Raw genomic sequence first — 119,347 nt, 5'->3', positions numbered from 1 at the left:
AAGAGGTAAGTAACAGAAAAGGGATGATATTTTGAACGAACAAAAAAAAAAAAGAACTTCGAGCAACATCAAATAACAATATTTCCATAATGATCTTTCCGGATTGCCAAAGAATATAAAGTTTAACAAAAATAGGCTAATATGGACTGTATCTACTTGATATTTACAGGTCGATAATATTAATAGACGATTAATATGTACCAACAGGTTTGAGCCTCTCTGCAGAGCTGATTAAGGGACCCCTTTATAAATCATGCTTCATAATGATTCCCTCTAGTTTCCAGTATGCAAGATTTTTACGCACAAAGGAACCTAACAAGAATCCAACAACACCAATGTGTTGTATATATTATACAAGAAAAATTGAATTAATTAAATAATAATGGTTACACATTATCTACACTTTGGTGAATTGTGTAAAAATTTGTAACTCATTTTTTTTGTACCTGCTAAAACATTAAAACATGGGACCCTTAGTCCACCACGGACTCTCATTTCCTTCAAAGCGGAGACTCTTGTATCACTACAGACAATGTTTGCCTACTGGTTACATTAATCATTTTGCAAAATATTGTGTGAATTGTATTATATTATAGTTGAAATACATGTGTTTGACACCTGGCAAAGAAATAGGAATCCCTTGATTGACCAATTACTTCTTGGATTACAGTGTCATCATTAATATTTCATATTAAGTTTCATAGAAATAAATTGTTTTAATAGGGCGCAAATAATTTTACGGGGCGCCATGGCATTCTGTTTAACATATTTTTTTTCATATAGATCGTTTGTCTCCCAGTGCCGACTCCCGCCGCCCCATAGCTATGGCTCTGAACTTGAACTATAAGGATAGGAGAGAATGCGAGCGAAGCGAGCAAGAAAATTTTACGAAATGTATTTTTGTTTGTATAAAATTTGAAATCGAGGGGGGAATTGCCCCTCTGTGCCCGTTTGCAAGTGCCCTTGGCAAATTAAATGCAAGGAACACGTAAAAGCTAATTCCATCATGAGTATCCAATTGCCCTGCTATTCTTAGATTCTCCTAGTCTTATTTTTTCCTTCCCCTAGAATGGACTTCCGTCCAAGGTCGGGGTGAGGGGGTCAATGCCCTCTGCCCCCTGTGGTTTGCAGCACTGTTTATAAGTGCCTCTTCATCAATTTCACGTCATTACTCATTGTTGCAATTAGCTAGAAGTGGCAGAGAAGCAACGCAAAGTAACAGAAATCAAATATCCACTCCAAAAGGTAGACTTCGGAAACAAAAATTTAAGCAGTTCCAAGTTCATAGCAACACATCCAAGAAAAAATCCGAACACATTAGGTACCTTTAATACAAGACCACTCAAAATGTCACAACTGTTCTAGATACTGAAGATTTCCGAAGTCTGAATCTGGAAGGGAATTTTTCTCTACCCAATCCTGATACGACATTATACGGATCCCATACACTCTAATAAATCACAAAATCAATAAGTGTCTGTTATGTTGCTAGAGTAACACATGATATAATTGTAAAGATTAGTGAGAATTCCAGGTAGGAATGTGTTCGGTATTTCTCAAAAGGGGGGCAAAGCAGGCTCTCAGGGAGGCAGTTGCCCCACCTTCCCCCCCTCTAGCTACGGGCCTGTGTACGTACCTAATAGGCGTGGATTAATACTTTAGAAAGGAAAGCTTTTCTTTTTTAAACGAGTAGGGGCGCACAACTAAAAGTTGCGGGGGGGGGGGGGGGCGCAAAGCGTGCACTGCAAATACATGTTAAATATTAGCATTATGCCATAACTTAAGCTTAAAACAGCCTGCTGTTGTCTCGACTCGGTGAGGTTGATCAGTTGCAGAATGGTGTCTGTCTTTAATCCACAAGGATGCACACTTTTCAGCGGAGAAATCTTTGATGACTGGATCATTAATGGACAAGAATAAATATTCAATTGTGTTTGTTACATAGTTATAAAAATGGTGTACGATATGCTTTCAATGCCATTTTCTTTGGGGGGGAGGGGTAAAAACATCCCTGGCAGGGATGTAAAAAAATATTTGCCGGGGATATTTTTTTGTGGGACGGAAATCCCCACCATGCCCCTCCGTTAATTCGCACACTGCCAAAGCCCATAGTGTCCTTCAACAAAAGTACGGGAAAAACCTTGTGATTCGAGGGGGGAGGGAGACAGTGTTTTTTCCACATGATCTAACGTTCCATCTAAAATTCTGGAGAAAGATTAAAATTTGTACATTTAAATAAGGGCCTCCCCGGTTGCGCAGTGGAAACTTGGTTGCTTACTCCGTTTGATACCCGGTGGAGGCACATGGTGGTTCGGATCCCCTTGAAACTGTAGGTCCAAACCCGATTAGGCTATCTGTGCATAAAGTGGACTTCAAACTAAAAAAAAAAACTCAAACTAAATCATCTCTTTCCTCCACCTAAACCCCTGACATTTTTCTCCATTACTGCAAGATCGAAGTTAATACAAACAAAACCACGTGACTTATGAAAAATAGTTCCTTTCATGAATATCGTAGTTGTAGACCCCATAATACAAGGTCCTACATATCCAATATAACCGCTACGTATTCCCGCACAGCAGTCAATCGAACAACCAATAGCATTCATCAAAAGCCACACGTATTTTGTTTGCATTGACTTCAATCTTAGAACGGACAGAGAATAGTCAATTACATTGTATGGCCAAATCTAATGAAAATATTCAACTTTCACTTTTTTCTAGTGGAGGAGAGGTGGGGTCTGTAGGTCAAAGAAATAAAAAGTCTTTAACTCCGGACACACGATAATAGCAACGACCTTGAGTTTGCAAAGTGACACGACCGAGACGAAGAAAACAAGTACATGTGTGTCATTTTCGTTTGACCTGCTTTCAATACGTACATGTCTGGAGCTATATGCCCTGAGTTGGAAACACCGGAAGGTGGTCAGCTCCGCTGTGACGTAACAGTTGTGGAATGTCGAGCGCGCGGCCGACCAAATGGCTGGAGGCCCCCGGACTCGTTCTGCACAAGAGAAGAAAGAATCCAAAGGACATTTTTTCTCGCAGTTGGTATTTAAAAGGCACCCCTCTTCCTCCCTTCCTCCCATTCAGGGATGAAATTTTTTAGAGGTTTACCATTTGGTTGAAAAACTAGATATTATTACGCGTCTTGTCTGTATTCCGAAAGAAAAATTGAATATGCTTTGATATAAAACTAACTGAACGTCTCGTTTTTCGACTAGAGATAATAATCGATAGATGTCGCCTACGTAGGCGAGCGTGTTGGAAAATTGACTCGGTATCCTGATACAGAAAGTCAGAAGATTCGAGTCCCGATCTGGGCATCGACGTCCGCAGGATTCTTTCCTAGGAGGGCCAAGAAGGGCCCCCCCTTCCCCCGGGGGATGAGGCATATTTTCTACCATAATAATGTTTCTCCCTCAATGAATTTTAAGTTATGTTCCTGAAATGCACTTCTAAAAATTAACATACATTACTGTGACTGTAATGAAATGATATGTGTGAACTCGTATAATATTAGGTTCACATTCATTTCCCAAAGCTGATCTTCGTGGCGGAGTGGTTAGCATACGCTACAACGCCAGGGGTCCCGGGTCCCAATCCCGGTCTGGGCATGGGTGTTTCTGAGTGTCCTTTCATCAAATCATCATATCGTCACTCATCTTCATCTTCGCGATTAGCCAAAAGTGGCAGAAAAGCGAAGTAATAAACCAAATCAATCAATCATTTTCCAAGGGAGGAGCTCCTTGTTTGCCACCTTCCGGACGCCCATGAACCTGGGTGTTCCTTTGGAAGACTGACCTTCATCAGTTTCACCTAATAGTCATTCAATCTTATCGTCCTAATTCGCCAAAAGTGTCAGGAATGAGATGCAAAATAATAACAGACTAAAGCAGTTTCACAGGCACTGTGCGAATTAAACTTTTGCTTTGGAGAGGGGGCAGGGATGCCCACTCTAAGGTCGTCCGAGGATTTTTTTCTCGGGGGGATAGTAAGATTTCAGATTTTGCCCTTCAGTCAGTCATAGAAACTTTTATTGTTGTTGTGTTTGTTATTATTATAACTTTACAAATTATAAAATTCAAATTGAATTTAAAATACTTTGGCGCTGTATACAAGTTCAACAGTCTGCTATCTAGATAGAAACTGCATTTGCCTTATATCCTTTTTATAAACATCTATCACTTTGTTGTTGAACAGTTTTCTATCTTTTTGTACTTTTCCACAAAGGACAGATATCAAACAGATACCACTTAATCTACTGCCCTTCACGTAGTAATTCAAAATAACGTGGTGTGAATTATCAAATTCAGATCCCGACTTCGGGAAATGATTTTCCGACTTTTCGAAATCCAGAACAGCGCAAAATTCAAAAGAATCTTATATAAAAGAGGATAATTCTTGATATTTTCTGCACCATAAGTGTCTGAAATTTCTTGAAATCAACAGTTTTTATTTCAGAAGTACAAAAACAGTCACTTGAAGAGGAAATAGTGTGTACGTACAATTAGAGGTTTAAACCGCATCGGGAAATTTCGAAACTTTTCCCACCCGATCGGAAATGGAGTTATTTTTTTCAGTTCCGAACGTCAGGATTATTAATATTTCTTTCTCAATTCCGTCTAGACCAAATTTTTCCGTTCTGCACAGCCCTAGTTGCGGCAGTCAAAATGATTCTAAATGACTCTTATGGAAACGTCCTCTTATTATTTTGTTGGACATGGCAGTTAACTGCTGTAACCGACAGCATGTAAATGGCAGAAAACAATATTCTTTGCAAACATATCGCTACAATTTCACCATTCGAATTACATGAACTTTTTCCAGATATTTCGTGGAAGGGTGGACAAGTGCTCACCCACCCACCCCTTGCTGTCGCCGTTGGGCCACTCAGTGGTTTATGTGTGATTTCATTTTGGAAAGTAGTTTTTGGGAATGCAAAACTGTTACCAGTCAGTAAACTAAACTATTACCTTAGAACTCTCCTTCCAACCTGGGTCATTAATCTTACTTAACACATTTATGACCTAATTTAGAAACAGTGTAGCCTATTTACATTCTAAGAAAACCCAAACCCGTACACAAAAAGAGCTATCGAACCATAGATCGACCACAAGGAAAAAAAAAACCTTGGGACGTAAAGTCCCCCTGCAGCTTTCCCTTCTTCCCTCCACCTCGGGCCATAAGGAAGCATGCTCCACTCTCCCCCTCCCCTACTCGCGGGGGTACGGTGCACAGGAGTCGCAGGTCTGCACAGGTTGTTTTGCTTGTGGTTCCACTACAGTAAGACAGAAAACTTATCCAAATTTCCATTGCCAGGGTCAAACTTAATGTCATTTAACAACCTACAAGTTTCTTGTCAACACTTGAATACATAATCGGTGAGGTTGGTCAGTTGCAGAATGGTCGTCCTCTAATCCAGTAATAAGACTTGCCAAAAGTGAATGAAATATTCATGACCCATTCATCCTTTTTCTGGCAAGCATAGTAACAATTTTGAAGTACCAAAGTTCACTGAGATTAATATGTTCGTTTTCAGTAGACAATTTCATTCTTATATTGTTTTCTCTCTCTCTCTCTCTCTGCAGGATCTGAAGAAGTATCGTTACTGTTATTGGTTTGGGTTTCCTGCTTCCAACTATCCATCTGTACATGTACTAAAATCCAGGAGTAAATTGAATGATTTTTAAACTACTGATCAGGTAGATATTCGCCAGAATACTTTATAGGAAAATAGATATTAAAAGGCCAGATTGACACTGAAACTGTTCAAAGAATATTGCTATAAGGTATTGATCTAGGCACAGATGAATATATCATGGTGTTTGCCCCTTCATCCATTTCATCATGCCGTCATTCATCCTCATCAATACTATTAACCCAAGAAGTAGAAAAATGACAACAAGTAACTGATTTGTAAGGAACTTACAAAAATTGATGGTCTAAATGTCAGAGTATCGGGAGGGTTGAAGAATATCGCATACAGTTTACTATCATCAAATCAGTTGACCCCTGCTCCCCTGTAAATTTACAGAATTAATTTGATTACAGGAAAAAATAAAGAGCTGATGCACTACTATTAAATGTATTCTTTGTGTAATAATATTTGCCTTCTTCAGAACATCTGACTACCATGCGAGATACCTGGGTTCGATCCCCAGCAAGGGAGAACCAGGATTTTTTCCACCTGTAGAAGCATCTCCGGTGGCCACCCAGCATCGTATAAAGTAGGTACCTGGAGGGAACTATGGGGGGTAGAGGCGACAATATCTTAGTTTTGTGCGTTGATTTGATGTGGAATGACCCTATAGACATTTCAAATGTGTCAGTTTTAATCCATACACCTTGCAAAATCGAAATTAACCTTACTTTCACATTCCTTATGAATCTACCAAGTGGGGATACGTTCTGCTCAGCACATGGAAATAAACCTGGTGATCGCTGAACACAAAACACAACATGGATAGGAGCCAAGTGCAAAACATTACACATGAATATTAGTACACATTTTATTAGTCCATTCCTTAATTATACATTGCACAAAATACTGCTTTCTACATGTAACATTTTCTCATGTGCTTATATTTATTTAAAATTATCACAGCCTCAATTGCGAGAATTATGACTGAAATACATTGAACATAAAATGCCACTTTATTTATACACATAAAATGTAGCTTATGCATGCTACGTAACTGCCATTTTGGATAAATTAAGTAACTTTATACACATTTGTACTTGTTGCACTGGTTCTTTTACAGTCAATTACTTCACAATCAGCAATACAGTTTCAATGCAATATGTTAACATCTCTCCTCATTGTAAAGTTTAGGAATGTCATCAACTGATCAAACAGATTCTGAATCGCTTAGCTCCCACACCTAAAACAAGAAAATAACAAATAATTGTAACAAACTAGGAATGTTCCTACAATGCTTCAAAAAACATCATCACCATTAGATTGCTGCATCGAGGCTTTTTTGCTCGATCGTCTAATAGTTCACATGGATGACGCTAGATGGCTTATGGAATTTACTGTTTCTTTGCTCGAGCGAATAACGCTCAAACAGGAAACAAGCCCAGTAGTTCATGTATAACTGTAATTTGTCTGTATTAGTGGGCATTGAAATATGCTTCATTAAATGAAAGACACAGTGTAAATAAAACTTAAGTGAAGATAGTCATCATCTCCACGTTAAAATGTAATTTAGTCTATCTTGCCAATTCATAGCAATTTATGAAAATGAATAGATGATTATGGGCTGAAACTACCAGGACTAATATTACATATATTTGTCCGATTATTGTCACATTGAAATAATATTTGATATTCTATATATTCGAGCGAATCAAGCTCAAGTGTGGGAGATTCGATAGAGTTAGAGCGTGTGAAAGTAGTTCAATGCAGTACTCTAATCACCATGCTATCTCCATTTTCATTTCTTTATCAAGTCCAACACATGAATGCATAAAGAGAGTGGGGGGAAGGAACTGACATAAATAAATAACCCGTGGTGCAACAGCCCATTGAAGGTCGGGGCCTACCTACCGACTGCCGGCCTCACTCCCATCTGATCCTACAGACTCACTCTCCCGAGGCTGGAAATTTTCCAACCAGTTACAGGGTGACGTGTGATCAGCACAACGAACCCCCAGTTGATGTTGTAGGTGTCCGTGACCAGGTTTTGCTACTCATTCGTAGTTCCCCAATTTCCTCATAATGTTAGGTGGCCACCAGTTCCATACACAGGCCGAAAAGTGGTTATGCTATCCCCAGAGGACTCAAACCTGCGCATGTCCTGTAGCTTGAGCCCAAACATGACACCTTAGACTGCACGGCCACGATGTGGGACAAGAAAAGAAAAAAAAAACCCTGACATCGAAATTCTAAATTGTTAATAGTCCTTTAACTTTGCTTGCTTGCTTGATTTAATTGGGTTATTTATGTCAATTTTCTGCCACTTTTGCAACAATTGCAACAATGTGAATGAGTGATGATATGATGAAACTGAAGGGACACTCACAAAGAACACCTGCCCAGACTGGGATTCAAACCTGAGACATCTGACATCATAGTGTACTGTGCTAACCACTCTGCCAAAGAAGTTGGGTCCTTTAGCTTGTATAGATATAATTGGTTGGTTAATTTGGCATTATAAGTCCACTTTATGCACAATAAGGCTAATCGGGACTGGACCTACATTTCAAAGTGGGATCTGAACCACTGTGTGCCTACACCGGGCATCAAACCCGGGACCCCTTGATTACAAGGCAACAATGCTACCACTGCACCATCGGGGTTGTATAGCTGTAGATTGTGTATTTGTGGCAATTTACACCTCACACCTTCAACATAACACTCCCATACATTTTGTACGTTTGTCCCTAGGTTAAAAAAACATATAGTATCTGAAACATGCCTGTAGCCAGGCAGGGGCCGGGGGGGGGGGGGGTCAGCTGCCCCTGGCACTGCCACCAGTCTCCTTGACATTGGGTAAAACTATTTTGTATTCTAATTACTTTGAGGTGACGAGTGAAAATGTAGACAGCATATATTATTATGTTCACAAATTCACGAGGGATAAATTCACAGAACATGAACAGCAGCTACTAGATTTCTTCATCTTCTTTGTGAGCAGAAGTCTAAGTAGCGGCAAGTGTTTAGAAGATTCTATAGACCTTTAGAAAGTTCTTTCGTAGGGGAGGTTTCCTTTATCTGTAACTTCCGTGCCCCTGTTGCAGCATCTCGTTTGACAAATATCTGGGATTTTAACATCATCATTCCTTCCACAGCTGCGTCAATTGCCAACAGATCCATAGTTTTGGGAACGAAGAGGAGTTTCATTGCTTCGGCTGGGGTACGGTAGGCACTATGATTGAAGTGAATATTGTACATTTTTACTTGTATGATATAAATACCTATATCATCAGAAATAGTATAGTGTGTGTATTAAGGCAGTGCTCAAAAAATTTTCTGGAAATCAGGCATCAGGAAACTACCTACTAGCAATTGTGCATACTACAGTGTTTCAAAAGTCACACAACCCAAATTTGAAAATGTATATCATGAAAATCGTAAGAGGTATTTACACCAGGTTTCTGCACTAAACTAATCATGTACGCTATCACTGGGTTAATAAATTTATGTTAGCGTGTATCCAAATAAAAGCAATTACATTATTAAAAAAAAATATATTGTTAATTTGCTGAAAACATCTGAGAATTGATTTTCAACAATATATACCAACGTAGAAATTTTCAGCGAAAAATGCAGGTTCGACCAGGACTCGAACACGGGTCTCTGATATACCGTGCCATTGCTCTATCCACTGAGCTACTGAGCCAGCCTGGCCTCGCCTGATTTTTCGCTGTTGCTGTTTTACCTGCATGGAATCTTCTCTGCCAGTGCAACCTCAACGGTATCTGTTGCCTTTGAAATACAGTAGACTTCGACGTTGCCTGGTTCCTCCCAGCGTAGAGATGTTAATTATTGAAGATCAGGTGCACACACAGGAAATGTACTACGTAGAAATGTTCAGCGAAAATGCATTAACATCTCTACGATGGCAGGAACCAGGCAATGTTGAAGTCTACTGTGTTTCAAAGGCAACAGATCCCGTTGCGGTAGCACTGTCAGAGACGATTCGACACAGGTAAAACAGCTACAGCGATAAATCAGGCGAGGCCAGGCCGGCTCAGTATGCAGAGAAATCGTACGGTATGCCAGAGACCCAGGTTCGAGTCCTGGTCGAGCCTGCATTTCTTGCTGAAAATTTCTACATAGTACATCTCCTGTGTGTGCTTAATCTTCAATAATAATGGCAACTCTTAACAATTTGTGGGATCATTTGTTAGTGTTTGACTAGTCGTAAAACAGTTCCTTTGTGAGGTACAGCAGAAGCAAGAGATTTTTCTTGGAAAACCTCTTGCACATGAGTGTAAGAATGAGTAGTAAAATACTCTTTAGCAATGCACACGCGCTGCTCCAAAGAGTACGCCATGCTGAATCAATTAAAAGAACAGGCATAGTAGCGTCGAAAGTGAGCGAAGAGAATTCAGTGTAACCAGAGGCAGATTAGGATTCTCTCAAGAGTCCAACTTCAGCACATCATCTTGGTTTATGATTTTTCACGTAAATGTATAGCCAATACTTAGGCACATGTGGCGTGCGTCTGTTGACAATATTTCGAACTGCTAGCATTGCCATATATGTCCCAAAAATGGCACTTTTTCACTCAACCCATAAAATCGCCAATAAAAATCCACCAAAAGTTGCACATGACCAATATTGGTCGCAAATGACAGAATGACATAGCATCAGTCATCTAATTATGAAGCTTCGATAATTTCTTACGTATTTTCTCATTCAAATGTGCATTTCTGGAAAAATTTTAACGCTGCCTTAATTTTTTGTATGGAGAGAACTGATAATTTTAAGCATTGAAAAATATCTCAATGGGTGAGACTTTATAATGCAGAAAACCCGGTGTAAATATCTCTTACGGTTTTCATGATATACATTTTCAAAGCTTGGGTTGTGCAACTTTTGAAACACTCTGTATACGAAGCTGAGCATCACGGTATTCAATACATCTCTACATCATTCGAGAAAACAGGAAATGGGGTGTTGGGGGTCAAAGAATAAGGAATTATTACTTACTCTCTGGAATGTTCACAATGTTGATTAAAAAAAAAAAAGATCACAGTCGCCAGGCTGAAATATTTAGTCGCCATGGCAACCTGGCGACCGGGATTTTTCGAGCCCTCGTATTAAGGGATGGTGGCAGTGGTAGTAAATTAACACTTCAATAGATTTTAGAAGATATAGAAAGAAACTGTAGTATTTGCATGACATTTCTAAATTTTATGTTTTATAATAACATTTACCATTTACCTTCATTAAATACTGTTATACTTTTGAAAACTGAACTTGGTTTACAAAGGCTCCCCTGAAGATCAATTCTAGCTATGGGCCTAATCTGAAGTTCTGTGGAAATATAGCAGTATCAATTGGACAGGAATTTCTTCAAATCATCATAACTCCCATTTCCCTTTTGGTATATTGAGGTTTATTCATTATAAATTATTTCCATAAGAAGTTAAATCTTGGCCATTATTCTGAAAAATCCCCTCTCAGTGTACCCTGTTCCCCCACCCCAAAGAGTGTAACCCATCAGTACCAAATAAGGTGGCCGAAAGTACGTGCGTTGTGTACCTAGTTTCCCACATCAAATAAACTATTGAAATAGTATGAAATTATCACGTGTGTGTATTAGAAGAAAGGAAGTTAAGATCCCCGTCAGTTCACAAAGTAAAAGGAAAGCTCTCCCAGTCGCTCCCTTAGAGAAAAGATAACTCTTCACATCACAGTACTCCGCCAAACATCAGAGAGACACTGCTTGGTTCCCTTCCTATTTATAGGTCCCGTTAATCACCTAACCCGTTACTGGAAACTTCCGCAGGTTGCATGGAAGTAGATAGTGACAAGCATCTTTTACGTAAGAGGAGCTGGTGGCCATGATGCAGTTTTTTTAAACCTACGACTTTTATCATTTTAATCTTTTTTTATTCTATATTTATTACTTTAATATGATTTCTTTGGACTACCCTGGATCCGAAATGTCAGTTTTTGGAAAGAACCTGTTAATTTACACGTAAGCATTACGTTGTGTTCTATTTAATACTAGTCATCTGTGAATGGTGCCAGTGAGTCACCAAAAACAATAGGCGAATAGATTAAATTTTTTGCAAAATACATGGAATTATTATACAGAAGGTTGTTCGGGATCTCTGGTGATGATTTTGAAAGCTGCTGGCGGTGCTGTTATCAACGTCAGTCCGTCCAAACGGTGAATGCTGAGTCATGTCAATACCGAGAACGCGTGTGCAGAGTGTTGTGCCATTTACCTACAACGATGCCGAAGAAAATTGAACCATACTGGGAGGGCTACATAACAGCCCTTTCCGATGCTAAATATAGCTATTCGGCAATCAAAGGAATGTGCAATAAGCGTGGTTTTGTGATATCGAAGAATGGGATCGGTGCGGTATTGAACAAAAAAGGCAAAGGCCGACTGGGCCTAATTCCACAGGGGAAGAAACAGGCAAATCCACGAGCAGCTACGAGTCGTACACCGGACATAGTGAGAAAAGTGAAGGCCCTTGTGTCAGGTGGTAACCCTGCCCCCCCAAAGGAGTATCGCACGTAAGTTGGGAATGTCTGTGTCTACAGTGAACACCATAATCAAGAAGGACCTGCAACTAGAAATGCGGCATAAGCGTCGAGTTCACAAGCTGTTGCCTCGTCACATTGCGGAACGTTGAACGAACGCTAGAAAGCTCTATGAGACCTACCTTGCAGGGGAGAAAGGGAAAAATGTGGTGACATTAGACGAAGCATATGCCTACCTTAGTGACTGTCACAAACCCCGCACGATTTACTACCGCCCTCGCGACAAAAACAATTATCAAACATTGTATCGAGAATGCCAGGAAAGTTTTCCACAGGGTTTCATGATCATCGCTGGATACTGCTATAATGGCAAGCTAGCAATTCGCCGTGTAGCTAATAATGTGAAGGTGAACTCCACGTACTATCAGGATGAGGTTTTAACACCCATTTATAACATAGATATCCCAGCACTGTATGGAGGGGGCCAAAAACCAGGTCTGGCTGCGCCAAGATAAAGCATCCACCCATACCTCCCGTTTGACTCGTCTGTTCTTACAGCGAATGGAGGAGGAAACTGGCATCCGTGCAATTCCTTACAGTGACATTCCGGTCAAGGCGTCAGATGGGTCACCCATGGACTTCTGTGCATTTGGACTCCTAAAACGGACCTTAGGAAAGAGACGTCCAGACACTCTCAATGGCCTCTGGAAAGCCTGTCAGGAGGAGTGGGAATAGTTGGACATGATAACTCTTCGGAAAAGTCTGTTGTAATGGAAATTACGTTGTCGGGCTATAGCACGGAATGCTGGTTTTTCAATTGAGCATGATCGTTGGTGGCGACATGGGTTTTCATGAACTTATCACCCTTCCAACATTGTCCTCAGAGATCCCGAACGACCTTCTGTATATGTACGAAGTAAGACTATGTACTTTCTTGCACAAGGTGTGTTTTCATGGGAGGAGGGGGAGCATCTCCCCACCTCATTAATTCACACCCTACTGCTAACCTATAATTAAGACACAATACACACCTCTGCGGTTTCACTTTCTAAATGCAATTGGGTAAGTCCTGTCAGATCTTCCAGATAGCCAGGAGTGTTGAAGACTTTCAACAGGAATTCAAACCCGTGTGTTCCATACTCCTCCTGCACCTAAGAAAGAAAGCCAGAGACAAGAATGTTACCATACATAAAATTAACAAATTGGTCATAACATATGATCTAAAATTAATTTCAAGAACATTGAGCAGATATCCTTTTTCTGATCTGAAAGTGTAGCAAGGACCGAAATTCACCAAAGGCCGTGTGCAATGAGTACAAACATGTTGGCAAAAGTATCAATACTGGAGCAGTGAAGAGTGTAAAAAGATCTAATAGGTTCAGATTATGAGGAAAGGGTAATTAAGTTTATATTCTGTGTGGTTACCATGAAGATACGATTTTGTTCTATAGATGGTTGAACATGTAGTGAAAGAATTCATGAACATGTTCTTGTAACTGTGGTGTTTCATGTGTAAGTTTATACAATTAAACCAGTGTGGTGTGATGTTCAGTGTTGTATGCAATGACCATTATTTCTCCTTTGGTGAGTCTAAACAATGGGAATGAGATGACATCATTATAACACAATCAGTACGAGGATTGAGCACAAATTGTTATAATATAAAAGTTTTGCAAACAGTTAAGGAAGGTGTGGATTATACTAACGTTACCATGTGAAAGAAGGAAAATGCTTCGAAATTATGGATCAGGATTTGGTGGAATTTATTGGAATATAAGACAAGGTTTGTCAGTTAGAACACTGCTTCATCACTATGGAAAAATGGGTTTGAAGGATCTGTCATGAAGTTTATTACAGTTTGTATGCCTGAGAATTTGTCTTGGAAATAAGCTGGTAATGCGAGTGAATGGTGAAAACATGGGTTTTGTAAAATATTGTTTGTGGTTAATATAACCATATCCATAAAAAAACATTCTACAGAATGCATTGTACACTTCACTATATATGGACCTTCTTATCGGTTGTCAAAATCATTATCAGCTAGGTGCAGAAAATGGCTAGACATTGTACTGATGCAATCTTGGATCAAGTTTTTATATCCTTTAACCAGTTTCATCCATGTTTTAACCATTTACCATGCTTCATTCTGGAAGACCCCCAGCAAAGCATCCTCCCCCTCTGAAGCCTCTTCCGGGGGGAGAGAAGTTTCTAGAAGCATCCCTGCTTGAGGCACACCATTGGCTATTGTTACGAAGGGATTGGATGTCCATAAAGGACCATCCACTCTACTGAATTCAGAATAGACAGAGGACAATTAGGACAACCAAACGAATTTGTGTGACATTGTTTAGTTTAATTTTTGTGATGTTCGCCAGTGCTTGAAGTGAGGGGGCATGTACAACAGAGATGATATCCACCCAGCTAGTAATATTTTTGCAACAGACCTCGTGCTGTTTTATTCTCACTGTGTTAAACCATAGGAGCATCTCCTCACAACTAACCGCAACGCTTGACCAAACATAACAACTAACATATTCTAGTTCAAGCTCTGATATTGACAACATGTAGCATAACATACCAACTCTTTTAATGAAGGTTTGGTACTTTAGTATTATACGGACTACCTCATTTGGCTATCTTAAATTATATTCACCTTGCAAACACGAGTCGTTAGGTTAGGTTAGATTCCATAAGTGGGAATTGTATTTGGCAGAATGCGATTTTGAGGTAGTCCGTATAATACTAAAGTACCGAAGGTTTTCAACTGTGAGTCATTTTCAGTCAGAAAATCAATGTGTATTTCATTCTTCATGAATGAAAGTGCATATGGAGAAATGAATCACAAACACGTACCTTTGGTGAGCAAGCTATGCAGCGAGTGAACATGTGCGTCGCTGGAAGAACCTGGCTGAATTGAGTCAAGAAGCCTCGTATTGAATGAGGCACCAAGCCAAGATTACTCTGTTCACACATGTCACTCTCGTCAGTGGCAGTGCAGTCTGCTGGAGCCTGGCCTCTGCAACAAAGGGCACAGTCAAAGATTACATTAACAATTATAACAGGTACTCACCTTGGCAAGCTGTAACATTGTTATCCTGTATTTTGCCAAGTGAATTTGGTTTCTTTAGGAATGCAATTTAAAATGGGAACACTGTCTCCAGCATGTGATGCCTTCTATAATAATATAATGTTGATACCAGGAATGAGCCAAGCTTTAACTAACCTAACTACTTCATAAAGAAATGAACCACGAATAATGATGGACATGGAAGAGTTGAGGGTAGTGGAGAGCTTCTAATATCTAGGAAGCATAATTGAGAGAAGTGGAAGAATAGATGAGGAGGTAAACAGAAGAGGACAAATGGGTGGTGGACTATATATCAAAGTGTTTGAAGATTAATATGGAACAGGGATGTACCTATGAAATGCAAGAAGGTAATATATCACATATACTATGTGCCAATAATTATGTATGGAGCAGAGACTTGGTGACAGAGATAGACAAAAGAAAGATGCACGCAGTGGAGATGAAATTGTTAAGGAGTATATTCGGAATGACTAGAAGGGGCAGAATAAGGAAAGACGAGATCTGACAGACAGTGGGGGTGGTGAAGCTTCAGGGCAGGATAGATCAGGCACAGATGAGGTGGTTTGGACACATGGAGATGCAAAAAAACTACCAGTAAGGGCTTATCATGCATGAGGAGTGGGAATAAGGCCAAGGGGGAGACCAAGATGTAAGTGGAAAGAGCAGATAGTAGAAAGTGTTAGGAGAAGAGGGGAGAAAAGGAAAAGATTGGAACACTATGGAAAGAGAGGAGTGGTGGAAGACCAGGAAAAATGGAGAGGCTTGACTTCTATGCTGACCCAGCCAGAGGCATGAATCAGCGAAGGATGATGAAAGACTACCAGTCAACGGTGAAGGATGATGATGATGATGATAAAGAGACTTTATGAAGCTACATTACTGAAAATCAAAATAGATCATGGAAAAACAACAGAAGCCTTAGAAATAAATCAAGGACTAAGACAAGGATGTGGCCTTTCTCCATTATTATTTATCCTGTACCTTCATAAAATAATTCATGAATGGAAATCTTTAAAACACTCAGGAATATACAGGGTGATTGGTAATTCGACCTATTCCTGGAAAGGGGTAATACTAGAGCACATTTGCAACAAATTTGACCCTATGCACCAGGGAAATCAATGGGTTTCAAGTTTTTGCAGTTTTTAGATTTTCGTGACATATTCCGACTTGCGACCAAAAATATACTAATTGTGAAAAAACTACTACACCATGGGCACTTAATTGACACGTTGCTAACAGCTGACGAATGAGTGACTACTGGGAAAAAAATTCATGCCCAAAATTCCCATACCCAAAGAAAGAAACATTCATTGGAGCACACGTCATGAAGAAATTTGGAAATTATCATTTAAATCGAAGAGGTTACTCAAAAAAATGGTAACACACATACTATAAGAATCACGGAAAAAACTTCCTCGTTTCATAAGCTCTCCAAAAAGATACAAATGTTGTCAACTGGCACATGGGTTGGGGGAAAATCTTTGTATCTTTTTGGAGAGCTTATGAAACGAGGAATATTTTTCCGTAATTTTTACGCTAAGTGTGTTACCATTTTCTTGAGTAATCCTCTTCGATTTAAACGATAATTTCCAAATTTCTTCATGACGTGTGCTCCAATGAATGTTTCTTTCTGTTGGGAATGATTTTTTTTCCCAGTAGTCACTGATTCGTCAGCTGTTAGCAACGTGTCGATTAAGTGCCTAGGGTGTAGTAGTTTTTTCACAATTAGTGTTTTCTTGGTCGCAAGTCGGAATATGTCACGAAAAATCTACAAACTGCAATAACTCGAAACCCATCGATTTCCGACCCCCTGGTGCATAGGGTCAAATTTGTTGCAAATGTGCTCTAGTATTACCCCTTTCCAGGAATAGGTCGAATTACCAATCACCCTGTATATTGACAGAAATACAAGGGAGAATATAATGAAAACCATATAAGTCTGACAAAAATTATATGGCAGGCTGCATACAGCTCAAATTTGCATGAGGTATCAACTATTATTTATAAAATGATGTCAAGGCTGCAACAATGATCAAGTGAGCTTCAAAACTAGACTTTTGTCAATTTAGAGATGGCGCCTCCTCTACATACTTGCACCAGTGAAGAGGAGTGGTTTCTAAAACTTCCAGACATTTCTCAGCAAATGAAAATTCAATATCTCTGTGCATGCTTACCACACCAGCAAGTTTATTAATGGAGGAAAAAGTTCAACAATGGACTCAGTTCACAGGTAGATGGGTGGAAAGGCCTTTGCAGTGGCTCATAAGTGACTGCATGTGGACCCCCACGACTTATTCTTCTTAAGGTAAGGCACTAACTCAAAACTTGAAAATATATGTAGATCAGCAATATGTCTGTGCTAAAATGCAGCAAACTTGTGCAACCATACATACAGAAATCTACTAGATAAGAAACAAAAACAAATTAAGGTTTTCACTTGACTCTCTCTCCCTCATGCAATACTACAAACAGTAATATTTGCAGATGATCAGATATTAATGGCAGCAAGTAAATATGATCTAGAAAGGTTCTCAAACTCAATCAATTCTTACAAATGATAACATGAAAATATCAGAGGATAAAACAAAATCAACGGCAGTAAATGGCAAAAAAAAAAAAAAATCCTAGAGTGATAAACAATAAAATAGTTGGACAGGTATTTTTGAGAAGCCATATTTCACACTTCGAACACCAAAAAGATGTTGAGAAAAATTTAATAAAATATAGTGCATTAAATGGAATTTTGAAAAGAAATTTTAGAAAACAAATGAGAAGAAATTCAAATTACATAATTTCAAAACCGGCTCTTCTATATGGTAGTCAGGGATTTAAAGGTGTATACAGAATTATATGCGAATGTGGAAAAAGAGTATATAGGACAGACTGGTAGAAGCATGCGTGTAAGATGAGCGAACATGATGATGACATTAGAGAAGGGGTCCACAAAACAGGGCTATTGGAGCATATAATCAGGAGCGGGCATAAAATTATTAAGAGAGAGGTTATCAGAAAAGAAGAGAATAAATTGAATAGAAATGTTTACGAGGCTGCAAATATTTGCATGATGAGAAATATAAAACTTAATCGGGATGATGGTAATTTGGAAAAGGAATGGGCGAGGCTTTTCAAAAAGTGGGACAAAGTAACGAAAAAAGAACCTAACATTGGATTCCATGTTACTCCGGAACTCGTCAGAGCTGCCGGTGTAGAACGTGAGTTTGCGCTGGAATAGTGACGCAGATGGAGGGGAGAGTAGGAAAGGGATAGAGGGGAAATAGCATTCACCTCTTCTCCGATGGAAGTTGTTTCACCAGTGCCAGCTGTGCAATCGTGTGTGTTTTTATCGTTTTTTACGAGTTCCCATTTCTAAGGGATCTTAATGGATACAGGTGTTTAATGGGTTTTTAAATAGTGAGGTTTTTTAAATTGAAATATGTCAGGGAAAGTTTTTAAGTGTTTTTAACCCAACCCTCTACCTAATCCTCATATTACACTTTACAACCCAGCATTATGTTTTAGTGCTTAGAAAGAATTGTGAACCTGATGAAGGGGGGCAGTTGTACCCTGAAACGTCGTTCTTCAACAATTGCATAATTAGAAGTGAAGAAGTCTGAAATAAATGGAAGATCCAAGCAATGGTGGAAGAAATTCAAAATTATCAACATGTTCTGAGGATGTCACATAGCTGTTTGTCTTGAAAGGAAAGGAAGACCATATCGCCGATGGAATGATCAATTTTTTGTAGTTGCAGAACAGGCTTTGGTTACCCAGTCCTGCAAGAGGAAAAATAACTACTTAATATATTCTTGATACATTTTGTGCAAAATTTGTTTTTCTATTAAAATGAAATATTTCGCAATTTAAAAAACGAAGAAAATGTGAATAAAAACTAAAGTTTGTTGCTATTTTTGACTGTAAAATAATAATACTTATCCTTTATTTTATGAATGAGAAAACTATGTGCTTAGATGTAAATTCAGTTTATGTGCAAAGTTACTATATCAATTTGCTCTCTGCGTGTAAGTTATTTTTCTCAGGAGAGAATTAGCAAAACAAGAATACTTTATAAATACACGCAAGCAAAATTTCTTCGCTCTGAAATGGCAAGTTCCTGTTCGGATGGTGGCAGGAGCGACCAAAGTGAATAGAACCGTTATAAGAAAGTCGCACAGAAAAAGTTAGTAATTTTACTTATTTGTATTTATTATACTATGGCTTCTTTATTCCCCAAACATGAAATAATAATTTACCTTTTTGGATGCTGTAATAACGACACCATGAGCTCAACAGCTAAGGAACCAGCTATCATAGAGACTCCAGGTCGTGTAACAGTGCACTGTTGGTCTAAGGTTCTGTCTTTCATGGACTATAATGTAAAATATAAGCAATATATTACAACAAAATGCAATTATAAGAATATAAGTGGCAAAGAAACTACATTAAAATTTTAAAGAAATGCAGACAGGCAAAATGTACCTTATTCATAGGCTAAACAATGTGCTGCAAAAGTGAATATCTATGAATTAACTGGGTTTTACTTGATCGATTTGCTTCATGTCAATTTATGTCACAATTTGGAGATGGGGAGAGTGATGATATGATGAAATTGATGAATGGACACTCACAAACATCCATGCCCAGGCTGGGATTTAAAACCGGGACCCCTGGCATCGTAGTGCGATGTGCTAACCACTCCACCATGGGGGCCTGCTGGTTTTACTTGATAATAAATGTTCCTGCCCAAACGTTATGAATTATGAAACAAGATCATTAAAGTCTCGTACATTGTTTGACTTGGTGTTTTAAGTCCACTTTATGCACAGTAAGGCTAATTGGGACTGGATCTGCAGTTTAAAGTGGGATCCAAACCACTGTGTGCCTCCTCCGGATATCGAACCTTGATCCTTTGATAACAAGGCAACGATGCTACCACTGTGCCATCGAGGAGGCCCCTAAATTCTGGTACAGGTACATGGAATTATAAACCACACTAAAACCTTTAAGTTGAGCAATACCTCAAAGAGTTTTACTAAATTATTTCACTAAGTTGTAACATTGTACAAAAACATCAGACTTACATTTCCTGGAGCAACAACGTCACAGCAGAAGTAGCAACCCAGCTGATCTCCTGGAATGTACTTTTTGGAGAAATCTGGAGACGAGTAGGTGAAGTCATCTCCCCTCACTCCATGCCGCATCACTACATACGTGTCAAATCCCAGAGCTGCATTGATCACAATCTAATGAAAAAAGATGGTAACATTAAAGATGAAGTAGTTCACAATATGTTACTGAAATGTTTCATATATGACCCTTGAAATGTTAAGAATCAATTCTGCAATTTATGCACATGTCTGCCTACAGTTTAAATTAAATTATGCACTCACCACGAATTGGACCTTTGATTACAAGGATAGGACATAAGATGCACATATAAAGGAGAACCAAAGACCAAATGAAAATGACCTGATAGGGAGAAACTTAAGAATTATGATAGATTTTGCATTTCTACAACAGATCTATGTAGGCAACAAGTATCTAAGGAGAGAAATCATGTATCTCTTCAAGATTCTCACAGATACAGATACCGATACTTGAAAACAGTAAAAAGTGAAAGTTGCTTGGGGTATTTATAATTTTCATATGTAAGCTTTCCATTGGAGCTATACCACAACAATCTGTGACAGTTTCAAAATATTCATCATTTCACATGAGATAACCATTTATTCATAAATTCCATTTTTGCCCACAATATTATGGCCAAAATTATGAAAATTCTGCATTTTGCATAATTTTAAGGAAGACTCTTAAAGTGTTTTATGACATTTTTGCAATCTGTGAAAGACACCCAAACTCCAGAAAAGTATCAGCCGGTATTGGTGATTAACTGGTAGGCAATACTTTCAGATACTGATATGGGTACATTGGTATTGGCATCGGCTCGGTGCTAGTCAGTCTTTCTTGTCGTGCCACTACTATGACATTCATCCAAGCAATAGAGTATGTAATCCATATTCATTATTTTTTCAAAAAGTAAAGATACTGTTGAAATATAAAGTAATTTTTGAAATCAATTTGAGGGTACAGGTTTGTCAACAAAAACAACAAAGGTGAACTATTTATATTCATGGCACGAACATAGTAATATTTGATATGATCCATATTTTTGTGACGTCACCACTTGAAAAAATGTCACTGATATATTCTTTTGTGTTATTACATGTAAATTGCAGCTTGTTTGTAATGTACATCTCTTGTTTAATATTTATTGTATTTTATGTTCTATGTTGAGTAATTCAATGTATCTTTATATTTGAGAAAGTGCATTGTGTGAATTTGGAATGCAAACTTATGTAGATGTCCGTTTCATTTCTAGCATTCTTTTGTAATTAGTAAGTGATTCATCTGTGTTTAATCTGTGATCTTGAAAAGGTATAAAAGCGAGGATTTCGCACGAGAAATAAACATTTGTCCAGATCATGGCAGAATATAAACTCAAAAGAACTGCTTGGTGTTGTACATACATTGTGGTATGGTAGTTCGGGGTGCAAGCTAGACCTATGTGATCATAGCTATACGACGACAGTCATGCCTTGATGCTACGTACAGGGTGATCCAAAAGTGTGGAACGGGCCAAATAAAACTGAAATGCATGCAGTTATTGCAATTGTATATGTGTACATGTAGTTTGGGGATGGGGGAAAACCTAGCGAACCACTTTTGAAATATGGTCACCATCTTGGATCGAGATCACTTTTTTTTTTTAAAATGGGAATCTAGGCATGTAACACATGATATTACACTGAAAAAAAAAGCTCACAAACACGATGGTAGCATTAATTTTTGCAAAACTTTATTCATGTTCATGCTACAGGGTGTTAAAGAAGTTTTTTCAATGGTTTCTCTCATTGTTGCAGGTGACCTAAGAAATGGAGCTCACACAAGCAGAATGCGTGGAAATCATCCTGATGTGTGGGGAAAGAAGTTCGAAAGTCATTGCCGATGAGTTCAATCAGCACCATCCAGAACAAGCTCCCATTGTTGACAGCACTGTGCGGAAACTGATCGCTAAGTTCAGTGAGACTGGACCTGTTGTAAACAGGCCCAAATCAGGTAGGCCTAAGGTAGACACAGATGAAACGACATCAATAGCTGTGTTGGCGGCAATTACGTTGAGTCTGCACCGTAGTACCCGTAGTCATGCTGCTTGTTACTGGTGTGAGTCGTGCTTCCATTATGAGGATTCTGAAAAGGCACAAATGGCATCCATACAAGATCCAGTTGCTTCAACACCTGAGTGAGGATGATCCTGACCGCAGGGTTGAATTTGCAGAAGAAATGTCCCGTAAGGTGTTACAAGACCCTACCTTCCCTCACAAGGTGTTGTTCAGTGATGAAGCAAACTTTTATCTCAAGGGGGAGGTGAACAGACAAAACATGAGATACTGGACTGAATCGAATCCTCATTGGGTGGATACATCTGGGACAGTCCTCCGTTCAAAAGTGATGGTATGGTGTGACATATGGGGAATGGGGAACCCGTGTGGTGTGACCTTTCTTCACTGACGGTACCCTCAATGCCAAGGATTATTTGAACTTACTGGATACTCAAGTGTCTCCATCTCTTATGATTGACGATGCCAGTTTCCCTGAGTTCTTTGAACATGACGGTGCTCCCCCCTCATTTTGGTCACAATGTTAGGGACTATCTGAATATCCAGTTTCCCAATTGGTGGATAGGTTGCAGGGGGCCTGTGGAATGGCCACCACACTCGCCGGACCTGACCCCCTCGATTTTTATCTGTGGGGCCACGTGAAATCACTGGTCTATTCCGTAAAATTTTGTGATATGGAACATTTAAAAGACAGAATTGTCGAGTGCTGTTCAAGCATCACACCCGACACCTTATCAAAAGTCCATCAGGAATGGGTGAATCGACTCAATATGACACTGGCCAACAATTGTGGACACATTGAGCATATCCTCTAACATCCTGCAACAATGAGAGAAACCGTTGAAAACACTTCTTTAACACCCTGTAGCATGAACATGAATAAAGTTTTGCAAAAATGAATGCTACCATCGTGTTTGTGAGCTTTCTCCAGTGTAATTTCATGTATCACATGAAATAGGTCCCCATAGGTCCCCATTTAAAAAAAGTGATCTTGATCCAAGATGGCAGCTTTCAAGATGGCAACCATATTCCAAAAGTAGTTCGGTAGGTTTTGCCCCATCCCCAAACTACATGCACCAATCACATATAAAATTTCAATAACCGCATGCATTTCGTTTTTACTCGGCCCATTCCGCACTTTTGGACCACCCTGTACAATACTGCAACCATTCTTTGTTAGCTAATAAAGATAGCCCAAAGACTAATTTGCAATAAAGGGCTAAGAGCAAATATTGGCTCGGTTATTATTGCATACCTCTTTGTGTGTACGCTGACATCCATGGCAGAGTGGGTAGCACAGTGCGATTCCATGCCACGGACTCCGGATTCGAATCCCGGCCTCGGCATGGGTAGTTCAGGGCATAAGCTAGGCTTATGCGACCATAGGTACGCCGAAAGCCACGCACTGAGGTTGTGTGTTATAGTTGAGCCAAGACACCGATAAGGTGAAATCTTTTACATTTGTTTGAAGTATATTTGCATTGTAATTGCAATAAATGAAGAATCTATCCTTTCATTTTATCTACGGCAGTAATGTAGTCTCTATTTCTCTGTGCTGTGAAATATTGTCGTTGCCTAACACTACCCCTGTATCTGAGAGGAGTCTGTGTACTTCAGCGAGTCTCATCGTTCACCGCAGAGCAATATCAAGTTATTATTATTAAATAAAATACAACGTGAATACCAAATATAATACTTATACTTATCATATCCACTTCTTAGCATAAAATAATAACAATTTAGTATCAGTCACTAACAATATGTGCTGAGTAGAACATGTTCATCCTATCTGTCAGAGAGAAGGAACAGAAGAAATGTGTTTGCATTTATGTGTGCTTTTTTTTCTCTATGTTTCTGCAGCTACAATGAACAAAGTTGTTACTACTTGAGAAAAAAACCTCTTAATCTCTTATCACTTTGTGACTACCTGCCACCATTTTCATCAACAGATGCTTACTGTGATAAACCATGGCTTGAAATAATTGCTTTGCTTAAATCCACAACTACTCTCTGTGCAAATATGGAATTTAGGAAATGTTACCTTGTGCTCGAATGTGCCTAGCACAGTAGGCAACCACCTGCTTTCCCTTGTGTCCATCAGCAGAAATATAGCATCATGTGTTCTAACCAGTTCTTCGAGTTCTTTGACACTTCTCTCTGTTTCATCAAGCAGAGATGGACCCACTTGGTGACCTGGCATGGGAATGCTCAATTGTATACCTTCGGAACTCTGCAAGAACATACAATAATTGACAATCAGACCAAACAACAAAGTTGTCACAAGTTATTGCAAAGTTAAGTCAAAATTGTGCCTCAATCGGTGATTGAACTTGGATCTTTAGCATTCTGAGGTAATATTACACGACAATGAAAATATCTAAATTTACATGATTTATACATTACAATTTGGGCTTCCATGTAGCCAAATGGTTAGGACTCTCTCCTTTGGTGAAAACGGTTCCAGGTTTGACCAGTAGAAACACTCAAAATTTTGGTGTTGACCTAGCACTGTGAGGACAACTGGGGAGCTACTTGACAAAAAGAAGCAGAATGGCTCCAGTCTTGAAATTCAGAAAGGAACAGAGATGAGATTCAATGTGCTGACCAGGCATCAGCCAATGAAATGTCTTCTGGGCAGGCCTATTCCCTCAGGGGATATTTCACCATGACACATAGTTTGTTTTATCAGGGTGGCCACTCTAGGACCATGATAAAATTCAAGTATAATTCCCAGTTTTCAAGATTAACTTTCCAAAAATTCAAGGGTAGAAGCACATGTTTTCTCTATTTCAACCTTACGTATCACCGCCTCTCACCGCCCTCCCCCCCCCCCCCCCGCAAATATATTAAAAATATAAAGGGTCTGTGCGAATCCAATGGAACCAAAAATTCTAATTCAATTCAAATGAATGGTATATATATTTAATTTAAGGTGCAGAGTTTACATTTGCCATTTCGCATACTCACACTAGGAATACAACTACAAACTCAAGTCACAAATGTTACAGAATGTAGTAATCTACGATAAATTGTTAATTTTATAAGAATTTCAAATTTACCTAATCAACTTCAAGATATCTTATCTTGCAATAATGTTTCGTATGTCTGATAGACTGTTCTGCAAAGGACACTTACAAAGCAAACAGATTGAGAGAATTCTGTTTTATTTTCCACACAGCTTTTTCTTTTATTTTCCTTCCTCGATAAAAATGAAAGCAAAACTGTGAAAAACTTGCCTTGGGGCATTAATAAATATGTAATAAATTAAATGAGATACAGATTAATAAAAGTTGCAATTTTTCACGTCTATGGGGAAAAATTCAAGCAGAATTCACACATAATTCCCAGAGCCAATAATTCACGCATAATTCATGGAATTCAAGGAATTCCCGGTGAGTAGCCACCCTGTTTATGTTAGAATTTATCCGACTTAATTCTAGAAACTCATTCTTGATTGGTTGATTCTTATAGTATGGACACATCAGCACATAGGTTATTTTTGCCTGTCACTCAATATGATTGACTGATTGATTTGGTTTATTTTACTTCGCTTTACTGCCAATTTTGGGAAATCATGAAGATGAGGATGATGGATGATATGATGAAATTGATGAAGTAGACATACACAAAAAAACATCCATACCCAGGCCAGGATTCAAACCCAGGACCCCTGGAGTTGCAGTCACATAATACAGGGCTAATTGATTGATTGATTTATTACTTTGCTTTTAATACGGGGATAAGCCACAAAACTTAAACAAAACTGGGGATAGGGTGCTATCAAGAAAAGAAAATGTCTGTTAAAAGCTATCTCACTCAATTTTTAAAACCAATACAGTCATAGATTCCTTAATAAAAACTGGACCAATCCACGACTTCCGGGTGTGAAAATCACATGCTTCAAAACTAAATATTTTGTAAACAAAGACATTAGGCTTATCCATATCATCATTATAGTTTCAGAATGATGACATTGTTACTGAAGAGTGAGGTCTGTGAACAACGTTGTTTTGGGGCAATTCAAGAATAACAGGAGTTCCAGGTGTAACCCACATAGCGGTAAAAGCTTCACCTACCACCACAAAACTTGAAAACTCTGTATATTTTTACAACTTTTTTATCCATCATACTTTTTAGGGGGAATGTAGATTGAAACCTTTCATCTCATGTCTTTTATTCAAGTGAAAACATTTTCATTTTTACTGTTATTAATTTTTTAAAAAAGTTCCGGGTGTGACCTATGTGAATATCTCATTAATTAACTCCATTTAATACCATATTACTCACCTAATACTTTAACTGAACAATATCATAGGGGAAAAGAACCTCCTCAACTCATAACCAAATTTATTTGTGAGAATTACAAATTTATTGAGCATTGCTTATACACATTGTATCTAAAGATATCTGTTTGGCGGTTATACGGAGATAGGCAATTAACTCTGATAAACTTACTTTTCAGTACATGCCTGACGAAGCCACCAGATGGGTGGTGAAATCGATCGCGAAAGAAATTTACGCGGAAAAAAGAAAAGTAAGTTTATCAGAGTTAATTGCTTATACACTCAATTCTTAATGTAAAAAGACAACTTTTATCACATTTTAAACTTCTCTTTGTTAATCTGAATTCTTAAAACCATTGAAGGACATTTAAATATCAAATTAGTAACTACTTAGTGTCCTGTACTAAGCTAAAGTTTAAGTTTAATGCTGTTTAAATAATATTTAGACTAATTTTACTTCTTGAGTGGTAGGACCACTTTGTCATGGATTGACCCAACTAAAACTATACTGTCTCCTAGGATAAAAATCTCCATACCATAGTTAAGAGCTGAGGCTGTAAAGGTGAAACACAGCACAAATAAGGATGAACACAAGGATTACAATGGCTATGGTCCAGGTGCCAGAGTCTCGTTGGCCTGCAAGGCTGCAGTTACTGGGAAGTACTACGTGGAAGTGAGGTTCACACACTTGAGTGCCTTCTGGAAAGGCTACTCCTCATACCCAACAAACTCATTCTTCATCCATTTCATAACAACCATACACTTACTAACATAACCAGTGGCGTAGCGGCTACCCCAAGGTGTAGGAGCCACACAGTGTGCTCCTGAAATTTTATATAATCGTAGAAATTCAACAGATAAGTGTCGCTTATTTAAAAAATCGATATACAAAACAGAACCCTGGATCTCAGTAACACATGATGACGTCTGCTACAATAGGCAGCAGCGCATTGTTTCAGGCAGAGGGGCCCGGGTAACTTGTTACATGGGTCCCCTCCAAAATGAAGAATTAACTTACTTCCTCGCAGATGTCCATCGATAGGAAAATATCCCTCATCTCATACCTTTATAGCTATGCAGTTTGTCGTAAACGTAGTGTAGCATGTCAATTGTCTACAGTTATGAATCCAGTACAAAGATTCAGTTACTCAACCAGTGGATGCATTATTGCTGCACAATAAACAATCAAACTTGGTAATTCATGACCTTTTACCACTAATATTAGTTTTACATGTGACATAAAAAATGTAACTTTCCACTAAGTATTTTCAAGGGGGCCCAAGCCTCTTCATATTGAAATAAGAGCTGAAATGAATTTTCCCACGTTGTCCCCACCTGTTACGTTTTACTTCAAAGGGGCCCAAAAACTCACTAGGAGGTGGAGCCCAGGGGGCAATTACCCCTTTGCCTTAAGTGCCATTATCCTCTCCTCTGCAACGTGGGGTATACAGCATATGAGTAAAATGTCACAATTATTTTGTGAAATTCATTTTTCTTACATATTGAAATTTTGTGAACATTTCTTTCCAACCAGTTCTTCTTTTCTAATGTATTACGATTTTGTGATCAGCAGTGTTTGAAGTGAAAATCCCTAGATGCGAATTTCCTTGTTCGAGTTTGGGGATAGAAGGAATGATCCTTGTATGGATCAACTTGAAGACAATATAGTAGGTGGAGGAGGATGCTTATGCAAATTGGAACGTTGATGATCAATTAATAAAATTAAATTAAAAGAAATGGGATCGATAAAATTATGAATAATTGAGGTCTAATAACATGAAAACTAAATAGCATGTCTGTGGCAAAAACCTTTTCTTTGAAAAGGAGGGGGGGGGGTCCTTCAAAGTGGCATTTCATTGACTAACAAATTTTCAGTGAATAGTCCCATCGCACCTTTATTATCTACTCGTATGTATCAAGACTGGAATCTGCTGCTATTTCTTTGTGTCAGATTGCAATTGACCTTGTGATGTTAGGTCACCATCGACAATCTAGAGGTCCAGTTCAACCCCCATAACTGAAATGATAAGTTTCTTGAGTATATTACTCACTATTAGTATTAGAAGCCCAATGTGAGCGGCTCTTATGCAGAATCTTGGCCTGGTGCAGCCAGGGGATGACTTTTGGAGCTGCAGGCGCATCAACCTTAAAGTCCAAAAGAGAATTTTTTTATTTTATATGATTTGGTGATTTAAGTCCACTTTATGCATAGTAAGGCTAATCGGGACTGGACCTACAGTTTAAAGTGGGATCCGAACCACTATGTGCCTCCACCGGGACCCCTTCATTACAAGGTCCAAAAGAGGAGTGTTTACTATTCTTTAAACAACCCCCCCCCCCCCAAAACAGTATGTTTTTGAACATCTGTGTATTATACGCAACCTCATTAAAAAAAAAAGTGTTTCAAGGAAGAAATATATGAAGGATCAAGAACAATATATAACAATATATTTGGCAGCAGGAAGCTTCTGCCCTCCAAAAAAAAATTGTGGCTCTGCTGCTTCAGTGAAGTAAGAGAAAATATTTCCAGTTTCTTCTTCCAGTTATTTATCAGAGATTCAGTAAAAAAGTAAAGTGCTCTTCTGTGCTTTGCACCACGCCATGAAGGCATATAGGGGGTGTGGGGTTAGGGCCCCACACTTTCTTGATTTCGGCCGAGCTGGGGGTGATGTAATCAGCACCATGCCTCTGTCTGCCTTTACCCACCAGAGTTTCCTCCAGGTACCCACTTTATACGATGCTGGGTGGGTGCTGGAGCTGCTTGAACAGGTTGAAAAAGCCCCGGTTCTCCCCTGCCGGGGATTGAACCTGGGTCTCTCACATGGTAGTCAGATGCCCTAACGACTGAGCTACAGTGGCTGGTTATCAGACCATGCTGATTTAGTTTCAAGAAGCTATTACACTGATATGTAAGTTGATAACAAAAAATGGGATAGCAGAATATATGGGGTAAAAGTTAATATCCTGTACAACTAACTATTGTACATTCGTTGCACTCTGGCATCATTATATTTTTTCACTAAGGGCCCCCCCCCAATATTTTATTGGGGGGGGACAGAGAACTGCGTTACACCACTGAACATAAATTTATGATACATAATAATGAAGTGAGTTTATTATTTCCAGCAGCATTAAATTATTACAAAATTTGAGATAGATGCGTAAATACTGATTGAAATATTTCTTTTCCCTAGAATTTGAGCTTTTCAAAATCACAAATCATAGCATTGAAAAACATTTGAGTTCACAAGAGTCTTAGTGACTACATGGAAAAACCTAATACAAGACAATTAACTTCAATGGATGAGAAACTTACATACCACACCAGGAAAAATCCTTTTCAATGCATTGGCTGCTGTTTCCGCCTTAGGTTTCCCTCCATTCAGGCAATCCTCAAACAAGAACAGAGACTGACGTACAGGATTTGAGTAAGAAACATTTGAATTATCTACAAATGTGATTGTCCGTACTCCCCAACCCTGTAAGAAAAGTGATGAAATTGTTAATTATAAAGAAAGACTTCCACACACATACATACAACATTGTTAGATGCAGTGCCTGGTTTACTGATTGGTTGATTATTATGGACATTTCAGCACACAGGCTATTTTTGACCATTACACAAGATGGAGATTAAGCCCGTTAACTAAAACAAAATTGAGGACACAGGCCCCTAAGAATAAATAGGTCTGTTAAAAACTTTTCATTCATCCATTACTTAGAAAGAACTAAAGCTGTACTGTCTCTGAGGATTAAAATTTCCTTACCTATTAAAAGCTGAGGCTCTAAAGGGGCACTCGGCACAAAGAAGGACAGACACTGGATACCACAGAGAATTATCCTGGCCGTGGCGTCTGAGCCTTGTTGGTCTGCAAGAAGCAGTTGCTAGGGTGTACAACAGGGAAGTTAGGTTACTTTTTGGTGCCGTACCAGGTCACCCCTTATACTTTAGGTGCAGTGCCTGGTTAAGGGTCTGCAGTGTCCTATGGTGAAATATTTGTTGCCCCTACCAAGTCTCTCATGTTTTCAGAAAAAGCATTACCACGTGGGGAATATGGAGGCAGGGTCTCACAGATTATTGATCTTCGCCATTTTATGGGAGTGATCTGATCAGCACCACACTCTGGCCACCTTAGGCCCATGAGTTGTTCCCGAGTACCCTTTTACTACAGACTAGATGCACCACAAAGCCACTTTATGCAGGGACAAGGTTGGAATTTCGACCTTATATCAACTACCCTAGCAATTGAACTTTCATCTCCTACATCGAAGTCTGATGACACCGAACAAACTTTACCACTGTAGTGCCAATTACAAGCAATAAAGCTATATAATATATTAGTCATTTTAGTTATATATTATTGTGAAATTATCAGTTGATCCAGAGTGTGGGAAGCTTGAGGAACAAGATCTCTTTAACATATTTTATCTGTTTTCAATTACATCTTATTTTATTAAAGCACACATGAAACATGCTTACGTAACTGCATACCTGTTTATTTAATTTCATTAATTTTGATGACCAACATCATCATGTGCATTGGGGCTTGTAGTCATGGATTCAAACTACTACAAGCTCCGAAGTGGATGGTGACAGTGGTACCAAAATTAATCAAATTAAAAAAAAACAGGTATGCAGGTAAGTAAGCATGTTTCATGTGTAACATGGAGGACATCTTTTTGCTTAAACTATGTGACATGCTGAACTAGCAGCAGAAGTGTTGAGTGTTTACAACATTACACTGAATCTTACACAGAAAAATAAACCTTTATCAATGTTATCTTACCAACAGCGTTCTTGCAACACTACATCCAAGGGTGCCTGAACCAAGAAGTAAGCAGCGGCAATGTTTTACGGAATCAAGATCTAGCTCAGGCAGTAAGCGCCACTTCATCAGCTTCAAGTTCAGGTCAACAGAATCCTCTGCATGCCTGTAGGGAAAATACAAAAATTTGAGAATGTTTTAGAAATGTATTTCAACTTGTTGGTGCTTGGTACTTAGAGTATATATGAAAGAAAGTAAGTTAATTAAGTTTGACTTTTGTGTTAAGTCCACTTTATGCACAGATCAACTAATTGGAACTGGGGCTACAGTTCAAACAGGCACGTAGCCAGGGGGAGGGCTAAGGGATCTCAAGCATCCCCCCCAAATCCTACAAATATCTAATTTAAATGTTATGTTTATTGTTAACAGAAATAAAGATATAACCACAGTAAAAACTGCATCACATCGAAAAACATTTAGTGTATAATAGAGGAATCACGTTATATTTTTATATTCTACCATTTAATAATAATAATAAATGGATCCACAGCTTCCAAAACTTATAGTTTTCTTTGTGAGAGGTTAGAGAACATAAATTTGAGAGGTTAGAGAACATAAATTTTATGAGTAAGATTTACCACTAACTGCTAAAGCCTTTTCTTGAATGATTGTGTAAATGTAAATAACAAAATACAATAACTATGATTTTCAGTACACTAACTGTACAAAACATAAGAAAAATTATGGACAACAATTGTGTTAGAGATATTCACTGATACGGTGGAACGAGTAGCAAAGTCTTTCCATTTATGAAAAAAAAAGGGATTGAAATAGGTATATTTTTAATAACTTATAATAGTTATTATTGTAAAATAACAACTATTGTTGATATTATTATTTGTACTAAAGAAGGTTTATCCTGACCCCCTCTACAAATATTTCTGGCGATGCCCGTGCTGATAAGGGATGAGCTCCCCCAAAATAAAATCCTGGCTACGGGCCTGAGTTCAAAGTGGGATCTGAACCACTAATTGCCTCCACCTGGTATTGAACCTCGGACCCATTGATTATCAGGCAATGCAATTACCAATATGTCATTGGGGAGGCCTGGAAATTAATTAAGTTTGATTTTAATACAGATACTCTAATTTCTCCCTTGACAAAACACCTCAGAGGTGCAATATTTGCCTATTTTTTCAATAATTATCTGTTTTTCATTCTAGAAAGAACGTTGATTGAATGATTGATTTGGTTTGGTTTATTTTACTTCACTTTTCTGCCACTTTCAGCTAATAATGCAAAATTTATTAAACATACCATAATCCATTTAACATACTGTACAACACTGCACCAAATCACATTTGAACAATAATTAAATTGAATACAAAAAATTGCAAACATATCATAATATATTAAAAATACCTTATGATATGATACAATGCACATTTGAATAAATACAAAAAATGTATTGAACATGATATAATGTATTTAAAATACTGTATGAAACTGTAATAAAACACATTTATTTGAACAATAATTCAATGAATAACACAAAAATGCATTATAAACAAACCACATAATATATTAAAAATACTGTACGATATCATAACAAAACATAATTGAACAATAATTGAATGAATAATACAAAAATGTATGAACATACCACAATCCATTTAAAATACTGTAAAAAGACAAATTAGAACAACTTTCATTGTTTTAGTTACCTTAGGGGATCCATAGAACTACTAAGATTTGCTAATCTTGGTCCAAATTTTCCTCTCTCGTTTTTCTCCCATCCAACCCAATTGGGAGATGACCTCAAATGTTCCTGAGAGTCTATGCTCACATGTAGCACAATACTAGGGTCAAGAGTTGTTGCTCCATCACAGATTTTTACTCGAAGGCAAATTATGTTCAGATCTTTTCCAGCCACTTCAGGCCTATGGGAAAGTAAACGTAGATACATTAAGGGTTTCATTTGCTGAAAGTGCAGTTGCTCACAAAACATAATTTTTTAAATGTTGAAAACATACGCATAAAAAAATTTCCAAGTTAAAATTATTATTATTATTATTATTATTCACATAGGGAATACTCTTCCAAATTGTGGCATCAAACTGTTTTTTCTTCATTTATATAGTATTGTATACTATTTTAATCCCTTAAGTGTGCATGGGATATATATATGGCATCCGCAGTATGATGATGTAGTGCAGAAGGCATATATATATGCTTTGTATTTGCTTCAACTAGATTCGATTGTAGGTGTATATATTCGCCCAGATGTTGAGAACATAACAATCAGTTTAAGTGAGATTATGCTGTAGGAAAAATAAGTCAGAAGAAGAAGAAGACAAAAAAAGAACTAGTAGAAGAGGAAGAAGATGAGAAAGAAGAAGAAGAAAGATAATATAAGTTCAGTGGTGACTCGTGGCTTTCTTTAGGTGTAGGAAGTTACGGTAAACAGACAGAGGGAAGACTTTGAAATATGTTCAATTAAATAGGCACACATATCACTTGTACTATCCATTGCATTTTGCTGCAACACTGTACAAACTTTTGAGTGGACCAAGCTGATTGGTTCGACCACAGATACTTACGTATAATACGTATATCTGTGGTTTAACTTTTTTTGCAGTCCTCCCTGCCTGTCGTTGTGTGTCTTGCCAATCCTGTGATAAGAATATTGCTTCTCCAACTCTTAAATTATGCTAAATGCAAAGTATGTAGTTTTAAGTTCAATGTATGCAGTTATTTTGATGTTGTGAACTTGGTTTATCCATTATTTACTATAGTTAAGCAACATTTGAGAATTTCGCCCATCAAATCAATTACAATGGTTCAACCAACCAATTAAATGGATTCAGTATAGTGCTTGAATAATTTGGATAAAATTCGACAATTGGGAACTGCGGCTTGTGTTTCATTTGTGACCTCCAACTTTCTACCTATTTCCTTTCATAAAATGTTAATTTGCTAAATCGGGGAGGATAAACAAAAGATGAAAAGAAGAGGATGTACTGGGATATGATGGTAAACACTTGTCCTTTGGTCGGCATACTTCCTTTTGTTTGAAAGAAGTCCGTTGAAGAAGTACAAATGAGATATAACTTTAAATATATTGAATTCGAATTTATCTGTCTCCCAGGGACGTGCATTTAGATATGATGCTAGATTTTACCCTTATGCCAAACACAGGGTGCTAGGTGCCAACGAAATTTAAATTATGTTACTTTTAGTACCATAATGCTAGGGTTGGCATCACTGAATGAGGAAGCGACTGCTTATTCCTCGCTGACCATTAAACTGAGCAACCCCCTCCCCAACCCTTCCACACCTCTCGCCCATCCTGCTGTAGGTGGAAGATCGAGATTCCTCAGAAGCAGGGAAGACTGTCGTCTTCGGCTGGCAGCTGGAGCAAGCGAGTGATAGCGAACAATAGCGAACCTAGTCAAGTGTGCACACATTGCTCTCATAATTTTATAATGTGCATTAAACTCCTAAAGAGTAGAGAACTGGAAATAAGTATAAATGAACTGTAGGAGTAGGAGATAAAAACACTAACCACAATGGTCTATGAATAGAGGCGAAAATGACTGCAACTGGTAGGCAGCTTTCTTCTTTGCTTGGAACTTCGGCTCAGGTAAAGGCATAAAGAACAGTTTGCTTTGTTGCTTTGTTAACACTGCAGTGGTCACGTGGATCACTATTGTGATCAATCAAATATTATTTTCCCCCATTATTTGTCAAAATTTGTCTGGTTTTATACCTAGAATGCCCTTTTTGAAGTATTCTGGTTCACTTACCAAAAAAATTACAAGTTATTTCACTCAACACATTGCAGAAGGGAGGAAACACTAAATCTAGTGAATTACATTTGAATGTGCTTAAACTAAACAAAAGATACATACAGGGTATCGCAGAATCTTACTTTTACTATTAACTTTCCGCACAAGATTCACAAACAGGTTTCTTGTGGTCTGGAGACACCCACTTCATATTTGTAACAGATTTTTAGAAACATTATTTTTTCAAATAAATGCTGAACGACCATCGTTACTGAACTGTTCCAGAAAGGTACACTGCTAGCACAGGTCAACAGAGTTGCTAAATGACAGTAGCATGCAAATATAAATGAGTGGATCACTATTGTGATCTGCGCAACCACTCCAGTACTAAAAAACACATTCATAATTTGATTATGGCTTCTATCCTTCCCATGTCAAACAGATATAATATTTTAACAATGGTCAACAGGAGGCTACTGCACTATCTATCTTTTTATTCATGATCTGCAAACTGAACGTAAACCTGCATACTTATTTGAAAAGTTATGTAATCGCAACACAATTCACAGATACTCTACACGTCGTCACAAAGAGCTTGACATTCCTCACCATTCGACTATGCTATATGCCTCATCTTTTTCTATATCTGCCCCGAAAGCATGGAATGCACTAGCAACCAGTGTTAAATCCATAAATATCAATAAAAGTTTCAAAATTGAATTGAAAGAAATGCTTCTACAGGAACAGCAGCAGAATAGTGGCACGTACTAGAATTAAACTGGCACCCAATGAATGACAAAACACTCTTATTAAATAACTGTAACTAATGGAACGTTATTACTATCTTCAAATTATTATTATTATTATTTACTTAAAGGCAATCTTATGTGAACATTCACATTTGTATTTTTTCCTCAATATTTCTCTACTCATATATATATATTTGATTTTCTTTTTAACATTTGTATTTTTAATATTTTTTGTTCTTCACATTTATATTATATTATGGCTAATATTACTGTAATGAGAATATTCGTAATTGTAGGTATATGTGAAATTCTTTATTTCTCTTTAGTTTAATCATTCTTTCTATCTGTGTTCATAATAATAATAATAATAATAATAATAATAATAATAATTCCTTTATTTAGTGGGCGAGGTTCAGCCGTAAGCTGCTCTACCACCTAACCCTTCATGTATTATCATATTATATATACTTACGTATATTTTCTTATGTACCTCATGACAAGGGTTAGGTGGTAGAGCAGCCTAAGGCTGAACCTTGCTTGCTAAATAAAGGAATTATTATTATTATTGCTTATTAGTTTTTACAGTGTCACTTGTATGATAATAAAACAATTGTTTCACATTGTTGACATGCATAAGTCAGTTTTACAACCTAGTGATTAGGATCCTGTCACAAGCAAGATGTGTGCAGACATTTTGAAGCAATGGCCATGGGATTTCCAATTCCTTTAAGAGGCTGATGTCTACCAATTTGCCATGGTGGTCCAGTTAGGAGAGCATCTGACTGCCACGCTGGAGATGCAGGTTCGATTTCTGTGGCGGGTGATCTAAGGTTGGAATATTTCCTGCTGATGTTCCTGCATAACTTTGCTCTAGGGTTAACCCAGCTGTTAATAAATGGGTGCCTAGGGGTTAAGGTGATCAGACCATTATCGCATTACCTCCAAAAATGGCCAACATTAAGAATGTGTGGGCCTCTACCTCCACGGCATGGTGCAGTGTACATGGGGAACTTTACCTACATACACATGGTCTAACAGTGCGAGTTCTCACATTACACATCTTGCAGTTTGAATATGAGTTCTCTGGCTACCATGAAATTGTTGTAGTTGCTCATCAATTTGAGAGATATGGCGAGAATGATTCTAAGGTTCCACTAAAGGATTTTTTAAGAAAAAATATTTTGTTATTTTTTATTATGTCACCTTTATTATACCAATAGCTGATTACCCAGCGTTGCTTGGGTATTTATTTATCCCAATCTTCTATTAGACAGGAAAATAATGAATTCTAACTATATTGTAAAATGTAACTAATTTTAAATGTGAACGTGAATGTCACCAATTAGCTTAGTGACTCCGAAAACTAATCTAGGTCATTTGTGGCATTTTATTTTTCACACCCTCTCACTCCCCCATGCCGATAGGTGATGAACATGGAGTTGAACCACACTGGGAGTGTCACTGAAACTATGGATTCTATTTGTAACACAGCCTGAATATTAGACAACCCGAGAAACACCATCGTTGTGCAGATTGCATAGTCTCACGGATGTCTGTCTGTGCGGAATTTAATATCGGTGGTTCTCGATTATTTTTACGTCACCCCTTCCCACCCTACCCCTAGGGGTGCCAGGGTGTCTTACCTCAAAATATTATTTCCAGATTGCAAGTGATACGTGTACCAAGTTTCGTTTAAATTGCTCCAGGCGTTTGAGAGTTATGCCGGAAAAAACAAATATACACACCCACACATACATACATCCATTTTTATAAGAAGATTACTTGCTGCATACTGCCATTGATTGATTGATTTACTTTACTTTACTTTATTGCCATTTCTGGCAAATCATGGAGATACGAATGAGTGATGATATGATGAAATTATGGAAGTTACACTCACAAAGAACATCCATGTCTAGGCTAGGATTCAAACCCAGGACCCCAACATTCCATGGCAGACTGATTTCAAACCTTACATTTGCCTAAGCATGTTGTGCATAGAAGCCTGTGGTTGGAAATGTTTGCAACTGACATTGGTAGATGCAATGCAAGTCCATTTTTCATGAAAAGTGGAGTTAAGCCACTTGTGCTATGAACCCCTTAGTTACAAATCCTGTGGCCTGGTGCTTCACAAAGTGTCTAAGAGTATGGGGGAGTAAACAAAAAATAATCGTCCAAACAATTAGATTATTGAAGGTGAAAAACTAACTTCTGGATTGACCAAGTTTTCCATATAAACACATGGAGCTTATTTTGTTACAAAAGATCGGATACAAAATGGATCACTTGAAATGTTTAAGTGATATGGAGAAACAAAGGCACCTCGAAGAAATTTGCAAGTTCCCGGAGCTTTGGATGAAGATTTACGGAACAATATCAGGGTGGCTACAAACAAGCAGAAATAACATTCCCTGACTTTTCCAGGACAAAATTTACATTTTTCCCTGACAATTATAAACCAAATCCATGTTCTTGCAACTGGAAATAAGGAAGTCATACAGATCCAGGTATGTATTGTATTAAGTACCCATATTAGCTTCCAAGAAATTTACTTCATTTCCCTATGATTTGCATTCAAACTGCAAATTGTGAATTTTGAAAATTATTACAATTCACAAGCTAGGAAGGGATTACAGGACTTTTTTTATATGCAGCCAGTTTTCAATAAAATATTTGATTATTTTTAAAATTACAACTAAATGAGATTAGAAAGTGTGATTGAAGAAAAATAAATTTTGTAATTTATCAATCTCCTTAGCCTTTCTCGTTATTATATGTTGATATTTCCACTGAGGTTTGGACCTCTCTGTTGCAAGAATCATGAGTGCAGACTTATTTTTTGATGCATAAACCTACTTCTCTTTTATCTATGAAGCAAACAACTCTTGCACATTAGTGAAACAATTGATTTGTACAAAACAAAGTGTCATATTTCCTTCAGTACAAACATTCACAGTATATTCACGTGAAATACTGTGAAACTGACTACACGCAGTTATACTATTATAGTTGGCGAAAAGGGTATATAGGGACGTATTAGAAATTTAATGCAAGCAATTTATACAAGGAGAATCTACTTCATTGTACAGGTGCCTCATTTAGCTAATCAAATATTAAAACAGGAACACGCTATTGATAACAGCTTCCAAAAGTTTATACATGAGGGGTATCCAGAAAAAGCACCAATGGTGTCTGTACGCGACGCTAACGGTTGGAACGCGACACGTATATGTAGGCACGAAAAAGTGGCTGTAATCTGGCGGAGTCGCAGCACAACTGTTTTAGTTTAAAGATGACAACTCTCATACAGTCTCCCACTGACTGCGAGGTACGTGTGGTAATCAGATTGTTGCACGCTCAGAATCCGGCATATAGCCACCAGCAATTGTGTGAGATGTACAGGCCGTACATCGTGAGCGATGCGATAGTATGGTCAGACGATGGTGCAGACAATTCACGGAAGGCCAATTCAATGTGCACGACCCCAGACAGCTGACAACATGTGGGCTCTTTTGCATCACATCATGAGAGATCTTAGACCACAGTCCGGGCTTTGCATGTACTGAATTTCATATTTTTGTTGAGCTGAAGAGGTTTCTGGCAGGCAATGTTTTGATAGTTACACTGTAGTACAAATAGTTCCAGTCTTTTCTGTGAGAGACAAATTCATACAAAATTTAATGCGACAACTGCCAGAACAACGTTAGTGATTATGCAAAAAATTAGGTTAGGAGTCACTCTAACTAATTCAATAAATTACTACTCATATTCTTCTTTATTTATGCCTAACCAGCAGGGACTTTGATTTTTCGTTATCTTTGGTGTTATTCTTTTATATATTTTTTACTATTCGATGTTATTTTTCCCAAAATTCATATTTTCATTTTAGAGCATTTTCTGGAAAATATACCTAAAATTATACCTTCATGGTATTTTTAAAGTACAGTTTTCAATTGTAAGTCACATGGCCTATGCATGTTCGTGAGAGTTTGATACCTTGGAAGTTATTTTCCATACACCCTTTTTTATATTTTAAGGTAAGGAGATTTTTCCCCATATATACTGAAGGGTGCAAAATGGCGACGCACCCAAACATTTTAAATCAATCTCACGTGATAGATACCGATATATTATGGCACCAAAAATTGGCATTTCTTTCTTTGACTTTTTAATTGATAAGTTTCTCAAAATTTGCGTTTTTATTTTAGAACATATTTCTGCCAAATATACCAAAACTTATACTTCCATTGTGCTTTTTAAACTATTATTTCAAATTGTAGGTCACATCGTTTACGTATCTTCGTGATGGTTTAATATGTTCGAACCAATTTTTGAGCAAGTTATTTTCCATTATTTCTACCTCGATAAATGTCGATGTTACGACTAACCTGTGGCAGTAGGTGAGCACTCTATCTTCGCTAAAATTGCACCACTTCTTGCAACAAATACTGAGGATGCAGCTCCATGTTACGGTAGATACACACTTGATCTCCTGTCAGAACCCCGCCACTTTGCTCTGTGATGCAAATTGTTCTGAGAGAAGTTGAAAAAATCATGGAAAATATGTGATTTAATGTGGCTGTCGGAATTATTCCATGGATAACATGCATTATACATTTCTCTTGGATAAAATGCTGGAAAACTTGCATGTTCTACTATGGCATATTATATTTTTTAAGCCTAAAAAAGACAAGAATGTTGGATTTCGCTGTATTTTTCGTTGTTAAAGCACATTTCTTTAAATTCGTTACAAATGCCAACAATTCACATTTTATGCCAAATTTGCATTATTTTGCTATTTTGAACGGGTGAAAAATGTGTCCAGACATGACTGCACATTCATAAACACTACTTCGCAGCAATTAACATTTTTCACTGTTATCGCGTTTCAGAAAAACCAAGGTCCCTACTAATTGGAACTTACTTTCTGGATGCCCCTCGTATAAATCAGTAGATGAAAAGTGAAAATTTAGCAAGGCTGGAAGAGAAATGATTCGAGTAATTATATTAAAATATTTATTATTTGTATTTTATTTCATAACATTGGACATTAACTTCAATCAGTGACAGATTAATAACTTCTCTCATGAGCTTAAACAGACAGGACAGAGGGGGTCGTGAATTGGAATGGGAGTGTTGAGGTTGGGAGTATGCACTTGTCAAATTTTTTATAACATTTACCAACACAGGTTTTTGTTTCACTTTTCGTGATATTATTCAACATATGTGTTGCTATTTGCTGGTTTTTCTTGATATCAAAGAATAGTGCGATGTCATTGTAAACGTACGTTAACTTGTGCAAAACCAGTATTACACCTGGATGATGAAAGAAAACCTTCGTATGCATTGCTACATTAAATAAGGTTAAATGAGCCGGAAGAATAATAAAATCCGGCAGCATATTTGCAGTGGTGCAGGAGACTAATAAGGCTCTGTTTATGTATGCGATTTTTGTCAGATGTTGCACTCTGAAGACATCCCACAAAAATCATTTGCACAAGAGTGCCACGCATGACTTTGCTCCATGTTGTAGTGAGACATTTTGTCGAAGTTCAACATTAATCGAACTGCGATATCTGACAAAAATCAAATGCATCAATGGAGCCTAAAATGTTCATGCTGTACCACGACATTGTACAAATTACAGGGTTGCATAGCGCCCTTATTTGCTTCCATGTTCCTTCAGAATGTCCGACTAAATACCGTACTACGACAACTATCGGACGGTGACCCCCAATCCACTCCATCTGTTGACAGTTCTGTCCCTTTATTACTCCCATGCAGATATGCATAAATCAATGAATTTTCCACTTAAAATTTAAAGCCTTATAGATTTTTTCTGCCCCTCTGGAAATCCCCCCCGTTCCTCCTGCCATCACTGGTTTCTGGCGCCATGGTTGTGTTGTGCATAAAAGGGGCCTAAAAGTTGAGGCCGAGATTTAGCAACAAGATGTCCTGTTCTCATGCAGCGCTTCATAACGACATCTTTCGAAGCAAATGCCTGGCACATTCGTTCCATCGCATTTATATATATACGAGGCGTATTTTTAAAGTAAGTACCGTTTTGGAATTCCGCCGCTGCAGAGCTGCGGTCGGTGTCCCGTTCATGCGCACTGTGTTCCTACATCTGTTGGCAAGCCACAGACGCCATTGCGGCAACAATCGATTGTGTATACATTTGCTTTTGCGTATTTAAAATGCCTCCACCGATTGAGAATCCCGCAGACTGTGAAATACGTGCTGTTATTCGTTTTCTTAGTGCTAAAGGCGTGAAAGCAGTTGAAATTCACCGTCAGATTTGTGAAGTGTACGGACAAAACATTATGAGTGATGGAATGGTACGCAAATGGGTAAGAGCTTTCAAAGATGGCCGAAAGAATGTTCATGACGAGGAACGGAGTGTACGACCCTCAGTGATCACTGTCGATTTGGTGCAGAAAGTCGACGAAAAAGTGAAAGAGAACAGACGCTTCATGATTTCTTTGTTATCAGAGGAGTTCCCTGAAGTTTCAAGAAGTGTTATCTACGAAATTGTTACCGAACGCTTAAACTATCGAAAATTGTGCACACAATGGGTACCAAAAATGTTAACTGAGGCACACAAAAGCAAACATTTAGGTAGCACCTTGACTTTTCTTGTGTGTTATGAAGCTGAAGGTGACGCGTACTTAAGCCAAATTGTCACAGGCGACGAAACATGGGTGGCCTATGTTACACCCGAAACAAAACAACAATCCATGGAATGGCAGCATTCAACATCGCCCAAGAAAGTTAAGTTTAAGCAGACAATTTCAGTCTGGAAAATCATGTGTACCGTGTTTTGGGACAGGAAGGGGTTGTTGCTTGTTGATTTTTTGCCTCGTGGTGACAATAAATTCCGAAACATATTGTGAGACTTTAAAAAAACTGCACTGTGCCATTCAAAACAAAAGGCACGGCATGCTGAGTAAAGGGATTGTTTTGCTGCATGACAATGCCCGTCCACATGCGGCCAATCAAACTCAAGATCTCATCGCATCATTTGGCTGGGAACAATTTGATCATCCTCCATACAGCCCCAATCTAGCGCCCAGTGACTACCACGTGTTTCTGCAACTGAAGAAGCATCTCGGAGGTCAGCTCCACGATGACGGCCATGTTGCAGTGGCTGTCAAATCAGGTGGCAAACTTCTATGACGACGGAATACAAAAGCTTGTTGTTCGATATGATAAGTGACTTAATATTGGTGGCAATTATGTGGGAAAGTAGATAAAAGTGTGGTCTTTCATGTAACAATAAAACTGTTTCAAAAAGTTTACTTGTTTTTTGTACATATCAAAATGGTACTTACTTAAAAAATATGCCTCGTGTGTGTGTGTGTGTATATATATATATATTGTAGAGATATGGAGACCATTAAACCGAGAAAACCTCGTCATGTTAATATTCACACTTGTTTATTTCCTGAACTTGTCCGACCAGCGAGTGATCCCAAGAATGCGCTAACTTGTAACTTCCGTAAAACAAGGAACTGGAAAGGCAAACGCGTGGATCTAAACAGGATCTACCGCGTTTGAAAGGTTTAACAACCTTTCGACGCCTAGAATGATAAAAGCAAGCTCCTACCCGGAGCTCGAGCTCTTTTGATTCTGACACTCATCGACGCTACATGGATAACTAGTCCGATTACAACACGTTACACTGCTAACTACGACGATGGAACACGGAGTTACCGCTGCCTAGCATGCTACAAGGCGCAAGGGATCGCTTGGCTAGGTGAACTGAGGGTCGCTGGATAGAACCTTGGAACTGTCACGATTCGGTCTGCGAGAAGCATCAGGACAAGACATCACACACATCTACCAGGTATGAACAAGCGTGAATAACCTTACACCAACTTTCCATATCTCTACCCTCCTACGGAGCAGGTTCAGCCATCAAACATTATTAGCTCTACCTAAATGTTTAAATGAAACTTCCCTGTAACCTCTCTAACCCCAGGAAAACGGGGTTACAACATGGTGGAGGTGCTTCAGGCCCTTTTTGCAATTAAGTACCCTCCTGTACGAATTGCTTTACATTAAACTAGTCTCCCTCCCCCCCTCCCTCCCACTTTGGAAGCATTTTTAAAGAAAATTTTTAGTAATTCCAATTCATACTCCCACAGTACGCTTAAGATGCGTCAGACCCAGTGACAATTTTGTGTATTACCCTATGGAAAACAACCCCTCTTTTTCTTTTATGCCGAGCCCCCCCCTTTTTCAACAAAATCTAGTTCTTCTGCATAACATGTATTCAAGCATCATTCACACAGGAATGAGAACACTTGCTTATACTTATTTGACCAGCGATATATTAATGACATAAATAACTGTATGCCCATACTTTCATTTGTTCTTTGGTCAGCACGACGAACCTTCGTTTATGAATACGTCACAGATAGCATTGCACGAACACCTAGATTCCTCCCTCGACCAAATCATAGAGTTAGCAACTGCAATCACGGCAAATCCAATAAATTCACGACCTTTATCCCCAATTCCCTCCCCTCCACTAACACGGTTAAGGTCTGCTAATAGAAATTACCCTCAATTTGTCCTTGGACTACAAACACCCAACAAAAACCAACTCCAACCCTTAGCGAGTACCCCGGCTCCCGTTTCAACTTCCTCTAACACTGTTAATAACTCTGATCACTTAACTGTAGAAATTCCCACCACTAACATGGCCACCCCAATTCCAACTGCATTATACCCGGCACCATTTAGCGGAAATGACCCTAAGCACATTGACTCATTTTTCCTCAAGTTCGAAAATGTAGCACACGCCGCAGGATGGTCGGAAGCTAAGCGTAAAGAGATGTTACCTTTATTTTTGACTGACACCGCTTTAACTTATTTTCATGACATACAGAAACGACCCAATTTTGTAGACTTGACATACACCCATATCAAAGACGAGCTAAGTACGCTATTTAAGGGATCATACCTTTCAGCAGATCCTGTACAGATAATTCTCCAAAAGAAACAGATGATTAGTGAACCGATCCATACCTACGTTATTGCTAAAAAGGCATTAGTCCAGCAATACTTCCCGAACGCCACTGAAGAACAAACTCTCTCTTACATCATCACGGGACTGCGAGCCAAATACATTGGCTGTTTAACCAACAAGCATTTTGCTAGAACAGAAGAATTAATTGCCCACCTACAGAATTTCGAACGCCAGCAGTCATTAATTAATTCACGTATGTTGGAAGAGAAATTGGAAATAGATCAGGCAATCGCTCAGGCGAGCTTGCCCCAGACATTCACCCCGTCACCACTTCACAGCTGTTCGCATGCACAGGTCTATTCCCCCCTCCCCAGTAATCCACTCAACCCGAGTCCGCACTTTGTACCATACAACCAGTGTCCATCTCCTTTTTTCCCACCATCGACTCATCAAGTCCAAAGTCTACAGGCCAATCCAGCACCCGTAAATAATTCTCACACAGTGTATCAAGGAATGTATCATATACCGAGTTCTGATAGTGCCCGCTGCGCGGCGATACCAGCCGTACCCAGAGTAGAACACGCTCCAAGTGCTACCTCTGGTGACGAAATAAACAAACTTTCGTCACAAATCTCGACCTTAGCTCTGCACTCAACCGAAGAGATGAACGCGAGTTCTCTTTTCAATCTTTGCTCAAATGTACTGGAATTTGCGAAAACAGCTAATCAAAACGCACATAACAGAGGTTTCAACAAGGGGAATACTAACTCTTCCTACAGAAATAATAATAATTCTAGAGCTAATCACAGAGGTAACTTTCGGTCGAACTCACGAGGCCAGTTCAGAGGTAATAGTAACAAGAGGTTTCAACGTCGAGATCAGGCTAATCGCGACGATGCAAATACCTCAGCCTGCAGGTTTTGCGGTCGTTATAATCATGAGAGCGACAATTGCTTTTACAAGCCACAACGAGACAGTGATTTAAACTAAAATCGTCTTCGACTTGCAGGAACGAAATCGAAGATAATAGCAGATTAGATAAAGTTCCTATAATTGAGAGAAATGGCCTATACTTTATTAATAGTAGCATACAAGGAAAACAGGTAGATTTACTTATTGACGTGGGTTCCCAAATCTCAATTTATCCTTCCCATCTTCTCCCTACTGAAAGAAAAACATACAAAGTACAATCCACAATCCAAGGTGTGTCCGGATCGAAACTGAGTGTGTCTGAAATTGTCGTTCTTCCTATCATAATTGGAAAGCGTAAATATTCGCACCCATTTAGAATAGTAGATTCAACTAACGTCCCTCCCCTTTTAGGAAATGACTTTTTACGAACGCAGAAGTGCGAAATGTCGTTGAAAGACAACACAATTACTCTTTGTCATTTAGGACGTACTCCTAATTATAGTATTTTAAGATCAAAGTACAAGACTCACCAGCTGTCGCATGACATATTTACCCAAATTGAGAATGTAAATGTGTATGAGGGAAAAGCTACCCTTTCAAACACAGTTCAGTTAAGTCCACGATCCAAGACTTATATCAATTTGAACATTACCACTACGACACCTAACACCCCTAAGCCTGTACTTTTTACCCCATCTGCTTCCCTTATGAGCCAGCATCCAGTAGTCCTTCCCAATGCTGCAGTAAACCCGCAGTCACCTGTCATTCACATACACAACCCTACGGAAACCACAATCACTTTGGAAAGTGACACAATAGTAGGCGAAATATCGACATGTGAAATTTTAACTGACGTTACTTCCGTTTGGGAAAAAAGTGAAGATGTTGCATTTTCATACTCTTGTAATGAAAATACTACAGTAAAGCAACAACTTAGTGACAGTCAAAAGAAATTTGACCCCTCCCTCCTCACAGTTAACCCTGATATTCCCCGAGAAGAAAGAGAAAAAATCCTAAAGCTCGCATACACGTATGCAGATATTTTTCTCTGGCCAGGGGATAAATTGACTAAAACTAATATTTTGGAGTATGATATCAAACTGACAGATGACACCCCAGTGTATGCCAAAACCTACCCTATTCCTTTTCATTACCGAGAACCCATGAAACAGGAAGTTCAGAAATTACTAGACCAAGGTGTTATAGAACGCTGTGAAGGGAGTCCCTATCGACACCCAGTCCTATTAGTTAAGAAACCCAATGGGACTTACCGTTTTATCTCTGACCTCCGCGACCTAAACAGGATAATAGCTCCGATTTCCTTACAATCCCCAGACATAAAAACCATCATGACAGAGATGGCTGGAAAGAAATATTACTCAATTCTAGATCTGTCCAGTGCATTCTTTCAGGTATCATTAACAGAGCGTTCTAGGGACATTACCGCCTTTTCTATTAACAATCTGGGTAGTTTTAGGTATGCAAGGTTATGCCAGGGATTGAAAACATCCCCCGGTGTAATGAATCGCGTAAGTGAACTTGCCCTTAGCGGAATAGACAGTTCAGAACTTTCTGTTTACACTGATGATATTATTATTTACAGTTCAAATCTCCCACACATGCTTAACATACTGGACAGAGTGTTTCAAAAGTTACGAACAGCATCCCTTAAATTATCACCCTCTAAGTGTAGGCTAGCTTTTACCGAAGTTAAAGTCCTTGGTAATTTGGTATCTCAAAAGGGAGTTAAAATTTCAGAACACATTCTTAAAGCTATTTTGGAATATCCCACCCCTACCACCAAACGCAAGCTTCGTAGTTTTCTAGGACTTGTCAATTTCATTCGACGATTTGTGCAAGGTTTTGCAGGACCAACAGAATGTTTATTCAAGCTTCTTAAAAAGAATGTTAAGTTTCAATGGACTGATGAACACCAGAAGAGCTTCGAAACACTGAAAGAAATGATCACGTCCGCCCCTATCCTCCGCCCTTATGACCCTAAACGCCCCTCATATGTATACATTGACGCGAGCGGAATTGGCATCGGAGGATCGCTGTTACAGCCTGATGACGAAGGAAATTTACATCCATGTGCCTATTGTTCACGAGCCTTAACAGACACAGAGAAAAGAGCTGACACATTTTCACTCGAAATTGCAGGTGCATATTATGTATTGAAAACTTTCAAATTTTTTCTTATGAATCAACATTTTGTGGTTCTCACAGACAACAAAGCCTTATCCTATCTTCGTTCAACTAAACACCATAGTTCTATTTTAGGAAGAAGAGCCCATTATTTTCAGAATTTTGATTTCGAAATAAGGCATGTCAGCGCTAGTAAAAATGAACTTGCGGATGCACTCTCCCGTGCAAGTTTACCGCTTGACAAGACTAATCATGACAAGAAAGATGATGATGATGATGATGACTTATTCTTTCATCAAGTATTTCATGCACAAGCAGCAGATTTTGATATTAGTTCAGAACAACGTAAAGACCCCTATTTCAGAGACATTATTGATGTATTAGAAAACAAAGATAAAGCTAGTGACCCTAAACTAGAAAAGCTTTCGTATTCTTATGTACTCAAAAATGGAGTCTTATATAGGACTAATAAAATCAAAACTGGTAATAGGGATAGACTTTGTATTCCTCATGCAGTAAGAAATCAAGTTTTCGACCTTATTCATGCACACAAAATGAACGGAAGTCACCAAGGTGCTCAAAAGACATATAATTTAATGCTTATGCGCTACTTTTTCCCTAATATGAAGAAATTTGTGTACGATAAGGTTAGACATTGCATCCCTTGTCAGATTTCAAAGAAACCACAAGGTTCTAAACCGCATACGCTGCAAACATTTCAACCAGCCCAAATTCCTTTCCAACGAATTCATATTGACGTATGTGGTCCTTTAGTCTCTTCAAAAACGCACAAATACAAATATTTCCTATCAGTAGTCGATAGTTGTACAAGGTATGTAATTACAGCTCCTTTGGCTAATCACGATGCACAAAACATAGCAACAGCCCTAGTTGAGAAAGTCTTTTTAGTTCATGGCATCCCAGAGACGATCTATTTAGATCGTTCAACACCCAATTCAAGTTTACTCTTACGAGAGTTAGCTAATCTTACAGGCGTACAACTAAAATATGTAGATACTTGTGCCCATTTCACGAATGGATTAGTTGAAAGTTCATTTAGTTACTTGAAGAAAGTTATGAGAGTTTTTGTATTAGAGAAGAAGGCTTCGTGGTGTGACTATTTAGCTAGCGCAGCGTTCAGCCACAACGTTACAATCCATTCTGGATCCCTCCAGAGCCCGTATTTTACTTTATTTGGCTACAACCCAAGGATCTTAGCTGACGCTGTCCTTCCTTCGAACCCCGACAATGTTTCCCAGACGAACGCACAGAGACTTGAACTCCTGACCTCCATACGAAAGACCGCACATGACAACTTGAATAAGCGTTACGAACAGCAGAAAAAGTACGCAGACAGCACTTCTAGGAAAATACAGTACTCACCAGGACAACATGTATGGATTCTAGATGCCACTCCAACTCCAGGCGTGTCAAAAGCCTTTGCGTCCTCTTATAAGTACAAAGGAACTATTCTTCGCAAAGTTAACGAGAATTCCTACGAAGTAACTTTCATCGACGGCAGAAGTAAACAAAAGACTGACACTATTACTATTTCTAGACTCAAAGCCCGCTACGACTAGTGCCATGATAACCCCACTAACATTCATTAACACGCCATTCCGTTGTCACTCGCTTTAGCCTCCTCGCTCCTCGTTGCGTACATTGCACATGCATGATCCAGCATTTTCTCACGCTCATCGACTCCCCTCCCCCCTCTTTCCACTTCCAGTGCACGCACTGCATTTCTGCGTTAGAACGAACTCATTTTTATTTTTAATACAACATGGTTATTTTTATTTTTAACAAGACCAGGATTATAGAATGCTATCTCAATCGTCGGAACATTTATAATACATCTCTTGCCTAATAATTAATTTTTTTTACAGATATTTTAATGTTACTTTATATTTTGCGTTTAAACGCATAGTAATAGTCAGAACATATCACTTAGCTGATTTGACTAATAAGTACTTAGTGTGTTTATGATCCTAACTAGCAAATATTTTTTTTCCCCCCATTTGCTGGTACATATACGCTCAAATGAAGAAAAAAGTACAAAGAAATAAAGAAATAAAGAACGAATGAACTAAGATAGAACAAGATCAATGATCTAAAGAACAAATGAACTGCGTAGAACTTGCTTGAACAATTGGCTTTTTGGCCATAGCAATTTTTTTTATTTACGCTCAGGTGTACCGCGAACTGCTTCTTTGAAACCTGCAATGCACTAAATATGTTAATAAAGCATAAAATAAATATAGGCAAATGTTCCCACTCTCTCCTTTAATTTTATAGTTCAAATAGTGATAGCATACAACATGGTATAGCTCATATCCCATGAAATTACAATCTACTGTATTTTTCAACGAACTCATACACAAACATATTACTTACTCTTTTTCACTTCTTTTCAATTTTTTTTATTAGCAGCGAATCGAAGGCGCTTAAACCTTTGTCCACAAGACACGTAAAATTTTTGCAATTGCTTTTATAAACGACATTTACACATATTACAGAAGGAAATGTCTCGTAATCACTTAGTTCGTTCTATTATCGCTGAATTCTCCTTTCTTTTCTCATTTCATTCCCGGCTAAGCCGACTATTCAAATTCCCCCCCCCATTCCCCCCCGGCGAACTTTCCTTACAACATGGAATTATTACACCTACTCCCCCCCCCCGTTGCCCCGGCGAACTTTTCTTCAGGTAAACCTGTTAATCATAAACAGGTCCCCTTAAAAACTCTACGTCAAATAAGCAATAACGCCCCTTCGCCGTCATTCAAATTAGACATTACCTCCCCTCCCCCCCAAAATAATTCACCAGTTTTAACTGAAAGTCCTTTTTCAATCGATTTTATAACCCGTCATCATTTATTGTAACCCTGCTCCACTACCTTTTGCTTTTTCCTAATTTCTCCCTTTTTGCGCTTGTTTCATTTTCTCATCACCACGGATGCTACCGGACCCATGACGACCACTGGCTTGTACCATCGAGCGACAGACCTAGGCTCATCGCAGAGACCGACGACGATCTTGTGGAGTTCCAGCACCAACAAGGACCCGTTCCCGTCCGGACCCCTGGCTGATTTTTCCATCTCCTACGCCGCGACCCAGACGTGGAGCGCTTTACCCAGGACGTCTCTTGACCCAAAGCGCCATCGCAAATTTGACTTCCAGACTCAACTTCGCTGACGTCACGGCGATCTTCATCGACAGGCCACGCCCACTCCGTGCATCCTGCACTTGTTTACTGACGACACATGATACTTATTGTTATCTTACATCGGCTACAAGTGTTCCGGTGCTCAGCTACTGCAAGTACCGTAAGGCACACGCAATTAATACAAACATATGTCATTTACAGTGCCAAAGTTAGTGCCCATGGGTGCTACCCATATTGGATTAGAGATACGTCTCTTTCTTTTGTGTTTTTTTATTATCGTCAGCTGCACAGCACGTCCAGCCTATGGCGGCATGCAGTTTACAGAGTTGCCATAGGTAACATACCTCAAGGCTCCGCCCAGCATTGTGTATGTTCCACCGAGTGTACTTTGAACTCAGCAAACAGTAAATACAACCGCTTGCGGTTCCCGGCGTTTCTTCACCCTGTGCTGACGTGTGTTTTTTTTTTTATTATTATTGTGCTGTCATCACTCAATCAAAACTAGTTCAGTGTTACACTTAAGTAATTATTTTATCCATGCCTCAGAACTTAGTTGTTGTGCTCGTACTTTTTGAGTATATACGAGGCTATGACCTACAATTTAATTTTTTTTTATTATTCTACGTGTTTTTCTATTTTTTTTCTCAACGGTGTTTGGTGCCACGATATGATATGACTATTCTGGTGATTTCAATTTTTTTTTTATGGTGATGCGATTCTTCTAGTGATTTACTGTATTGTTTTTTTTTTACGAGTTTGATTTGTTAATAAATCATAATTTTTAAATATAACCTACTCCGGCCGAGGTAGTCGACCATCACAGAGTGGTTCGATTATTTCAACAAGGGGAATGTAGAGATATGGAGACCATTAAACCGAGAAAACCTCGTCATGTTAATATTCACACTTGTTTATTTCCTGAACTTGTCCGACCAGCGAGTGATCCCAAGAATGCGCTAGCGCTAACTTGTAACTTCCGTAAAACAAGGAACTGGAAAGGCAAACGCGTGGATCTAAACAGGATCTACCGCGTTTGAAAGGTTTAACAACCTTTCGACGCCTAGAATGATAAAAGCAAGCTCCTACCCGGAGCTCGAGCTCTTTTGATTCTGACACTCATCGACGCTACATGGATAACTAGTCCGATTACAACACGTTACACTGCTAACTACGACGATGGAACACGGAGTTACCGCTGCCTAGCATGCTACAAGGCGCAAGGGATCGCTTGGCTAGGTGAACTGAGGGTCGCTGGATAGAACCTTGGAACTGTCACGATTCGGTCTGCGAGAAGCATCAGGACAAGACATCACACACATCTACCAGGTATGAACAAGCGTGAATAACCTTACACCAACTTTCCATATCTCTACCCTCCTACGGAGCAGGTTCAGCCATCAAACATTATTAGCTCTACCTAAATGTTTAAATGAAACTTCCCTGTAACCTCTCTAACCCCAGGAAAACGGGGTTACAATATATATATATATATATATATATATATATATATATATATATATATATATATATATATATATATATATATAAAGGTAAAAAGGTAAAGTGCTCCCCTGTGCTTAGCACCACGCCATGAAGGCATATAGGGGGTGTGGGGGTAATGCCCCACACTTTCTTGATCTGGTCGTGAGTGGGAGTGATGTGATCAGCATCACGCCCCTGACTGCCTTTACCCCCCAGGGTTTCCCCCAGGTACCCATGTTATTCGATGCTGGGTGGGCACCGGGGCCGCTACCCTCGTTAGAAAAGTTCCCGGATTTGAACCGGCCGGGGATCGAACCCGGGACCTTGAGCATGGTAGTCAGACGCGTTACCGACTGAGCCACCGTGCCCCCCCCCCCACACACAGATATATATACACACACACTAATGATGAAGGAGACAGTAAACACTTACCACACGAAGAGAAATTATTCTATATTTCGCGATCTATGTTGCATTATCAAGTTGAAGAAGAAAGACCGGCGTTACTAAGAGAAGAGGCACAGAATACTGACCGTAGCGTCTCTACGATCAGTGTTGCCAGAAACAGTTGATAGATGACGAGAAGTACTTTCACCAGTGTTTACTGTAAGGTGGGTGGGTAGTTTTGGGGAGGAGAGGAAAGGGTTACTGGTTGGCTAGGTTGAGTCGGTATAGTGGCGTGCGTGCCTGTTATGTAGGCCCTTTCCCAGCGCCTGCGGAAATATATGTCAGAGCGGGGGGGGGGGGGGAAGATGGATGATGGCAACACGGAAGCAGTTATTGAAGGTGGTGTTATAGCTATTGGTGTGGATTTCACTGTTGCCATATATATATATAAATCAAATAAGGTAAAAGGAAACACTCACCGGACAGTAGAAAAATTCAAAATTTACGCTAACTTCGTAGCATCATTGTGAGGAGAAAGAAACGGAACCGGAAGTTGGGGCCCTGCAGAGTTGCCAGGTCCCCATCGTAGAAGAAGCGGTGCTTAGAACGAAAAAAACACTGTTTCGTCACCAGGCTCGTCATAAACTGTGAGTGTGTGGGATGAGCTGGGAGGGACGGTGGGTGAGGAATGGGCATTACTGGGTGGCCTTGTTCAGGCCAGGTGGAGTGGTTGCACTCATGGCCGATATATAGGCCCTCTCCCATCTTTTGCGAACATAGGTGTTATCTGGTTGGGGTAGGAGATGGATAATCGCTAACCGGAAGCAGTCGTTGAAACTGATGTTGTGGTGGTTGGTGTGGACGGTGACAGTGAAGTCCAGGTTGTGGGTGGAGGAGTGGTGGTTATTGATGTGCATTGATGTGATTATCCATCTCCTACCCCAACCAGCCAACACCTTTGTGTGTGTGTGTGTGTGTGTGTGTGTGTGTGTGTGTATATATATATTATATATTAATGATGAAGGAGACAGTAAACACTTACCACACGAAGAGAAATTATTCTATATTTCGCGATCTGAGTCGCATTTTCAAGTTGAAGGAGAAAGATCGGCGTTACTTAGAGAAGAGGCTCAGAATACTGACTGTAGCGTCTCTACGATCAGTGTTGCCAGAAACAGTTGATAGATAACAAAAAGTACTTTAACCAGTGTTTACTGTAAGGTGGGTGGGGAGGAGAGGAAAGGGTTACTGGTTGGCTAGGTTGAGTCCAGGGGGTATAGATAGTGGCGTGCGTGCCTGTTATGTAGGCCCTTTCCCAGCGCCTGCGGAAAGATGTGTCAGAGCGGGGGGGGGGGGGAGATGGATGATGGAGTTTTGGGTGGAGGAATGGTGATTATTGATCCTTAGGTTTAAGCGGGTGGAGGTTTCGCCTAAGTAGAAGTTGCCGCAGATTTGGCAGATGAGGGTGTAAATTAGGTTGGATGAGTGGCAGGTGCCTTAGGGTGAAGGGTGAACTCATCTGCTACTGTGGGGATCAGGAGGTTGGGGGAGGTGATAAGTATGGGGCAGGTCTTGCATTTGGGTTTGTTGCACCTGTGAGCTGGGGGGGAGTGGTGTGGAAGGGGTGGGAGTGTTTCGGACCGAGATGTTTTGGAGGTTGGGGGGTGAAGGCTTCTGCCACGTAGTCAGAGGAGTTCATGACTACTGTGGTGGACCCTTTATCGGCAGGGAGGATTTTGATGTCCGGGTTGTTGCAGAGGGACCAGAGGGCTTTGTGCTGGGCTGGGGTTAGATTGTGGTGGAAAGAGGAGTTTTGGAGGTATGTACTGTCGGAAACATTGTTGACAATAGAAGTGATGTATCTTTCAAGGGGGTGGTTGTTGGGAAGGGGGGCAGAATTGGAGGAAACTGGGGTGTATGTGTGAGGGATTAGCATTGGAGGGGGGGTTTCTTGGCCCAAAAATACATCCACCTAAGTCTGCGGGTGAAAGTTTGCATGTCAAATAGTAGCCGGAAATTGTTAGGGGTGGAGGCTGGGGAGAAGGTGAGACCTTTGGAAAGAACGTCAATTATTGTGAGGTTGTGATTGGAGAGGTTCAAGTCGGAGGTGCAGTCAGTGGGTGGTTGGGGGTGAGGAATGCCAATATGCTGGGGGCATCTTTTGTCGGAGGTCTGGTGCTCTTCTGTGGTGTGGTGGGAGGGTGGGGCATAGTTGGAGATGGTAGGTTGGAGTGGAGTTGGTAGCAGCAAGGGTGGGTCTGGAAGTAAGGGACATGTACTTTTGTGTTGGTGTTGTGGTGGGAGGGGGAGGGTGCATCCTGCATTCAGGGCTTGTCGGCAGAGAATGGAAAGTTTTTGCAGGTGTTTCTGGTTGAGGTTGTGGGCAATGGACTGGGAAAGGTTCCAGAGTGTGTTTATTTGGTTGTTGTTGTTGCCTGGGGTCAGTAGGAGGATTTTAGTGAGGGACTGGATGGAAATCGAGCGTTCTCGAGCCCAATGGAGCTGTGATTTGTACATAGTTAGGGTTAGTTCGGCAGCAAAATTTCTTGCTAAGGGCGAATATTGGGGGGCAAGGCCGAGAAAGGGAGTTTGGGCATCAGGCTTTTAGGAGTTTGGGCATCAGGCTTTTAGGAGTTAGGACTAATACCAGGCATGAATGTAAGAAACGTGTGTGACAAACAGATTTGGTGAAGGAAATAATGAGGGACCGGAGTCGGGAGAGTTGGCTTGAGTTGTACACAAAAGGGTTCATATCCAAATAGGAAAAAACACAGGAATAGGATCAGAAAAGGTGCCAGAAGGGCGGATAAATACAAATGATACAAAAGCGTACGGAATTCTTTGACTGGATAACAGTGCAAGATATGAAAAAAAAACTGTACAAATATTTTTTGTTCAGTTTTCAATTCTGAACAGAATATATCTCTATGCAAAATTTTCAAAAACCAATTTTAAAGGAGTTATGGTCGATTTCTTTTGTTGGTGCGTGAAGAGGCGGCCATCTTGAATTTATGGGCCCCTAGAAAACTTGGGCCCGGTATGCCAGATGTCTACCCAAGATTTTTTTCTTTCTTTAGGCATGCCCTAAATGGGTCAAAATAGAAAACTCGTCCACCTCAAAATATGTGCAGGTCGTACGGCCAGGGACCGGATTAATTACCCTTACACCTTTGAAATCCATGTTTTTTTTTCAAAACCGGATGTAGCATCTCCTCCCACACCGAACACAGACAAAAATGTAAACATCCTGTGAATAGCACCTATATCATTAATATATCAATGCAAAAGCAATGGAAAGAGAAAGTTTTAATATTAAAAGACTCACCAATGATACGTAACCAAAGTAAGCAGATTTCTCAGAGGCCAGCCAGGATAGTCAGAGAGCATACATGGATCAGAGAAAGCTAAACACACATTACTTCCATCTTCCATAAATTGACCAAACTCCTTTAGAGGCAAAATTGAAACATTTTCACCATCGAGTTTTATGACACAATATCCACTTTGGATAACATTATCAACAGTGCCATATGCCTCCTGAAGCTTTTTCTTCTGTAATATAGAGAAGAATGCAAATTAGTCAAATATGATTCATTCATAAACTGCACAAAAAAATGCATTCAAATCTTTGTTTTTAACGAAGTGAATGTTATTAAAGATTTTTTCATCAAGGCATGCAACACCTAGATATATGCAGAAAAGTGTTATATTTGGCAGATTTTAATGCACTAACCATTCCCAAACATGATTTTTCAAATTTTTGTTAATTTCAGATCACAACAATGAGGTTGGATGATGAAAAAGTAATGGGACAAGCACAAAAATATTTCTATGTCTACCTGGAATTCAGATGAACATTTGAAGATCTCACAAACAGTGAGTCTGGATTTGAGTCCAGTCATTGCATGGGTGTTTTTGTTTCGTACTTTCATCTAACCCAAAGAGTAGAAAAGGAGCCTTTATTAATAATACTTGATTTGTTTTATTTTACTTTGCTTTTTTGCCACGTTTTGCTATCGCAAGAATGAGGATGAATGGTGGTGACACTCACAAAGAAGCTGCAGGTCAGGATTTGAACATGGGACTCCTGGTATCATACTGCACTGCGCTAACCACTCTGCCACGGAGTTTGGAAAATATAATAATAATAATAATACAAAAAACATGCCTTTGTAGCTTTTAACATGAACAACTACACCACAGAGATTGGCGTCTCCCTGTGCTTTGCACCATGCCATGAAGGTGCATAGGGGGTGTGGAGTTAGGGCCCCACACTTTCTTGATCACGGCTGAAGATGGGGGCAGTACCATTCCCCTCACCACCTTTTCCCCAGAGTGTGGGCACCGGAGCTGCTTCTACAGGTGGAAAAAATCCTGGTTCTCCCTTGCTAGGGATCCAACCCGGGTATCTCGCATGGTAGTCAGATGTTCTAAAGAAGGCAAATATTATTACACAAAGAATAGATTTAATAGTAGTGCATCAGCTCTTTATTTTTACCTGTAATCAAATTAATTCTGTAAATTTACAGGGGAGCAGGGGTCAACTGATTTGATAATAGTAAACTGTATGCGATTTTCTTCAACCCTCCCGATACTCTGACATTTGGATCATCAATTTTTGTAAGTTCCTTACAAATCAGTTACTTGTTGTCATTTTTTTCTACTTCTTGGGTTAATAGTACTGATGAGGATGAATGACGGCATGATAAAATGGATGAAGGGGCAAACACCATGATATATTCATCTGTGCCTAGATTAATACCTTATAGCAATATTCTTTGAAAAGTTCCAGTGCCAATCTGGCCTTTTAATATCTATTTTCCTATAAAGTAATCTGGCGAATATCTACCTGATCACTAGTTAAAAAATCATTCAATTTACTCCTGGATTTTAGTACATGTACAGGTGGATAGTTGGAAGCAGGAAACCCAAACCAATAACAGTAATGAAACTTCTTCAGATCCTGCAGAGAGAGAGAAAAAAAACAATATAAGAATGAAATTATCTACTGAAAATGAACAAATTAATCTCAGTGAACTTTGGTACTTCAAAATTGTTACTATGCTTGCCAGAAAAAGGATGAATGGGTCATGAATATTTCATTCACTTTTGGCAAGTCTTATTACCACAAATAGAATACATATACAGGGTGTACAAAAAGCCACGCAACCGAGACTTTGAAAGTACATGTATCTATGATGTCTAACATTGTGCTGTCGAATGATATTTGGTGATAAGGTAATGGTACCTAAATATTGTAAGTTTAGCTTCAAACCCTGATACCAATGTGATTTTTCACTGGTAAAGTGTAATTTTTAAATTGACTGAATGTAAGGGTACCAGAATATTACCTGAATAAAACATTATCCTCTGGAATCAATGCATATGTCCATTGTTATGCTTTATTTGCTTCTGAAGAGAGTAACCTGCCTTGGCTCGACATGTTACTTGTTTTCGTTACTTGCCCAGGCAAATAAGTTGCATTACACAATCAATAACTAACAAAACGGTTCAATCGAATTAAAGACATTGAATAACTACCATATTCTTTACCATGGTTATTAGGGAAAACTCAGTTCTTTTATCTTTGAATGATAGCCCAGATGTTCAGTTTAGAAATATATAGCAAGACTATTTATTTCGTTGCTTAAATATATACAAAGAATTACATAAGGAATAACCCCCACATAAAAATTGACATGATTTTCTTTAACTAAAACACATATAACAGAGGTTTGTAGTTCGTACACTGGCCTAGACCAGCGGTACTAGTTCAAAAATGTATCAAGCTTAACACTTGTATACATGACATGTTTCTCTATTTCCCTCCCTCTCTTGTTTGTTTTATAAATTGCCACTCAAAAAGAGACTAAACTTGTTTGAAATCACAACAAATTATGTGAAATTCTGATAAAACTGTGTTGATTCTTTTTCCACCCTGCCACTGTCCCTTTAATCCCAGATTAAATAAAAACCGGACACCTTGACAATGTCAAATATACAATTATAAACAAATAATTTCACGCAACAAGGTACTTGGCTTTTCACCAACGGATAGATATATATTTGAAAATGAACGTGTCCCTTAATCCCCTCGGATACGACGTTTCTCTAAGAACAATAACAATGTCCACTGAAAACTGGCTTGACACCAAACGACTTTCCTATGAAAAAATGGTTAAACCGTTACCACTAGCCCTTGAGACTAGCCACAGCCACTCCACTGGCACCGAGAGAGAGAACCTTCCAAGGTCTCCCCTCTTGCCAAAAAAAAAATGTAAGAATGCCAACCCCTGCTCTTCAATTGTTTTCCTTATATAGGAGATTCGAAAAATCCAGTAAACTCCACTTTTCCACCCCCTTCAGGTTTGAAAGGACAAGATTTTAAAACTAACCACCTTCTGCAAGCTGGCTTTCACTGTCACGCAGGCCGCCCTACAGCAGGTTACATTGGAAACTGCATAAAAAAAGTATAACTGTCACTAAATAAAAAATAATATAGAATATACAATGAAAAAAAGGATCATGTAGTGATTCGATCATTACACCATATTGGGTGGTACTGTATTCAAAAATCTGATTAAAAACAACACACATGAATTTCATTCAAATGTAGATAAATGCTACATACAAAAAGCTAAGGACGTACATTATATTACTCACAGTCCCCATGGTGAATGTAGCATAACATGCTAGAAAGCCAGAGTTTCTAGGTTTGTATCCTGGGTAAAGAATGAATGTTTCAGTTCTAGTTTCCTCATCTTTTTTCGTTAATTCATTGTTCACACTTATCACAATTAGCCTATAGAAGTAGAGAAGCAGTGAGATATGTCTTCATGGATGAATAACCGATCTTGTACCCCCATCCAAGTAGGACAAATGTTTTATCAAACATAATCTTTTCAAAATCATAAATAAGGTAGAGTTTTCAAGGTTGACTTCCTGGGTTCGTATCAACCTAACCTAATTCTTTCAATCAATCAGGGATGACTACCATTAGTAATCAGTTTTTCTTTTAAATTATGTATACGTAAACATGAAAATAACTTACAGCAAATGTTAGCAATATGAATCGAGACAGAAGTGAGGGGTTTTGAAGAGCTCTTCCACTTGTTATATCACTCCACAACTCATTTCCATGTTCCTCCAATAACTTTGCCTTATCACATTCTTTGAAAGATTCCAGTGTATTTTTATTTAGCAAGGTTCCATATGCTGGAAATGTCTTATTCTGAGGCTGATATTCACTGCAAATAAAAACTGAAAATCACAACATGCCAATAACAAATAATTTGATCAGGTAATGCGATCAAGCAAACATGAATGAAATGAACACAATACTACAAATTATGAATCATCATTCTGCCTATTTTGTCATTTTACATATAAATCTTCATTATCATTATAATTCAGTTCAGGAAGGGAAAGCTGGGTGATGACGATGATGAAATGACCGATTCGACAGTCACAAACATTCACAATTTAGCCTTTTCAACATTACAACCAAAAGTTCTCTTAACACATGTACGGCATGAACATTTTATCCATACCATTAAACAATACCATTATTACAATTAATTGAATAATTGACATATACTTGCACACATCCAAGCATACACCTAAACATATTTTTCTCTATGTATTTTAATGTTTGTAATTTATCTTACCTGTTGAATGCACTAAAATCCACACAAAAACGTGTTGATACTCCAGATGGGTCACAAATCATGTAATATCCCCAGATTTTAGTTGCATTTTCTTCCAGCTTGTAAACATCTAATTTCAGCTGAGACAATTTGTACCAGAAGCTGGGTTCAATATAGGAAATAAATGGAGAATATTGCAAAACATGCTTCTCTCCATCTGCCATCCCTTCACGAGACCTGAGGATGAAACATTACACAAAATCACGTTAAATGAAAATTAATTTGCTTGCTTTAACTTACATTGGTTGTATTCTTGCTATGTATATCAAAGTGTTTGGTGTTAACCCGTAACTGACACTCTAAAAAGAAGTTTCACTTAAGACACATCTGAGTCCCTGTGACCCAAACTCTTTACTTTAATCTTTTTAGGTACAAAATAATTTGAACAATACAAAATCTGTTCATGCTACCTTGAAATGTGTTTATTCGTAGTTGTAACATCAGTATGTTTGTATGATAAAAGAATATATTCACATTAAAAGAAATAGGCACCCTTTGATAAATATATTTACTATGACAAAATATGCATATAGAAATCAGGGTAACAGTTAGATATAGTGAAAACACATTTCTTCAAATTTACAGGAGAAATGACGGGAAAATACTTATGGAATTGAGTTCCTGTGGACTTTTGGAAGCTGGGAATAGTGTTTTTTCTATTCGTGCAACTTATTCGGGTGCTAAATACTGTCATTTTCGACATTAATGTATCTCCGTTGCACGATAGCTAATGCCACCATTACCGTCGACTACGAGAATCAAATGTTCCGTGTGTTCGAATATGTAAAAACCTGTCAGTGTAGCAACCACACGGTAGTTTTACTAGATGACGTGTGAGCGTTTTTTTTTCCAAATTCATTTTCTATGTTTGCCTAACCTAACCTTCTATGAATGGTTTGTGGATCAATGTTAGCCTAAAAACCATCATTTTTCGGTTAATAAGTGTTAGTGTAGCAACCATGCGGTAGTTTTACAAGATGATGTGTGAGCAGCTTTATTTTCCCAATTTAATTTTCTGTTTGCCTAACCTAACTGAACCTAACCTAACCTTCCGTGAATGGTTTGTGGATCAATTTTAGCTTAAAAACTTTTATGAATAGTTTGTGCGGCATTTTTTGGTTCATAAGTTTGGAAACACTGCATATCAGCTGATGATAGACAACGTCAATCAAGATTTGGCCGCCATATTGTGTGTAACGAAAGCGAATTAGCAACGACCAATAAATACTTGTAATGTGAAAAATTACGCTTCTTTGAGTGAAAAAAACATAATCCCAAGTTGAAAAATGTTCCGCTATGCATATAAGGTAAGTACAAATGTAAATAATTCGGAAACAAACGAGTTAAATGTGTTTTCACTATATCTAACTGGTACCAAAATGAGCATATCTGAGAAACTAGTTGCATCATTCTCTCCAACATTCATATGTACCAATAATTAAATATTAATTATAATTTTAAAAAAACATAGGAATAAGAAAAATGATAACTAAAGTTTGGGAATATCCTTAGAGCAAGAGCGCTGACATAGTATCTTTTCCTGAGTGATTTTCCTCACGTCAAAACAATTTAGACCACTTACACTGGATTTTACCATAAAATAAATTAGATTTGACAGTTTCACTGTGATCTTCAGCTTCATCTACATTTTCTTCTACATTGGCAAATTCACCTTTATTACAATCTTCCTATATGCTTTCAACTGTATATGATTCATGTTCACTAACCTTCTATGTCTTCTTTGTTCACAATGCTTGATGTAGCTTGGCCCCTGTAAAAATCATGTTGACACAAGAAGTAACACTAATGACTAGGGAGACAAATTTATGGTAAATAAAAACTGAGGAGAGCGATAAATAAAATGTTAGATCAGCGGTGAAAAAAAAATTGGCACACACTTTTTCATTATGAGAAGAAACAACATACAAAAGAGCTATACATTGATAAACTACTTCATTTTCATATACTGTACACATACACAAGTAGTTAGCTGTCTAACCAAAAAGAAAACATCAACACAAAATCACTTCATTTCTAAATTGCATATCTCAAGTGATTTATTTATTGTATGTATTTAAAGGATATCCTTGCTGTCCTACAAATAAAATAATCACTACTGCACATACACCAACACATGTTGAAAATCACATGATGATAAACAAAATTCATTCATGACTGAACACAAATGACACTCTTGTTTCCCTTGATGTGCGGGTACAGACAAATCTTATTGCTGCTACAGCTAGCAAGTTCAATGAAACAGGAAGTTGAGTAGACATTCGGGGGAAGAAAATGCAGCTTGACAGGGAACGAAGTTTTTGAACTGAGATTATGTGCATGGGAAATCCCAATTTGCAGCATCTTCCTGATGTGATCGAAGATAAAACGTTCTTCAGCTGCAAGTGGTAGGAAACTATAGGCAAACGTTTCGTTACAAATCGACAGTTTGCGCGCACAACCTCGATTGCCGGTTTTTGGGTGTTTTCTACTTAATTTGATGATATTTCATGGTTATTTCGTGAAAAAGGGTTCATTTCGTGGAAAAGCACACATTTCGCATTACTTCGTGAATAAAACTCATGCATTTTTCATCATTGGGGGTGTAGTTGTGTCCAGGATGTTCAAAATTGCATATTTTTTTTTCACATTTCGCGCATCGCAAAAATTCAATGTCCCTACTAATGACACACCTGGGTCCTGGAGACCCAATGTCAATTTCATCTGGCACATTTAATACCCTCATGATGTTAGCCACTTCAATTTCTTCACACAATTGTTAACAACCACTTTGTAATTTAAGGCAAACATTCCATTGGGTCCTTAGGACCCACATGTGTCGATTACAGGTTAACATGGTTTACATAATGTTATTTTCCTGTAGTTTACGGTTATTACAAGCATAAGAAAACAGTTTTTCTTTGTGACGTTTCAGAACACACGCTCCTTTCATCAGACATTTTTTTTCAATGACTAAAGATACAGTTATAACAATGGTTAGTAATTTTTTTAAACAAAAAGAATCCCTTATATAATGGATGTTGTCAATGTTACATTGTTGTAATATAGCAACTTAACTGTGAAAAAAGCAGTCTGTTTTATTTTTATTTCAGATTTTTTTAAAATTATGAATCCCAAATATCATCAGGTAATTCAAATTCATCATTGTTTTCACAAAGTCTCTTGATATTTTCTGTTACATTTAATTTTAAAGATGGTGGCTTACTCCCATTTGTGAAAAAGAAAACTCCATACTGGATCTATGTTACCATTTTCATTATTTAATTTATTCCAGTGTTCTTCTATAATGCAAGCAATGCGTACATACAAGAAAAAACTATTACATACTGTTGTCAGCAATAGATAATGACATTGCATTGCAAGGGGTTACTTTGTCAACTGTGAAAACAAAACTAATGTACATTATTATTTTATTCTACATTTGTCTGGCTATTGGGGAATGTTGGATATTCATAAAATTAATTGAAGTACACGTCAATCATATCAATGATGATGACATTTCCTTGTATATCATATGTGCAAATTTAATCGGGAGGTCTGGGCATAGATAAAACAATAATCTACACATTCTACTCATCTATGCATCCTAAATACGTAATCATATATTTCACATGAAAAATTCTACTTCATTCAATTTTTCATCACGCTTTCTTTGCTTTTGCAGCACTCAGTAACAGTTCGTTATATCGGAGACACATTTCTTCATTTTTACAGAAGAACCTACATACGGAAATGAGTTTCTCCAAGATTTCAAACGTTCGTCGAGGTATTTTCTTTCATCGTGGAATATATTTGACAGGGAAATCATGTATTTTTAAAGAGAAATATCTCACAGACGCACAATTGCCATTGCTTTCGCTACGTGAACTGCATGCTGCGTACATTTGATGACGTAAGCTATCCGTCAGCTACCTGTGCATAATGTAAAGTTTTCACACGTAGGTATTTTTCAGTGAAGAAGGTTGGAAACACTGCATACCCACAACATGAGTCAAAATGTGACCACCATATTGTGCGTTGCAGAAGCGAAAAAAGGAATAAAAAAAATCACTCTGTATGTGAAAAATTGTGTTTGTTTTCATGTAAAAAGCATAAGGCACCTTGACCTATGTTCCGCAATACACAATTGGTAAGTATGAACCATGCGAAACACAAAATATCCTATTTTAATGTGTCTCCAATATAACAAACTGTTACCCAACACTCTTCACGGTCTCACTGCAGAACATGGGCTGCTTTTTTCCTCTAAATAGACGAACAAAATTTATATCCCCTGAAAGTACGTACCTTCTACTTCCATTTTCCGATTACTATTACATTATTGCGCTTAAAAAATGTTTTTCCAGCTACCAAAAGCAATGCATTTCTCCATTCGTTCGCGCCCATATTGTTTACACACAGTTGCTGTCATTTGTTTCGGGGTCTTCCTCTCCGCACAAGAGTTTTGCTACCTTGTGTTCCGACGTCAGACTAGGAATGCCTATGAGGTTAGGTTAGGCCTGTTAGGTTCCATTAGCATAAATACAATGAAAAAATATTGGTAAATATGCGATATCGCCCGGATGGATTTCTTCAAATTTACAGGAGAAAGTACTTACTGAAATGAGTTTCTTTAGCATTCTGGACATTCTTGGAGGTATTTTCTTTCACGGAAAGTAAAAACTTCGTAGTTTAATGCTGCCGAACAAGAATTAATCACTTCTTACGTAAGAAATTGGCATTGCCTGCCACATTATGCCGTTGTTTCCATTGTGTGTGTGCAGATGGCGAGAGCGTTGAAAGTTACGCGATCTCTGCAGTGTTTCCAAACGTGCCTTCTTTTTACGAAAATTTCTATTTTTAACTATGTTCGCTGCACTTTCTTTTTTCGATGAATTTAGGGGTGAAATGAGTGCTAATGGAACCTAACCTAACAGGCCTATCCTAACCTTGTGTGAATGGTGTGTGGGGCTACCCATGGATGGTTTTTGGGGCTAATGTGCATGGTTTGTGGAGGTAAACATGAAAAAAAAATCGAAATAGCACGTAATTTTCCGTCATGAAGGTTTGAAACACTGCTTGTGCACTGAAAAACGACAAAACACAAGCTGGCGTGACGCGCGATGATCCATTACGAGTGCACGTCATATTGTCTATTACAGAAGCGGAACAAGTAAGACAAATAATCAATCGTAATATGAAAAGTTGACAGTATTTTATGGAAAAAGGCATAACTTCACCTTAAAGAATGTTCCGCAAGGCAAAATAGGTAAGTACCAGTGGTAAAATTAAGGAAATAAATGAGTGAAAGGTGTCTGGGTGTTATCGCATATTTACCAAAATATTCTTTGGGCTAAGAGAACTAAACCAAGCTAGCCTACAATAAAAATGCTTTTTCCCGTGACGTCAGAACACAAGGTGGTAAAAATGTCATAGCCGGGAAATGGATTTCTTCAAATTTACAGGCGAAAGTACTTACGGAATTGAGTTTCTGTGTAATTTTGGAAGGTCATAGAAGTGTTTTCTCGCATTTTTCAATGTATTTGGCTGCTAAATCATGTATTTTTTTATAATAATGTCCGTCCGATGTACAAAAGCTGTTGCTTGCATTTCCATCCATGTACTTGAACCGGATGTTGTGAGCATCTGATGACGTAATCCCTGGTAAATGTATCCAAACACACAGTTTTTTCACTATATTGCCCAACCTAAAGCAACCTAAACCAACCTTACCGTGATGGTGCGTGGGGCTATCGTGAATGGTTTTGGAGGCTATTCGTGGATGGTTATACGATCCAGAATGGTTTTTGGGGTTATGCAGGAATGGTTTTTGGGGCTATGTGGGAATTTTTCTGTTAAGAAGGTTGAAACACTGCTTTGCCATTTGAAACACAACGCTAGTCAAGATTTGCCCGCCATTTTGCATGTTCAGGAAGCGAGAAAAGAACGAACAATAATTACTCGAAATGTTGACAATAGATACTAATTTCGGTATGAGTCTAGTTTACGTCCTTTTCCTAAGGAAAACGTGTCATATATCGTTAGAAAGGTTATTTTATAAGGAATTCAACAAAGTAAATCCCAAGGCGAGGAAAAATTTCCTGGAGGAGAAAATTGAGAAAAAACGATGTTGTCAGGATATGCGTGATTGAACGTACGGAGGACATTTTTAGATGATGAAGCACATATTTTGGGGTGAATTGAGTGCTAATGGAACCTAACCTAACGTCGTAGGCATACCTCGTTCCCGTGAATGGTTAGTGACAGAAAGTGTAAAAAGAAAAACTTACTTACCCTACGGATGCCCGAGCGCCGGCTGTCTGCTAGCACGGTTTTGTAAACGGGCAAGAAGGAGTGCGCAAGGACGTAAACGGGGAAGAAGGAGTGGGCAAGAAGGACGTAAAGTAGACTCTAGCCCTAATTTCGTTAAAAAAAAAGCAAAATCCCTTGTTAAACAATATTTCGCAATGCAGAATAGGTAAGTACGAATGTCAACAATTACAGAATAAACGACTTACAGACATTTCCCGGCTTTCATAGTTTTACCCACAAGGCTGCTCAAGTGTTGTGCGATAAGTGACACCCTTCGTTTCGCGAAATTCGAGTTTATTTGTCGTTCCGGATTCCCCCCACACACGCACAGTTTCTTTCATTATTTCAGACGAGGAATGCTTACAAGGTTAGGTTAGGCCTCTTAGGTTGGGTTCCAATAGCAGTGAAAAATGTTTTACAATGACAAATTATTATTCAGGCTAAGAGAACTAAACCTAGCTACCTAACAACGTAGGCATTTTTTGCTTTCACTAGATTTGTGTGGTAATGTGCGCCACTATTTCACTTTTTCCTTCCAAGAGCGCCCAACCTGGATACGTATTTCTAGTTTTTTTTAAAGAAAAAAAACTTCCGCACCTTCAAAATTACTTTTCCCGATTACTAACTACAAAACATTACCAAAAAATATGAACCGCGTTCCTCCTAAGCAGCCCATTTTCTGCCGTCTTACCCTCTTCACATTGAACACAAACTCACCTATCAAAAAAACTCTTATTAACAATATTTTACTCGAAGGAAATGACTGTGAACTTTATTTCGCAGACGTTATTCATTTGTTATGTACGCACCTGTATGCCAAGGGTCTCACTTATCGCACAACACCTTTGTTCTGACGTCACGTGAAACACCTTTTTCATTTTAGGCTAGATGCCTACGATGTTAGGTCAGGCTATCTACGTTTAGTTCTCTTAACCTAAATAATAATTTTTCACTGTATCTATGCTAATTGAACCAAACCTAACAGTCCTAACCTAACTTCGTAAGCATGTATCGTCTGACGTCACAACACAAAGTAGCAAAACTGTTGTGCGACAAGGAAGACCCGCCTGCCAAAAGCTTGCGCCGGTGTTATCTTCAACTGTTTGCTTCCAAACAACTCTCGAAGAAGAACGCGGGCTGTGAAGTGATTTTACAGATTTTTACTGTTTTACTTTGTTAATTGATAATGAAGATCGAAGAAGTGAAGAGTACAGCTAAGACGCAGCGAATTTCTGCTCATACTCATGTAAAAGGTTTAGGGTTAGATGAAAATGGACGAGCTATTCAGTTTGCGGCAGGACTTGTCGGCCAAGAACTAGCACGTGAGGTACTAATTGACAGTGAAACACCTTTTATTTTTTATTTATGTAATATCACTTTGTCATGTTTCATATGGTTGCTTATAATCTGTAATGAGCATTTCTTAGACACTAATTTTGTAGTCTTTATGTACGACTAAAAGAAAGAGTTAGATGTTGTAACTAACCTAACCTATTCTAATCCATTGTTACGGTACTTGCATTGAATACAGATAATGTGCTATTTAAAAAAAGAGAACGTAATTTTATTTTTATTACAGGCTGCTGGAATAGTTGTTGATATGATCAAATCAAAGAAAATGGCTGGACGAGCTGTGCTACTTGCAGGGCCACCAGGAACAGGGAAAACGGCCATTGCTCTAGCTATTGCTCAAGAACTAGGCACTAAGGTTAGTGTTCATAGGCGCCAACTTGGGGGAGGAGGCAAAGCACTTTATGCCTCCCAAAATTCACGTAGAAGGACACATTTTATGTATATTTACCTATATTTAGTATTGTTTATGCCGATCTTGCCCCCCCAAAATTTATCTTAATTTGGCACCTCTGTTAGTGTTAATAGCATCCTTGGCTTATGAAGATAGCATAATTCATGTAGCTATTACAATGATTGGAGCGATTTTACAATACAGGGAATTTCTCCATTTTGTTTGAAATTCGGCATACTCACTAATTTTGGCCCCCTAATCACGAATCTGCAGTCAAAATTTGGCGCTCACACGTGGAAATAGCAAAATAATCGAAATTAAGTTCGTATTTCCACACCCTCGATTTCCGAATTTCCCGCCGGTTCCGGGCTCCGCCCCTGGGGTAATCGACCTACCGCCCCCAACCGCTATCGCGGCCCCGCCTCCGCTCCGCTCCGGCTTCCCGCCTATATCTATAGACTCCCTGTTAAGGGCATGTTAGAAAGTGGCCGGATTCACCTGCCCCAAATAAGCGCCAAATTTTTACGTGAGCGCCAAATTTTAAGTGCAGATTCGTGATTAGGAGACCCAAATTAGTAAGTAACCGAAAATTCAAACAAATTGGAGAAATTCCCTGTATTGTTAAATTATACCCAATGATTCTCAACCAGGTGATGTGATAATTGACCAGTGCTACCACAAATTGAAAATTATATCAAGATATTAAGGAATATTCAAATTGGAAAAAAAGTTGCAGTAAATTTCTCGTATCGGACAAACGGATTTCTTCAAATTTACAGGAGAAATTACTTACCGAATGCAGTATCTTTATACTTGTGGAAGTTCGGGGAAGTGTTTTCTTGCATCGTTCATTGAACTTTGCCCCCGGTAAATCAACTAATTTTCGATATAAATGTGTGACCTATGCACGAAAGCTCTTGCATCCATTTACTTCCAGGTGGATGTAGCCTGTGTGTGATGACGTAATCCCGGCCAGTGTTTCCAAACACGTGTTTTTGTAACTGAAGAAGGTATGTTTCCGCAAATGGTTTGTGGGACTATGCGAGAATGGTGTGTGGGGCTACGCATATTTTTTTCGAAACCAATTTTTAACTTTTGTAACCTATACGTGACCCTACTTAACCTAACCTTACCGGAAATGGTTCGTGGGGCTATGCAACAATGGTTTGTGGGGCTACATAGGTATTTTTGGGTGCAGTGGGGTGGAAACACTGCATGCTGACTACGGTAGTGAAACTGTGACCATCGTTTTGCATGTTACCGAAGGCCAAAAGAAACCAAGAAAACTTACTCGATATATCGCAAATAGAGCTTATTTCCGTGAAATAAGTGAAATGCCACCTTCAGCAATGTTTCTCAATGCAGAATACGTAAGTACGAATATTCTACTTAAATGAAATAGCAAATTTCAGCCGTTTGTCCGATACGAGAAATTTACCAGTTACATCCATACCCAGATAAGGTCAGGTAGTTTGCTTTAGATCATTCTTGCACAACACATAGTCAGAAAATAATGTGAAAAGTGTTATATGTTTACTCGAACAACTGGTGTTTATAGTTCTCAGACCATAGTGTCTTGAGTATCAAACAAAGCAGGCTGACTTAAGTGTTGCACCAAAGTTGAATTGCATGGAGTGGTGCAATTTTTGCATGCAGAAGGTAAGACATTGAAATTATCAACTGATGTCAGTTATTTATAGTGAGAACTGTATGTCGTTAAGATGAATATGTGAGGGAGGTAGAAAAGTTTTAGAATGGCATTACAGACCTTGAAGAAGCTGATAGCATCATTGAAGTCCTAACAGCAGAAGTTAGTGTGACCTATTGCAAAACCATCTCAAGGCAACTACAAGCGTCAGGGTCTCCTGTCCAAGGGCATCTGTCTCCAGCAAGACTATGCCGTCACTCACACTGCAAATACCACCCACAAAACAAATTTTGAGGTTCTGCACAGCCTCCATATTTCCCAGACCTGGCACTGTCTCAATTTCTCATCTTTTTGGCCCACTGGAGTCCTTGATAACAGTGTTAAATCTGTTGCACAAGTGGCCGAGGGATCAGCCAAAATAGTTCTGGCATCAAACAGCTGGTTTCTAACTTACACAAGTGCATTGAACTGCAAGGGGATAATATTAAATTATAAGTGTTAATTTTCTCGATAAACCATAATAGTGTATCGCTTCGTCCCGCTCCGTATCCATGCGGTCTAAGTTTAGGCTCCGGCTATGGGATGCGTGCAGGTTCGAGTGTGTATGGGACAGCTGGTTGCCCACCATTGTGACAAAATTGGGGAGCAATGAATTAGTAGCATAACTCGGTCACGGAGACCTACGACGATGACCAGGGGTTTGTCGTGCTGACTACATGTCATCCCATAACTGGTTGGATGGTCTCACACCTTGGGAGGTGGGAGTGAAGCCAGTAGCGAGAAAGTAGGTCCTAGCCCCCCATGGGCAGTTGCACCACGGCTTGTTGTTATTATTTATTGTATCGCTTTTCTGGTTAATTTTTAACTACTTTATTGTTGAAGTTAAGTTAAAGAGGTAGAAATATGAACTATAAATCTGTCTCAGCTTTATTACAGACATATTGTTATTTTAATGGAATAAGAAGAGCAGTTCGTGTGTCATGAAAATAGAGTTAATTGTGATTCATGTGCATTTATTTCTTCTTTAAGGTTCCATTTTGCCCCATGGTAGGGTCAGAAGTTTTCAGCTCAGAGATTAAGAAAACTGAAGTACTGATGGAAAACTTCCGCCGTGCGATTGGTCTTAGGATTAAAGAGGCCAAGGAAGTCTATGAGGGGGAGGTAACTGAATTAACTCCAGTGGAGACAGAGAACCCCATGGGAGGTAAGTGCAACGGAGATGGAGCTAGTGGGTATTTTTAATATCTCAGCAGCAAAAATTTAACCTTCAATTTGACAATTTTGTTGTTTTATGCAACATAAAATTATTTTTACCATGTGGAAATCACAAATAACAGATATTTCATCCAAAATTATCAGCTGTGTAAGTAAAAAAAAACCTCCTATTCTGGACTACATTTCACTCGATATTTTTTTACCATTAAAATTACATTTGTTAGGTACCGATGAAGCAAAAAAATGCAGTAAAATGCCAATAATATCAAACTGAACACTTCAGTAAGAAAAACTCCAGTAACAACATACTACATTTCACCTTGCTTTCATATACATGTCCCATTCTACAAAAACAGTACACATTTAGTTCATATCACAGGGAATTATTGATGATGAAAATAATGTAATAAATAATAAAAAAAGTGTTCCCCTGTGCCACCACGCCATGAAGGCATATAGGGGGTGTGGGGGTAACGCCCCACACTTTCTTGATCCGGTCGTGAGTGGGGTGATGTGATCAGCATCACGCCCCTGACCGGTAATAAATAGTACCACAAGAAAAGAAAAAAACACTCATTACCCCACTCTAATACTTATCTGTGACCTAAAAACAACAGAAGTAAGTCATTCATATCGAGCATCATCTTCATAAATTTTCAATTTTTAGCAGGGGGACGGAGGGTTAAGGGTACCCAAATTGCTTTCATTATGCATACTCCTGTTCAGATAAAGTGAAACATGCTTCAACTGACCAACCTTATAAAATGTGTCACTTCATGTGAAGAGGAGGGTATATAATGTACAGTTCCTGTAAGCACAGAAACACTTATACTGTAATGATTCAGGAAGTTGCATGCTCCCATTTGTAACAAACTAAGTAACTCAGCCTTTTTAAACCCGAAGGTTTATGGCTGCAGCAACACAAGCCTTCCATCTGTTCCTATCCTGGGCTAGATCAATCCATCCTTACCGATTTCCTTGAGGTCCATCTCAACGTTATCTCTCCATCTTCGTCTTCCTATAGGTCTCTTACCATCAGCTTTCCAAACAAGAATCCTGTAAACTCTTGTTTCCTCTCCCATTCGTTCCACATGGGCTGCCCATCTAAGTCTTCTTGATTTAATTGTTCTAGTAATATCCGAACATCAATACAAATTGTGCAGTTCATGTGCTTGCAGTAACCGTAAGTCTATAAAAAGTAGTGTGTCTCAGCATGTCACTGTAAGAGTATTTTTGACTTGAAATAATGTAAATCATGTGAGATCGCATATATTTTCAGGTTATGGGAAGACTGTGAGCCACATAATAATAGGTCTGAAAACTGCAAAGGGTACAAAGCAGCTGAAGCTCGATCCCTCAATATACGAGTCGCTGCAGAAGGAGAAGGTGGAGACTGGAGATGTTATTTACATTGAGGCTAACAGTGGAGCGGTGAAAAGGCAGGGTAGGAGTGACACTTATGCAACGGAATTTGATTTGGAGGTTTGTATGAGTTTTCTTGTGCTCCGTGTCTTGATATAATCTGTCTGAGTTCCGTAAGTTGCATGGAGGAAGATTCCACTCTTGCCAACTTATTCCTTGCTCCATGGTGTCAGAGGCGACCCTTTGCAAAGGCAGCCAACTGTCAACCTCACTTCCACATAGTAGACCCTGGACTGCATTTTGCAAATTAGCAAGGTTCTGGCATCTGGATTCACGGCTAGTATAATCTAATTGTCCACAGGGCTCGTCTTGCATGTTTGTGATTGCCTTTTCATCAATTTCGCGATTAGTCAATAGTGACTTTAGAAAACTGAAGTAAATGAAACTATATCAATTATTCCTTCTTCCATGAAATTCTTTTGTAGTGTGTCATTACAGTGATGCAAACACCAATTTGTTTATTAGTATTAATTTCCAGAAGTTGAACAGTTGCACATTCTCCCATGACTGCTGGTAAACTTTTTTCATATATATAGAAATTGCAGCAAAATTTGAAGTTGTCTGACTTTTGTTCTTGTTTTACTTGCATGTCTGCATTTAAATATATATTTTTTTATGTAATAAATATATATACAATAAATAAGAATTGTTGTGGTAACCAAGTGAAATTTTCAGAATGTGCCACTGGAGTTTAAATGTAGCATGCACATATTCACATTGTTAGGCTACAATTATAAATAATTTACAAGTAGAAATTTTGGAGGACACTGTGTCCTGTGTGAGAATTTGCTGCTGGTTGTACTTTTCTCCCCACATTGCTCTACAATGTGAAAGAAAAAAATTCTCTAAGCCCCGTGACAGGTTAAGTTTGCAGCAAATTTTGCGTTGATCCATGCGAGAACGGCGCTCAACACCTTGCCTGCCAGTCTTGCCTCAACCGCCGAACAGTTCAGTCACATACAGTGAGAAAATCTGCAGTATTGCAGCGGAACTATATGCTGCGTGCACGTTTGGGGTCTATATATGTGAAAAATTGCTGCAACCTTAACCTGTCGCGGGGCTTAGTACCTAATCTCTGGCATAAAGGCAGCTGGAGCATGGTGCTGATCGAGAATGTATGAGGCCTTACCTCCACACCACTTACGTGCCTTTGTGGGAAGGTGCAGTTCCCCTAACATTATATCACAAAGTGATTTTTGTAGATGTACTGTCCTATTTGAAGAGAGACAAGTCTAAACAATGTAAATTGTCCATGCTTCCATGAGTGTTGGTTGAGGGATGCCTGACTGTTAACATGAATCTGATACAGGGTGTTTAAAAAAAGGCAACTGAACATGGTTTGAGCGCTGAGTTTGTTACCTTTTTTGAAACACCCTGTACTTCATTTGCTAATATTGTTATGTGGAGGCATGTGGCTCGGTCCTGATTAGCCTATCTGAGCATAAAGTGGGCTTAAAACCAAACTTTGGCTTCATCAACATTCTTACAATGACTCTATTTCTTTTACCAGGCAGAGGAGTATGTTCCCTTACCTAAAGGAGATGTCCATAAGAAGAAGGAAGTGATTCAGGACGTGACCCTGCATGATTTGGATGTTGCCAACGCAAGACCTCAAGGTGGACAAGACATTTTGTCCATGATGGGACAACTGATGAAACCAAAGAAAACAGAAATCACAGGTGGGTTCATTATACAGGGAGGTTATTTCAGTCGTTCACCGCCAGAGTGACGGCCGTTCAGCGGACTCTTCATGCAACAGGTCCCGGCAAATTGCATTACAGGAAGTCCGTAACAGAAACCGCTTGTTTTGTAATGTTTCCACTTTTCACAATTACAGTTACAGTTACAATTACAATTGAAATAAGCACGTACCTTGTCGCAAGGATGCTGTGTGTGTGTGGAAAAGGTGTCCTCCCAAATACAAATATTTCTGGCACCTTATTTCTGACAGAAAATCTTAGATTAGACATCGCTACTTTATCCTCAGTTGTCGCGACAGCGCCGGCAGCTTATCGGGGGTTGGGTGAGTTGTCAGCCGCGAGAGGGCGATTCATACTGCACGTGTCGGCAGTGATGCCAACCGTAGGGACACGTCCCTAAGCATAGGGACTTTTCACTAAATTTCGCCCGCGTAGGAACGTAGGGACAGATTTTGCCAAATGAGGGAAAACGTAGGTACTTTTTTCAATCTTGGTAAATGACATTTTATGAATTAGTTTATCTGGATACTTTAGCGAAGAGGAGAAAAAAGAACTAACTAACAAATCTCCATCAGAATTTTGGAACATGTTATCGGTTGCCAAAAACTTTCAAGGCAAGTTCCTTTTTGAAAACATTTCCACTCTCGCGAAAATAGTGCTAACATTGCCACATTGTAAAGCGGAAACGGAAAGAATATTTTCAATGTTAAGTGATACAAAAACAAAAAAGGGACATAAAATGGGACCAGAATTGTTAAAGACTGCAGGAAATACAGCATCACCAACCAACATCTATCTCTGCACAGCAGCAGCATGTATGACTTCAAATAACATAATCAACAGTAAACGACTCAACGTTATTCATTAGGTGTGTGCGGGATCCTTTACTTTAAAAAGTCGTTAATTCTCGACGTTTTCTGCCTTGTAAGTTTCTGGAACTTATCGAAAATTGTAAGTTTTTATTCTAGAAATGCAAAAACAATCACTTAAAGTGAAAATGACTTGTAAAATTCGAGATTTCCAGTGCTTCGGGAAATTTCGAACATTTCCCGTCCCGAAAATTTTCCGACTTGGTCGGGAAATTGCAAATTTTTCAGTCCCGAATGTCGGGATTTAAAAAAATTACCATCCCGATCCCATCCCGACCCAAAAAATTCTGTCCCACACACCCCTATTATTCATTAAGGCAAGAATTTACAATACCGGACCCTTCTGTAATTTCTATGCTACGTCTTATACTCACGAAATAATTATTCGTGATGATTTATCTCAAGTTAACATGTTGGGGTGAGGGGGAAAAAATGTTAATTAACGTGTAGAAGTTGTAAAATAAGCATTTCAATTCTCGCAATGATTCTCCGTATACAAGTATGGTAGCCATATTTGTTGATATGAACAAATTACAATTAGTTACGCTGTCTACAGCGTTGCCACACTGTTGATTTCATACTTGGAGAGCATGGATTGTGTAAGAATAGCGGAAGAGAACAGTAAAAAAGTTGTTAATGTTATACAGATTGTTAGGTGGAGTGTGCAGGAGGGCTAATTAATAAACTTATTCATTTCAGTATATTGCCCAAAGAACGTGCTTACATGTGACAGCGACAATCACGATGTAGAAGAACTGATTTGATTACAGGTAAATTTGGCAACATTACATCAATCATAAAATTACAGGATACTAAAATGGCATCTTCGATGATGTTAAAGTGCTACGAAAAAAATATTTTTTATCGGTTCGTAATCACAATTACCGCAAAACCATTCAGGAATAGCCCCACTGAGCATTCTCGGTAAGGTTAGGTTAAGTTAGGTTAGGCAAGGCAAACATAGTTAAAATTTGGGCTCGAAAAACGGGTAGCCCAACAAACCATTGACGGATAGCCCCACGAACCATTCAGGTACAAAAAAGGTAAAGTGTTCCCCTGTGCATAGTACCACGCCATGAAGGCGTATAGGGGGTGTGAGGGTAACGCCCCACACTTTCTTGATCCGGTCGTGAGTGGGGGTGATGTGATCAGCATCACGCCCCTGACCGCCTTTACCCCCCAGGGTTTCCCCCAGGTACCTATGTTATTCGACGCTGGGTAGGCGCCGGGGCTGCTTCCAGGTACGGTTAGGTTAAGTTAGGATAGGCAAATGTAAATTCGCTCCTTCATTAATTGTGGAAGCACCGAGCAGAAAGATTTGGTAAGTAAATGTGTATATTTTATCTTCTGTTTTGCATGCTCATGAGGTGATAATTTTTTTAGTCGCTTTACTTGGCGTAGGGACATTTGGTCAGTTGTAGGGACATTTTGACTACGTCTGTAGGGGCATTGCCGAAAAATGGTTAGCAACACTGTCGGCTACCAGACGTCAGTGTACGTTCATGTTCACTTCTGTTTGCGTTTATCAGTACACGTGTTGCTTATACTGTGTTATTGTAATGTGCTACTCATGGCCAGTGCTTTATTGTGTGTTAATTGTTATTCATTCATTAGTTATGTCGTTAAACAAATATAGTCTTGAACAGAGAGTTTTTATGTACGATAATTACGTGAAAACGAATTCTTGCTGAAAAGTGGTCAGGGAATTACGATAGACAGGATCTCTTGAACCTAAGAAACGTGTTGTATTGCTGTTAAAGGAGGTCATTTTCAACATCTCTTATAACACAGGAGGTTAGTGATCATCATTATTATTACTTTTAAATATCATTTTACGCTTTCGGTTTGCTTTATGTGCCGGGATGCTGTCTTCCCTTTCTGACAACTGACGATAAAGTAACGATGTCTAATCTAAGATTTTCTGTCAGAAATAAGGTGCCAGAAATATTTGTATTTGGGAGGACACCTTTTCCACACACACACAGCATCCTTGCGACAAGGTACGTGCTTATTTCAATTGTAATTGTAACTGTAATTGTGAAAAGTGGAAACATTACAAAACAAGCGGTTTCTGTTACGGACTTCCTGAACGCAATTTGCCGGGACCTGTTGCATGAAGAGCCCGCCGAACGGCTGACACGCTGGCGGTGAACGACTGAAATAACTTCCCTGTATATATAACATACATTATTTTGTGAATGGAGTCATTCTATATTATCATTTGACAACAAAATGAAGATATTCACCATTTAATTTAGATACACTTTGCTGCAAGTTTTGCCTATTATATTTACTCTGCAGTGACAGAACAGCCACAGGCTGAACCTTGCCATTTAATAAAAAATAATTTAAAAAGTCTGAAATTTCTAGGGTTACCACATTTACTACAAACAGGAACTTAGACAAATTAATTAAGCCGGCCTGGTCATGGATGTTTGTGAGTGTCCATTCAATTTTGTCATATCATCACTCATCCCCATGTTTGCAAATTAGCCAAAAGTGGCACAAAACGCGAAGTAAACTAAAGCAAATCAATCAAAAAATTAATTAAATTGAATATTATTTATTTATTTTCAAATAATGTTGGTGCAACAGCATTTTTGCCCATATTCTAATTTACATTTACATTTTCTGCATGAACTGAATTATATTCAGGGTGCATCATGGGAACTTCCAATTTTCAAAAGGAGAATTCGAAGCAGGGAGAGGGGATATACAGGGTGGCTCAATAAGTCACTTAACACCCTCAGTACAAGGCCACTGCGGTATGGAATTTGAAATTGGCGATGACCAATCGTTATCTGGCCAAGGGGGAACCACATTGACGCCACCCAAACGGTCGGCGGCCATCTTGATGTCCGCCATCTTGAATTCAACTTCAGAATTTTAAATGGGAAGGGGGTCGTGCGACATATCAAAATGGGCTAGAATTTCACGAGAAATGCAATGGTGAAGGTTTTTTTGACGTATCTTTAACCAGTAAAAAGATATGACTGAATTCTTGTACCAATTTGCTCCTTTTCGAGGTGTTAGAAAAATGCCTTAAAATTTGTTTAGCGCTTCGGTAATGCATCGAGATCAAAGTGACGTCTATGGAGAGACGTTCGCATGCCATTGCACATTATTTTAATCGGATACATCCATGAAGAGCTGTGCATTTTGAATGGTTGTCGCGAACAATTTACAGTATGACGCTTACATTGAATTAAAAGTCCTTCACAGTGACAAGGCTAATGTTTATGTTCATAAGGAAGTTCATAAACAGAATATGTGACCCTTGTCATCTGATAACTAACTTTGGACAAAAACTGGTTCATAACGTTCCCATAAGTGTTCTGATGTTCTTCCCTATTGAAAAAACTCTGTAAAAAGTACCTTCTTCCATAAGCAAGGATGAAAAAAACTGTTTATTTAACAAATCCAAGTAGCCCTAAGCATTTAAGGTTCCGTTGATGGAAAATTGACTAACCAATCGTGTTCCACACAGCACGCCACACCATTAACTTACCAACACTAACCATTCAACTTTGATCTGTCGAAAATGGGTTATCAGATAAAAATCATCGAATATTCTGTTTATGAACTTCCTTATGAACATAAACATTAGCCTTGTCACTGTGAAGGACTTTTAATTCAATGTAAGCGTCACACTGTAAATTGTTCGCGACAACCATTCAAAATGCACAGCTCTTCATGGATGGATCCGATTAAAATAATGTGCAATGGCATGCGAACGTCTCTCCATAGACGTCACTTTGATCTCGATGCATTACCAAAGCGCTAAACAAATGTTAAGGCATTTTTCTAACACCTCGAAAAGGAGCAAATTGGTACAAGAATTCAGTCATATCTTTTTACTGGTTAAAGATACGTCGAAAAAACCTTCACCATTGCATTTCTCGTGAAATTCTAGCCCATTTTGATATGTCGCACGACCCCCTTCCCATTTAAAATTCTGAAGTTGAATTCAAGATGGCGGACATCAAGATGGCCGCCGACCGTGTGGGTGGCGTCAATGTGGTTCCCCCTTGGCCTGATAACGAATGGTCATCACCATTTCCATGTTGCGCGCTGCAGTGGCCTTGTACTGAGGGTGTTAAGTGACTTATTGAGCCACCCTGTAGATGGAAGTCGGGTGGCATTGAACTTGCTCGGCCATGTCATTTTCAACTCGGCTGGGCTTGGCTAGGCATGGAAGCAGTAAATGCAATGTTAGTTGCAGTAATGGTGCTATGAACATTAGAGCTTCGTGTATTGATATCAACAGTTTTGTGAAAAGTGGCGAGTCAATTGTTGAAACACAGCGGCTCTTTTGGAAAGCCACACACATTGGATGAACTTATGACCAATCAGCATTGGGCATACATGCCCACACACAAATAACCACAGGCCAACCTAAGTACAAGGGCCATTAGGTTGGCATCAGGGAAAGCTTTTGAGAGCTATTTTCCCAGAAACTTATACCCCCCACCCCCAATTAGAATCATGGGTCATGTTTACCAACCAGTTGTCACTCATGGGAGGGGTAGAAATGCTTTATTTATAAAGAACCAACCATTGTTAGGCTAACAGTAGCCATTCTGGAGAACAAAAACCATGTGCTCCAAATCACATGTTTACTAAATCTTTTATTCTTTACTGAAAATCAGAGATAACACTCACCCATAGGTAAAATAATGCCTAATTTATTAAAAGTAAACTCATTTGCAATTATCTGGCATAATTAAGCCAGAAAAGCTGAAAAAACACTTTTGTTTATACTTTTTAAGCAATTGATAACTCTGCCATCTGGTGGGAGAAAGTGGCACTTCTCCCAAAGACAAGGAAAGATCTCAAAGGACTCCAGCTGGCCAATGAGAAGCCGTCAAGGCTGTGACGTCACAGAGGAGACTTTCAGATGGCCTATTGTGTTCTGAGCTTGCTATTCAAGCTCACTTGTATTACAGACCCACCTGAGAGCAGGTCTCCTGGAAGTTGCTGGTAAAATCCAGTGTGTGAATGGCCACCTGTGCCAGCAACAAAGGATACATAAAGGGAAAAGGGATCTAAGGTCCTGTTACAGTAAACACAGGCCTAAGTGTGTGTGACCAAGTGGGATATTGTGTCCACAAGTGCATTTAAGGATCCCAGTGAAAATTCAGCAAAATAGCGAGTTTTGTGTCCCTCATCCCATGTGGAAATCCAGACCACATGGTCGGCAGAACTGACGCCATAGAAGCATCCATAGGATATCAGAGAATATCCAAGTTGTTCTTAGCCATCCATCCAAGAAAAGCCAGGAAAGCTCATTTATCACCCCCCAAAGCCTTTGTTACACCAAGGAAGCACATAATATTAAATTTTTAGTGTGGTGTACCCCAAAATTGTCCATGTGTCGGGATGTGGCGATAAAGAGTGAAATAGTGTGTGTACGGCCCCAGGTATGATTGATATAGTGTGAAAACGGCTGATATGTAAGTACAAAATTTTTTGTATATCTTTTTTATGTCATGAACAGTGAAGTGCTCATGTTTGGTGGCAGCTATGCCACAAGCGGTGTTCTTTTCAATGAATAAATATGTCGTTTAAAGGTGTCTGACCTTCTATCATTTTAGTGAATCATAAGCCTATTAAGCTCTCCTCTAGTTACCGATTATTAAAGTTAGGCTAAAGTTCGTCTGTTGCTTAACATATCTCAGGGGATATCTGTTACTATACGAAACACCACACGTGGAATAGGGTCTGCGTGTGGCCGCATAAAGCGTGGTTCTCTTTTGTTTTTGCTGTTTTGATATATTATATATTTAAAGTTAACCTTTTGCAAAACCAAATTTAAAGCAACATAATATAAACAAGCACCCAAAAAACCATCCCCTCTTAAACTAAAGGATGCCATGGCAGCAAGTGGGACTGATTATCCAAGCACTTGGAGAGGGTAGAAGAGCAGTTCAAGGAGCAACTCCACATTTGCATTCACTAAACCTGTCGTCATTTAAGTGAGACATTATTTTCCATACATAAAACCCCGATGGCATGTGATACTGTGTCATTTTGTTATGGTATGTAAAATGTTCACTACACAAATCGTCCATTTTCCATGATGCACCCTGTACATGCCTGCCAGCGCACATTCGACACATTTTTTAAAATTCATTACTGCTTGTTTGTTTGTTTGTTTGATTTGGAGTTTTAAGTCCACTTTATGCACAGTAAGGCTAATTCGGACTGGACCTACAGTTTAAAGTGGGATCCGAACCACTATATGCCTCCACCGGGTATCGAACCCGGGACCCCTTGATTACAAGGCGACGACGCTACCACTGCGCCATTGGGGAGGCCCTTTTAATTCATTACTGCATCGTTGGTTTCTACAATGTTCCTATGTATGCTTTATGACAGATCATAAGTTCTCTAGTTGAAAATGTTGTATATAAAAATAAGCACGCTGTACAAATTACAACTTTGCCAGCAATGTGTAAAAAACTACAATGGCAATCATGCTGTATGAATTATAACTTTGACAGCAATGTACAGAAAAGTGATATTGGCAGTCGCATTGTATAAAGTAGAGGAATAGGAGTGTGGAGATATTCTGTGGCTTAGCTTAATGGAAGCCGTGGTTGTAAGTTTTTTCGATGCATGTGAATCGGATTGTTTTCTAATAAATTTCAAGCATGTTTGCATGTAAAAATTAATAACGACTTGAAATTACTAACACCAGACTTGTTTTTGAAATTTTGCGAGTTAGAGTATGTGGTTTAAGCCTGAAAGGTAAAAATCCAAGTAAGGAAGTTGGTCCCCTGCGATTCTCGAGTTGCCAGAAGTGCTAGGAGAATAGGTAGGTGGTCACAAAAGATTTTATGAGACTCAGTACGCTGTCTCAAAGATTATTCGTCTAAAGATTAGAATGTGAAATTTTTTACATTATCATCGCAACTAGTTTGCAAAAACGAAATAAGTGATTCCACGATTGTGATAGTGTTCAACTAGTTCTTATGTTTGGTGCAAAGTGAACTTTATGTGGTTTGACGTGAAAATAAGAAATATGGAGCAAATATTGGCTGAATTGCGAGCAATCTCGAAGTCACAAGAGGAACTTAAACAGGAGTTAGGACAAGTGAAAGCAGAATTTAAGAGTGATTTAAAGAATCTAGAAAAAAATATAAGAGCTGATCTGAACATCCGACTGAATGTCATGCAGAAGGATGTGTCCCTATACAGGCAAGAATGCATTTCTAGTAATGAGAAGGTTAGGAGTGAAACCCAGAAAGTTGATATGGAAGTGAGAAAATTGATAGAAGAAAAGGATGAATTGCGTCAGGAACTGGTGGTTGTGAAAAACAAACTTTTTGAACTGGAAGAAAGAATAGAAAACAATCAAACCAAGACTGTATGGTGTCATCGTCAAGTACAAGTACCAGAGTCTGTTAAAAAGAAGCCTGCATTTTCACCTGTAGATCACCAGGAATCTACTGAAGAGCCATCAGAAGCTGAAGAATGGTTTAATTTTATTGCTGGTAAATCCCACACAAGTGAAAATATTCCCATCGAAACTAGTGAATTACGAAATGGTAATGTTTCCCATGAGGTAGAACATTTAGTGGGTATTGTGATCAATACAGTGTTGCCCGTTTTGTCAGGTGTAGCTCAACAAGTTAAAGTTCTACAGAATTCAACTACTACCATGCTACACAGGTTTCGGGAAAGTGATTCAGATAGTTCTCCCAGCACAATTAGCTGTCATTCATCTAGGCTTAAGAGTAGAAAAAAGAATAGGTCTAGGAAAAAGTCTCACTTAGCCAATGTGAATAATAATGATGGTGTAACAACACTTTTCCCTAATGGAACAAGTAAGAGTGTTTCTAGGTGCAAAGAAAATCAAGTTTCCTCACATGTTACTAAAAGAAATTACTTAAAGTCAGATCAATTAAATAGGTTTCCGAAATTCTCTTGAGTTTCTAGTGAACTAATACCATCTGAATTCTTAGATGATGTCGAAGAGAATTTCGAGTTATTTCAAATAGCAGAAACAGATTTTATGACTTATGTACCAACGCTGCTAATAAAGGATGCTAAGCAATGGTACAAGATCTCAAAGCAAAAATTTTCAGATTACCAATCTTTCAAAATTCAGTTTCTGAATCATTATCAAAATTCTAATTGGAAAACAACGATGCTCACCAAAATCTTGAATTCCCAGTATCAAAAGTCTGTTCATGGGTCACTGCTAACATTTTTCATGGACCAATGGAAAATTTTGCAGATTGTTCAACCTAACACTGACGAAGCACAAAGGCTAGCTCAAATTGCTACTTTGATGCCTTTCAAACTCAAGGAAATTTTCATTATGAAACCTGTTACCGAGCTGAGTGAAGCCATCACGATAATAGAAAATTCCGAAGCCCTTAGCAAAACTTCATTACGTAAAAGGCCACAGGCAGTATTTAACAGTAGAACTAAAAACTTTGATAATAATAGAAACGTAGCAGTTATTCAAACTAAATGTACTGATCAGTCTAAAGACAGAGGTGACAAACTCAAGTGCGAGGTTGTTGATCATTCCAACACACAGCGTAACTCCAAAAGAAATGTAATCACCAATGCTAATAAGTCTACTTTTTCGGGAAACTAGTAAGTTGCTCATGTCGAGAGGGAGGTGTCATGAGTGTACCTGCTAATCCTCCTTTGCAACAACCCAACTCTAGTAATCTTAATCACACATGCAAAAAAATTTATAATTCAGTCAAAACAAATACCGAAGCACAGGTCATTGAAGCCTTGTACAATAATGTTCATTTGCTAGGTGATTCCATGATGATCCGCGTAGCTGAAACCTCGGCAAACTACACTGTTTCATATGATTCACTAGGTAAACGGAACATAGGGTTATGTACTAGTGGTCAAACTATTTCCAACGTATATCAAAAAATCCATCCAGATACCAAAGTTGGTAAAAAAGTGATGTTGCTTATTGGCACCAATGATTTTTTGAGATATACAGAGCTACACAAAATGAAAAGTGACCTCAAAGGTTTAATACACAAGTTATTACCTTTAACTAATCAATTGATATTGCTCACGTTACCACCAATCCCAAAATTATTAGCTGCTGACAATCTTGATTTGTGGAGTCAGTGGAATAATTTTCTAGTGGAGTTGGGGAATGATGAGAATCTCATTGCAGTGAATATTAGTCATCTGTTTTTGAATGCAGATTCCAGTATAAAATTGGATCTATTTGAAAAACACTTAGGCAATCCAAGGAATGGCCGAATTGATTTAATTCATTGGTCAAAGTCTGGGATGAATGTAGTTTTTGATTTCTTGAAACAAAAAGGTCTGTTCAATGATGTCAATCAAAATGAAATCACAGTCCAGGCAGACATACACCAGTTTAACTTGTTACACTAGTTACGAGCTCATGTCAAAAAGCAGGTGATGTGAGTGGTGCGATAAATCCTGCTATTCATTTCATAAACTTAAGTGAATGTGATGAAATAGACTGCAGTGCAGAAATTAAAAATTGTAAGCAACCCATAAATACTATTAGCAAGCTTAAACCTTCTGCTCACATAAAAGTAAGAATAAACAATAAGGAATATACTTCTTTACTCGATAGTGGCGCTGAGGTCAGTGTTCTCTCAGAAATCCTGTGGAAGTCTATTTGTACTCAGGCTTCTAAACCACGGCTATTGCCAGTTACGGGAATTAAATTAGTTGACTATACCGGGAAAAGGAAAGACAAACTAATAGGTTCCACTCATTTGAACGTTGAAATTTGTGGACTTTCCTTTTGCATTAAATTCCTGGTAGTCAGACATTTAAAAGTAGACATTATTCTCGGTTTAGATGTCCTATACAATATTGACAGTACTTTAGACTTTGTCCAGCGAGGCTTACTCTTGGAATCGAGCGAAGGAAGCAAATTCTCCAAATTTATCGCTGTTTCATATGAAAGTTGTCCTGAAGAAGATTTAGATTTCAGACCTTCTGTATCTAACATATCCCCACAGTCATCCTCACATCCTTCTGATGAAGACTTGTGGAAAAGGGTTAAAGAGTGTGAACATTTAATTGAGTCACAAAGGATAGCTTTATATCAGTTGTTAAAACAATATAAAACATTGTTTTCTGAATTACCAGGTCTCTGTAACAAGTATACACACACAATAGAACTGGATACTTCCACACCAATAGTTAACAAAAACTATCCAATACCATTAGCATATAGGGACGAAGTGGGCAGGCAAATACAACAAATGTTCAACTTAGGCATTATTGAATATTCTGAATAAGAGTACTTATGTCCTCTCCTAGTTGTAGTCAAGCCTGGAGGAGGCATTCATCTCTGCTTAGACCAAAGAAATATCAACAAACATGTCAAGCTTGAGCAATTACATCCTATGAACATAAATGAACTCTTAATGAGTTTCCATGGATGTCAATGTTTGTCCTCCCTAGATTTAGTTAATGCTTTCTGGCAGGTCCCCTTACACCCCAAAGCAAGAAAGTATACTGCTTTCAGTTTTCAGGGAAAACTTTGCCAGTTCACAAGGGTAGTGTTCGGATCAATCAATGGAACGTCTGCTTTCATTAATGCTCTGACACGAACCTTGGAAGGTACGGAATCTTTTACAGTATGTTATGTAGACGACGTAATTGTCAAAAGAACGTCTTTCGAACAACATCTTTTTCACTTAAGACTTATTTTTGACAAGTTACAAGATGCCAACATGACACTGAGACTGGACAAATGTAGGTTTTGTCAAGTCAAGGTGGAATTTTTAGGGCATTCTATCAGTGCACAGGGTTATGAGAAATCTCCCAAGTATGTTCAAGCCATAAGACTTACCTGTCCCTTGCAATATCAAGCAACTGCAAAAAGTCTTCGGAAGTTTCAGTTGGCTATCAAAATATGTTAAAGATTATGCCATCATGGCACATCCCTTGTACCAGTTATTGAAAAAAGGCAAAAAGTGGGAATGGGATGAAAGTGCACAATGCTCCTTTGAGTTGTTGAAACAGTCCATTATTGCAGAAACAATGTTTTACCATCCAGATTTGAACAAACCATTCTTTGTTCAAACTGATGGATCAAATATAGGCATTGCAGGATATTGTTTTCAACTGGTAGACAACAACTTGTGTCCGATTGGATTCGTGTCAAGGATTTTGAAACCTTTTGAGAAATCATATACATCCACTGAAGTAGAAGTGTTAGCAATACTCTTTACACTGGACAAATTTAAATCATTATTGTTAGGTAGAAAATTTACTGTTATCACAGATCATAAATCTCTCACGTGGTTAGAATCTGCACACACTTGGAACAATAGGCTGACTAGATGGTTTATTCAAATACAGTACTCATTCCATGTCGAGTATTGTAGAGGTAAAGAAAACCTCTTGTCAGACCTGTTGAGCCGATCTTTTAATGACCATAATAATGAACTCCTATTCATGAATAACTTTGAGTATCTTGATGAGTCATTAATATGTGATAAACAATTTTGTTAATGAACAAAATAGTGATCCATATTGCAGTGGTGTTAAATCTGTTCTCGCTGGTGGTGAAAGTTCACAACAGAGCAAACATCGAAACTGGAAGAATATATACCTTATTCACAATGATCTACTTACCATCAAAGATTTTCACAATCCAAACGGGATAAGAATATGCGTGCCTCAATCATTAGTAAATCTTGTACTGCACAAGTATCATGATCAAGGTGGTCATTTTGGTACAGACAAGACACTCGGTAAAATTTACCAAATATTTTACTGGCCTCATATGAAAAGAGACACAAAATCTTTCATCACTGATTGTGAAATTTGCATGAAAAATAAACCAGATAAACATCCTCCTAAGTATCTGGAAATCATGCACAAACCATCAAAACCAGGTGAATATTATTTATTGATTTACAAGGTCCATTCATACGTTCTTCCAAAGGTGAAAAATATTTACTAACAGTATTAGATTCTGCTAGCCGTTATCTTGTGGCATATCGTATTGGCAATAGTACAGCTTCCATCGTAACTAGAAAACTAACACATTCTTACTTCATCCATTGGGAATACCAACAATCATTATATGTGACAATGGTCTACAATTTCGTGCAGAACATTTTACAAAAGGTATGAATGCTCTCAATGTAAAAATTTTTTTACATACCCAGTTATCATCCAAGTGCCAACTTAGTGGAGAGATATCACCAGGAAATAAATACAAGGGTCGTTCAAGGTTGACCGGGATTTTCATACGTAACAAATCGATGAATAGCCGGATCATGATGAAACGTGCAGGTGACATAATGTATTCCTTCGCCAGTAACTAGCGCCCGGCATAACGTATTTTGCGCTTGCGCAGCAGTTGCAGCGAACATGGCGGCAAGCAGTGTGTCTGTGGCTGTGGAGCAGCGGTGTGTAATCAAATTTCTCGTGAAGGAGAAAGTGAAACCAGCTGAGATTTTCAGACGATTGCAAGCACAGTATGGTGAACAAACGATGTCGCGGACAAGAGTGTACGAATGGTGTGAGCAGTTTCGCGAAGGACGGGAGCTGGTGACAAATGAAGCGCATGGACACATTCGCCCGACTGCAGTCACACCAGTGAATATCGCACGTGTTGAGCAAATGATTCTTGAGAACCGGCGAGTAACAGTGCGGGATATTGCTGCCGAGGTGAATATCAGTGTCGGGAGTGTTGAGACAATCATTCACGACCACTTACGCTTCCGCAAAATCTGTGCAAGGTGGGTTCCCCGCCAGCTGACATTCGATCAGAAGTGGACACGCAGGATGGTCTGTGAAGAGCTTCTGAATCGGTTTCGAGCAGAAGGTGATGAATTGTTGCAATCCATCATCACGTGTGATGAAACATGGTTGCACAATTCAACCCCAGAGACCAAAAGACGCAGCATGGAGTGGCGGCATAAAGGTTCCCCGCCCCCCAAGAAAAGCAAAACGCAGCGTCCGCTGGAAAGATCATGGCAAGTGTCTTCTGGGACATGAAGGGTGTTATCCATGTGGATTTTCTGGACAAAGGGAGCACGATTAATGCCCAGTATTACTCCACATTGTTGAGTGGTGCTGTACGAAAGTCCATTCGCAAGAAAAGACCTGGGATATTGTCTGGAAATGTCATTCTTCTCCATGACAATGCCCGCCCTCACACGGCCAATGTGACAACAACAACTCTGGCCAACATGCGCTGGGAAGTTCTGCCCCATCCCCCCTACAGTCCGGATTTAGCCCCCAGTGATTATCATTTGTTTGCACCCCTTAAAGACCATCTGGGAGGGAAGAAATTCATGACAGATGAAGCACTGCGGAGCGATGTCCTCCAGTGGCTACGACAACAACCAAGTTCTTTCTACGCCAAAGGAATTCGGGAGCTGCCAGAACGATGGCAACGGTGCCTCGGCGTGCATGGAGAATACTTTGAAAAACTGACATAGTTTTCTCGTGAAGGAGAAAGTGAAACCAGCTGAGATTTTCAGACGATTGCAAGCACAGTATGGTGAACAAACGATGTCGCGGACAAGAGTGTACGAATGGTGTGAGCAGTTTCGCGAAGGACGGGAGCTGGTGACAAATGAAGCGCATGGACACATTCGCCCGACTGCAGTCACACCAGTGAATATCGCACGTGTTGAGCAAATGATTCTTGAGAACCGGCGAGTAACAGTGCGGGATATTGCTGCCGAGGTGAATATCAGTGTCGGGAGTGTTGAGACCATCATTCACGACCACTTACGCTTCCGCAAAATCTGTGCAAGGTGGGTTCCCCGCCAGCTGACATTCGATCAGAAGTGGACACGCAGGATGGTCTGTGAAGAGCTTCTGAATCGGTTTCGAGCAGAAGGTGATGAATTGTTGCAATCCATCATCACGTGTGATGAAACATGGTTGCACAATTCAACCCCAGAGACCAAAAGACACAGCATGGAGTGGCGGCATAAAGGTTCCCCGCCCCCCAAGAAAAGCAAAACGCAGCCGTCCGCTGGAAAGATCATGGCAAGTGTCTTCTGGGACATGAAGGGTGTTATCCATGTGGATTTTCTGGACAAAGGGAGCACGATTAATGCCCAGTATTACTCCACATTGTTGAGTGGTGCTGTACGAAAGTCCATTCGCAAGAAAAGACCTGGGATATTGTCTGGAAATGTCATTCTTCTCCATGACAATGCCCGCCCTCACACGGCCAATGTGACAACAACAACTCTGGCCAACATGCGCTGGGAAGTTCTGCCCCATCCCCCCTACAGTCCGGATTTAGCCCCCAGTGATTATCATTTGTTTGCACCCCTTAAAGACCATCTGGGAGGGAAGAAATTCACGACAGATGAAGCACTGCGGAGCGATGTCCTCCAGTGGCTACGACAACAACCAAGTTCTTTCTACGCCAAAGGAATTCGGGAGCTGCCAGAACGATGGCAACGGTGCCTCGGCGTGCATGGAGAATGCTTTGAAAAACTGACATAGTTTAGTGTTTCTTCTGCTACCTATTTCCTCTGCAGAAATAAAAGTCCCGGTCAACCTTGAACGACCCTTGTAGATTGATGTGTATATTTTGCAATGGTAAACATAAGCAATGGTCTAGCCATATTGCTGCCATCTTACATCTGTTAAATAATTCAATTTGTTCCAGTACAGGTTATGCTCCTATAGAACTCAGGCTAAATATTGAACCTCAAAATATCTGTAAAAAAGTACTAACGGATCGCATTCCTGATGTAGAGACGTGGAAAAATAAGCTGCTTATGGCAGAAACATGTAGTTTCAATAAGAGACAAAAACATATTATAAAACAGCATGAAAAACAAGTAACAAAAATTCCAGTAAAGCAAGGCGATCTGATCTTCATAAAACTGCATCCTCAAAGTGACACTACCACTTGCATTATAAAAAATATTGTAATTTATACCAAGGTCCTTTTGTTTGTATGCAAATTCATGATGATAACACAGTGAAAGCCATATGCTGCAACACTGAAAAAGACATTGCAAATATTTCCGTAAAAAATATCAAAGTTTGGCATTGTTCATTGGACAAACAAAAACTTTGGATAAACAAACTTTTAAGCATGCGTAACAATTTGCAACTTCATGAGTTAGGTTTGGAGCAGTTGTATGATGCTGTCTAACTATATTCAATGAGAGCATGATAAATTGTAAATTTTAGTGGTACCATATTTGTGATATGTGGAGTTTGTGCATACATGTTGTCTATTGCATGTTTTAAATGTATGCATGCTAATTTATGTATGCGAGATGCATATGTGATGATTCTATCTGTGCATGCAAATTGTACATGATGTGTTTTCTTTTTTTTACTGATGCATGTGAACTGTACGTGTGTTGTTTTGTGTTTATGCATGAAAATTGTACAAATTTGGTTCTGCGATTATGCATACACACTGTACATATGTGTATTCTGTTTTGTGTTTATGCATGTTATTTAATATATGAATCTGATATTTTGTCATCATCTTACATGTTATGTCTTTGTTTATGTGGTGTTTGTTTTGTAACTAACTTCTTGCATGTAAACAATGTCATAATTTTAGTAATGCATGAAGTATTTGACATTTCTTCTTGATTCTCAGTAAGAAAGTCAAATTTCCCAACCCTGGGGAATTTATGACAGATCATAAGTTCTCTAGTTGAAAATGTTGTATATAAAAATAATCACGCTGTACAAATTACAACTTTGCCAGCAATGTGTAAAAAACTACAATGGCAATCATGCTGTATGAATTATAACTTTGACAGCAATGTACAGAAAAGTGATATTGGCAGTCGCATTGTATAAAATAGAGGAATAGGAGTGTGGAGATATTCTGTGGCTTAGTTTAATGGAAGCCGTGGTTGTAAGTTTTTTCGATGCATGTGAATCGGATTGTTTTCTAATAAATTTCAAGCATGTTTGCATGTAAAAATTAATAAAAACTTGAAATTACTAACACCAGACTTGTTTTTGAAATTTTGCATGAGTTAGCGTATGTGGTTTAAGCCTGAAAGGTAAAAATCCAAGTAAGGAAGTTGGTCCCCTGCGATTCTCGAGTTGCCAGAAGTGCTAGGAGAATAGGTAGGCGGTCACAGCTTAAATGGGTTGGTTAGGCATCAATATTCTTGATCTTATGACAGAGAGCTTCCATGGCTAGTCACTCTACAAAACATCACAGTAAAAGTAAAACCCAATTTAATAGTAACATTTACTATATTGCTGTATAAAGGTAATATTTTCTGCTACTTGCACAAATTTGTTTCTCAAAACTTTGACCTCAGTTCATCAGTAATCTACAAAAATTTGATTCTTATAGCAAAGAGCATATGTAATTTTGTACCATTGCTAAGGCCTCTGCATATTTTTATTTCAGATAAGTTGAGGAAAGAAATCAACAAGGTAGTGAACAAATATATTGATCAGGGAATAGCCGAGCTTGTTCCAGGAGTGTTATTTGTTGACGAAGTTCACATGCTGGACATTGAGTGCTTCACCTACCTCCACAGAGCTCTCGAGAGTGCCATTGCTCCAATTGTCATATTTGCAACAAACAGAGGTCGCTGTGTTGTTAGGTAAGCAGGAAACTTTATTTTCTACCATGTTCACCAGTTCCTTTTTGATATGATTTTGCATTACTGTAGAACTAAAAAAATCTGAGTTTGACATTTAATCCAAAAATTATGATTTTATAAGGACATTTCCTATTCGCATTCAGGATTTCAGCAAAGTAATTCAAAATTTGTTACAATCATATGCAATTTTATACTATATGGTGCATTTCTGTTAAAAACCGGGAGAACGAAAAGCACTATACACAATTTTTTTAGTATTATATGATACCTTCCTTCATTCTCTCTTTTTCTTGTGTGTTTATGGTTCAACTGCACTTTTTATTATAAATACCATGCTCAAGGCAGGCCCATGTAATTATTTTTTTAATTATTATTATTTCTTCCAGGTCATCTCATGTCTTGGATTACTTTTTTTTTCATTTTTTACTCTTCTTTTTGTGCATGAAATGGTTTGTTTGTTCTTTTTTCCAGTTTTTGTTTCACTTTTTGCACATTTTCATAATTTTTTTCTTTGGTAGAGCTTGTATTTTTTCAATTTCATCGTTTGTTACCAACTGCTTTACATATAAAAAATGTTCTCCAAGTGGAATTATAAGAGATTAGTTTTTATTTTTATGACTGCTTCTTTTTCTTTTTTAATAGTTAAGTGCTTCTCCTTTAATATCTTCTAACTTTGGAATTCCTGTGTTAAAAGCAGTGATAATTCCATAGCAAAAACATGTAGGTAAATTTTTGGGCTGAGCCGATACCGATTCCGATACTTATTTAATTCCAGTAAAATAACAGAGGCTAGTCAGTGTCACAAAACTCATCACATCATATTCTATTAATGATATCTAATACCCCTAAATTATTCTCATATAGCATTATATCACTTTAAATGTCCTGTGGCATTTTATATGAACTTCTTTCTACCCTGAAAGGATGCAAAATAAAGAAGAAAAAGTTTTTGAAATGTTGCAAGCATTGTTCAAGTATTGCAGATACACTGAAAAAAATCTGTGTTTTATTGTGTGTCCCTGCCAGAGAAAGTTATAGTGTGTAAAATAAAATGTATGTAGTGCGTAAAGCGTACAAATAGCACAAGGAATTCAAAATAAATACAAATGTAAACAACATTCTTATCGTTTGGATTAACCTGGGGAGGGAGGAAGACGACGTAAAAATATATACACAAAAACAGATATATGTATATTTAATGTTCACTTGGCAGCTCTACATGTCCTGCTGTCCATTATTCTGTCATTTGCAATAAAAGTCACTGCAGTATCTGCATCGGACTGCAGTCACACAGAAGGTTAAGAGCACAAGAAGAAAAATAACAACCCTCCCTCCCACAGCGACATTCATTCCTTACCCAAGAACTCCGGAATGAGCCTAGCATTATAATAATGCAGATTTTGAAAATGTCACATTCTTAACCCACGAGTTGGCGAGCAAGAATTGGCAATGAATGGTTTCTGTTATTTCCACATAACGTTGACCACTAGGAAATTAGATGCCCTCAATGCCACTTTTGGATGCAGCACTTTCTCTTTAGCCCTGCCTTTGATCTTGCCATCTGCTTCACCCGGAGTGTGCATTATTTTCGGAAATGTACATGGAATTCTTATGCTGGACCCCAACCTGTCACAAGGAAGGGTGAACGAACTTTTGAAAATGAGAAATCTTGACAAATGAGTTGCTCGTCGTGGCCTCTCTAGTCACTCAAAATCTTTCGTATCATCGTGCTACGATGCCAGGGGTTCCGGGTTCGAATCCCAGCCTGGCATGGATGATTGTGAGCGTACATTCATCAATTTCATCATACCATCCCTCATCCCATCTTCGCAAATTAACCGAAAGTGGCATCAAAAGCGAAGTAAAATAAAACAAATCAATCAACCTTTGGTATCGGCGAAAAAAAAAAAATGAACCGATACCCCTGGTATAGTACATCGGTATCGGCTTAGCCGTAGTACATTTTCATATCCCTCGCTGAATACAAATTTAAATCCCTGTTTTACACCCTTCCGAATTATACATTCAATGTTCATGATCCAAATAGAGCAAAGTGCTATGAAACTTTCCTGGATTTTAGTTTCTAACATTTTAATTTTTTTCATCTTAGTCCACTGGAAAACATAAAATAAAGTCCTGCTGTATTAGTATACTGTATGTCCTTTACAAAGATCGTATTTTGTCATTTAAATTTTGAAGCCTATCTGCAACTATTTCATCTTAACTTGTTTCACTCAAATTGCATTCGCTCTTGTTTTGCAGGGGAACAGAAGACATTGTATCACCACATGGAGTGCCTTTGGATTTGCTGGACAGGCTATTAATCATTCGAACCTTACCATATTCTCGTCCAGAAATGGAACAAATTCTTCATCTCAGAGCTCAGACAGAAGGCATACAGATTGATGAAGATGCCTTGTCTGTTCTTGGAGAAGTTGGATCTCGTACAACCTTACGGTGAGTGAGCTTTAATGGTTCGCTATTAACCCTTAGTGAACAGCCACTTACGGTGCTGGCAAGCCTTTTGGGATGGGAGGGTTTCAAGCAGTTACTTTTCAAATATGCACTACTGCACAGAAAAATTTGTAGAAGTAATTGTTTATAAAAAAAACTTGTGTGCTGAAGGTTGCTATTGTCACCACAATAAACCGAAGTGAATGATAAAAGTTTTATATGTAGTACTGCAATCATCTGAAGTCATGTAGAAAATAGTTCCAATGCTTTGGGGATAATATTAAAGACCTCCATTTAGTATCATGTGGCCCGTGTCCCAATAATTCCAAATATCTGGACAGGTGTCACATGGCATCAATGGTGGGTCTTTTGTGGTGATGACATACATATACATGCAAATCTAGTGATTAGCATCCATATGGCACATGTGGTAAACAATTTTCAGGAACAGTTTTTCACAGGTCGATACCAGTCACTTTTCTAATTACAAAGTTTTTTTTTTTTTTTTTTTTTTTTGCCATCACCCTTTTTTTTGCAAGAATAAATGCCAAATCAATAGGTACATGTTTGTACTACGAGAACAAACTTTTTTTCCCATTTTTGTGTCCCTGTTAGGGGCCAGGTGGGATAGCCCCAAATTCTAATTTCCCAGAAATAATTATTATTTTTTTAAAAAAATGGAACTGGGGCAACATGACGTGAAAGTGTGTCATTAGGACCAATGCAACAACAGATTTAAAGACTCGGTGCATACTTTTACCTTGAAAAATTTCTCATTTAAACCGCATATACACGTAAAGGGTATTAGAAAAAAAATCGAATTGAAAAAGTTTGTTTCAGAAAAATAAAGTGTTAAATAAATTATGTATGTTACTGGGACAACTGTTATCCCAGTTGGCCACCAGAGGTGTCAATTAATAAATTGGTACAAATTGACAGGCTGATAAAATTTCTACACTATATTCTTATTTCATGTTAGGGGGAATAAAAAATGTGGTTGATAATAAGATGTAAGTGCATTACTAAATTATTTCCACGAAACTTGCATGTAAATGTTCTATACAAGAAAGTTGTGGAAATATTTTAGTAACTCGCTTAGTCTTCTTATATTGAACCCAATCTCCTTTTCAAAGCTATAAAAAATATAATTGGGCTTGTTCTGCTTTTTTAAAAGGTTGTTATACTTTTCTGTGTCAGTTGATTTCTCCGTTAAATGCTGCTTTTATATTTCAGATACGCAGTACAATTGTTGACCCCCTCTGCACTTACGGCAAGAGTGAATGGAAGGCAAGCAATCACCAAGGATGATGTACAGGAAATTGGAGAACTCTTTTTAGATGCAAAGTCGTCTGCAAAAATTCTTACTCAGCATCAAGACAAGTACATGAAGTGAATATTCTTGCTTTGTACATATATGAAAGACTAAGGACCTGAAATGTTTGTGTTAGTGTTTTGTCTGTGTGTATCACATTAGGTTTACAAACAAGTCCAAATAATTTTTGCACTGTGTTTTACCTAACTTACTTTATGCAAAACAAGTGAAAATGAAGCTATAATTATCTTCAAATAATTGAATGATTTCTTTGAGTTTTATAATATGCTGAATAAAATTGGAAACAAAATTACATGTGCCTTTATCAATTCGTAACTGCAAACACTGATTTTAGAAAGATTCCTGGTAGCGAGATTTTCTTGTGTTATCAACTATGGCTATTCTGGATAGGCTTCCAAGAGCTTCCACTCATTTTCAGGAAATAAAAACTTTAAAACCTCCATTTCACCACATACTAATCTCAGATTTTATGCCTTTTTTTTTTTTTTTTTACACAAAAGTGTAATTAAACCAGTGTGAAGTTTTTTTTAAAAAAAAGATTGCTGGTATTACTAGTACTTTAATTTATTACTAGGCCAACTGTCTTTGGTACAAGATTAGGATGCACATAATTTTAGTGACAATTTAGCAAACATTTTTTTCAGCCTTAAAAAAAGCTAAGACACGTTTTTGATTGGTGCATTATAGTCTAAATAATGGGACTTATAAAATTTAATCAGTGTCCGAAGATTCTGTGCCAATGTCACTGACAACATTGTGGTGAAATATATCTTATAGAATTGACTTCGTGGACTGGGACAACAGTTGTCCCAGTAACGCATAATTTATTTAACTTTATTTTTCTGAAACTTACTTTTTCAGTTTGATTTTTTTTCTAATACTCTTTACGTGTATATGCTGTTTAAATGAGAAATTTTTCAAGGTAAAAGTATGCACCGAGTCTTTTAATCTGTTGTTGCATTGGTCCTAATGACACACTTTCACGTCATGTTGCCCCAGTTCAATTTTTTTTAAAAAAATAATTATTTCTGGGAAATTAGAATTTGGGGCTATTCTACACAAAACAGTCTAGATTAAATACGAGCCTTGCCAATCCAATCTGACAAATCTACAACTATATTGTAATATTTACGTATGCGTTGTTCTATCGTACCTCACAAAACTAGCATAATCATGTACATCAATCTCAACATCCGTGTGTGAATGTCCTGCTCAGAAATGTTTAGTATGTATATGTGCGTGAATGTGTTTTTTTCTTTCTTTTTTGTGTGTTGTCTTGATTTTTTAAAATCTCGTCTTTGTTCTTTCCTTGTAACCATTTTTTTATTGTATTTTCTTCTCTTTTTTAGGATTTTGTTTATGTACACTAGGTAAATGTCAAACGGGGTTAGGTGGGAGAACAGCCACAGGCTGAACCTCTCCCTTTAATAAAGAAAATTTGAATTTTAACCTAGGGAGAATGTCTTAAAACAGTTTTTGTTCAGTACGTTATAGAAATGCAATGGAACCTCAATTGAAATCTTTCTAAGAATGGGAAGTGGGAAAAAAAATGGGGTTCCCCTCACCTGAAAAATAAAATGGAGAAAATTTAAAACCAGGATTCCGTACAAAGTGTGAAGGCCAGGTCTTTCACTAACTGAAGTGTTTACCTCTTCCTCAAATATAATTCGTACCACCTCGGGCACCCTCACAAAGAAAGAAACGAAGGAGGAGGAGCATAAGAACAGGAATCTCTCTTCTCCCTCCACAGGTGGAGAAATGATTTCATGGAGGGAAGGGAAGTAATTTCTTCCTTTCTCTCCTTTGTTATCGAATGGGAACCAGAGAAAGTGCATCCTCTTGTTTCGTCGTCAACCTCACTTCCAGATGCGAGCATTTTGGTGCAGAAGAAGAAAGATAGTCACGGGAAAGGTTTGATTCCTACCCACTTAAGTCATACCCGGTGGAGGCACAAGTGGTTCAGATCACCCAGGACCCCTTCTAAGTTCGTAGGGATAAGAATTATTTTCTTTATTAATATTTTTAGGTTTTTCACAATACAGGCTGTGAATTGGAACATGGGTCTTCAGTCTTCTTAGATACACTCATAACCTAAGAAACCTAAAAAATCTGAAACCTTTTAGATTCTGAAAGACATTGGTACTCTAAAAATAAGTGGTCTCTGTGCAGGAAAATACATTCTTACCTGTATTAAAGCAAGGATGAAGTTACAGAAACTAAAAGTCAACATGTCTTGTAATTGTTATAATATAGGCACAACTACAACAAATGTATGTTTAGTAGGGATGGATTGATATGATATTTTGGCCGATACCGATATTCTACAGATCCGATATAAAATTCCAAATGGTTCATTGACTTCCTTAATAAATGCATGTTTCGAGGTGACTGCAGTGCAAATGAAGTTGCATATTTAGTAAAGTAAAGTGCTCCCCTGTGCTTAGCACCACGCCATGAAGGCGTATAGGGGGTGTGGGGGTCCACACTTTCTTGATCCGGTCATGATTGGGGGTGATGTGATCAGCATCACGCCCCTGACAACCTTTACCCCCCAGGTACCCATGTCATTCGATGCTGGGTGAGCACCGGGGCCACTTCTAACGTTAGAAAAGTTCCCGGATTTGAACCGGCCGGGGACCTATAGTATGGTAGTCAGACGCGTTACCGACTGAGCCACCGCGGCCACTGTTTCATATTTAGACATTTACTTTTTTAAAAAGTACGGCATGGAGATAATCCACAAAAATTGTAATGAAATGGCAGAATTTTGCACTAAATTATAAGATTAGATACATTGGATCGGTAATTTTACCGATAGAGTATAGATTAATCTGTCCATGTGGGCATTTCTTACACAAGGAATTATTAGGAAAACAATATCCAAATAAAACACATTTATTAGTGTCTTTCCTTACAAGAGTCTGTACATATTCCAAATTTAGTTTACAAACAATGCAACACTTTCATGCCCGACACCACACTATTCCTCCAACACTCAACTAGGGTAATGTGACTTAAGTTACAGAAAATGTTAATTTTCTGCAACAGCTTGATCGATGTCTTTATGAACTAACCATAACTTCAGATCAAAATCAGATCCTAAAAATATTCTTGAAGAGGAAGGGGGGAGAAACGAGAGAGAATGATCTGGTTATAAAAAAAAAGTTGATGAATTGCAAATGGGAGAAGTGACGGATTTGTTCAAACACTTTACTGTTTAGAACAACAGCGTGCTCATACCACCCATTTCACTCTGTTCCTTCACAAATATCTCGAAGTACTGGTAGATAATGGTTACAGCCAATAGAATTCCTGTTCCCGAGCCAATGGCTCCCAGGAAATCGGCAAGAACGGAGAGAGCTCCAATACAAAGGCCACCAAATGCGGCAGCCGTGGGAATGTAACGATTCAGTTCATGGATCATGGACTTTTCACGGTGACCCCTCATTACCATCTGCTGCTCCTTCAGTTGCTTGGCAACCTGTAAGAAAACAACAATTGCTTTACTGGAACTGCTACCAAAAATAAAATTAGTTTAAACGTGTACAAGTTTATATTTCATATATATATGTCATAAATCCTTAGGTATTCAAGAGAAAGGACATTCCATTTTGCAACAGATTCTCAAGAACTATGTAAATAATGCTCACAAATTGGGAAATGTATATTGGCCCCGCCCTTTTCTTATAATACGACCTGCCAGCAAAACTTGCCTTATTCGGCATTTTATCTCTTGCATGGTTTCAAACCCCCTACTCCCTGGTCTGCGATGCTCCATAGGGGTGTGTGTGCAAGCGTAGAGAATGGAATGAGATTTAAAATCCTGGATAAGGCACATGCAGTGGCTGCAGAACACCTGCAAGCTCGCTACCAAGCCTTAAAGCCAGCTTACGACTGACAACATTCTCAACTCTCATTTAATAAGGGTGATAAGGTCCTTATTCATGATGCTACGTAACGTATCGGGCAGTCCCGAAATTCTCAGGACGTTTCACAAGGCCTGGTACTTAATCGAATGCGTTCACCCTAATTCGTATCGGGTCCAATTTACGAATAAACGGGGCCAGGTGATTATTGACGATATTGGGATACAGGATACAGCATCTTAAACTGTATCATCCGCCCCATGAAGATTAGCAAACACCGGGAATACGGGGAGGTTCCGTACGTTTGCCCGTACTGGGACCTACAATCAGTTAATTCTCGAATTAAATTGTCGCTTGAACCGATACCTTTGCCTAATCGCAACGAATCTTATTACCATCGCATTCACACTGTCTTGAAGGAACATATCGATTGCCTTATTGCCCTGATGTTTTTGATTCATTTTTGAACCCCCTTTTGTTTGTATTTACGCCATATTTTTTTTTAGTTAGTTTGTTTCACGTACCTCAATTTTACATTTTCCTGCATTATCAATTCAATCATGATGGTCCCAACATAGCAAAATGTTATAAAATTTTCCTAGATTTTAGATTTTTCCGCTAGGTCCCCTGAAAAATGTAAAATCGAGGTTCCACTGTATCATTCGAGGCACATATTTTCGGTACATAAAAAAGCAAAATTTCGGTACAAAAACCAAGTCAATTTCAGGTTCAAGGGCTGTAGATAAAATGAAATTTTGGTTTTAAAAATGTGAATATATTCCCAAATTTGATTTAAAAACTGCACTTACTATACAAAAAATAAACATATCCCTTCTAATTTATGTCTTTACCAGAATATTAAGTTTATTCCTGTATAAAGGGGTCCATTTTAGCTTCTCAAATATTTACAGCATAATTAATCAATTTTCTTCGAATTGCATAACTCGCAGGATAATTCTGATTTTGAGAAAGTGTCACGTCGGTAAATAAACTAAATTTCGTGTTTAAGAGTCTATTTCACATTATTTCGTGACAAAACAAGGCAGGAAATGCACCTCACACCTTTCAGAAACATGAAAAATCAACATTACACTGTGTTATTTCACATTTCGTGTTTTTGCCAAAAACGAAATATGCATGCCTCTATGTATCATCTATTTTGAAACTACTTGTTACAGAACAAAAGACTTTGTGTACTATGTACTCGAATAGAGATGATACAACAGCAACAGAAGTACTTACATCCTTAGCTGAAGATCCTGACACTTCAATCCATGTTTTTGAGAAAAATGCACAAGATCCCAACATGAAAATTATGTACAATACGGCATGGACCGGATCTTCCAAAATATGGCCGATGTTTTCTGGTGGAGACAGATAGTAACACAGCCCTCCAACTGGATAAGCTCGAGCTGGACCACCGCCACCCACATCAGCCCACACACCAAGAAGATTCACAAAGAAGTTTCCTTGAAACTTTACCGCCAGCATCTGAAAACAAACAAAATTTAAGAATGCGTGCAATTATGATCTTCACATATTGCTTGACATTATTTCAAGCACTAAAATAAGGATCTACTTGAGTTTTTGCTAAAAAGTTTTAGATAAAAAGTTGTTTACAATTTTACCAATCCTAATGTGAAAGCATGCAACCTGATTTAAAAATTCGGTAATTTTGTTATAATTTTTATGAATACAAAAGCATAATTCATGCACACTGGATTTGTAAAGTAAACATCAATACACAGTTTCTCCCCCCCCCCCCCAAAGGTTAGCCCTCGAGTTACATCATCATCATCCTCCTTTGCCGTTTCCTGCCTCTGGTTGGGTCAGCATCGTGAACTTTCAGATTCTTCTTCACAGAATTATTGGAATTTTATAACTAATCTGTAGAATATCAGTTATTGAGAAATATTTCATCTTTCATCCTTACTAGAAATTTAAAATTGCAGTAAATTTTTCTTGTTGCAGAGAATGGAAAACATTGCAACTGAAAGAAGAAAAACCTAGTTTCAAGATGGGATATGAATATGTATAAAAGTTTTCTTGTTAAACAGGGGTTACAGCAAAAGTCATGGTAACTACTTTTTCCACGATAATGTGGGTCACGTAAGACATTTTAAAATATAGAATTGGAAGGTCACAATATATGCTAACGTTTAATGTATGACTTTCGGACAACATGGAGATCTGTATCAGGATAGAGAAAAAGACAAAATACGCGCAGTCACAGGTCATCCTGAACATCGCATGTCGGCAGTTGGTTCTCTTCCACCCCCGAATGCTGCTGCCCACCCCACACCAACAGTTCAGTATGGTAGAACATCATTTCCTAAAGCTTCCACAAGCTCAATGTGACATTCTCTCACATTCCTTGCACGGATAACTGCTATTTTCACATAAGAACGCTGTTCACGCCAGGTCACCTTCATCCTGCACGACTGTTAAACATGCACTGGCTTCCCACATCCTCAGTTCAATGTCTTGGCAGCTACTGCCATTAAGTGGAGTCACAATACATTGCACTGTATATTTTAAAATTTCTTGACTGAACTGCAACAGTGTTTTATATCAGAATCGGTAAAGTATATACAACTTAAAATTTGATGAACCCTATTAAAGGGACTATTCCTGCAAAATAGCAGATGGTAAAAAAAAGATTGGATCTCTTCTTACCTGAGAGATCACATACAGATTAGAAACCAAAGCAGACTGGAGAATGATGGGAATATTCGATGTGTAGAAAAGTTTGATGGGATAACTGCTGTACTGGCCTCTGTACCTTGCTGACTTGATTGGTAGATCCACTCTGAAACCCTGGAAAAAGGGAAAGGTTTGGTCACACAGAGGCTGCACCTGCATATTTCATTGTACATTGTACAAAGAAAGATCATCTACTTTCTTTCTTCTGATCACTATAATTTGATATGACCACATTAGAAATAATAATAAACATGTGGATTTAAAATTAAGATTATAATGATGTAGAGATCACAGATATATAACCTACAATACTAAGCTTTTATAAAGTTACTAGAAAGACCTATTATCATAAAGAACTCCGTAGATATTCTAATTCAAGGTACCCAGGGAACAACTTCTCCCTTCCGCTTTCCCCAAAATTGCTTTTGCTTGACTTAGATAAAATTTCACTAAAATTTTAATAAACCTCAAATTATTTTTTTTTTAGGAAATTTTGTTTGTAGATCATAATCAGATTTTTCTTTTTAATCATTGTACTTGTTGGGATATAGACTAAGTTAAATATAATAATAATATAATTTAATATTCATTATTAGTAATTATGTATTATTGACAATCTAACAATGTGCCTGCATAAAGCAACTCTGGGGCTCACCTAGCCTCCAATCAGCTGCAGCATGGTACTAATCACATCACTTCCATGGTGGTCAAGCAAGCACATGCACTCTGTATAGCATAGTTCAATGCACAGGGGATAGCTTTACCTTTTCACATATTAAAAACAATTCACTTATCAATGATATTATTACAGAAATTGAAATATTTTGCCAGCAGAAAAATAAGCAGGAGCAGTTGTATATTTTACATTTCCGCATACTGCACAAACATGCCTTTACTCGGTTGACTAAAACACCCAATACTAACCTGGAAGTATATCACAATGGCAAATACAAGGATGGTTGCCAGGAGATTCATTAAGTTGGGCAAATTCTGTCTGTAAAAGGCTTCTCTGAGAGCTCTGACCTTGTCCTGTCGTGTAGCCAGTAGGTGGAACAATGCTATCACAGCACCCTCAAATTCTGTTCCACGACCTGGAAGAAAAAGGATGTTCCAAATCAGATGACAAAGGAAATTTTCAAATCTACAAAATATTTTAATTACAGATATTTAATTTCATCAACAACACCTGTTGTTTCTTGTAGCCAGAGCTTGCCTGATGGAGGGGCAACACTGGGATACTTACCTGAGGACCCACGCCATATAAAAATTGTTTATTACACAACTGTGCGAGGGCTGGTACTTCAGATTCAGAAAATCTGATATCTTTACAGACCTCATGATCATGCAATTATGTTGATTTGAGTTGTAGTTTTTAAAGAAAAGTGACGTAAGATAACCTAAATCATATTACTTAAAATCTAAGGAACCACAGTTTGTTCTTCATCTTGAAGAATATAGATGAAAGCCTACTTATCCTGATCCCTACACAAATGAGAAATTAAAGTATTAAACTCCTTGATGTTTTTTTTTTGCATATCTTTGCTGACGTTTCAAACCAGCTAACAGGTTCATATTGACACAGTGTGTCAGAAATATTCTATTTCCTGAATTTACATTAAAAACTCCTTTTGAAGCCATCCTAGTGACAAGATTTTTCCCAGATATTGGCTAGGTGAATTACGGATAACTTTCCAATCAATTAAGATGAGAATGTCTGACGAGATGTCACATCTGGAAGGTGTGGAAAGATATTCATAACATTCCTAGTAAATATTCATTGTTAATATTCATCCTAACATTTGTGGACACAGTAGTAGCAACACTTCCCGGCACCTTATAATAGGCAACACATGCACTATGTGCTATAAAATATATATCATGTCATGATTAATGGTACAAATAAGATACTCTACATGGTATTTGAAGGCACACACACCTGTGTTCACAGTTGCAGGACTGAATGCTTTCCATACAATAGTTTCGCAAATGTTTGTTGCGATGAAGAGAGAGATACCGCTGCCCAAACCGTAGCCCTTCTGAAGCAGCTCGTCCAGCAAGAGAACAATAAGGCCGGCCACAAACAGCTGAATGATGATGAGGAGACAGACGCCTGCACCGATCTCTGCCGGATCCCCATACATTCCTGTCATCACATACACGATGGCCTGGCCTACCGTTATCACCATACCAAACACTGCAAGAAAATATCCAGTTTCATTATTGTAACAAAATTACATATACACATTATACAAAGTACATGGCCTAATGAAGATACTTTGTTATTTTTAAATGAAGTCAATACTTTAGGTCTAGTGAGAAAGACTAGGTGTATTTAAAGGCAAAAAAAAACTTTATATTTATTCCTTCTGATACTGGACTGATAAGTTCCCAAAACTTGTAATCTAATTATGGGGCTTAATTAAGAAGTAATTTTGTACACACACAGATCATTAGAAACCACAAGTTCTATGGTAGTTCAAATATAGCAGAAAACCTTAAAACATGTGGACCGATAGGGCCTGTGGTGGTCTAGTTGGTATGGTGTCTGACTGCCATGTGGAAGATCCAGGTTCGATTCTCTGGGTGGGTAATTCAAGCTCTAAAGTTTTCCTACCTTATCCATGCATAAAACAGCTCTGGGGTTCACCCAGCCTCGAATAAATGGCTATGTGGGTGCATCCAGAGGAAGGCAGAGTAAAGGCAGGCGGAGCATGGTACTGATCACATGGCATACCCATGATTTTCAAAAGGGGAGGTGGTGTTACATATTTTTTTTGGGGGGGGGGGTAGTCCTCACTTTGACCTCTTGTTCAGCTTTTGACCTTTTGTTTAGAAATACTGGGGCAAAGGAGGCAGGGGGTTATGATCCCCCTGTCCCCCCCCCCGCCATGCCACTGTGAACCAATTAAGAAAAGAGAAAATCTGGCATATAAGAACAAACAAAGAAATTTAGATCTATGTCAGAAGCCAGACATTGTGAACGAAATTGATGGGATTAAGAGGGTTAGGACACACATGCATGTAAAGAATGGAAGAAGAGAGGTGTGCAAGGATATTGCTGTACAAGAGACTGAAGAAGGGCACAATGAAAATGGAAGTGATAGCTGGAGGAAATTGAGGAAGATCTGAGGAAACTGGGAGTGACAACAGAGAAAGGTAAGGGCATACCTACCTGATAAATGACCAAGGGTTGTAAAGCCACAGGGTAAAACATGTACATGTATACATGTATACACTTTCTTTAAAATATCAAAATATGTAGGTTAATTTCTAAATAAGAAAGTACACATCATTAAAAATTACTTCCAAATGAAGTTATGTTGTCGGAAAAATTTTAGACTTCCTGACATTATTCATCATCTCTATACAACACAATAATAACGGAAGGCAATTGTACTGAAAAGAGGAGGCAAATATTTTTTAAAAAAATAGCAAGTGAGACAGACTGTAATCAAGAATAAAATGAAAGTTTTCTTACACTTCTGTGCTCCATTAAAGAGAGCTCTGTCTTTAGGTGTGTCCCCAACCTCAATGATTTTGGCTCCAGCTAGAAGCTGCATAATGAGGCCTGATGTCACTATAGGAGAGATTCCTAATTCCATTAAAGTACCACGATTCGAGGCAAGAATAACACGTATCCAATAGAATGGATCGGCTGAGTCTGAGCTCATTATGCCAAACAGAGGGATCTGAAAAGAAAAATTGATCTCAGTGTAACAGACAAACAATTCAGAAAAATAAACACAATAAATGAACATTATCGTAGATTTGATTGAGTTGGTGTTTTAAGTCCACTTTATGCACAGTAAGGCTAATTAAGACTGGACATACAGTTTAAAGTGGGATCCGAACCACTATGTGCCTCCACTGGGTATCGAACTCGGGACCCCTTGATTATTCTTTATCGTATATTTGGTCTTACCTAGGACACAATTATAAATTTATCAATATGGATGTAAAGCACCCGGAAAACCACATTCTTGCATGCTAATGCGACTCTTGGCACCTGGAGTCGGCATAATTCTCATTGGGCTTGTGTTCGGAGTCTTGTTCCTTCATCAGTTCACATGATCATCATAATGGTAGTAAAGTAAGAATTAAATTAAAACCAAGCCACTTTTCATTTTTCCACGGAGATGTGCTATTGTGTAATAGCAAGTCAAGCTTTAATAAATCTGATTTGTAATTGACGGGCAGTAATTGTGCACAAATTTTATATCGTAAATTTTGTCAATTTTATACACATAAAAAAAAAAAAAAAGGAACCATGGATATGCAATCTAAAAGTAACATAACCTATCCATGCACTCAATTTTCAAAGGAAATTATATCTCTTTTATATTTTTATATGACTAAACATTGTATGAGACCCTGAAGCATGTGTACATACTGTCTTCAAAAATCATTTTCAAAAAATGTCAAAATACCCAGTTTCTGAAATTGTATTTTCTCTTGCATGTACTTGCTCATCCATTGCCAAAAACTCTTGAAGACATGTGAAAACTCAAAAAACTAAAGCAACCTAGTGATATGCATCGAATACATCAAAATGTGTATGATGTAATTTCAACAAAATACTCCAAAGCCATAACAAATGTCACGATAAAATGCAGGATAAATCAACAATAGAAGAGGAAATTGGAGACATTTCAAAATTATGAAAAAGAAATATATTCTTACAAACCTTATCATGTTACACATCATATAACAGCCTGTAAACAGATCTTTAAATTGAGACCATTTCCAGATCTCTGAACTAATATAGACATATTTAAAATGCAATTGAATAAATGTAGTGTGCTGATTTTGGGGGTGAAAGTTGAAAAATTAAAGGTTCTATAACTTCAAAAGATGGTGACATCTCAATCAACTATTGTAAGCTTTCCTTATATCTAGTATACTAAATCTCATTAAAACTTGAAAGATCGATTTGAAACACTGTATTGACCATGTTATAAAATGCAATTTTTGCATTTCTCTCATCTTACATCACCTGTCAACATCAAATATTTTCTGAAGCTTAAATATAAGTGCTTAATCATCTTTGCATTGCTGGAAGTCTTTCCTTTGTTCACATAAGAAGAAAAACCTAGGAAACGCAACACGTAAGGATGACAGCCAAAAAATAAAACATTTCTTCACTTCATAGTTAAAATAAAACATTCATTCAAGAACAAAGATCTTTCAAGTAAAAACAAAATTAGCTAATGTGCTATTGTTACTATATTAAAATACAATACTTACCTGGCAGCATACTAAGAAAATAAATAATGTGATGGCAGTCCATAGTACTTTTTCTCTAAACTGGATCTGGAAAAGAAGATCACATGAATATAAGAATGTGATACATAAGATGGAAATTATTAGGTGCCTTACATTATTCTGAAACTACTAAATGTTTCTTTGGAAACGGTTCCAAATGTTTAATGATTTTTTGCAAGTTTTACAGGAGTCTGAAGAAGTACTTTACGATACTGGAAACTATTGTGGAAGTAAGTTTGAAGTTTGGAGGAACTAATTGGCACAGTTAAAAGCTTCACTAAGTATCAGTTACCGGAGAAATTATGATTTGAAAGGTTCCTGCCAGGAGCATCTGCACCTTGCAGAGAGCAGCCATTCTTGGTCCACAGTCATTTCAGACATTCAGTTCAGGAAGATTTTTTTGTAAGGTTAAAAAAAATCATGCTTAAGACCAGACAATACGTGATCAGGTGTTGGAAGCATTTAGGGTTATTTAATACTAAGAGCCCTAAACATAGCCTGCCTAACACTGAAAGCATTTACATACTTAATACCTCTTAACATTCCACACACGTGAAGTAAGTAGCAGAAGCAGTCCATATCTAAGACTACCAGTGGCGTATTCTGAAAATTTGACCTGGCTTACTGCAACAATTCTTATTTATTGTCTATATTTATTATATAACAATGAGATATAATAGAAATAAACACAATGCAAGTAAAACAAAAACAAAAGTCTGGCAAGTTAAAATTTCCCAGCAATTTCAATTCGAACGGGACAAGAAAAAATAATCAAAATTTACAAAAACATGAAGTCGTTAACCAGATAACATGGGAGAATATGCCACTGAAGACTCCAGGAAACAAATTTCTGCTCTCAATCACATAAAGGTATATGGAAGAGAAAAATCATTCTCTAGAAAACACGTAGTAAGTAATTACAATGACACTGACGTAAATGTTAACAGACAATTGGAAATTAAACCATGAAAAAAAAACACCTTTGTACCATGATTAATTTGGAATCAAATAATCAGAACTTGGGGGATTTTTTTCCCCCCATATGGTTTAGAAAATTATATATATATTATTATATTATATTATAATTATATAATTATATTATACTATATATATATATATATATATATATATATAAAGAGAATTAAATCTAAAAGCTTGTTAAATATATGCTGCATGTTACACAAAGAGTCTTATGGGTCATTCCATGTGAATTCAACACACCACTCAACCCGATCCTTTTCGATTTCTTTCAAATTTGGTGCATTCAATGATCCTGATACGAGATGGAAAGCTACACGTCTGCAAAGTTTGGAAATTGTGTGAAATTCAAACACATCTGTCTTTAGATAAATGACTATAATTCTGGTTCTAATCCAGATATAGAAATGAAACGTATATCATTGAAAAGCTAATGAGTAGAGCTTTACATTGATATGCAACATGGCCTGTTTCTAAGAATTTTCACGTTCAAGGTCCTTGACCATTAATCTCAAAATGCCCAACCTTCATTTTTTTTAAGAAAAAATAAATATTGCTCCAATATATTACTATAAACATGGGAAATATCAAGATGGCAAACCAAAGGCATAATGCCCAAAAATGTCTACATCACTACACTATCAAAATGCTGTAAACAGCACTTACTTATGAAACACCAATAAATTGACATGAGCACTCCATAAGTAATGTTGTACAAGAAATATGGCTATATCATTGCAGTGCTATTACAAACAATGTACAGGGTAGCTTCAATCAAAAGGCAATAAAACGTAGTTACAACAAACCTCACAGTCTCCAATTAAATTGTTAATGTTCAGCAGATATGATGCAGGGAGACTGTAGGTCCTTCCAGTTGGTGTCACTGGATCCAGTCTTGTGAGAATGTCACATCTTCTGATAATACAAATGTCTGGTTTGGCAGGAAACACAAATGATGGAGATGGTCCATGTGGATGCAAGAAGCTGGCCTTTACTTCATCTGTTAATAGCATTGCATTCATCGTAGCAAATACTGACTCTCCTCTGCTCACTGATGAAGTGGAATATGCCTTTGTCTTTACTGTACCGTACATTCTGAATTTGTGCATTTACTCACTACATATATTCACAGAATAAAAAACTTACGTGAGAGTATAATAGTCGTAAACAACGTTTCGCGAAGCTATGCTTCGCTTCTTCAGGTTTTCTTATCACTAAATAAAATACTTCGTCATATGTATAAATAAATTCACATTAGGTAAAAAAAAAAAAGGGTACTGGGATATATAATGTAAAATTACATGTCGTTAAAAGTGCCACATAGGCCAGGAGATATTTCTAAAAGAACGGTGTACCCGTACTACTGTACAGAATGAATGACTACTGTAGCGTACAAGTGCTACATCCCTCCAATGTGAACTCCACACATTCCGTAGCAGTGTGGGTCACTTTCGGATTGGTTATGGATAAGGGAACTGGTGTTGTTACAGCCTGGGAGTTAGTTCGGTGGTTTCATCTAGTATTGGGGTATAATTATTTCTGTTTTAATGGGAAAAAATATAGACAAAATGAAGGACTGGCTATGGGTAACACTGTGTCGGGAATAGTTTCCAGCATATTCCTACATTTCATTGAGAAGGATTCGTTGAGTGAGGTTAACAATGATATTAAATATTTTTGTAGGTATGTAGATGACATCTTGGTTATAAGAAAAAAGAAATATTAGATCGTATTTTCGAAATACTGGGAAAACAAGACGATAGGATAAATTTCACAAGTGATAAATAAAATGAAGGAGTAATTAACTATTTGGACATGCAAATGAGTTAATGGTAGGTTTCGAACAGGGGTTTATCACAAGAAGTTGGCAGGGGATAGATATATCCACCAAGATTCTGAACACGCAAACAGAATTAAGAATAATCTATACATGAACTTCTACATTCGGGCTGGGAGGCTCTGTAATTGTAGGGAGGAAAGAGAGAAAAAAGAAAATTGGATAATGAAGGTGGGGTTAAGAAATGGTTACAAAGTAGAGGAAATGAGGAGAATAAAGAGTTTTGAATAAGAAAGTAGAATACAAATACGTCGGTATCCCATATGTAAAAGGGGTGTCCGAAAGGTTTGATAAAAGTCTAAAAGACTTCAGATTAAAGGGTGAATGAGAGCACCCTGAAATATAAAGGAGTATTTCACAGAACAAAAGGGATGGAAAGGGGTGAAAAGAGGCCAGAGATGAGAAGGGCGTGTATAGGATAACTTGTTCTTGTAGTACAGCATATATAGGACAAACAGGAAGAAGCATGGGAACTCGCTGGGACGAGCATGACAAGGATATAAAGGAACAATCACCGAACACTGGGCTTTCAGAGCATTTTCTTTGGAATTGAAGAACAAACATAAGATTAGAAAAAGGGAAGTGGTAAAAAGAGTTCATAAACAACCCGATAGGAACATTCACGAGGCTGCAAACATTTATGTTGATAGGGGGAAAACTAAATAGGGATAACGGCAACTTTGATCAAAATGTTTAAACGATGGGGAAAAAACAGTGAAGAGTCTGTTAAATTTCTTGTCACGCCGGAAGTGACCCACGCTCCTTCGGAATCTGTGGAGTTCACATTGGAAGGGATGTAGCACTCGTACGATACAGTAGTCATTCATTCTGTATGGTAGTACGGATACACCGTTCTTTTAGAATTATCTCCTAGCCTATATGGCACTTTTAACATCATGTAATTTTGCATTCTATATCCCAATACTCTTTTTTTTTTTTTTTACCTAATCTGGATTTATTTATATATATGACGAAGTATTTTATTTACTGATAAGAAAACCTGAAGAAGCGAAGCATAACTTTGCGAAACGTAGTTTGCAAGGATTGTTACGACTATTATACTCTCTCACGTAAGTTTTTTATACTTTTTATACTGTGACTTTACTGTACCTTTGTTAATAGGTATTACACAATGAAGCTTCTGGGAACCTGGAATCGTCCTTGCATTTGTGAAACATTGCTGCAGCTTGGCAATGTCTTCATCATGATGGGAACCCGATGTGTAGTTGAAGACACATGAAGGGATATTTACTTTGTACCACTGAAACAACTATCATGGTGTCAAAATATGATTTTCATAAGGTCGTTTGAGACTGGCAAGTGTGGCTAGTCTCTTTACAGTCCCACAGTCCCTGCAACCCCATCACAAGGTCCTTTGCCATGAGATGTAGTAAAAAAAATGCCATTCTGCTGTAACATCAAAGTCTTCCTGATGGTAGCACAGATTTATGAAATTCTTCCTGTTTTTGTATTGAGCACATCGAAAAATAATAATGTGCTTTGGAGTTGGAAAGTGGTATTTCAGGAAATTGATAAAATTGTGCTGGAAAGAATGCACACACACACACTGTATCATGATGAAGGCAGTCAGATATTTCCAAACATGACACATGGTGTATTAGTATTTGCGTCTCTGTAGTAAGCTACGAATGGGTGAATTACTCCAATGGAATCCCTGTACCTCGTCCTGAATGATGTAGTAATTCTATGCAAAATCGCAAACAAGATATTCATTTACTTTGAGTTCTTCTTTGTGGTTTTAATGAATTGTGACTGCTGCTGTGTGATGTATGAGTGTGGTAGGAGCTCTGACTGTAGTTAACCAACACTTATATATAATTTCACCAATGCCATTCCTACCAAACAGGTCAAAAAGATAAATCAGTCAGTTTTGTCACACGTGGACAATAGGGACACTCACCTAAGAAACATGCTGGAAGAGTAGGATTGCATGTTACAAATGCTACAGTGCTTGTACGACTTAATATATGTTCTTCACGCTTTGTTAGTTCTTTCAATTTACACCCTTCAACAGTGGCGGCGATTGGGTTCAAAAACTAGGGGGGCAAGATGCCAAAACTGGAAGGGGGGCAGAGACAGTTTTCTTTCCCTCATAGATAAGGTTCAGCATAATGCGGGGGCAAAAGTGGCCAAAAGTATGGGGACAACTGCACCCCCCCCCCCCTAATCGCTGCAACTGCCCTTTAACCATTAACTTACAATTCTGGTGTGAGACACATACACAAACTGCATGGGTCCCACTGGCATTGGCAAGAACACAGTGCTTTGGCCACAACTCACAAAATTTTGAGAATCCAATTTTTACATCTAGGCATATGTCTTTGAAATATGCATACACTTCCTTAAGATTGTGCAACACTAGCTGCTTCTGCTTATGTACCCGAACTCCATTTTCTTTAACAGACGCAGTCTTTTCTTCCTGGCATCACGTGGCTCATATTATGATCGCAGTAAAAGTCAAATACACGTTGAACTGTTTTCCCACACAATGTATTATCTGGCTTTGGATTTGGTGTCACTAATATACCATGTTCTGCCACTAACTGTTTGCTCTCCGTACCATGTAATCTGAAGCAGAAAATTCTTTCGTGGTTTTCCTTACACTCCAGCTCTTTGGAAGTACAGTTAAAATTTGTATTTTGTCACACATACTGTCTGAATTGTGAAACTTATCTTTCAGCTGGGCTATGATTTCACTTTCTTCATGTTCCTCACACTTTTCTTTTTCAGGTTGTGCCACACAAGTACGCTCCAACACTGAGGCTACCTTTTTCAATTTTTGGTTTGGGTACTTTTAGTCATGCTGAAGTCTCTTTTTTCTTCACAGGAGATACACCTAGATACTGCAATCTAGTATTTAAACAATCCAGTGCCAGATCATGTGCTATTTCATCTTCACTTACATCTTCTGTGGAAGTACCTGGCACAGCTGAGGCCACTTCAGCAGGTGTTGATGGGTTTTGTGATATTTTGTTTCTACATTTGCTGTAAATGTTCCAATACATTAGGACACTTCTATACCATCCACTCCTGCACATTCCTCAAATTCTTCTGTACTCTTGCATGACCTTGTTCTTTGAATGGATTGAAGCAGTAAAATTTGGGCTCGATATCCATTTTTGACAAACTATTACTACACATTCAAGAAGTACTACCTAACAGCACATGTACACTTCACTGCAGTTTGACTAAACAAGCCACATCCATGAAACAAGCTAATGATGATTGGTTGAAATAAAAATTTCTCTGATTGGCTGGTCACAACCAGACATGTTCAGAATGAGGTTGTCAGCCATTGACACTGTGTGTTGTCATTGGTCACACCGGGACTAAAATATAAAATACATTTCACTAACCAAGTGCAGATGATACTGGATAACAACTCGACTGGATGAGATTTCAAAAAGCAGTGTAAAACTGGATATACATATAGCTGTTCACTGCATTTTGACAGTGTAGAAATTTAGACAAAATAATTTTTTGGGCATGATGCCTTTGGTGTGCCATCTTGATATTTCCCATGTTTATAGTAATATATTGGAGCAATAATATATATATTTTTTTTAAAAAAAATGAAGGTGGGGTGTTTTAAGATATTCAAGGTCAAAGATAAAGGTCAATGACCTTGAAAATTCTTACAAACAGGCCATGTTGCATATCAATGTAAAGCTCTACTCATTAGCTTTTCAATGATATACATTTCATTGCTGTATCTGGATTAGAACCAGAATTATAGTCATTTATCTCGAGAAAGAAGTGTTCAAAATTTCACACAATTTCCAAACTTTGCAGACCTGTAACTTTCCTCACAATTGTCATACACCTCTGCAAATTGGTAGTTTATCATCTCTTATCAGGATCATTGAATGCACCAAATTTGAAAGAAATCAGAGAGGGTCGGGTTCAAAATTTTACTTTTCTGTGTTGAATTGGTATGAAATGACCCCTATGTATCTTTGTGTAATATGAAATATTAATCAACTTACTTTTCTTTCTGGTTTTGCAATTTCCGGCAGGATACTGCAGAACGGTTTTATTACTTCCAAAAATTTTACTGAAAAGAAAAATGGAGAATATTAAGTTTCTATTATTGCACAAGTAAGCCTATCCTGTAATAAAAAGTAGATATTACAGCAGGGCGCGAAATTTCCGGTCACCAGGTCACCATTGGCGACCATAAGTTTTAGGCTGGCGACTAAAATTTCGTTGTTTCAAGTGTGTGTCAAACATGCCTCAAGACTTCACCTCTTGAGAGAAACGGCAGAAGTTATAGAAGAAATTCTAAAACTGAGTGATATTCACACTATTAGGTGGTTAGCCAGCAAAGAACGTGCAATAAGATCTCTCTTGCAATCATGGAAAGCTGTTGTGACCCATCTTGAACAGGTGGCCCATAGAAAAGACAATGATGGCGCTAAAGCTAAGGATTTGCTGAAAAGTTTGAAGCAGTTTAAATTTGTTAAGCTTCTGTACTTCCTTTTGGATTTCTACGGGAAATAGAACCTTTTAAGCGTGGCACTACAAAATAAGAATTGAACACTTTATTTCAGTTTTGGCTGACCTGGAATCTAATGTTGGACCAAGCGAACAAGATTTCTTGGACCATGTATCCATTTCAGGGAAGATCAGGGATGTGCAAGAGTTTCAGACTGTTAGAGGAAACTTAATTAACAATGCGAAGGTGTACATCACAGAAACATTGCCGTCTATGTCAACAGACGCGATTGCATCTCTGCATGTTTTCGACACCTTGGGTTGGCCTCCCAAAGAAAATATTCTTCAGTTTGGGATAGAAGAAATAAAGAAGCTCTACATATACTTGAACCCGAGCCTTTTTAATGAGAAAATGGATGTTCTGTCAGCAGAGTGGACAGAATACAAACTTTTGTTTCCTTCTCCAGCTTTGAATCAGACGCTGGAGAAGATCCACAGTGCGGACTGTTCAGCAACATTCCCCAATTTGCTCCAGATTTTGACATTTTGTGCTGTTCTACCAGTGAGCACAGCCTCATGTGAGGGAGGTTTCAGGTGTCACAACAGACTCAAGACTACTTACAGGAACTCTCTGAAGACTGAGGCACTGGTTGATTTGCTCAGAATTTCCGTAAACGGACCCCCCCCCCTCCATCCTCCCTGTCAGAGTTTGACCCAGCAACTGCGATTGATAAGTGGTACTTCAGTGTAGAACGACAGCGCTACACAAACATAAATTCCTAATTTTTTAATAATTGCTCATATTTTTATTATTTATCAATATAAAACAGTGGCGACCAAAGATTTTAGTCCGGCGACTGATTTCAAACTTGAAATTTCATGCCCTGTATTCCAGTATGAAAGCATAACAAGTTGTGCTGAAGTCAGTATAACAAGGTGTTACTGCATCCTTCATTACAATTACAAGCCGCACGTAAGGGCCAAATGGTCATAAAAAGTGACTGGTCAGATCATGCTTGTGAATTAGCTGCAAGTAGTTGATTGAACACTTGGCACAGCCTTCTGTTGTTACCGCAATTACAGCAGCAAGAATAAACAAGTTAAAGTCCACCTAAAAAGTACGTATTTCACATATAATTTCATTTCAGTCGCAGTAATTTACATTAATTATTATAAGGGCATTGCAATAACATGATAATTTCAGACTGAAGCAGTGTGTTTTGACGGACATCACTATTATGGGGAAAATATGATTCCCTTGGCACCCCTGCAAAACAATTACCTTGCTTGCCCCTTCCTGGAAAAAATCCTGAGGAAGTCCATGACAGTGTCAGTTGAAAAAAAAAATTAATCAATTTCTTAACACAAAACTTGTAATGCTGTTGAAATTCAACATGAATTGTGTAAATTTATGGGTTGATAGTAAAGTCACGACAGCAAATGTGTTGAGAGTTTAGAGGAGGCAGTTCAAATGTTCACAATGAAGAGAGGAGTAGTAGCCCTAGTGCTCTGACCAATGACAATGTTGTAAACATGCGATAAATCGTTGCTTCACCATTGGTGCTCTTACTACGGAATTTAGAAAAATTTCACGACGACATTCCAAATTGTTACCGATACATTGAGCTATTGGAAGTTGCATGCATGATGGATCCCAAAAATTTAGTGCCTCTTATAAAAAAAATTTAAAAAGTGGGTTTCACATGCATTTTTGAACTGTTGCCAGAAAATGAGATTTTTTTTTCACAATGCTACTAGTAATGGAACATGGATTTCTTATGGCATTCAAGCAAACTATCTGCATGAAAGATTAGGCAGGAATTTAGAATACCGGACCCTTCTGTAATTTCTCTGCTACTGCTTATACTCACGAAATAATTAGTCACGATGATTTATCTGAGGTTAACATGTTGAGGTGAGGTGTAGAAGTTGTAAAATAAGCTTTTCTATTCCTCACAATGATTCTCTGTATACAAGTATGATAACCACATTTGTTGATATGAACAACTGACGTTCGCAATTAGTTACGCTGTCTACAGCATTGCCACACTGTTGATTTCATACTTGGAGAGCATGGATCATGTAAGAATGGTGGAAGAGACCAGTAAAAAGATGTTAATGTTGTACAGATTGTTAGGTGGAGTGTGCAGGAGGATGGCCATGGGCTAATCAACAAACTTATGGATTTCGGTATTTTGCCCAAAAGATGACAGTGACAATCACGATGTAGAAGAGCATGTGGAATGTGGACGGATTTGATTACAGGTAAGTTTGACAACAATGCATCGATCGTAAAATTGCAGGATGCGACAATGGAGTCTTCGATGAAGAACGTTTGCCATTAAAGTGCTACGAAAATAAGATTCTTTTATCGGTTCGTTATCACAATTAGCGTAAAACTATTCATGGATAGCCCCACTGACCATTCTCGGTAAGGTTAGGTTATGTTATGTTAAGCATACAGTTAAAATTTGGGGTCATAAAACCATTGACTGATAGCCCCACGAACCATTCATGGTGAGGCAAGGTTAGGCAAGCAATATTAAAATTTGGGGTCGTAGTAATGTCAGGAATATATATTTCGTTCATTAAGTATTTGAAACAAAATCTTGCGATAAATAATGAGCAATCATGCATTGTCGGTTGCGATCACAGACTCCCTTATTTTGCAATTTTTATATGTGACCCCCAAATTTTAATTTCAAATTCGTGATTACGAGGCCTCAATTAGTGAGTATGCGAAATATTACAAAAATCTGGGAGGGGTCCGGTATTGTAAATTTGCTCCAAAGATTATTACATCTGTGTTCTAGCACCAAAATGGTATGATTTTGGTGGATTTCACAGAGACAGGAGCAACAATCACATCGCACATGAACTGGGATAAGCAATTAAAAACTGGTAACATGGAATTCAGAAGTGCTGATGGGAAATGTTTAATCACCCCTAAAGACTATAAGCATCTTCACGCACCTAAAGATATGCGTTTCAAGAATCCAAAGAGAGCAGTGTTGAAAACTGCAATACTCTTTCCATAGTACCAAACATGCTTGGAAAATAATGGTGACTATTACACATCAAAATGAAGTGTATATATGTATGAGTTTGTAGCCACTAATACATTTTTGGTATGACTTGAGATGACCGGACCCCTCTCCGATTTTCTTCATATTTGACATACTCACTAATTGAGGCCTCCTAATCACGAATCGAAAGTTAAAAATTGTCGGTCACGTCTAGAAATTGCGAACCATTGGCACGTTGTTAGGTTAGGCAAACATAGATAAAATTTGGCGTTGTGGTAGTATCAGTAATAAATATATTTGGTTGTGAAACCAAAAATTTCGCGAAAATAGACAGTTTCCATTCCGAAAACTAACACCTTATTTTCGCTTATTTTGCAATTTCTAGACCTTTCTGACAAATTTTAACTTCAGATTCGTGATTAGGAGGCCTCAATTAGTGAGTATGCCAAATATGAAGAAAATCTGAGAGGGGTCCGGTCATCTCAAGTCGTTCCACATCTTTGTTACACACTTTTTATTCTTTCTACAACCAATTGGCCCTACTTCTGAAATGCACCAGTCACCATCGCAAGTTTTCAAGACTAGATGCGCATTAGCATGGCAAATGTTAATAATTTCTATAGTTTGCTTGGGATTTCAACTCTTGTCCGAAGATTTTTACACTTTTCTTTACTATTTGCTTGTGTGTAATGTTACCAAAATTCCCTGTGAATATCTGTGGTGACAGATGATAAAACATAGAATTTAATATGTATCATACCAGAGTACATAAAAAAAAAAACACTTTAAATTGAAAATGTACCCGAAAATATTATGAAAGTTGATGAAACATTAACAAGATAACCACTCTAAGGCCATGATAAAATTCAAGTATAATTCCAAGTTTTCAAGGCGAACATTCGAAAAATTCAAGGGCACAAGCAGATGTTTTCTCTATTTCAAACTAAAATTCACCTAATCAACTTCAAGATATCTTAATATGCAATAACCTTCCATCTGTCATATAAGTTGTTCTGACAACATAAACGCATTGAATTCTTTCTCATTTTCCAGGCAGTTTTCTTTTCTATCCCCAATAAAAATAAAAGCTAAACTGAAAAACTTGCCTCAAGGAATTTATAAATATGTAGTCAAGAACATTTCTGGGTTGTAGTGATCCCATTGAAAGT

General features: G+C 38.2%; 3 protein-coding genes across 5 annotated transcripts in view; 1 reads left to right on the top strand and 2 right to left on the bottom strand.

Moving 5' to 3' along the window:
* Window positions 1-6,497: 6,497 nt before the first annotated feature.
* Atg7 (Autophagy-related 7) lies at window positions 6,498-67,909 on the bottom strand. Of its 3 annotated transcripts, XM_083133363.1 has the most exons (15): window positions 67,822-67,868; window positions 62,523-62,566; window positions 60,757-60,972; window positions 60,141-60,336; window positions 57,939-58,052; window positions 56,415-56,641; window positions 33,214-33,429; window positions 31,511-31,655; window positions 30,044-30,202; window positions 24,482-24,670; window positions 20,344-20,505; window positions 19,516-19,631; window positions 15,028-15,190; window positions 13,206-13,325; window positions 6,498-6,883 (listed from the first exon to the last, which is right to left on the bottom strand). In XM_083133363.1, the coding sequence occupies exons 3-15, from the start codon at window positions 60,957-60,959 to the stop codon at window positions 6,851-6,853; spliced, it is 2,043 nt and encodes a 680-aa protein (XP_082989489.1). In that variant the 5' UTR covers window positions 60,960-60,972; window positions 62,523-62,566; window positions 67,822-67,868; the 3' UTR covers window positions 6,498-6,850. The 3 variants fall into 3 exon arrangements, with proteins under 3 accessions (XP_082989489.1, XP_082989494.1, XP_082989481.1); XM_083133368.1 differs by lacking the exon at window positions 62,523-62,566 and having other exon boundaries at window positions 67,822-67,909; XM_083133355.1 differs by lacking the exon at window positions 67,822-67,868 and having other exon boundaries at window positions 62,523-62,591.
* Window positions 67,910-68,196: 287 nt separating this feature from the next.
* Window positions 68,197-96,343, top strand: pont (RuvB-like helicase pontin). The gene is made up of 8 exons (XM_083116076.1): window positions 68,197-68,431; window positions 68,684-68,812; window positions 71,526-71,700; window positions 72,991-73,193; window positions 74,644-74,812; window positions 92,066-92,264; window positions 94,527-94,721; window positions 95,952-96,343. Exons 1-8 carry the CDS (start codon window positions 68,291-68,293, stop codon window positions 96,109-96,111), a joined length of 1,371 nt encoding a protein of 456 aa, XP_082972202.1. The 5' UTR covers window positions 68,197-68,290; the 3' UTR covers window positions 96,112-96,343.
* Window positions 96,344-98,930: 2,587 nt separating this feature from the next.
* Window positions 98,931-119,347, bottom strand: part of Sec61alpha (SEC61 translocon subunit alpha) — a 21,223-nt gene continuing 806 nt past the window's right edge. Inside the window, exons 2-9 of the mRNA XM_083133350.1 lie at window positions 114,705-114,772; window positions 107,865-107,930; window positions 106,099-106,309; window positions 104,557-104,814; window positions 103,545-103,711; window positions 102,594-102,734; window positions 101,160-101,408; window positions 98,931-99,532 (exon numbers count right to left, since the gene is read on the bottom strand). Of these exons, the coding sequence (XP_082989476.1) occupies window positions 99,269-99,532; window positions 101,160-101,408; window positions 102,594-102,734; window positions 103,545-103,711; window positions 104,557-104,814; window positions 106,099-106,309; window positions 107,865-107,930; window positions 114,705-114,772 (1,424 nt within the window). The 3' untranslated portion in view covers window positions 98,931-99,268. The remainder of the gene's footprint in view (window positions 99,533-101,159; window positions 101,409-102,593; window positions 102,735-103,544; window positions 103,712-104,556; window positions 104,815-106,098; window positions 106,310-107,864; window positions 107,931-114,704; window positions 114,773-119,347) is intronic.

This window comes from Lepisma saccharinum, chromosome 1 (assembly GCF_977018435.1).
Source record: "Lepisma saccharinum chromosome 1, izLepSacc3.1, whole genome shotgun sequence".
In the NCBI taxonomy this organism is placed as follows: domain Eukaryota; kingdom Metazoa; phylum Arthropoda; class Insecta; order Zygentoma; family Lepismatidae; genus Lepisma; species Lepisma saccharinum.
This window is presented reverse-complemented; position numbering and strand designations above follow the sequence as displayed.

Coding starts and splice junctions, on each gene's coding strand:
- pont (XM_083116076.1), top strand. CDS start 68,291: ATGAAGATCGAAGAAGTGAAGAGTACAGCTAAGACGCAGCGAATTTCT. Junction 68,432..68,683: donor GCCAAGAACTAGCACGTGAG/GTACTAATTGAC, acceptor TTTTTATTACAG/GCTGCTGGAATAGTTGTTGA. Junction 71,701..72,990: donor GACAGAGAACCCCATGGGAG/GTAAGTGCAACG, acceptor ATATATTTTCAG/GTTATGGGAAGACTGTGAGC.
- Atg7 (XM_083133368.1), bottom strand. CDS start 60,959: ATGGCAGATGGAGAGAAGCATGTTTTGCAATATTCTCCATTTATTTCC. Junction 60,337..60,756: donor GATTTTAGTGCATTCAACAG/GTAAGATAAATT, acceptor TTTTATTTGCAG/TGAATATCAGCCTCAGAATA. Junction 24,671..30,043: donor AAAGGATTTTTCCTGGTGTG/GTATGTAAGTTT, acceptor ATGTTCTTGCAG/AGTTCCGAAGGTATACAATT.